We start from the raw sequence: 144,179 nt of genomic DNA, 5'->3' as shown, positions 1-144,179 counted from the left end.
CAAACGTTTATCGGGGCAGAGACACACACACATAGACGCATACACACACTATGATCCTGCAGATTTAATCACACAATGTGTATAAAGAGCTCCTAAACTGGCATGACTTTGGAATGTGTGCGAGTGTGTGACAGGGAAGTCGGCGAGTGCATTTTCCCCATTTAGAGAAAAAGCACTTAAAAAGAAACAGATCCAGACCGAGGTCCTTTCCAAAACATATGAAACCTGATCAGCTGTTATGTGTGTGCGTACGCGCTTGTGCTAAGAACTCGGTTATTAGGTGTGTGTGTACTGTATTATAGCCTTTGGCGCAAAATAAGCTTCGCATAAAAGCATGTAAAAGCAAAAAATTTAAAGGACTGAAGGAAGAAAATACTGATCAAGATAAAAAAGGCACCAAGTATAAATCAGTATACAGTATAGCAGTCAGGTGGTCTGATTTGAGCTTTACAGATCTTTACAAAAATCATTAATGATCAAAGTATAAGCACATAAATGACAAATATAATTCATTTTCACAAAGATATACTGATGATTGATATGGCAAAAAAAAAAGATGATGCTAAAAGCGATGATGGTGATGATGATGGCTACGATGATGAAGACTATTTACTCTCAAAAATTGGAGGCTGGAGGGCAGGGAAATTACGAGCTGGGCGTTTCGAAATTGTGATTGGCTGCCGTTTTCGTGGCGTCACCCTTGGAGGCGGGACAGGAGGCGGTGTGGTTTCTTCTGGAGGACCTTTGAAGATCTAAAAACATCACATAGAGCACACATCAGTCACATTTTATTTCTATTTTAAAATAATAATTTGGTGCCCTAAATTGGATTTATAAATGAAGAGTTTGGTTCCAAAACACAATAAACACCATTTAAAAAAAAAAAATGAGTTAGTGCCAAAATCAGTATTATAAAACGGGCAGTTCTGGTTCTTCATTCTTATTGGTTGAAACGCGTTCTAAACCGTGATAAAATACCCCGGTAAATTCACGGTTCAGACCGCATTATGTAAGTATCACTGCACCACTGTTGCTGCGTACTGATTTATGAAAATAAACACCACAGTCTTTAATCATATTTTTTATTTGTCTACAACTGCACAATTATGGCGATATCCAGATAAATGGCTCTGAATCTGATCTCTTAGAAAAGTTCTTCACAAAAATGGAATTATCAAATTTGAGAGTTGATAAGAGAACAAATGAAGTTAGGATGAAACTTTTTTTTTTAATGTTGTTTGAAAACGGATGGTCTGTTCTTTCATTTGATATTTTATGTTTATTTAAAGAAGATAATTTTTCTGTAAGGCATTAAACTAAAACTGGGTGGCAACTTAAAAAAAAACGCTGACTGGGAAAGAGTTAAGCATGCTTCCAAGCACATTTGATCATCACTTCAACAGTTGCACAATATAAATAATAATGTATAAATTAGATGAATGTTGATTTATAAAATAAACACCACAGTCTTAAATCATATTTTCATTGTGTCTTTGCTGCATCTCTGTTGGTTGGGAACTGCGCTCTGTTTCAGCCACACTTGATTCTGAGGAACTACTTTGTTTGGCGGGAGAGTAATATTTGTACTAATATAATTACAACTTATTTGGGTTTTATTTTATAAAATCCCGCTAACGTTATGCATATGAAGTAACCGTTTTATAAAAGCAATAAGCCCCGCAAAGCCGTGGGGTTACAGTGCATTTTATAACAGCTAAAGGGGTTTTAGGCACTCCGCTTCGTGTCATGCCTAACAACGCCCCTTAGCTGTTATAAAATGCACTGGTAAACCACTGCTTCTGGGGGTTTATTGCTTTATTGTATCAGGTCAGTATTTAAAAGTAAATTCTTAATTTTACACAAAATACAATGTCTATCATGTTATTCTGTCATCTTTTCTCCCCTTTTTCCCAAAACGCAATAAACACCTCTCCTCCTTTTCTGCAGAATGCAATAAATCCGCTTAACAAATCACAGACACTTAACAAATGTTAAGCGTTGACGTCCCAAGTATAACCGCAGCAATGGCAATGACATTGTTCTTAATATGGCAAAGTAAGTGTTTTGATTAATGTCATTAATGTTTATTTTTTTAATCAGTGTATACCACTAGTCAACTAAATGAATATAACATGGCAAAGATAAATGCACATTTATATATTAATTCAATAGATTTATAGCATTTTGAAAAAAAAAACTTGTCATGGATTTCTTGCATTTTGTGAAAAAAATAATTTGTTTTTATAATAAATCTTTGAAAAGCAAATTATGGATTTTCATTTTTTATGTTTTTATAAGATGCTATGTGAAAGTTTGTAACAGAAAATCGTGGTTTTCATATTGTCACTTTCTTGGTATAGAAAACACGTTTTACCAAAATTAGTCAAAATGGATTTTTTGCGTTTTGGAACAAAACTCTTCAAATGCAGATAAACTGTTCCCCGATGAGAGTAACGTCTGACCTTGCTATAGTCCTCGATAAGGATCTCCATGATGATGTTGTGAAACTTTATATCCAGCATGGCAGCCACTGTCTCCTCCTCAGCTCTCATGAGCGTGGGGCCAAATATTACACCCATATTTGACACCGTCATCAGATTTTCACTGCTGTGGCTACATGCACTATAAAAACACAAATAACATACCGGCTAAATCTCATGGCGTCTCTGGTGGCGTTGCTGATTTATGCCACAAACTCACGACAAAAAGACCTCAGGTCCCGCTTAGAATTGTACTTTAAGCCACTTTTCATATAAATGTCTGCTAAACAGCCACTTGTGTATTGTCTACCACTGCAATGTGCTGAACTATTCTTACAGTCACGCAAACATTTGCAGACTTATTTCACTTAATGCTATTTAATCCTAACTTCATTTTCAATTTAGTACGTGTCTATCAAAGTAAGTGACTTTTAAGCTAGCACACGTATGCATTGCTGACTCACACACACTCACACCAAAAAAATGACACATTGGGCTATACAGTAAAGCAGGTGATTTATTGTCAGGTTTGGCAGAACACAAAACTTTCACAATCGCACTCAACCAGTTATCATTAACCAAAACACAGCTCAAATATATAATTATAGAGGTACGCTCAAGCAAGCTGTGTAACGGTTAGAAAAACAGTCTGAGCGCATTTGTGTGTGCGTGTCTGTGTACACATGCATGCCTACGTGTGTTACCTGACCAGGTGTTTGATTAGCAGTTCCAGCATCTCTCTATTCCGCTCTGGAAGTTGGTAAACAAGAGAGTGGACCGCCCCTAACCGATAGTCCAGATTCTCAGACTCTGAAAAATAAACATGCACACATACAGTTTAGATGTACGCAATTTACAAAACACATCATTAGGATATATACCATCACGCTCATGTAAAGACCAGTTCACCTGCTTGTAAAAGTCCTGATAGCATGAAGGCAGACAGTACATGTCGGTGCACCGCTCCATCTATCATAAGACTAATAGAGCTGTAATAGAGCCATTTGCTTGCGTTAGCAAACTAGCAGTTTCTAGAAGTGTGAATTTGTTTGTTTTTGCGCGGCTGACACATTACGGCAGTTTGCCGAACTTCTTTCAACTTGTCCAAAGATACCTTGTAAAATCCTAAAAGGATCAGTAGAGACACATTTATTGTGAGATCTTGGATAAACACAGCTTTATCTCAGTATACAGCCCTGGGCTAAGCATAACAGCTTACTTTATAGAAGTTCAGTGAAGTGGAAACTGAGCGTGTACTACCAGTGTGCCAGTTTAGCTTCTTTAAGTTCGAAAGGGGTCAAATGGAGCCACTCCACATCTTTTAGAAATAAAAAAGAAAGAAACCGAGACCAGCTGTGACTAAACAAGTTCAACAGTATGATAGAGCGAGGTCACTTGTGCCATACGATTAAAGCACATTAAAGCGAGCCGTTAATCCTTCGGCAGGTGTAGCTCATTCCTCCGTCGGAGCTACGCTCGTTCGGTTGCGTGTAATCTGAGCGTAGCTACGCAGACGAGCTATTATATTCAAAGCTGCTTTAATGGCTTCTAATCTTATTATAGGCAGGATTAGAACACGGCACGATTCAAGGGACATGCTCAAAGCTGGACGCGCACTCACGCACCACCACACCGCAACCACATCACACAAACACACACTCTCCTGAGCACACATAGACTGAGAACAGAAGCATGAGATCAGCCCAGAATGGTTATAACTATTATAAATCAGATATCACTCTATCTGACTGGGTTAGGCCTGTTCAAAGTAAAATGGCAATAAAACGCAGAACGCACATGAATTTACATTTTATATTAAGATGCCAAAATGCTTGGCATCCAGAAACAGGCTTTAGACACAATAATAAACTATGATATGTGACTATTTAAGCTTCTATCGACAGGAATGTACTGATATAAAATCTCCATTACTGTACATTTTTGTAGCTGCAGATTTCACTTTCTTCCTGAAACTTACTGATGTTGTGCAAAACTCATCGATTTGAAAAGAGCTTTGTCCCTGATTGGCCAGCTAATCTGTATACGTTGGCCTGAATGCCTCTGAAATGTGACGCTCCTTACCATGTTTGAAAGATTTGTGCGCAATGCTAGCAGGAGTTAACTTACAGGCTGTGAGTCAAAGCGGGAGGAATTATGATAATGTCGGTCTTCATCACCAATCCCAGGAAGTAAACTGTTGCCTACAATCCGTGTGTTTGTTGTAGTCCAAGAAAACAGATTTACGTTGGAAACGGTAACTTTAGCATCGTTTCCTTTGGGATTTGTACATATCGGTAACATGTACTAATACACACTTACACAACAAAGGAAATGTAAAATCGTGAATCGGACGATAGGTGCTCTTTAAATGTTTGAAATAAGTTTTGTAGACAAATATAAAGTTGTGCAAACGTAATAATTTCTTTCAAAAAAAGAAACAAAACTAAAAGGATTATTTTACTTTCATTGAAAATGAAATTTTCCTGATAATTAACTCACCCTGTTCTAAATGAAGCATTAGGGTCTTATCTAGCAAATGATCGTAATTTTTTTTATTGTCCGTATGTGTGGGATTCGCATATTTCATGTTGACCTTTCGATGTGATTACATAATTCGTAAGGTGTAACGGTACGTTGGAGCGTACGCGTTAACGCTTCCCATTCACTTTTAATGGGTAACATCATGCCTTGCCGAACTGAATTGTGGATCTGTCGGCGCCGCATCACTGCCGTTGCTCGCGGTAGAACTTGAACATTTCTCAGATTGCCTTATGCAAATAACCTAGGCAGAGCCAGCCAATTACACTTATGGAAGACCAGAGCATGTGTTGCGGCCACTGTGATTGGCTGTCGGCCACGCTTCAGACAAGCCTTCTGTCAAGCGTTAACGCTTACGCCCCGTGTGAATGTACCATGAGTGATAAATAAGACCCTTATGCCCCAGTTGGGATCGTTTAGAACCCATTGAATCCGCAAGTAGGTCCTTGAAACTGTTTTGTTTAATTGAAGTCCACTATATGGAGAAAAATCCTGTAATGTTTTCCTCAAAAATGTAATTTCTTTTTGAATGAAGAAAAAAATATAAACATCTTGGATGACATGTGAGTGAGTAAATTATTAGGATTTATTTTATGACAGTGGAGTAAGAATTTTCCGCACACTTAAACATTTTATCAGACCAAAAGAGGTCTATCAAAAATATTTATTTATATCATATGCAAAAAGTGAAAAAAAACATTATTTTGGTCTTTTCTTATTTGGTGCAATTCTCACAACTTATTGGACTCAACAATTCCAGTTCCACACACCTGAGCAAATTTTCTGTCTGTTTTGAACTACATGACAGTGGAGTAATCCTTTAATTTTTAATAATTTTCTTGGTTGTTTCTGAAACGGATGACTTGAATGAAATAATAAGAATAAACATGCAAAAAGTGCCAATACTTATTTTAATTCTGTTTAAAAAATTTCCCAGAGTGATGATTATACAAACCAAAAGCTGGTTCATAAAATACCAAGAGTCCAATTTTTAGTAGTTTTAAGCAAAATGTGACTAATTTTAAACCATTCAACAAAAATTCTGAGTTTTTTTAGTGTTTAATCAGTGTGCCTTATTTTGATTGGTTGATTAATATTTTTATTAGTTTGAAGCACAAAACATGTAATGTCCATTCCAGTGGACGCAGGGTCTGAAGGGGTTAAGATGCTGAAATATAACAAAGTTCGGTTGCACTTTATTTTACAGTATATGCACTTGTGTACTTCCCTGTGTTCTTGGTAACTACGTGTACTTTATATGGGTTAGGGTTGGTACCTTCTAATTACACAGTTACAGAGTAAGTACATATTACGTAGATGTAAAACAGAACTATAAAATAAAGTGTTACATGATTTATTTGTATGATATACTGCTTCGTTTTAGTCAGCAACATAATTCCAATAGTAACATTTCCTTAGTTTTGATGCATTTACTATTAATCTAAAAAGTTGGAATTAACATACAAGAATGTGAACTCCATATGTGTGCGTGTGTGATCCTGTTTCTTATCTGGTTACAACCCACTAATCATTTTATTCTTGAAAACATTTTACACATTAATTTATGAAACCCGAGGTGCTTCATAAGCCAAGTTCTGAAATATGGAAAATCAAGTGCTATTACTTTAGATGCTATTATTTAATATAACAGACAGATTTAAATCGATAAACTACTACAATTAAATCCAACAAGTCTACTTAGAATCAAATTGGCTGATACACCCCAAAAACACTTAAATAAAAAGCACCATATATTAGGTCTGCACAATATTAACCAATATTAAGATTACAGCATCGATTCAGTAGGGTTTTGCGTTTCACTTCTGCTCAACATGGTAGTGAGTGCTAAAAACACTACCCGACACCCAAAAAAGAAGCTTTAGACCCAAAGCGGAAAGCACAGACGGTAATTAGGAATAATGTTTGATTCGATACATGTTGTACAATGTAGACGTCCCAACACCCACTATACACTGCAAGACTAGAATCCTCTCATTATAATCAACGAGGCATACAGTAGATAATCTAAATAAGACTTACAGTGATTGTAAAAGAAGGCCGACAGCTCGAGCTTGAGAGATCAAAGAGTCATGTGAAACTATGTAAACCTGCAGTGAGTGACAGCTTCAGTGATTATAATGTGAGTGTTTAATGTTGTCGCATTGCTGGTTTTCCTCCGTGTGATTTTGTTGCATTTGAATAACAGTTTTGTTTCATTCTGTAAATTGCAACTCAACTATCATTTTCCTCTATTTCAGGGAGACATTTTCAAAGGAGACATTTTCAACCGTGTGGCACCCCCTTTTTGATTGACAAGGTAGACTGCAATTGGCTGTTTTTAAATAACCGCTTTCAATTTTATAGGACAGATAGCTTGCGATTGAGAGATACGTTAGTGCGTCTCTTGTTTTAATGCTTGGTTCAAAAGGACAGATCTTACAATGATCCAAAAGTCTGTGTGGGGTAGAGGATTGTGTTTTATGTACAACGCCGAAAGAGTAAACAGTGCACTTGTAGTCGTGTTTTTCCTCTTTTACAGCTGCATTTCAGTCTGCTGAACTGAGTGACCCACAACAGATGGAAAACACATATAAACACGTAAAAGGGTGTGTGTGTGTGTGTGTGTGTGTGTGTGTGTGTGTGATCGCATAAAGATGGGTATGTGGGTGTGAGTGCATCGCTGTGTATATGAGAGTGCTGTCATACTTGCTGCTAAAATCAGTTTGCCGTGCAGACTGTAGGTCATGAGAGGTTCGCTGAGACTCCTGCAAAAAGGTATATAAATATACAACAGTTATTTACAGTCCTATAATCTGATTGGACAGCAGCATTTTAAGAGTGCTGATTTATCGTATAGTAGAAGTGTATTATTTTCATTCTCTGAGTGTATTTACTGGACACGTTGCATTTAAATGAAGTCACTCATTATTATTTTTTATTGAACAGTTAAAAGCAATATCACACTTACGAGCATGCTGTTTATGTTATCAGCAAGGCTCTGGTTATTTTCTGGTTATGGCTTCATTAGAACAGAACTTTTCAACATTGCTCACATAATATTGCTTAGGTGTACAAACATGCCTAACAAGCAAAAGGATAACTAGAGACCCTTATCAAAATAAACCAAAATAAAAACTTAAAAAGACACTACACTTTTTGGAAAATATGCTCATTTTTCAGCTCCCCTAGAGTTAAACATTTGATTTTTACCGTTTTGGAATCCATTCAGCCAATCTCTGGGTCTGTGGCAGGGCCGGAGTGGGACTCATTTTCAGCCCTGGATTTTCATGCCTTAGACCGGCCCACTTTAGTTCACGACTGACTATTAAAATAATATCTTTAAACCCTCAGTAGTATAAGTCTGCAGTAGTGCACTGTTCTCTGCAGCCTTGCAATTCACTGTATTTTTCAAATATATAATTTCATATTCCGTGCAAATGCAGTAAACAATTATAATTTTTGCCATAATCATGCAGCCCTACCATAAGATATTACTAAAGTAAACTTATTCAAAAACTAAAGGAAACAAATGTGTTTGTGTTTTCCTCTATATTTCTATTTCTAAAAAATGGTGAGTCTTGAGATTAACTGTTGGGTTGATAACGTTTGGAAACCCCTGATATACAATACAAAAGCAAGATTTATCAAGTATGCATTGGAAACAAATGGAAAAAAGTCTTTTAGTACTTAGATCATGTCTATTGCTAAATAACGTAGGCTAAGGTAGGCCTACATTGTGTTAAAAAAAGAAAACATCATGGATATACTTTTGAAACTACTTTTTTAAAATAAACTAATTTTTTTGTTCCTCTTGCAATAAACGATGAATAATGACTATTCATAGAGAATTAATCTATGACTTGGATAAAAAATATGTTTTGTAAATTGTTTTCCTTTTAGAGGCCAGCCTGTTTGTATTAAGACGCGCTCAAGTTTATTTAAAATATAATAGACGCGCGGCCGGCAAACGCACTCAAAAGACGCGCTCAAGTTATTTAAAATATAATAGACGCGCGTCCGGCAAGCGCACTCAAAAGACGCGCTCAAGTTTATTTAAAATATAATAGACGCGCGGCCGGCAAGCGCACTCAAAAGACGCGCTCAAGTTTATTTAAAATATAATAGACGCGCGGGCGGCAAGCGCACTCAAAAGACGCGCTCAAGTTTTTTTTAAATATAGACGCGCGGCCGGCAAGCGCACTCAAAAGACGCGCTCAAGTTTATTTTAAATAGACGCGCGGCCGGCAAGCGCACTCAATATAGACGCGTCTGAAACAAAACTCGTCTTCAAATAAGCGCTTTGAAAACCAGAAGACAGCGGCACGTCCTGCGTTTCCCATGCGTTTTAGATGCCAGTGAACCCTAATGCAAGAATTCTTCCAATAAGTGCTCGGGACTCGGGACACAATCAACTTGTGCATAAAGCGGCGGGGACATCTCGCAACCGCAAATACGCTTCATCCCGGTGGCATGACAACACCGGCCCTCGTGGCCAAAAGAAACAGACCGGCCCACCGGGAATCCTCCCGGTTCTCCCTATGGCCAATCCGGGCCTGGTCTGTGGTACCACTTTTAGCTTAGCTTAGCATAATCCATTGAATCTGATTAGACCATTAGCATCGTGCTAAAAAATAACCAAATAGTTAATAGATATTTTTCCTATTTAAAACTTGACTCTACTGTAGTTACATCATGTACTAAGACTGACAGAAAATTAAAAGTTGCGATTGTTTAATCAGATATGACTAGGAACTATACTCTCATTCTGGCGTAATAATCAAGGACTTGGCTGCCGTAACATGGCTCAATGATATTACATAGTGCCCGAAAATAAGCCCCTGCTATTGAAAGATACTAAGGGGACTGTTTTCGGCTGCTGCGTAATATCAGTGCGCCTCCTGCAGGCATGTTACAGCAACAAAGTCCTTGATTATTACACCAGAATCAAAGTATAGTTACTAGCCATATCTGCCTAGAAAAGTACAACTTTTAATTTTCTGTTGATCTTAGTACATGATGTAACTACAGAAGAGTCAAGTTTCAAAAAGGAAAAATATCGAAACTATCTGGGTTTTTTTAGGCGCAATGCCAACTGGTCCAAACAGATTCAATGGATTGTGCTTAGCTATGCTAAAAGTGGTAGCGTCAGACCCGGAGATCAGCTAAATGGATTACAAAAATTTACTTACCACCATGTCATCCAAAATGTCGATGTCTTTCTTTGTTCAGTCGAGAAGAAATTATGTTTTTTGAGGAAAACATTCCAGGATTTTTCTCATTTTTATGGACTTTAATGGACACCAACACGTAACAGTTTTAATGCAGTTTAAAATTGCAGTTTCAACAGAGTTTCAAAGGACTCTAAACGATCCCAAATGAGGTATAAGGGTCTTATCTAGCGAAACGTTTGTCATTTTTGACAAGAAAAAAAATGCACTTTTAAAACATAACTTCTCATCTATCTCCGGTCCTGTGATGCGCTAGCGCGACCTCACACTAGGGCTGGGAAAAAAATCGATTTGATTTTAAAATCGAGTTGGTAGGTCAAATCGATTCATATTTTCAAAAATCATTTTTTTTTTATATTTCTTTCTCCCCCTCTGCAGTATAGCGCAGTACATACATTTTGCATTCGCCAAATCTTCCTTCAGGGTTTCCGTAGCATGCTCCCTACGGCGCAGCCCTCTGCCCCTCCCCTCTCCCGAGGGCAGCGCATGCATACACAAACAACATGGCAAAAACAGCCGGCGAAAGAGAGCAGCTCCTTCCAAAAAAAATGCTCTTCGAATTCAGTCGTGTGGAGTTGGTTTGGATTCACGTAAATTTCATGTTGATGCGTTTTAATTAAATATAATAAATATATATTTTTAAAATATATTTACAGTTTGCAATTATTTTGTTTTAAATGGGGGCAGGGGGAAAAAATCGAATCGAATCGTAAATCGAGTTTTTTTTTTAAAAAATCACAGATTTTTTAGGGGGACAAATCGCCCAGCCCTACCTCACACAATATGTCATCAAGTCAAGCGGTCACGGATGACATATGCGAGGACCATTCTGATGTTATTGTATGTCAAATGATAGTAATTAATGTCTTTCTGTCAGTTTATTGTTTACAATGGTCCGCAAATGTGCGTTTCATATATGTAACACATGACCTCTCTAGGTCACTACGCATTTACGTGAGGTTGCGCTGGCTGGAGATTTAAATTTCTTCTCGACTGAACAAAGGAAGACATAAACATTTTGGATAACATGGTGGTGAGTAAATTATCTCCTTATCCTTATCTAATCCTTTAACTCTAGGGGAGCTGGAAAATGAGCATATTTTCAAAAAAAAGCGTCTCTTTACATTTGATAGTTTTGCAAAAATACCTTGTGAGATGTATCATATTCCATTATGTAAGCAAAGTCAACAGTGATTACAAGGTGTTTGCATTCATTCTTTATTCATTTTATTACATTTATTTTTGGGCTATGATTAGACGTCTGTCAGCTCAAAATTCGCCTTGTTTTAACCTAGACGTCCGGGCTGTTTGGACGACTATTCAACATCTTTTAAATGTAAAATTGCTTGCTGGGTACAAAAATATTAAAAAGACAAATTTTTATATATAGTGTATAAAAATGCATGGGTGCTTAACTCACCGTAGATAGAATTTCAAGGCACTAGTGATGGTCTTAATGTCAAAGTCATTCGAATTGAAATCTACATCACCTGGACACTTTGGATCTACAGCGAGAGGAGAACAGATGAAGACAAAGAGAGAAAGAGAGTGAGAAAGCGAAATAAATGACCTTCCTCAGATGGTTGTTTTTGTTCAGTATGGGGGCTGTGTGTCAGGGAGTTTGTAACAGCTCAAGGTCTATCTCATGGACGTATATCTCTGCTTTGGTTTCCTTACGGTCCCATTGCTACACTTCATAAAAAAAAAAAAAACATCTAGCTCGCTCTGGATGTTTAAAATACCACAATAAGTTAAGACTAAAAAAGTCTGAGCGATCAAATTTAATGCCCACATAAAATATGAACTTGTAAACTTGATGGCAGATCAAAAGATGTTAATATGTTTGCTTATAATTGCGTGTATAAATCAGGTTTAATGGCTTTTGGGGTTCGACTTCCACGTCTGTTTTCTGCGTACCACAATGAATGTATAAAACGTAATGTGTGAATCTGCGCGTAAAAGAGATTGACAAGTGTGTGGGTTGCGTGTTTTCCAACACACACACAGCAGATGTTCATCGGGCCATTTTCTCACCAAAGAAGGCATTCAGAAGTTTCTGTACTTGAATGTTGCTGCCCACAGTCCTGTAGACCCCTTCCTGAGTCAGCCCTACCAGAAAGAAAGAGAAGAGAGCAAACGAAATGAGAGTGGAAAAGAAACAGAAACAATGATTTATGGACTGAGAAAATGGGAGAACCTGGCATGAGCGAGAAGAAACGGGGGAGTGTCCTGCAGTGGAAAAGTACAGCTCTACCGAAAAACGACAGAGCAGCGGTGGACCTGGCCGGCGTTCAGTTCGGGTCCGGCCGTCATTAGCCGTACAATAACCCTCCAGCCGCAGTTTGCCAGAGATTACTGATCGTTAACGTGCACCATGTTGTTCTTGACGACAGCGTTGGTCTTAAACGTCTGGGGGAAATCGTTCCGAGTAACGGCATAATCAGAGATCGCCGAACACATACATCAGCACGTCAAACAGAGCTGTTAGCGCAGTCAACACTACGGTTTACACACACTTATTAGTGAGAATAAACCAGCTCTTTATTTCACTTAACGGTTTCACGGTGTCAATGTAACGAAATCCAACATCTAACTGCGTTGGAGACCAAACACGGCTGGTGCTTTTGACCTGTGGTCTTCACGAAAGAGAGAAAAGCTGTCTGTATACATCTGCTATCAATTCGTAGCGGTGCAGAAGTTTTCTCTTTTAATTTGCATGATATATTATTGATAAAAATCTGTATGTTGGCATGTTTCAATGTATGTGTGTGCGTTACAGGTTTTTTTGGCCACATCAGCAGCGGTTCTGCAGAACCAACAAATTCTGGAAATGAATGTTTTCTATTTACAGTTGGCTCAAAATGCTCTCGGCCCGAAACGTGACACTTATGAACAGATGGCATACTGCTGACCTCTGCTGGTCGCGTTTGGAAGGCAAAACAAAAAATAATCTGTGACATTCTGCTCGTCTTTCACACTGAATTAAATTAAATCGTGCAGGTTCAGCATATGGTGGCCATGAAGTGTATAAACAGCACAGAGCTCATATTAAACAGCCCGCAATGGGCTCTGAAGCTTCACGAAAGTAAATTGTTGGGTGATTGATAACTTCAACAGAAACTACAAATAGTGAGTGATGTTCCTGAGGTGTCGAGTAAATGTAATTTCACCTTTTGTTTCAACAAAGTTGATGCATTTTCGGACAAACTTGAAGCCCAGGTCATTCAGCTCCACTGAGGAAACGAAAAAAGAAAAACAAAGAATATTACATTGTTTATCATGGCCGTGTAAATTTCTCAGTAGGTTACTGAACACTATTTATGGCGTAATTACACCTTGTATTGTACAAGCTTGCAAGTATTTCACTTAATCTATTAAGCAGGATTTTCTCGCTTCTCTACACGGTTCTTCTATTTTTAGATAGTCTCTCAACAGTTTCGCATTTCTAAATATATAGACTATCTTTCTGTTTTGTTTTGTTGTGTGTATACATACTAAAATCATCCAAAAATTTATTATATTGTAGATTTCCTATGACCATGGTATTCATGTTAAAGTCAAATAAAAGTTTGAATGGCTGTTTATGTGGTGTTTTTATGAGGTTTATTTAAAGGCGGGGTGCATGATCTCTAAAAGCCAATGTTGACATTTGAAACCACCTAAACAAACACGCCCCTACCCCAACAGAATCTGGACCTTCATTTGATAGATCCACCCCACACATGCGCAACCCAGGCAACGATGTCGGTTTGTAGACACGCCCCTTACTGCTGATTGGCTACAAGTGTGTTTTGGTAGTCGGTCTGACTCTCTTTTCCAAAGTGATTTTCAAAAATCACGCACCCTGCCTTTAACTAAATTCGGGAGGAGCATGGTCATGTAATCCAACCAATCAGCTTGAAGAGTTCTCTATAGTTTCCCTCCTCTACCCCATCGCCTCACTCTCTGCTTGTACATCTATCCCAGTTAAAGTAGTCTGGGTTTGGGCTAATTTTCTGAGCTTGGAGCCCTCCCCTTGGACAGCGCACCAAATATGCTTTATCTCATTACCCTATCGATTGCATGTTCATTCATTCACCGCCAGCCTTTTTTAACTTTTTCCCCGTCATTGCGAGTTATCCCGTCAATTAAGAGAAAACATTTGCATTAAAAAATTGTGTTCCTGATGAGGTTTTATGTTAATCTGTAATACCGCAAATATCCACTATGATTCCAATTGATTAAAAAACTAAAGCAAAAAATGATTTACTAATTTTAAACTTTGTGTATTTTTGATAATCGTTCTGAATCTGATCTCTAATAAAATTCCTTCACAAAAATGCAATTATTTCAGTTTTTTTGATAATATATATATATATATTTTTAAGAAAAATACCCATATTTAAGAGTTTATAAGCAGTGAAAAATAGGATGAAACATTTTTTTTCCTGTTTTGTTTGTTTGTTCATTGTTTGTTTGAAAGCAGATGGTCTGTTCTTTCATTTGATATATTTGTATGTTTATATATTTTTCTAGAAGGCATTTTGTGAAACTTTTGTGAAAATCACAAAAAATTCTTGAAGGCAACTTTTCAAAAAATGGCTGGCGAGGAATAAGTTAAAAAATATGTCGCCAGCATTTTTTGGGATTTTCATAAAAGTTTCACAAAATGCCCTACAGGAAATTTTTCTTTAATAAACAAAAAACTGTAAAAAATTTTTTATCCTATCTTGATTTGTTCTCTTTTTATAACCTCCTAAATATGGGTAGGTTTCTTCAAAAATACCAAATTTTAAGCAAAAAGCTGAGAAAATTGCATCTTTGTAAAGGAAATTTGTTAGAGATCAGATTCAGAATGATTATTAAAACATAAACAGAGTTTAAAATATTGTTAAATTATTTTTTGCTTCAGTTTTTATAAATTGGGTAAAAGCGCCATATAGTGGATAATAACAGAATTACAGATTACCGTAAAAACTTGTCAGGAAATCGTCATTGGCAGGGAAATGTTTTCTCTTAATGTTTTCTCATAATTTGTTAATGCAAACTCGTGAAATATGCTTCAAGACAAACCATGTACAATAGGCTTTATGCCCAGCTGCACTACTTCCTGAACTTCAGCCAGCTCCTTGTTTCCTTTCTGCCATAATTGGACAAACTGATTAATCCAGGTGTGCCTGACCTCAGTAGTCACAACAACAATAATCAGACACACCTGGATTAATCAGTTTGTCCAATAATGGCAGACAGGAAACAAGGAGCTGGCTGAAGTTCAGGAAGTAGTGCAGCAGGGCATAAAGCCTAATCAACATTCATTACCATTGCTGAGTATTTTCTTAATAAACTGCCGTCATCTCATTCCCGAGGTTTGAAATTGCCTCAATTTCCTACATCACAAACATGCGACCAATCACGTCAACACAGGTGAACGAGTGGATCATTTAGTCCGACCAATAGAAATATATGCCGCATGGGAGTGGAAACGATTGCAACACTGCAGCTTCAGCTTTACTTCTGTGACACGGGCACATGTTGCTCACACGTGCATTGTGAATGCTCAAACCTGTTAACGTCAGCGCCGATAAAATATGCGCTGTTAAAGCGCAACTCACGAATGCACTGTGAAATCAGCAGCTATGTGTCTGGAACTGCCGAATGCAGCGTCTAAATACATATATATATCTATGGTCTGAGCGGGTGCAATTCAGTGGAGGCAGGGACTAATTCGCATTTTCATAGAGCCCCGTATAATAAATGAGGCAAGGACGTAGAGTAGGCATAAAGAAATTATTATTACAGGAATAACTTTTTATCAGGTATTACCATCCAATGCCATCACTCCACATTCCTTAAATCTTGAAAATTGTGGATAAAATAAAGTTATTGTGTTTTGGACTGTCATTTTTTTTGTACACTGGCGTTTGGCACAGAAATTGGCTAAAATTGATTATTGCACCTTTAGATATCAATGAGATGAGCACAACTAAGCTGTAAATGCATAATAAATAATTACCGTAGATATAAAGTATAATTGCTGTTTATGAAATTAATACCAGTAGTTTCTGATATGAAACATATTGTCACCAATATCCAAAGGGAAGCTGTACTTACTTTCTGCCTGCTTTTGAATTGGAGAATGATAAATCTGAAACAAACAGAAAGATCTCAGTACACGATAAAGCATCAGTATTCTGGCAGAAACCAGTAAAGAGCATCTTAAATCCTGAGATGTCTGTTAAACTCACTGGTTCCTTTCCATCCATGGCCTCCATCCACTGCTTCCTACTGACCTCAGAAATCGCCTGGATCAGGACAGGGGAGCACCTATAGAAATGCAGAAATATGAAAATGAACGTCAACTTTGAATAACCAATAACTGCTGTTAGCATACTAAGCACGCATGCCTAAATATGAGCAAACATCATTTTATATCTTATGTAATATTATGGGTTTCCTTTATTCTGTAATTTTGTTTTTCAAACTACTACATACACTTTTTTGTCTGCTATTCTGTTCTATTCACTCACACCATCTATTTCCGCTGCTTTTATTTACTTTAACAATAATAATTCATGTTATAATAATATAACATGACCAAATTAAAATTAATAATGAAAAATAATTATGGACAGAAAGGACTGATGCTGATTTTCACCTTTCGTTTGTCTCAATTTCAAAACAGAAGCGTTTATCAATAGAATCGGCTTTGCGGCGTATGCATGACTTCAGTGTTAGCTGACATGTGGTCTGAAAGAGAGGAAATGTAAGTAAAAAGGGGAATACAAATGTGTTTACATATTCATTTTTTCATACACTGATCTTCAATAATGTTGCACCTGTTTCGCTCCTGGTTTTTGCTCCATCGGCACCATTACCAATGTTTTGCTGTCCTTGAAGTATTTACAATAATACTTCACCCAGGAAACACCCAAAGCCCCTATAGAGAAAAAGAGAGAGAGAAAAATGCCATTTTTGTTAATCAGTAGATATAACATGCTTTGATGGTTTTAGTCTTTTATTCACGATCATGACTCATGATTTGTCTTGTTTGTAGATAAAGTTAAAAACACTAACCATTCTTACTTTCTAAGGGGCCAGTCACACCAAAAGCGCTTTAAACGCTTGCAAACGCAAGGCGCGACGCATTGCCTTTTTTAAAAAAAGAGCAGTGCGACGCGGCTTTTCATATTGCTAAGCAACCACCGAGTCAGCTGTCTTGTCAATCAAATATTGAAGCGTGAGCACTCTTTTGCTGTTAACTGTCATATTAGCAGAGTTTTAAAAAGAGGACGCTTGCTCTGACCTTGTTTGAGGGTGAGAGGTGCACAAACACACAAGAGAGAGTGAGCGAGTGGTGTCCGGTTCTTCAAAGCAACTGTAAACTTCCCTCACCACAACGTAAGGCCCGCCTCTCCCCTCATTCGATTGGAAAATGGAAAGACGCGAATGACATCGGGCGCTTCAACGCTCTCAGCGCTCCTTCAAAAACGCGTGCGCGGCAGGCGGCAAAAAAACGCAAGGCGCTCTGCGCGCATAAACAGTGCGCAAACGCTCCCTGCCCATAGAATATCATTCAAAAAAGGCGCCTGCAACTGCCATAAACGCTTTTGGTGTGACTGGCCCCAAAGAAGTTATATTTAATATTAAAGGGCCAATATTATTTTTTACAAGATTTTTAATACAAGTCTCAGGTGTGCCTAGAATGTGTCTGTGAAGTTTGAGCTCAAAATAAATCCCCACAGATTTGTTAAAGCATGTCAAAGAGCATGTGTACCTTTAAATGCTTTTGGTTAAAAGTAGAACGGTTTCCTGCGAATACAATCTGGGACAATAGTATCTTTAGCTAAAATGTGCTAACAAACACATTAAGAAAAGCTTTCGGGTAAAGTTAACCAGTCAGTCAGTGGCCATGGGTGGAGCTTTGTTTGTGTGACGTCACATTAACAAAAGAATCAAAACAGCATGTCCAATGACATTGCTTTGATATAATGAGGATTAAAGTGCCCATATTATGAAAAACTCATTTTTTCTGGGTTTTGGGGTGTTCATTTGTGTCTCTGATGCTCCCACACGCATACAAACTTGGAAAATAATCCATCCATGCTGTTTTGAGTGAGATACAGGTTTCTGAATGTCATCCGCCTTGAGTCTCAGATTGCACGGTTTCAAAATCAGCTCCGTTGTGACGTAACTAGCCTTGTTGTCACATTCCATTTTAATTTTCCCACCCACCACCCCACTCACAGTATTCAGATTGTATATTATATGCTACTACAAGACGTTCATGCGAAATCTGATGTAAACAACAGACTATATATCTATTTCACGGATTATACGCATTTGTGGACAAAAATGTTCATTGGATGTATTTTATGGGACTTTCATGGATTATTCACACATCTGAAACCGACTGGATTCGATTTGACGATGTCCAAAGATGGATTTTGCATAATATGGGCCCTTTAACTCAAAATGATGTCTTTTGTAATCAACAAGCACTGGGTTGGAGAAGTGAGAAAGCACTCACATTTCTCTTGAACATAGAGGTATCCTTCTATAGTCGACTGCTGGCCATGTCTAATACACATCTGCGATGATTGTTTCATCTTCTTCATAAGCTCTTCCATTTCCTCTCTGGTGCTTTCAAAGTGGTTACGAGTCTACAACAACAAAACCAATCAATCAATCAATCAATAAGTACAAATACAAGGGGAACCATGCTGGGGTCATAAAATTTGTGGGCAGTGCTCCCACACAATGCATGCAAACCCAATTTTAAATCCTGGCTTAAAGCACTTTTCTAATCTAATTTCCATTTGTCCTTTCGTCACTTTTGTCTGTACTACATTGTCCTTCCTAATAATTGCTAAATGGGAAGTAACTTTAAAAAGAAAGAAATAAGTAGGAGCCATTACAATAAACCTTTGTTACATAAAATCATTATGGCAGAATTAATTGCTATCGATTTATAGTAACAGAATGTTGTCCATTTTCTGATATTGAATCGAACTGTAATGGTGTGTGACGTAATTTAATTTAACAAAGCAAAAGAGCAAAACCTTGACAGGGTCAGGTTAATGCAGAATTGATGGGTGAATATTGATTGGTTAAGTTCTCACGTTCTGTAGGCTGAGCTGGAGCTCCTGTTTATAAGGTAGAAAGTCCTGTGTCATCTCCACTGTCAGATTGTTCAGAGTAAGGATGCTCTGCAGAAACGCTAATACCTGTCAATCACAGATGGACACACCCCTCTTTAATCAAAACTTGTGCATTATTTCTGTCAACGTTTGTATATGTATGTTTGCTACTTTCGTGTTTTCATCCGTGCACCTGTACGTCCCTCCTTGTTTACACAATAAACCATCTGTTACTTCAACACACATATTATAGTATACTGAAACAAAACTGTGCAGGCTTAGGGAAAAGGAAGTTCATACGTACAGGCTCCACAACATCAAACTTCTTCCTGTCTTCAACCTGTTGGATCTGGTAGACATATTCAACAGATGACTCATAAAATGCCTGACGCTCCTTATCTAGCTGTTCATCTGCCTGTACACACACAAACGAACGAACATACATAAGGACACCATCATGATTACTATACAATTGCAAAAACAACAAATCTAATGGTAGCATGGTGGCCTAAGACTTTTGCACAGAATTGTATATTCACACAAAAACGCTTAATATTGAGACGTGTTTTGTATTTACAACACCAGTCAAAGGTTTGGACACCTACACCTACTTTTATACAATTTAAAAAAAATGTAAGGGTTATTATCTAATACTAAAATAATATGGAAGTGTAGAAATTGTAGCAAAATGTAGTGAGCAAAAAATAAAACAAAAAAACAACAACTAAAAACAACAAATAAAATTTTATTAAACGTCTACATTTTTGCATTCTTACATTCATATTCACTCTAAATACTTTTATGTATGTCAGTGGAGTGCCGTGACACTCGCGTTTGCCGCTAAAAAAACCCACATCACACCTTTAAATGAGTTCCTATGTTTGCTGGCTGGGAAATTTTTTCTTCCCAATCCTACAAATTAAAGTGCCCATATTATAAAAAACTCACTTTTTTCTGGATTTTGAGGTTTTATTTTTTGTCTCTGGTGCTTCCACACGCATACAAGCTTGGAAAAAAATCCATCCATGCTGTTTTGAGTGAGATACAGGTTTCTGAATGTCATCCGCCTTGAGTCTCAGATTGCACGGTTTCAAAATCAGCTCCGTTGTGACGTAACTAGCTTTGCCGTCACATTCCGTTTGAATTTTCCCGCCCACCACCCCACTCGCAGGTCTCCACCCACCAGGTAGCTAGAGGGCAGTCACTTCGCTAATATCCTCCATACTGTTATCATGTCTCACGGAAATAACAGCGCTATTTGGATATTATGTATTATACTTTTAAAAACAAAGTTTTAACGCATGTTTATGTGTTTACTGGAACCTAAAGTGTAATCTCATATACAGTTACGGAGTAAATAGTCCTCAGATTGTATATTGTATGCTACTACAAGACGTTCATGCGAAATCTGATGTAAACAACAGACTATATATCTATATTTCACGGATTATACGCATTTGTGGACAAAAATGGTCATTGGATGTATTTTATGGGACTTTCATGGATTATTCACACATCTGAAACAGACTGGATTCGATTTGCGATCGTTATATAAACCCAAAGGTAAGAAGTCACATTTATACTCTGCATGTTGTCATCTGGACTTCTGTCACAAAATACTACTTTTATAATGCTAGAGCATCTGTATCTCAAAACAGAGACCATACACTGATGCTAAACCCGTAAGTTATACCTTTTAAATGATGTATAGTAATGTTAATATTTCTAATGTTTGTAGACAGTAGGCTATATAGATTATAGATTGTTAGCAGAGTTAAAAAACTGACGTCATCCCGCCCACGAATTGGTGCACGTCGAGGGGGTGAACTTTTGTGTTTGTTTTAGCAGTCATTTGCCATTGAGAACGACGAGGTGGCTAACGATATGCTAGTTAGTTTGCAGCATGGTTTCTCCTGCAAAGCCACTGACCAGCTACCATACTTTTCGAAAGTTAAAAGAAAAAGTTAACTAATTATTTTACAATTCTACATGAACTTACTAAGTAATAGTGTTTTGCCAAACTAAAAGTGTTTTACCAAACTAACCGGGCCTTACCGACCCGGCTTTTCCGCTGAGCCTAACGTACCCCCAAGTCTATCACTTTCCCAAGAATACGGCGGACCTCCCGCTAGCTTCTAGCAATTAGCATGCTGTCCAGAAGCAGTATACATCCCCCGTCGGCTCTTAATTTCTGTAATTTGCGAGAATAATGTGTTTGAAAATGTTTTATAACAGGAATAGGTTATCGTTGTCCGAGCAAAACAAGTGTATTGTTGATACTGCTACATTACAATTGACTCTGGAATCATTGTGTGTCATGAGTTTCTTCTCCTGGAATGTACTTATTAGTGATACTTTTTTGCTTGATTTGTCTGTTTGCAATACATAAACCGTTAATAATAATATACTATATAAAAAAAAATAATACGGTCTGTACTGCTCGCAATACCATGCGCATGCGCACATGACGTTAGTAGTACTGTGCATTCAGACCGCCACCGGCGAGAGCGTCAAAGTGGCCGGAAGTAATTCGTTTTCAATGAGAGCCGGCAGCGAGCTCCGGCGAGCAGCGGCGCGGCGCGTCATGTACAGCGTGAGCGTCGAGGAGAGTTGTAATCAGCTCAACTTTATGGTAATGAGATATGACGCGGTTCGGCGGCAACCAATCGGAAGGCGGAAATGTTCACCGGCAACCAATCGGAAGGCGGAAACCTCCGCCTGAGAGGAGTTCAGAGAATGCATTCGAGTGTCAGAGCGTCCACTACAACTTTTCTTTAGCGTCGTTGTCAGGGCAGCCAGAGCTTTTATTGACGCTCTCGCCGGTGGCGGTCTGAATGCACAGGTAGGGCGTGACCAAAGGAGCAGCAGCTCATAAATATGTAATGACCACCTCAAAACGGCACAATCTGAAATGCACTGAAACAGAGGCTACTAGAGATGGGTAACAATCTTTTCCTCATTTCGAGCAAACAACTTTTGAAACATGTTTTATGGAACTCATACACCTATTTAACTTGTGGAAAAGCAGTCATAAAATGGGCACTTTAGTATCGAACTATAAGCTGTTAGATTAAAATTCAATCTTAATAGTTTTAAAGGAAATCATTTCAGTCAAGAGTGACCAAACAGACTGTTTCTGTAATGAATTACAGTGCTCTTGATAATCTGTTTGGCTTTATCTCTGCCTCATGTAGCTGCGTCTCTTTTTTTTTGGAGGATATATTCACATGTTTGTCCAGCTGAGAGTAATACTTCTCACTCTCCTTCTCAAACTTCTTCCTTTTGTCCTGAAACACACACACATACAACATTCACTGATTTAAAAGAGCCGTCAGCAATCAGAATAGGGTTGAGGTGAACCTAAAAACTTTCTTGTTGGCTAAAACAATTCTTAATAAAAACAGGCCATATAAATGTTTTCAGAAGTGTAACTGATTCCTTACAACCAACAATCTTTGGCCACAAAGCTGCTGAAATGGAACTGAAAGGCCAGTAATGTTAACTGAAGCATGTTGAAGTGGAGAGACTCCAACAAAATAAAAGTATTTGGAATTTTGAAACTTTCCATGTGTCATTATTTCCTTCAATAACCATGATAACCTTGTACTTCTTCCTTATTCTCTGTCAAATTATTCAAAGTTTTTCTATGGATGCTCCAATAATGTCAAATTAAAATCTTAAATAAATGCACATTCCACACCACAAATAAAACTATTATTGCTCGCTTTTATCACACTATTATTTCAGTGTGCATGTATTTGTGGTTGTGTGAAAATCCTACAGAAACCTGGCAAATGCGATACAGTGTTATAATGATATCTGGGTCATAACATGATATTATCGCAATTCTTTATGTTTAGTGAAGTGTTATTTAAAACAACATTTGGTTCTTTTTTCATTTGTATTTGTGCTGTCATATGCATAGCTCACGTATACAGTAAGTGCATACTCATAGGCTTGTTTTAGATAGAAATGAACTACAAACAAATATTAAAAAGCTAATTTCCTGGCATGTCTAGAGACAATTAACAATGCCATAAGCAAGATTTTTTTCTTTACAGCAGGTACTATGGTGTGTTGTAAACTTTGCTCTTAGTCAGACAGGAAGTAGTTAAGGAAATGAGAGTTTTCACACATGCCCCCAAAAAGCAGATCTCGTATATATCTTTACTTCTCAACTGTTTCTAGATTGCAAATAGGTTATGTAAGACAAAAAAAACTGTAGTTAAGTTACATATCTCCTCTAGAGTTTTATATGCGATCTTAACAACATCTCAGACACTGCTCACATTTACTCAGGCAACCGAGTCAGCAATCCAAATCCAGAGATAATTTATGATTTTAAAACATTTCACTTTTTTCCAATATCAAAATATCTGGGCCACATCTGTTATCCACATAAAACTTATAGCTCTATGCTATTGCTCTATGAAAAAGGAATTTTATTAAAAATTGTGATCAGGTCAATAATGTTTTGAAACATAAGGGAGACGTTTTTATCTTGTGGCTTCCAGATGTACTCATGTGATGTGTGTGTACTTTACACATACTAAAACATCAACTGGTCATAATGTTATAACTCACTTTATTGTGCGTGTGTGTGTGTGTGTGTGTGTGTGTGTGTGTGTGTGTGTGTGTGTGTGTGTGTGTGTGTGTTGGCATATGTGGTTCATGGGGACATGAATAGTGTATAATGACATGTTTACTATGCTATAAACATTGTTTACGACGAAACTGAATGGCTTAAAAAACAACCTGAATGGTAGTTTTTCATAGATTAAAGACCTGCTAACAGGTTTTTGTGACATTGGGGTTAGGGACTGGGGTAGGTTAGGGGAATAAAATATACAGTTTGTACAGCATAAAATGCATTGCATCTATGGAATTGCCCCTTGTAAATCACTTATGCTGACATGTGTGTGTGTAACCTACTTTTGTGACTCCAATCTGATCTTTCCTAAACTTTTCCAGAGGTTTGATAAGCAAGTCACATGCATTCTGGACCTGCAAGTGAAACAGAAAAGTGAGACACAAATTGAGATATGTGTATCATAGTGTATCTCTGCAATAGAAAATCTTGCCCCTGCTTTTATTCAACACATGGGGGTAAGAGGTCATGAGCTGTCACGATGAAGCATACGGCCGTTTGGCATCCTGCTGGGTGACATAACAGAAGGGGCCAGAATACAAGACCGAGTCAGACACTTTAACGGGTAAATGCATGGATTGTGAAGGTAAAGTCTGAAATAAAGATTGGTTTAAAAAGACACTCCACTTTTTTTGAAGATATGCTCATTTCCAGCTCCCCTAGAGTGAACGTTTGATTTTTGTCGTTTTGGAGTTTATTCGGCCGATCTCCGGGTCTGGCGGTGCCACTTTTGGCATGGCTTGGCACGGTCCATTGAATCTGATTGGATCATTAGCATAGCGCCTAATAAAATAACCAAAGAGTTTGGATCCTATTTAAAACTTCACATGTACCAAGACTGACAGAAAATAAAAAGTTGCAATTTTCTAGGCAGATATGGTAAGGAACTATACTCTTATTCTGGCGTAATAATCAAGGATTTTGCTGCTGTAACATGGCTGCAATAGGCGTAGTGATATTATTACACACTGCCCGAAAATAGTCCCGTCATTGAAAGTTACTTTCTTTTAAATTATTGCGCCTCCTGCAGCCATGTAACAGCAGCAAAGTCCTTGATTATTATACGCCAGAATGAGAGTATAGTTCTAGCCATATCTGCCTAGAAAATCACAACTTTTAATTTTCTGTCTGTCTTAGTACACGATGTAACTACAGAAGAGTCAAGTTTTAGATAGGAAAAATATTCAAACTCTTTGGTTATTTTTTAAGTGCGATGCTAATGGTCTAATCACATTCAATGGATTGTCCTATATGCTGAGAAAATGGGCATATTTTCAAAAAAAGTGGAGTATCCCTTTAAAGCAAATTGCATTATGAAACAGAACTTTACCCATTTTGCACTGACCTCTCAGGTGATAACATAGCAGGTATTTGTTTTATTCTGGTCATGCACTTCACTTGATTAAAATATAGATAGACAGAGATGATGATAGTCTAAAATGTGTCTTTGGCATCTTACAAAGATAAACACATACAATATAACACATACAGCATAACACACAAAACTACATGGGATTAGGTGAATAAACCATTATGGGTAGGTGGTACTTGTATGGGACATGCACTTACTGTGTGCTTACCCAATAAAAAATACTGACAACTAACTATATGCACCTCATGGGTTAGATTTAGGTTCAGGACTGGTAAGTAGTAAATACATTTACATCTATGCATTTGGCACACACATTTATCCAAAGCGACTTTCATTCAATCTATTACACAGTATGTGTGTTCCGTGGGAATCGAACTTGTGGCCTTCGCGCTGCTAAACTCAATGCTTTGCCAGTTGAGCTACAGGAGTGGTGACCAACCCTGTTCCTGGAGATCTACTGTCCTGCAGAGTTCAGCTCCAACCCCAAATCAAACACACCTGAACCTGGCAAACAAGCATTTCAGTGCTACCTACAAATTAGAGTCAGGTGTGTTGAAGCTGGGTTGAAACTAAAATATGCAGGAGGGTAGATCTCCAAGAACAGGGTTGGTCACCTCTAAGCTACAGGAACATACGTACATGAATAATGTACTGTAAAAAAAGACATTATGTACTACAGAGTCCTATATAAAACAATATACAAGAGAACCATTTGAGTGTGCATGACTATTCATTTCAAAATATCATTACTTTAACATAATTTGCAATCTAAAGGAAAAAAGAATGAATTATTTTCTGAATGTGGAGTTTCCAGTTGTACAGGAATGCTTTGTACATTAAATGATACTACCTAGAAACAATTTCAAGGGAATTTAAAGGCGGAGTCCACGATGTTTGAAAAACGGTTTGGAAAGGAGACGGGCCGACTACCAAAACACACTAAGAGCCAATCAAATCAAATCAAATGCCGGGTTGCGTATGTGTGGGGCGGGTCTATCAACAGAAGGTCCAGATTCTATTGGGGTAGGGGCGTGTTTGTTTAGGTGATTTCAAATATCAACATTGGCTTTCAAACATCATGGACTCCGCCTTTAAGGGTGTTTATCAGGTCTGTGCTTTAAAAAAAAACTATATTATAAGCTTACACTCAAATTTGTGAGCTAATAAATCCCATAACTGGGTTTTACGACATAAACGTCTTAATTAAGTGAACTAAAACATGTTTTACTTGTCCACAGCCTGGGGAGTTTAATCTTGCGGACTGTTAATGGTTGATATATTTGAGAAAATTAAGAGTTATCTGCATATTAGATTACGATTGACGGTTGTTTTTTGATAAGGAAGAACTGGATTTCACCAACCAGCATCATTCGTCCTTCTTCCACGTCCTGCAGCAAACCGGCAAACTCACGAAAAGATTCAGCTGTGAAGATAAAAAATGGTCACATGAACCACAAATACAAGCCAAGAAAATGCAAATGCATGGACAAGTATGCAAAGCTCCTGCCAAAAGACAAAGTTTCAAACACTCGAGCACATTCAAACACCAACGCATGTATGCCTGCACACACAGTGAAATAAAGACGGCAATAAAGCAGCAATCGTGTCTTAAACTGTCAAACGTGCAAAACTCCGATCAGGTTAATACCTGATGACGTTTAGATCAATGAGATTCAGACTCAGCAATGTTCATCTCATCATCTGTCAGAGTGTCACCGATGAAATCAAACTGGAATGACTGAAGGGTCAAAGAGAACTTCTGCACAGCTAGTGAGTATTCTGAAACAACACCAAAAACAAAAAAAGAACAATCAGATGTTAGTCTTCACAACAAGGAAACCAGTAACTGATCCAAGACAAAACTGAACCCCGTAAAACCCTCTATAGACTCATGGTTTGCAGAACCATATCCAGGAAATTCAAGCACAAACAAGCTTTAAATGCAACCATTAATTACTGAACCTCAGACAAATACGGAGTGATATCAAATATTTGGAGATCGGTGAGGATGGATTTATGTCTCAGAATCTATACAAATTCAGTGCCAGACCAGGCCCCTGCGTCATTAAACACACAATGTTTATCCAAAACACTGTACAACTACCGGTATAGAGACAGAGCGCAACGTGTCATAACCTGAAAACCACGACCACTGGGGGGGGAAACAATCCATCCGTCTCCATTGACTTTTTTATTGGGAGAGGCCGCCTCGTTGTCATTTTTGGCTTATAACAAAAAACATAACAATGCCTAAAAGCTGCTGTGTGACAGGGTGTACAGCTAACAAGCCAAAAAAAAAAACAGATTTTTTTTTATAAGCTGTCGAGTCCAAAAAAACGAGCGTTTAAAGACACAAAAGTGGAAAACAGGCAACTTTTCATAGTACTACTATTAGTAGAACTGCCCCCACTAGCGGGAAACACAGTCGGCGATCCACTTTTTTCTCCTTAAAGGCTGGGTTTTAAGACTTGACAGCTTATAAAAACGTATTTCTGGGTTCTTTGGCTTGTTAGCTGTACATCTTGTCATACAACGAAAATGCAGATTTTGAGGAACAACTAATTGTTTGGAGATTGTTAATAGATGTTTCTGAGTGGTAAGTTTGTGTTTTTTCAGTATGGACCTTCAAAACGTAACTGTAAAGTCAATAGTAGATCTTCAGCTTAAACGCTAGCATATAGCATTAATTAGCATGTAGCGGTAACTCAGCAGTCACAACTTTGTTTTTAGCATTTTAACGGCTTTGTAAATAATTTAATTGTAGTTCTAAACATAGGTTTGAGAGGAGCCTAAACATTCAGGCCTGTCAATCATCATTATGGGCTTATATAAGGCAGCCTTCAGGCCCCCCGGTCCAGCTGCAATTTTTCCAGCATCCCTCCTCCTCCCCATCTCCACCTTCACTGCTCTTTTTTTCCCTCTGTGCAGTTCTGTTTGCAAGGGGGGGGTTGAACTTGGGGCTCGAGCCCTGGTCTCAGGTTCGCTCTCTCTGAAGGTTCAGAGCTCAGCTGCAGAGCTCCCTTCGAGGACAGCAAGCCAAGTTTGTTTACAATTAATCATTAAGATCTGACTGCGCAGGTGAACGATTTAATGTGTAATTTAATGTTGAGGCGTACATCTCGACTGTGATGTCACAGTCATACTCTGTCATAGGGATGTAACGATAGCTCACAGTACGATATTTCACGGTACAAATGAATGTTGAGTTAAGCCTTAAAATGTTACAATTCTTTATTAAGTTGTATAAAAAGTAACTGAAATTGTTAATATTATGAATTACATTTTTTAATTTGCTCAAAATACTGTGATGTGCATCGTATCGTGAACCCAGCATCGAGATACAGACCGAACCGTTAGCTTAGTGTATTGTTACACCCCTTCTCTGTCATCATTTACTCACCCTCACATTGTTGCAAATGCAAACCTGTATAAATTTCTTTGTTATGCTGAACACAAAGAATTATATTTTGAGCAATGTTGTAACCAAACCGTTTTGCACCGTTGACTTGCATAGTATTTTGTTCTCCTACTATGGAAGTCAATGGTTCTCCTGTTTCCTGCTTGAATACAATTCCCTTTAATACCACACATTTTTGACATGGCCATAGAGAGTCAATATTAAAGAAATGAAGGTTACATTTTCACAGTATATTATTTACGTTATGTAAAATAATTTTATGTAGAAAACCATAAATCGTAAGTAAAATTACTCTAGGGTTTTTACACACTCGGTTACATATGATTTTTATCACTGCATGATTCTAAAAATAACTGCACACTGAATAAATAAATAAATAAAGATTGTGAAAAAAGCAAAAAGCATTAAAGGATTAGTCCATTTTCTTAAAAGAAAAATCAAGATAATTTACTCACCACCATGTCATCCAAAATGTTGATGTCCCTCCTTGTCCAGTCGAGAAGAAATTATGTTTTTTGAGGAAAACATTCCAGGATTTTTCTCATTTTAATGGACTTTAATAGAGCTTAACATTTAATACTTAACTCAACACTTAACAGTTTTTTTCAACGGAGTTTCAAAGGACTATAAACAATCCCAAATGAGGCACAAGGGTCCCATCTAGCAAAACGACCGTCATTCTTGACAAGAAAAACAAAAAACATCCACCTCTAAAGCACAAATTCTCGCCTAGATCCGGTCGTCATGCACCAGCGTGACCCCACGCAATACGTCATGACGTCAAGAGGTCACAGAGGACGAACGTGAAAGTTCCGCCCCAGTGTTGTTTACAAGTGTTGAGAAAAAGGACCGTTTCTACGTTGTTGTATGTCAACTGATACTAATTAATGTCTTTGTGGCAGTTTATTGTTTAAAATGGTCCGCAAATGTGCGTTTTATATATGTAACACGTGATCTCCCTACGTCACCACGCATTTACGTTAGGTCACACAGGACAGGACCTAGACGACAATTTGTGGCTCAAAAGTGCAATTTCCCATTTTTCTTGTTAAAAATGACAATCGTTTCGCTAGATAAGACCCTTATGCCTCGTTTGGGATTGTTTATAGTCCTTTGAAACTCCGTTGAAAAAAACTGTTAAGTTTTGAGTTAAGTATTAAATGTTGGGCTCTATTAAAGTCCATTAAAATGAGAAAAATCCTGCAATGTTTTCCTCAAAAAACATAATTTCTTCTCAAATAAACAAAGAAAGACACCAACATTTTGGATGACATGGTGGTGAGTAAATTATCTGGATTTTTCTTTTAAGAAAATGGACTAATCCTTTAAAAATGTACAAGATTAAGTACATACAAATATTTTCATACAAGAAAAACTTTCTTTGACACATTTTAACCCTAATGATCAATGGCCACGTGATGAAGGTCATTTGTCGCTGTACCTCTCTCTGACAGAGATCTGTGGCATAGGCCTGTCTGCTCTCTAAAGTGAGTGGTGCTAACGGAAGCAGACATGGCTTAAATAATTCTGCCCCTCTGATGCAAAGGGCACAAAGAGTTGGTTTGTCTAAAGCATGAGGAGCTGGCATGACCGACTACACTCTAAACCAGATCACAAAACTCGCCCTGTTCAACCCACACATACACAACTGCAACGAGTGGCAAATGAGCGATTTTATTCTGCCGAACATAGGAAGTAACTGACGTAGCAGGTGTACACAAATGCAAGGTGGTATCCATAATGCTATGTTTAAGTATGAGTCACAGCATGCAGGTTACAACTACTAAACCAAAACTACCACATCCGGGTAGAAAAGAAAAAGACTTGACTGACGAACCAGTTGGTGCACATTTGCAGATTTTCTTTATTAAAATGTGACAGGAGGTGCCAGAAAAACGTGTTGAGATTAGTGGATCTTACACACAGATTTGGAAACTTGATTTATTTATGTATTTGAATGTTTATGTACAGCAGCTTCATGTTACTTAAAAAATGTAATATTTCAGCAACAAAATAACGGAATAATAAAAAGGCTTTTGTGACTCTGAAAGTCTCATTAAAATCCACTGTTTAGTCACAACAGTAGCAATACATTTTTTAAAGAGGTTCCTCATCGTTACAGAAAAGGAAATTCTCAACTTCCTGAGTAAGGTTTCATATCCACACGCACCAACGATATTCCTCACAAACGTGCAAAACAACATAACCACAGGAAGCTGGCATATGAAAACTACTGAGTCAGGTCATGTGACTTTGAAACCTGTTCAAAAACAGCAGCTTACTGGAGAGAATCCATAGGATGAAATAAGACATTGCAGACTGTGACCCCTATAAGGTGACTTTGCCAGACATCGCTGCGTGCTTTACCGGACTGAAGTGTGGCACTAATGGAAGTATCTTATTGCAGACTGCAGTCATCAAATTACAGCCAGTCTCAACACATGCTCCACACCAATCCGTAAGAAAATCTGTCCTAATGGCACTGCATTCCGCTTTTGGGAATGCACTCTGAGGTATGGAGCGTGGCCTGTGGTCTGTGAAATTAGAAGCGGTTATCTTTCCAGTGTTTCTTAGAAAAATTGTCTTGGTACGACTTCCTCTGAAATTAGGGAAGGAAGCATGATGAGCCTTAAAGTGGGAGATAGAATTGAGCTGAATCATCAAATTATAGCTGACAGAGGACCAATGCTATATTCAATGTATGCAGCAAAATGTAAATGACAAAACTGACCGCCAGTCAGCGGAAACTCGTTTTAGCAGTCAGGAAATGATAGTGAGGACAAACTAAGTGCTCTGGGAGTTATCCTACTATAATTACTATCTTTTTTCTAGAATTACTATAATATTGTTCCCTTGAGCTCACCTTCTCAGCATCAAGTAGATGCTTACGTTCAAAGGTATTTAAAGTACACTGTCCGCCGCAATGACAATGCAGTGCTCTGTGGTTAAGTGGTTAAGATTTGCACGGAGGAACAATGATGCTCGAGCAGAACTGTCATCTTGGTAACCCTCAATTTCTATTGTGTTTCCTCATAACACTCAAGAGTAAAGCCAAATTGCAAAAGGACGACAAACATAGTCATTATACCTCTGTTTGCTGCTTTATATAAATGTGTGACTCATGATTTACTGTGAGCTACCCCCTCTTTCTCTGGCACCATCTTAAATGGGTTTTATGGGTGTTATAGTGTCTTCAATTCTATAAGATCAATACAACAGTGACAGCCAGACAGCAGAACTTGCATCCCAGCAGACTATAGTGTCTGAAGTACCGGCCCTCTCTTCACCTTTAACTATCTGCTTGATGCAATCAAACTATTTTAAACTGTCCTGTTCAATACCATACTGCTAATATGGAAAATAAAAGATGTGTGTACTATAAATAAATCAAGGTTTGACAAGCCCGCCCCTGACTTATATAAGAGCTTGCCAGCTTCTCAGAGAGGGGGGTCATCCAACAGATACGCACCATCTGTCAGATCTCTCCCTCCCCTTTCAAACCCGTATAATCCACTTTAAAACCATCATCTGCCCTGCAAGTGAAAGCTTATGAGCAATACAGCAAGTACCAAGTACTTCCTTGGTCAAAACACAGTCATCTCCTAAATGTCGTTTCTCTGCTCGTATTTGCAAAGGCGTAGACCTCCATCCACATCCCCCAGCGAAGATCTTCACTGGGCTATAAAAGATCAGTTTTACCTTTAAGCGTGTTGATCACATTGTTGCCGTCCTTGATGACATCTTTTAGGAACTTGCTGGTCCTTTCCATCTCGTTTTCGTAGCATTTTAATCTCTCTCTGAAATCAGGACTATCGGAGTAACAGTCGCTGAACTCCAGCGGAGGATGCCCCATTCTGACCCCTCGGATCAATGAAGATGACCGGCCTTTTGTTATCGGCGAGTTACAAAAACCACGACAGGGTTGTATTTTGATCCCTCAGTTATATGTATCAAGTCGAATGCGATCAAACAGTTTCGATAAAGTTCCCCATATTTCACACATTGGACGATGTGCCGTTGCAAAAAAGAATCCAGCGCCCTAGTGGTGAATGTCTCCGTGTGCACGCGACGTTGCTATAGCTACTATTTCAGCAGCAGATTGTGAGAAGTGACAAAGTAAAGATATGAAAAGTAGCGACTATAAGAAAGAAAGTATTTTTGTTTCTATACTTTTCCTTGTTGTGGAAGCGGAGGGATTGGCAAACGTGGGCAGGGCCACATAATTTTGAGTACTCCCACATTATTGGGCGGCAAACGTTACTAGCTGTTGTTGTTCTGTAAGGGCCAGGAGGTTCTCTTCCTCTAGGGGGCGCATTGCGGCTCGAAAAGACAAATCTTCTATTGAGCTGCATTAAAATCTAAGGTTGTCCTCTTCTTATTGCAGTCATGTCACAACCTTAAGAGGATAATCGTTTAAATGTATTAATTGTAAACAATATATTAACCTGACATGCAAATGCAGATATGCCCCACCAACATTTACAAATAATAAATAAAAAGGACTTATCAAACAATCACAAGTGACTGTGATTAGACCAATTTGAGCAGCGCGGAGAAAAGTAACAGGTACCACGTGGCAAAGACGTTTATTTGTAACCTTGGTTTTGTTAGTTTTTGTTACAACCATGTTATGATTGTAAAGCATTTTATTAGAAATCGAATTTAATATATACTATATTAATATTTATAACACGAACGATAATATTTAGACCTGTAAACTGTCTGATCTAAAAAACGTCCGGGCCACTAAACCACGCCTTTTTTGTAACTCTCTTTCACGGTTCTTGCCATTCTATCGTCCGCTTTTTCTATTTCTATGATTCACACTTTTTATGTCTTAAACTGACAGTGTTCAAAATTATCTTTACAATCACTGCTAACTTCCTCTTTTAAGATCAGTTTTATATAGGTGTGTGTCATTCAAAATTATAATAATGTCCAAGTGCAGTTAAAACATAGAACATAACAGGGTATATATTGATGAACTAATAAACCTTTAAATCTTTACACTTAGTTACTGGCTATGAATATGTAAACTTAACCAATCACAATATATACATCAAATAATGCAGCTGGATTGGTTATAAATTTAAGATCTGATGCTCTTCTTAATTTGTAATTTTGTTACAACATTTTTATAATAACAACATGTTGCTCATTATTATTATTATTATTATTATTATTATTATTATTATTATTATAACTATTATTATTATTATTTAGTAGTAGTAGTAGTAGTAGTAGTAGTAGTAGTAGTATGCACTGTTCTTTTAAAATTACGGTAATATTAGGCTAGTTCGACTTCATGCAGCGCCGCAAGGACCGACAGCCGGATGACGTTAAATACCGCGAGAACGGTTCGAGAAATCATACGAAGTGTAATTTCGTCTCGCTCTCGCGTCACTTTAACGTCATCCGCCTGTCAGTTCTACCGGCGCCGCATGAAGTCGAACAAGGCTAATATCTGCTTAGTGGCATGTTGGCGTTTTTGACGTCGAATGTCTGATGACGTATCTGTATCCGTGTAAAGATGGCGGAAGTAGACGATTCCAACAAGCCTTTGGTAAGAGCTAAAACACGCTTATAAAACATTTAAACATCTTTCAAACACGCTGTCAGCTTTCTCGTCGTGTTTGTCTTTTTGTCTATATGTGTAAAAATCTTGGGTTGTTGGTTAAAAGCTTAAGAATAAACACATCTGTCAGTAAACTCTGCTGGTGTAGCTGAAAATACATGTAAAGACAGATGGTTGTTCTCACCTCGTCCGAACATTTTCTCAAACATTTAACTTTAAACCTTAAACAAGGTTTTCACCCGAGGTGTTCACATCGCAAGTTTTGGAAACACGTATTGTGTTCCTGACAGTGCAGTGCGATTACCACACTATGTAAACACAGTGGAACAGCGGCAATGTCGCTCTTTCTCTCCCTGTCTCGCTCTCATAAGTTTATTAAATGCTGTGATTTGTAGTGTATAAAGTTACTCGATGGAAGGCTTTAAGCGCATTTTTATAGTTTTTAAAGTGTATTTTACAGAAGCTATACACGATAGCCCTTCACAATGTATTCTACTGTAACATATCAATCATGGTTAACTTACTAGAATGAGTAGGAAAACTGTTCTCATGTGACCTTTTACTGCGTGGCAATATATTTACTTGGAAATCAGAATCTTCCTGGATATCAAACATATCATTTTAGCCCTCAAAGTCTCGTGCACATAATCGAAACGAACAGCAGGTCAGTCAGGGTGAACCTCTGGTCAGAAACACCTTCCTGCCATCTGTTGTGTAGGACTCCTATTGATGTAGATGAATGTGAACTGCAGCTAAATGTTTTGGGGTGCAGATTTGCCATAACTGATTTAAACATCCATGTTATCATGTCACAGTTTGCAGGTTTGTCTGACATTTCAATCTCAGAGGACATCCCAGTAGAGGGGGACATATCTGTGCCAGTGGGCTCACGGGACACTAACAATGACCCCTCAACACTGGATGAGCCCGTCAAAGACACAATTGTAAGTATAACTGTAAACGGTCCTGCCAGACAGTTTAATTAGCTAATGTTTACACTATAAGATAACTGCCACTGGCCTATAACCATACCTTTTCTTAAACCGAGTAATCACTGTCATTGTGAACGACCTCAAAGTGTGACCAGCATGAAGAATAAAAGTTTTACTTTGTCTTTGCTTTGTGGGTCTCAGCTGAGGGATTTGAGAGCCGTTGGACAGAAGTTTGTCCATGTGATGTACCCCAAGAAAAGTTCTGCGCTGCTCAGGGACTGTAAGTTCATCAATCACAGATTACATATAAATTGTGACCTATTTATCATCGCATATCAGTTATGAATGCTAATGAATTCACATGTTATGTTTAAGCTAATCTAATGTGTTTTCTGCTTTTTAGGGGATTTGTGGGGACCTCTCTTACTTTGTGTCACTCTGGCTTTGTGAGTATCGATGTTTAATTTATTACTGACCGTCCTAATGGTAATGTTTGTTGTTAATAATGAGTTTTTTGTGTTATTTCTAGAATGCTCCAGGGTGGGTCAGTTGACAGCGAGGAAGATGGCAGGCCGCAGTTTGCAGAAGTCTTTGTCATCATTTGGTTTGGTTCTGTAATAATCACCCTCAATTCTAAACTCCTGGGAGGAACAATGTGAGTAAACAGTCAAATTCAATAAAAATGGTCCTGTGATGAATAAATTATGTTGCAGGCTTTCACATTTTGTTCAACAACCTAATTTGCACACAGTCATACCTCAAACTTGAATTGTAAAACTGTTCAGTTAAAAAATGCAATATAAGACTACACCACATTCAGTTTATTAAGCACCTAATTTAGCGACTTGTTAAATATATGTTTACAAAGTAGGCATTGGCTTTCACATTAAAGATATGCTGGTAAATAATTACAATGTTGTAAAAAAGTTGAAAATTTTTTCATGTAATCTTTAGTCACAAAACTATATTAATCACGAATCGAAAACCTCTTCTTTAAAAATCCATTAGAAAATTTCTAAGGGAGCATATGACTAAACAAACTAGTAAATTCTTTTGTTGCTTTTAGGATTACAAACTAAACAGGTCTATAACAGATCAATTAATGTTGTCCTGCATCTTATTATGTCTTATTTATATTTTTGTTGTCTAGATCATTTTTCCAGAGTCTCTGTGTGTTGGGGTACTGTATTCTGCCTCTCACCGTGGCCATGATAGTTTGCCGCATTGTTCTTCTGGGTGGCTCAGGTGTCGTCAGTTTTGCTGTCCGTCTCATAGTTGTCACTGCTTCATTCGGCTGGTCAACTTTTGGTAAGGACCAATCAAACTCATTTTTATTAGCAATTAACAATTTAACAAAGGCCATTTTTCCTTGAATATGGACTTGGGCCACCATCACCAGGTTTGTTGTTTTAGCAAAGTTTTAATGTCCATCCATATTTGGGTGATTCTCACGAAATCCAGATTTAGGTGTCCAGCATCAGATTTTTAAAAAGCCCTTAAAGCCAATTTTTTTTTTTTTGCACATATAAGATTAAGGTCTGAACCATTATTTATAGAGGATTTAAAAAAATTTCCTATAGAATTATTTACAAAATGTACAAAAATTATCATTACCGCAACATGATATTACATTAAATAAATGCATTTACAAACTTATGTTTCGGTAATGAGAAATAAAAAGTTGTCTAGGTACTATGACAAACAAAATTTCAACTTTTATCTGGAGAGAATCAACCATCAATTGTCACTTCAAACTTTTTTTATTTTTGAAAATGTTTGTTCCTTGAGGGCTTAAACAATGATTGGAATCAGAGGATGAGAAAATTGGTCTTGGACACATTTATATTTCTTATTATTGTCTCTACATTTACCAATGATCACCACATAGCACATGTTACTTTCTTTACATGTTACATGCACTGAAGCTTTTTATTTTTTAGATTTTTTAATTATAAATATTTCCACGTCAAAAAACCCAAATCCAGTCATGGACACGTTGCAGTAATGAAATTTTTCTCCCTTAAATGTGGAAAAAACAACAAAATTGGTTTGTATGATGTCATTTGAAATCATGTGCAAAATAGTACATGAAGAGATGTTTGTTTCTGTATGCTTCTTATTTTGATCCTCTTACTTTGCATTTACTTTTGTTATCAAAATGTTTCATGACACCTCATAAGTCTAATTACACGAGAATCACCTATTTATTTTTCACAATTTTTTCTTAAATACAAACAGAAAATACAGGAAATATGTACACAAAATTAACAATTATCAGATCTAAATGTCTTCTTCAGGCATCAGTCAGTATTTAGTGTGACCTCTCTTGGCACGAAACACATCTTGAGCCTATTTGAGGAGACTGAATGAAGTCTTAAAGTCATTCGATTAGAATTAGAAATTAGGATTTAATTTCATTTAGGTTTAAGAGATCCTGCTGTTTCCTGCTATTGCTTAAGTGGAAAGGGATTTTCCCTAAATACTTGACACTTCTGCTTATACTTTTATTCTGTTTTTAATACTACATACACATTTCCTGTATTTTCTATAATGGTAGCACGGTGGCCACGTTTGCACAGTAATGTATAAAACCTACATTTAGATTAAATAAATTCTAATTCTCAACCAGCAAGCTTCTTAGGCACTACATGTGGTCACCACTAGGTGGAAATAAAGTCTTGCTCTCTCTCTCTCTCCCCCTCTCTCTCTTTCTTTCTTTCTCTCTCTCTCAATCTCTCTCTCTCTCGCTCTCGCTGTCTTTTATTTTGTTATCTGTCATCACTAAATTTTAGACAATTATCAGACAGTTTTAGTAAGGTTTGACCTCTCTCTCTTTATATGTAAACAATAGTATTCTGTAGTATGTTTCCATTTCCGAAACTAAGTCAATTTTTTTGTTTGTATGTTTCATCCACAGCCTCCACAGCATTTCTTGTAGACAGTCAACCGCCCAATAGGAAAGCTCTGGTCGTGTATCCCGTTTTCCTATTTTACTTTGTGATTGGCTGGATGATCTTGACATTTTCACCTTCCAATTAGCATACGTATACCCTACACAGCACAACAGACTTAAACTCATTCCCATTCTTAAAGACAACCAGTATACTAGACCGCCTGGGAGCTGGCCAAAGATTGGCCTAAACCAAAAAGAGGCGGAGCACTTTGATGGAGACATGCAAAGGGACAAACAGAGGAGAGTTTGGGTTTTGAATGTAACTCCACCCATCTCTCATTCAGATGAGTGAGAGATAAGAAGAGAAGTGAAGGACTCTTAATTATTCAGCGCTACTAATTTAACAGCAGCCTACGTCAGTCTCATCAGACTACAGAAGCTTACCCCTTGTGTTATTGTATATGTGTGTAAATATTTGAATCTGGATGTGTGCGTCTGTCTACATTATAGGAATGTGTGAGGATGGACATCAGTGCATCAGTCTGATTGAACAGTGCAGATCTGTTGGTTGTGTTAAGAGCTGTAAAATCTTTCTGGGGAATTATTAAGCTCTTGTCTGACTGCACATTCAGTGAAGTGTTTACTAACAGATGATTCCCCACACAGCACTACACAAATCTGCAGACCTCGAGATGGTTAATTTTTATTTTTCTTAGGTCTTATGTTTGGGTTTCATTAATCTTATTTCGGTGTTCTGACCTCTGGTGGATGATCTACATGAAATAAAGCAACTTTCTAAGTGATACTGTACAGAAAGGGGCGTACTGTTGTTTTTCTTTTTTTTTACATGGAAAATACATTAAAATGTAGTCTTGGGTTGAACTTTGGGTTTGTTTCTTTTCATTTAAATAAAGGCATCTGTCATTTTAAACCATTTTAAATAGATTCCTCTAACATCTAACATGTCATACATACAGTGAAACACAGACACTCTCTCTATGTGATAGTTTCGATTATTGGTCCAAAAACCAACAAGAACCACAAGATGTAATTCAGTTGCGTATGTGTGACAATGATTAAATAATGTGAGTGCATGCAAGAGTCCTCGATGTTTTCTTTTGACCTTTGTGTGTAGTTAAGCAGTATTTTGGCTCAGTAATACCTGGAAACACATTTTTATTCATATCCTTGTGTCAGTTTCATTGACTTGCTTATTGTCACTTCTAGTCAGAAGGTTTCATATACAGAACACAAGTTCAACCCATAAAACAAAAGAAATAACAATGAGATCATAACTAATGATTGTGGAATAATTAATTAAAAGATAATTAATAATTGTGGGATAATAATACTTTCTAGGATTTACTAAGAATGGTGTGAAAATGGAAAACATCCAGTATGTGGCAGTCCTGTGGGCGAAAATTCCTTGTTGATGCTAGAGGTCAGAGGAGAATGGGCCAACTGATTCAAGCTGATAGAAGAGCAACTTGAAATAACCACTTGTTACAACCGAGGTATGCAGCAAAGCATTTGTGAAGCCACAACACGCACAACCCTGAGGGGGATGGATTACAACAGCAGAAGACCCCACCTGGTACCACTAATTTCCACTACAAAAAGGAAAAAGAGGCTACAATTTGCACGAGCTCACCAAAATTGGACAGTTGAAGACTGGAAAAATGTTGCCTGGTCTGATGAGTCTCGATTTCTGTTGAGACATTCAGATGGTAGAGTCAGAATTTGGTGTATACAGAATGAGAACATGATTCATCATGCCTTGTTACCACTGTGCAGGCTGGTGGTGGTGTAATGGTGTGGGGGATGTTTTCTCTTGGCACACTTTATGCCCCTTAGTGCCAATTGGGCATCGTTTAAATGCCACGGCCTAGCTGAGAATTGTTTCTGTCCTCTGATGGCTACTTTCAGCAGGATAATGCACCATGTCACAAAGCTCAAATTATTTCAAATTGGTTTCTTGAACATGACAATGAGTTCACTGTACTAAAATGGCCCCCACAGTCACCAGATCTCAACTCAATAGAGCATCTTTGGGATGTGGTGGAACGGGAGCTTCGTGTCCTGGATGTGCATCCCACAAATCTCCATTAACTGCAAGATGCTATCCTATCAATATGGGCCAACATTTCTAAAGAATGCTTTCAGCACCTTGTTGAATCAATGCCGCGTAGGATTAAGGCAGTTATGAAGACGAAAGGGGGTCAAACACAGTATTAGTATGGTGTTCCTAATAAACCTTTAGGTGAGTCTATACTGTATGAATTCAAGTAGTGGTGTTACCACTGTGGCCTTAGGACGAAACACTAAACCTCAAAACAAACTAATAGTAGGTCTTATAAAATTGTCTAGCTGTAAGGTTTCTAACTGGACCTGAAGTTTGTATCACCCTTACTACAGTTAAAAACAAAAAAACATGGTTACTGTAGTAAAACCATAGTTACCAAACAATAACCATGGCTTTCAAAAACCATTGGTAAACCATGGTTACTGTAGTAAAACCATGTTTTTGTTAATAGTAATCAATACCCGAAAAAACATGGTAACTACTTCAATTTTACCACAAAAACAAGGTTAATTTTTGTAAAGGCATTCCCGACCCTAAAATCTATTTAGTTTTGACTCAAATCACCAGCTACTCAACTGACTGATCATGCTGCTGACAATGCTCCTGTAAGGCAGTTGCTAAATGTGTCAAAAAACAAACAAACACCTAGTGGCTTTGAATGAAAGCATTTGCCTAAGGCAGTGGTTCTCAAACTTTTTCCGCGTGCGGCCCCCCTTGTGTACGGTGCATTCCTTCGTGGCCCCCCAAAGAAAAAAAACTGTTCTAAAATGTAACATTTTAATTCAACACAACATATTAGGTTATACAAAGTAGTGCTGTTGGTTAGTAGCCTTATTTATTTTAGGTTTAATTACACAGGATTCATGATAAATTAATGTATTTTATAAAATGTCATAAAACCGGGACCCCCCTGGCACCATCTCTGAGAACCACTGGCCTAAGGGATGAATGTAAATGTAAAAAAATGTATTTGCCACAGGATGTCATAGTTTCACAAAAACGAAAGGCACTTTGCTCAGGGCTGAAGTGAAACTTTATTTTATTTTTTAGCTTTGGTTGCTCTTTTGGAAGACATTGCTCTTTAGTTGGCATTCTGTTGTGCCCAAACCATTCACCTTTTAAATAATACACGGCACATATTCCTAGACACTGTAGATAGGCTGCAGGCATGCTGAGCTCTGCTGGGACCAGGTTGACCCTTTTTATAAGCTCGGGAGAATAATTATCAGAGCAGTTGCTGCAGTCTGTCATAATGTATGATTCTTGTCCATAAAGACTCTGTGGTCTCATTTTATGCTGCTGCAGAGACTCCCAGAGCACTTTGGCCTCTGGGCATCTAAAGCTCATGGCACATCAAAAAGCACACCTTCTTACAGGCCATATCAGTGCATGATGGGATACTGCAGTGCAGGTGCTGCCGCTTGAACAAAAATTTAATTTAGTTGCTTTGTTTTTAATTGCTTTGATATCTATGTTTGACATATTTATAATCTTTTTATGTTTATCTAATTGAGTGAGAAAGTGCTAATATGCAATGGCAAATGTTCTCCCTTAATTAAAAAGTTAATTTATATGTATCTCATTCACATTTAGTTTTCTGGCAGTGGAAAAAGTGTGTGTGTGCATGTGCGTGTGCATGCGTGTGTGTCTATTAAGTTAATAACAGTAATAAGAGGGTTCACACAAGAGCAGAAGAGAGAGGTCACCTTAATCTATAAAAGATACCTCAGAACAGCTGCTCCAGATCTCAAATGTGATCATTACATTGTAAGACAGTCCCCTCCTTTTCCTCGCCTCTCTTTATTTCTAAAATATCAATAGTTTATATCAGGAGATTAGTGCACTGTGGCCCATGAGGTGTAATGAGTGTCTGTCTTTTGAATTTTCTCATTTCTGTTCAGTCAGTACATCAGTCAATCAGCATCCTATGCTATTTTTATGTTGCTTATTTCTGTGCTTATTCCCATTATCAACAAGGAGTAAACATCTTTTATTAGCAATGATAATTTAGCATCTAATTAAAAGCCAAGGGCTTATTAAAAAAATCACATTAGTATGACATAATTTGAGGAGACAATGGCCAAATGAAATGTCCTTAATTTTCATCTTTTTCATCTTCTGGGGCATAGGCCGCCGACAAGGGTCCTCCAATCTCTGTCTCGTGCCAGTTTCTCCAACTGCCCCAGGTGTAGCCTACCCTCTTGCAGTCTGCATCCAGGTCCCGGCCCCAGGTGTTTCTTGGCCTGCCTCGCTGCCTTTTGCCTTGGGGGTCCTACGTGATGTGCTGCACTTTGTCTTTGCATGCCGGCTTTGCTGGGCAGGAAACAAAGGACGTGAAAGCCGCTTTCAGCATCACTTAAAGTCAGTCAGCTGCAGAGATATAAATGCTGTTCATCATATAGGCTAGGTGCTGCAAGAACCGACAGATAGATGACATCAAAGCACTGCAAGAGCGAATCGAGAAATCATACAGAGTTGTCTGCTTATCAATCGTTCCCGGGTTACTTTAATGTCATCCGCCTATGGTTTTTGTGGCATAGCATAAAGTCAAACTCACCTTAAAACTTTATTTATTGCTGTCAGTAGAGATTGTCGAATTAGCGCACAAGGATTTAACAGTTATGGAGGCCCCTTATCCAAGCTTGAGGCCCTAGGCATTTGCCTATTCTGCCTATAGGTAGCACCGGGCCTGCTGTGGTCCTCCAGGTTTCAGCTCCGTACAGCAGAACTGACTTCATGTTGGAGTTGAAAAGGCGGATTTTGATCTTGATATTTCCAGACTTCCAAATGTTCCTTAGCTTGTTAAAGGCTGCTCTTGCTTTGCCAATTCTGACGGTAACATCTGTGCCTTCTTGTTTGTCAATGAGACTGCCAAGGTAGATGAAGCTATCCACTTCCTCAGCACTTCTTCTTCAAGGTTAATGGGTGCTCCTTTCTTGATGTTTACTCATAAGGTCTTGGTTCCCTCTGTTGATGTTCAAGCCAATCCATGCTGAGTTATCCCCAACTGCTGTGGTCTTATTTTGCATTTGCTGATGTGTGTGGGAAAGTCTGCCAAATCCAGGTCCAGCTGTTTCCACAGTGTCCACTGTATCCTGTTCTGCCGCCCTGATGTTGAGGTCTTCATCGGCCAGTCAATTGCCAGCAGGAAAAGGATCAGGGACAGCAAGCATCCTTGTCTCTCTCTTGTTCTCACTTGGAAGACGTTCATGAGGTGTTGACTCCTTTACAAGTCATTCCTTTGTATAAGTTAATGCTAATCATGTAGCTGTTTGTCTATTGCGTATTTTATTCTGTTGAGAATAATTCTGTTAAAAACCTTGCTGGGGATGAATAGCAGTGTTATCCCTCTGTAGTTGTTGCAGTTGGTGAGGTCTCCTTTCTTTGGTAGCTTAATGAGGTAGCCTTCTTTTCATTCTGTTGGAACCTGGCATTCCTCCCATATCTTCTTGAAGAGTGGGTAAAATAAATTTACAGCATTTTCCACATCTGCTTTCAGAGCTTCTGCTGGAATGCTGTCTGACCCTGCTGCCTTACCACTCTTCGTTGCTTGATGGCCTCACTGATTTCTTCCTTGGTGGGTTCGCTGCAGTCTATAGGCAGGTCATTGTCTGCAGGAGGTATTTTTGGACGGTTCTGGGGTGGTGGTCTATTCAGCAACTCTTTAAAGTGTTCCATTCACCTTTTTTTGGTGCCTCTTCCCACATGATGTTGTTCTCTTGTTTGTCCTTCGCGGGCCTCTCAGGTCTGACAAACTTTCCGAACAACTTCTTCTTTGTGGTGTTGTGCAGATCTTTCATGTTGCCTCGTTGAGCTGCTTCCTCTGCCTTATTTGCCAGTGAGTCAATGTAGTTCTTTTTGTCTGTCTTTATACTTTGCTTGGCACACTTATTGGCCTTGCTGTGTGCCTCCAGCGCCTTGGTCTTCTCTGCTCTTTCGCGGCTGATGTTGAGGGCTGTTTTCTTCTCTTTCCTCGTCTGGATCTTCTTCAGGGATTCTGCTGATATCCATTCCTTGTGGTTGTGTTTTCTGGGGCCCAGCACCTCCTGGCAGACTGAGGTCACTATTTTCTTTACTACTTTCCAGCTCTCATTGATGGTTCCTTCTTCAAACAAATCCTGCAAAACTTGGTACTTGTTGCTGATACCGAGTTTAAACTACTTGCACTTGGTCGGTTCTTTGAAGTGTGGTGTCCTGCTTCTCCTGTCCTGGTTCTCTTGAGTTCTAGCTTCAGGCGGGCCATGACTAGGTGGTGGTCTGAAGCAACGTCTGCTCCTCTCCTGACGCACACTCTTGCAGGGACCATGTGATGCACACATGGTCTATCTGGTTTTCAGTAGACAGGTCTGGTAATACCCATGTGGCTTTGTGTATTCTACGGTGGAAGAAGGTGCTGCCACCGATGACCAGGTTGTTTGTGGCACACAGGTTAGCGAATCTCTCTCCGTTATCGTTTATCTCGCCCAACGCTTGTTGCCCCATGACCTCTTTGTAGCATGTGTTGTCGCTGGCAATCTTAGCGTTGAAGTCTCTTATGAGAATGATGATGTCTCTTTTAGGCATTTTTTGTAGAACAGCTTGAAGTTGTAGAAGTCTTCTGCACTGTCGTTGGTAGAGGTGTGGCACTGTACAACGTTCATGTTGATCCTCCTTTCCCTGGTCTTAAAGGATGCTGTGATGATGTGTGGTCTGTGGCCCTCCCATCCAATGAGTGCTCTCTGGGCTGTCTTTTAGAGCATGAAGGCCATTTCATGTGTGTGTGTGTGTGTGTGTGTGTTTGTGTGTGTTTGTGTGTGTGTGTGTGTGTGTGTGTTTGTGCTCTATTGTCCTCTTGTCCTGAATACAGTACCAGCTCTCCTTTAGAAAGTCTAATCTGTCCTGAGGCATTCCATTTGGCTTTGCTGATTTCCAATATGGACAGTCTCTGGATAAGCTCTCATTTCCCCAGCCACCTGCACTGCTTTCCCTGTGTCATACTTGTCCTCACATTCTATGATTCTGCTGGTGGTCCTGGTGGAAAGGATGGCGAAGTTGCACCCAGGCACTGCTGGCTTTTACCACTCTGTGTCATTCATCCTCCTGTTGGAGGTCCATTTTTTGCCAGGGCCGAGATGTCTTGATTTATTCTTATTGGTGTTTCTGTAGCAATCTTTTTTTATGGGGAGGGGTTGCTAGCCACTCGCCCAACCATCCTCCTTTTCTACTGGGCTTGAGACCAGCTATGGCAGACTTTCTTTATATCATTAAGTAAGGATTATGTAGAGTCAACTTGGTATTATCTCAATGGGTCTTTTTTATATTGAATGTCTGTCTGTAATCACACTAATTACATGTGTACTTTGCAAATAAATTAATGAAGAAATATGAAATTGATTTGAGTACATATAGCTTTATTAGAACAAAGAACTTGTGTGGTGATATGAGAAAGAGTAGGAGTTGCCAAGGACAACCGTCTGTAGAGTGATCATTTGACAATAAACTGGACCACAGAAAGATCCGTTGCAATCAACTACTGCAGATAGCAGCGCAAAAAAACTATTCAATGAAAATATTAAAAGAAATGTATGTATTGTTAAATGAAATGAAACAAGTATTGTTAGTTATACATTTATGGACAATTTGATCATTTTCTTTCAGTGATTTTTAAAATTGACATTCTCCACTGTACTTGTATGCAAACATAGACTAATCTGATTTGAAGCCTAATAATGATTTTTAATACTGAACTTGGAACTGTAAAAAGTAGCAATGCCAATGCATGATAAAACAATTCAGGCAGTATTAAACTTTGCCTGCATTGTTCATCAGGCCATTCAGAAATGCCGGTTTGTTGTCAGAATCCGTTACATGCCACGTTAATTTTTTTTAGCAAACTCCTCTGAGCTGAAGATGAACATTAAACCTAAAACGACCAACACATGTGGCTGCCACATGGATCACAGCGCCCCCTAATGTGTGGTTTCTTCATTTTAACATTCAGACTTTCATAATTTGCAGAGTTTTTATCAATTTATTCCCAAACCAGACGTGCATAAACATGTTTTTTTTAACGAAAGGCCTGACCCAGAGAAAATTAGACCCGAGTCCGACCTGAACCAGTGGCAATTTTTTTTAACCTGAATGTAACCAGCACCGACATGTGTGAAGTCTGCAGCCCCGCACGCAGCAATCAGACAGAAAGAAACCCTGCTGGTCTTGCAACCAATTTGGCGAGCTGCTCCATTTGTTTTACTTTGTTATCTGACGACGACACCAAGGTAACCACATGTGTTCTTGGTAAACAGAGGAGAGGTTTGAAAAGGACATTGACGCACACACGCCAGACTTTGGGTGTTTGGGTCCGTGGGCAAAAACACATTCATTTTAAATTACCTCTGGTTTTGGATCTAAGTGGACCCGGGAAGACCTCTAGCTCCAACAGCTTTTTTGGCCGCCATTTTATTTTTTCAAACTTGACCAGGTTCGACCAGGTATCTCAGGAGACAGGAAGTAAACCAAACATTGTATTCAGATGTGCCTTAATGCCTTCAATAGATTCCTTCAAGATTTCGGACGCAGCACCGGTATCAACAAAGTAGGATATTTTGGGAGCAGAGCAAGAAGGTGGAATTAATCTTGGTGCAAATTTAAGAAAGTTTTTAATATCGATATAATTTTTCAAGCACTTTCAAATAATTTTAGACATTAAAGTATCTCAAGTTTGCATGCAGCTGTCTGTCAGTACAGTACAAATTCAACTTTATGTGTGAGACTTAGGCGGAGTGCACAATGTTTGAAAAACGCTTTGGAAAAGGAGACGGGCCGACTACCAAAACACACTTGTAGCCAATCAGCAGTAAGGAGCATGTCTACTAACCGACAATCTTGCCGGGTTGCGTGTGTGTGGGGCGGGTCTTTAAAAGAGGGTCCAGATTCTGTTGGGGTGGGGGCGTGTTTGTTTGGGTGATTTCGGGTATCAGCATTGGCTTTCAAACATTGTGCACTCCGCCTTTAATTTCTTTCTTGCTTCCACCTTTTCCAACTTTTTGTATTTTAATGTCACTTTAAATCGTCAATAGCACTGATAACATGGCCTGCAAGTTCTGTTATGGGTTTTCACATACATAGACTTCTCACCCAAGATAAGTACATCCCTGCACTTCACCTTTGAAACGAAAGCATTCAAAGCAGTGAAAATGCAGGGCAAAGGAATATTGTTACAAAAATCCATCTATATGCTACTTGATAAAAGAAGACAATTCTGAACTTTCAGAAAAGTGAGCAGACATAGCATAGACATTTTTCAGCTTTAAATCTTTCATCTTGTGAGATAACATCTGAGAACTTCAGAGAGGAACGGTATAGTGTCTGTCTCGAAGAAAATGGCAATTGTGACCTGACAATAAAAGGAACATTTGATGTCTGCATTCCTGTATTTGATGTAGATATCAATGCCTGGAATCCTTTTCCATCTCTGGCCACAGTTAAGTCATGGAGATTAAACTGGTCACAGAGTTTAAATGACATTCTGGAGGGATGAGTGAACAGGAAAGCTCTTCCTGTCTGTTTTAAATCATAAATGCTCCCATTAAAGATCTAAAAGCATGACAAATATAGGTCCTGTAACAGCACCTCTCTAAAATACCTTTGCAACAGCATCTGATTGCAAACAGAAACAGGGAAAATGACCCGAAATAACAGGTTTAAATCTCAGTGCAAACTGAGACGGTTTGTGGCTTCAATGTTATATAAATTTCCCTCCAGAGAAAAGCTGGTATAGAGGTTATGGGAACTGCATCATGTGTGTAGTGGTTTGTTGTGCGCATAAATAGTTTCATACCTGTAGCAGCTTTACATTAATAGATGTAGGAAAAGCATAGAAAAGCGAGCATAGTAATAATGTAACGTATACAGTAAAGTATTAAGTCAAGCCAATGGTGACGGACTCTCGCGGGGATGAAAAAATATATATATATCGTCACTGCCTGATGAAACTCACGTATGTCCAAAACGGTAACTTTTCAGAAAGTGAAAAAAACACTGTATATCAAAAGCAGTTGAATGTAGCGTTGTCATACTTGGTACGGCATATTTACATGTAACCATATTCTTGCCAGTGTCATGATATAATCCACATTTGACCAAAATTGAGTTTAAATGGACATGCGTGCATATTTTACAGTAACTTTGATCGATACGCGTTCTTCCGATAGAATCATAATTAGAAAGTCGCGTTTCGTATTGACAGATGAATACGCTCAGTTTATTAAATAGCCTACGTCTTGGTTAAATACGCTTACTTTAGTTAATATTAATTATAAGTGTATTAAATGTCTCTTGCAAACCATTAACCCTTTAGGCGCCAGAGGTTTTTTCCTAAAACATTTAATTTTGACATGTTACTTTCAAAAGGCTATATCTTAAACGTGATAAGAGATAGAGACTTTCTGTAAATTAGAGAAATATTAAGGATGAAACACTTTATGGAGGGAAATAAAATTAAATTAAATTTAATCATTAAATTTGCATATTATGACGTCATATGTGGCAGCCATCTTGAATTTTCATGAAAAGTCACATGTTTGAATGATAAAATGCAGCACTTCTTTCCCCCCAAAATGTCCCTCACCTTCTGTATGCTATATTGCACAATACTGAATGCTCATGTAAATAGTAGGTAGTAAACAAACTGATCTGCGCGCCGATAGACTAACGTTATGCATAATGGCTCCTCTGCCCCGTGTAATGTAACTCCGCCTCTGCTCTTGCTACGAGCCGCATGGCCAGATCTGCCTCACATGCGCCCCGAGTGGAGAGAATTTGCACAGCTTGGACTATTGCCTTTACTGTCGCCATGATTGTGTGCACGGGACGGAGCACTGGAAGTCGTCCGCTCGCCCGACAGACTCCCAGGGCCCGCTCGGGAAGACGCAGCTCGCTCTACATTGCTTGCACGGTAAAAAGACTGGACGCGCATATTACCTCCAGCCTCATTCCCCACATCTGTAACACGCCCGCTAACCCGATGAATTCTCCGACCCCGTGTAACATTCCCACCACTGACATTGGGCAAAGGATTCATCATGTGCTTGGTGTATAACTTAGCTACACTTTCACTTTGTCCAGCCGCACGATTGCAAAGCAGGGGCGCGTCTGAATTGTGGTCACTAAATGAATCACCAGCATCTTCTGAAGGCAGATATTCCCCTTCATAATCATTGTCAGCGAATATAAGACCCAATACTTCATTGCAGGTAAGCTTTTTTGATGCCATTATATGATCATGTATTGAAAAAACTCGCTGAGGTTATCGCTCTGATAAAATGACTCACTTGCACACTAGCTTTGCTGTTGCGCACTTCAATGCGCTCTTGCTCTAAGAGTTTGTATAGAAGCATTATGTTTTTCTGAGTCGGGTATAAAGTATGACATGTCTGCCATCTAGTGGAGGGGGGGGATGAACGAAATTTGACACCCTATGTGACAAAATCGGCAGTTACATTCAGTGACGCATCTTGTCGACAAAAGTCGACTGTGGCGCCTAGAGGGTTAAGGGACAATGAATCAATACACTGACATGGTAATGCTACACAACAGGGGCGTCAGTTTGTGTTGAAAAGTGGTGGGGACAAAAGATCTTATAAAAACATTACTGCAGGACGGGAAAAATATTGAATAACAATAGGTTACTTTCGTAACCCCGGTTCTCTGAAACATCGAGTGGAGAGATCCACCTATGGGAAGGGCATCCGTACCTGACCTCTACAGAAGCATCCAATTGCACCAAGTCTGGCTAGACAGACAGAAGCGCGCAGCCAATGTCAGGTAAGACCACACCCTCTTACCTGCTGTCATATAAGACCACTGCGCGCTGCTCCTCCTCAGTAAGTGTATTCGCTTCTCGTGCGGCAAGCGGGGCAAAGCTGGTGGATCTCTCCACTCGATTTTTCAGAGAACCGGGGTTACGAAAGTAACCTATTGTTCTCTTTCATCATCTCGTGTTCGAGATCCACCTATGGGAGAGACATTGACAGCTCCCCGATTGCCCAACACACTCGCAGTGAGGTATGACAGCCAGTATAAAAAATGGAACGGTCACCCCCGGGGGGGGAGGGCGGTGCCCGACACGTCCCATAAAAATATGCCCCACGCGCTCACACAAGTGGCTGTGGTGCGCATGCAAGGCAGAAATTATGTAAAAAGCACACCCTGTGGAAACCCATAAATGCAAAAAACAAAGTAGGGCAGAGATGTGAATGCATGCTTGGTAACATGAACGAGCTCAAAACCCGTATGCGCTTGTTCCTACTATAAAGACAACAGTAGGAAAAAGGTGTGCAGCAGTGAAGGACTATGATGACCCTACACCCAAAACGGAATGTGCTACTGAGGTTTTAGTAACATCCAACCGATAATAACGCACGAATGTGTGGGGAGAAGCCCAGCTCGCAGCAGAGCAGATGTCCTGCAGTGACACTCCCCTAAACAAAGCCCAAGAGGTGGCCACGCCCCTCGTAGAATGAGCTCTGATATTCCCAGGTGGTTGCACTCCCTTCGATTCGTATGCCAAGGCAATCGCGTCCACAAGCCAATGTGAAAGACGTTGCTTAGATACGGGATTCCCTCTGTGAGGAGGCGTCCATGAGATAAAGAGTTGGTCACTCTTCCGGAAAACTCTAGTCCTGTCGATATACGTCTGTAATGCACGAACAGGACATAGAGCTTTAAGCCTCTGATCCTCCGCAGAGGAAAAAGGTGGAGGGTGAAAAGCGGACAGCTCCAGCACCTCCGATGTGAACGCAGGGAAGCACTTAGGCATAAATGCTGGGTTAGGTTTCAGAAAAACCTTTTCTCCATTCAGAGAGAATTTTGTGCATGAAGGGTGTACAGAAAATGCATGCAGTTCGCTAACACGTTTTGCTGATGTTAGAGCCAAGAGCAGAGCTACCTTAAAAGACAGCAGCTTCAAGAAAATAACACCCAGGGGCTCAAAGGGGTATTGAGACAGGGCGTCCAGCACCATTGAGAGGTCCCATTCAGGGACAGATTTCCTGATGACTGGCAAAAAACAATGGGCACCCTTCATAAATCTGCAGATTAAAGGATGCTGCCCGACAGTAGAGCCATCAAACCCTACGTGACAAGCAGAAATAGCCGCCAGGTAAACCTTTATTGTGGAAAAAAAACTGCCTTTATCCATAAGGTTTTGTAAGAAACGCAACATCTCAGGGACTGAGCACTGATAAGATATGAGATCGTGCTCATTACACCACCCTTCAAACACTTGCCACTTACAACCATATAAGGACCGTGTAGAAACGGCTCTGGCATTTTGAATAGTAGCAATTACGCGCGGGTGTAATCCCAGCGCGTTTAAGTTTGTCCTCTCACGGGCCAAACCCAGAGAGCCACCCTGTCCAGGTGTGGGTGATAAATTTCCCCGTTCGCTTGAGACAACAGGTCTGTGCGGAGGGGGAGGGGCCACGGCTGGGCATATAGCAGAGGAATTATTTCTGCCAACCACGGGGCTTTGGGCCATCTGGGCGCTATCAGAAGGAGAGACAAGCTCTCCTCCCTCACTCTGGCCAGCGTGGGAATTATGAGGCACAGAGGGGGGAAAGCATACAGCAACACCTTGGGCCATGGGTGGGCCAGTGCGTCCACCCCGAGGGGCACGTCCAAGTCCTTTAGCGAGAAGAACATAGGACAATGGGCATTTTCGTGCGAGGCGAACAGATCTACGGTTGCCCGTCCGAATCGCCTCCACATCGCGTCCACCACTTGTGGGTGGAGACGCCAGTCCCCGTAAAGAGGGTTTCCCCTTGACAGAAGATCCGCGCCTCTGTTCAGAATGCCCGGAACATGCGTTGCGCGTAGTGACAGAAAAAACCCCTTGCTCCACACTAACAGCTTGTGAGCTAGATTGTGAAGTTTTGAGGAGCGCATACTGCCCTGGCGATTGATGTATGCCACCGCTGTGGTATTGTCGCAGCGTACGAGAACATGATGTCCCCGCAGGCGCGGCAGAAAATGATTCAGAGCTTTCCATATGGTAAGGAGCTCTAAATAATTTATGTGTGCTGAATGGAGACTGCTCGGCCACAGCCCGTTCACCGTTCTGCCCTCCTGGGTTGCACCCCAGCCCGTTAAGGACGCATCTGTCGTCACGACTTTCCGCAACATAACTGTCCCCAAGGGGGTGCCTTGTGCGTAAAAGTCTGCGTTCCTCCAGTGGCGCAGAGCTGTCGAACAGATGCGCGTCACCGTTACCACGCGACAGAGATCGCGTAACGGGCTGAAATGTAGTGATAAAACCCATTTCATGAACGGTCTCATTCTCAGGAGACCCAGGGGCAAAACCTGAATAGCTAAAGCCATAAGACCCTGTAGTGTGAGGCATGAACGATACTGCACTCTCTCCCCCTCTCTGAATTGTGACACACAATTCATTAAAGCGCGGACGCGCTCCTGAGAAAGATGCGCTCGCATGGAGACCGAGTTCAGTTCCAACCCCAGAAAAATCACACTCTGACTGGGTGTGAAATTGCTTTTGTTCACATTCACTCTGAAACCCAGGGACGTGATATGAGAGAGCACACGGTGGGTTTCCCGCAGCACTTTCTCTTCCGACTCGGCTATGATGAGCCAATCGTCTATGTATGTCAAAATCCGTAGACCTGACATTCTTAGAGGGGCGAGAGCCGCCTCCGTGCACAGACAGAACGTCCGAGGGCTGAGAGAGAGACCGAAAGGAAGAACTGTGAATTCGTAACATATGTTCTGATATGCGAAACGCAGAAACTTCCTGTGAGGCGGATAAATGCTTATGTGAAAAAAAGCATCCTTAAGATCGACTGAGGTGAACCAGTCGTTCTGTTTTATGGCTCGGGCCAGAGAACCGTGGGTTAACATTCTGAAATTGTATTTCCTTAGATGTTTGTTCAACACTCGGAGGTCTAAGATAGGGCGGAGAGAGCCGTCCTTCTTTGGAACCAGGAAATAACGAGAATAAAAACCCTGATTTATCAGATTGGGGGGCACCACCTGAATCGCTCCCTTTATGAGAAGAGAGGAGATTTCCTCTTTCAGAATGTGAGCGGAATTCTCTTCCGTGTGAGAGAAGAGAATGCCGTTGAAAAGCGGGGGTTTCCTGACAAACTGTAGTCTGTAGCCCTGCGTAACTGTTCGCATAACCCATTCGGGCGCTGCTACCGCCCGCCAGGCTGGCTCGTAACTCACTAGAGTGCCCGCCAGTGTGGAGGGTGCGCAGCTGAACTCATGAGCGCTCGGTAGACTCATTTGTGATACAATGGCGCCCTCTAGTGGACAAACAAGGGGCGACATGCGTGGGTTCAGAGAGGGGGTTATTTTTTGTGTGTTTTGTGCTGGGAAACACTTGGGCCGAAGCCTTTATTTGTTGGGTGAGGGGAACAATGTATGTGCTTAGTGTACATTTCCTCACAACCGACCCCCTGAACGCGGGGGGAAAACACACGTCCACCGAACACACGGGCTGGGCAGCCTCTTGAGGGGGGTGGTCGGCCCCTCCGTGAAATAACCTCCGTCTCTTGGACGGGAGCTCTGGGGAGAAAAGAGAGTCCAAAGGGCTTGTGGCCCGTGAACAAGGACCCTGCGTCCCCAACAGTCGAACATCAGGCCGGCCGCTTACGTTTCGGGATATTGGGGGTCGGGTTAGGGGGTTTCCCAGCCGCAGCCGCGGTGGGGGTGGTTTCCCCCAGGGTTTAGCAGGCGGTGGGTTAACCTGCCGTGGAGAGGGTTTGTGGTGGGGTCTCTACTTGCTGTGATGCGGGTTCCGACCCGTGGCCGGGGGGTTAGGCACACGAACAGGGGGCACCTGACGTGGGTTTGCCTTCCTGGGAAGGCAGAGCTTGAAAGCCTCGTCCTCTTTCTTTTTATCGTCACACAGTTGCTGCATCAAAGCCACAGCGGGACTGAAAAGAGCCTGGCCAGGCTCAACCGGGGCACCAGCGATTCGTCTCTTCTCGCTGTCGGGGACGCCCGACAGGTTGAGCCAGAGCGCACGCTCCCCCGCCACAGAAAGCGCCATCGAACGGCCGCAAGCCTGGACTGCCTGCCGAGCGTTATGGAGAACCAGGTCGTTTACCGTCAGGATCTCTTTCCACAAAGTCGGCGATGGTGCCCCTTTGTCCAGCTGAGCTCCCAAGTCGTCCAAATTCTCCACCTGGTAGGCGGAAAGGAGCGAGGAAACATTAAGAGCCCTTACTGCCAAAGCCGAGGACTTATATGAGGCCTGTAGAACCGAGGCAGAAAAACGGTCCATCTTGTTAGGTAAGACCGGCTTCGGGGGGGCGAGCAGCCCACCCTGGACGGGGTTGAGGTGTCTAGCGATCGACGGCTCGACCTCGGGCGGGTCGCCCAAGCCGAGAGCCGCCATGTCCTTTACCTCGAGGCCGACGAGACCATGTTTAAGGTCGAGCGGGTCCTTCCAATAATGCCTCATGTGCTTAGCGCACGCAGGAAGAACTGGAAAGAGTTGTTTCCTCGGGCCGGGAGGGGGTCCCAGCACTTTCCCGTCATAAATGTCCCTCTCCTGATCGTTGGCGCTCTGTGGAGCCGGCCACTCAATTTTGAGCCGCGCGGCCGCGCGCTCGCATACGTCGAGGAGAATGGACTGAGGTAAAGCCGCGGGGGGGTTGACCTGGGAAGCACATGAGGGCGGGATGGCCTCCTCGTCCTCTGAGGTCCCAAGAAGGTCCACGTCGTCAGCGTCACCGGAATCGACCGGTTCACCGGCTAACGCCGCAATTTCCTCGAAGATGTTATCCTCTGCAAATGCGGGATTGGGCATGTCGGCCCAGCTGAGGGAAGTCGCGCCCCTGGATGTCTCCGGTTGCGCATCCCCTCCACCAATTTCATTGGCTCATCCGAATCCGAAAGCCCATCGTCGCCACACTGGGTCGCAGCAACTTTAAGGCAACGCCGCAAAAGCTTTTTCGGCAGCGCAAGGCAATGGCTGCAGTTATCCGGGTTTTGCAAAGCTTCCTCTGCGTGTTTGAGACCCAAACAAACCACACAAAACGCGTGCGAATCCTTAGCAGCGATCAAAGCTCCACACGCGGCCGGGCAGGCCCGTGATGAAGACTTCCCGGGAGTAGCGGCAGTTTTAGAAAGCGACATACCGGCGAAAAATTCGGAGAAATCCGTGGCGGGCAGCCGTGGATAAGGGAAAGGTGAAAGAAAACACGAGCGTGGGCGGCTCGATGATGCTAGAAAAAACGGAGACAGCTAACCTGGTTAGATTAACGACTGTCACGTCAGGCGGAGGCTGATCTGACGATAATTCCTCCTGGAGACACAGAGTGAACAGCGAAAAATCCAACCGAACTGAATCCGTGCAGAGATCGCGAGAAGCGAATGTCAACTGAGGAGGAGCAGCGCGCAGTGGTCTTATATGACAGCAGGTAAGAGGGTGTGGTCTTACCTGACATTTGCTGCGCGCTTCTGTCTGTCTAGCCAGACTTGGTGCAATTGGATGCTTCTGTAGAGGTCAGGTACGGATGACCTTCCCATAGGTGGATCTCGAACACGAGATGATAAAAAAGAGAACGCGCATCAAAAATGGGCATAGCGTAGGCCAGTCAACAACAAGAAAATACTCAGCATAAATTTATAAACCCTCAACAATGTCGAATGCACACATCACACATGTAACAGTCCCTGCAACACCAGCTCAACCGAACAATGCCAAAGCACCATACCGTAGAAAACAGCAGCGCGTTTAATAAATGATTACAATGAATTTCATTACATATGTACAAGAAAACACACCATAAGCATACAACACAACATATGTGACACTAGACCACAAAACCAGTCTTAAGCATCGCTGGATTTTTCAGAACATTTTAACCAAATGCTTTCAAAAAGTGGTGGGGAAATCCCCAGCGTAAATATCACCAATGCTAGACAGATACTTTGTTTACACAGTCCTACCGTAATTAAGTAACTCCTAGATGTTAGTCTGGCGTCCGGGGGAAACGTTTACCTCGAAGGAAAGTCATAGTCATGTTTATTCGGCTATATCCAGTGCTGAGGTTCGATGAAACTTTACGAGACCGGCGAGATGCTTCACAGGCGGAAGATATGCGGCGTGATTGACAGCTTAGATTGACAGCTTAAATGTGACGCATACTGTATATGGAAATGAACCTGGACATTCAATCTGTCGAAAAATCTCAAAATCAACAAAATGAACATACGTGAGTTTCATCGGACAGCGACGATATATATAATATCAGGATATGTGAGCGGGTAAGCAAATTAAACTGGTTCCGCTGGTGGTTGTTGGTCAGTTTGTTGGTCTGTTTGTCTCATTGTCCTCAAGGGTCGAGGACGAGACAGGGAGAGAGATACAGAATCCTATTAGCGTAGGGGCCGTTCACATGTAATGCAAGTGTCATACAGTATTGTAGTTGAAATCAGCTCGGTTCCAAACAGGCTAACTGTTGCGGCATAAGTATATTACCCAGATGAGTTATGTGAATGCTTTGTTCTGGCCAAACGAACTATTGCGGGATAAGTACATTTACTGGACATTTTATATGAATGCTTTGTTAAAGAATAATGTCTTAAGTCTAGTTTTAAATTGATCGACTGTGTCTGATACTCAAACATTATTTGATAAATCGTTCCAGAGCTTAGGGGCTAAGTAGGAAAAGGATCTACCACCTTTAGACACTTTTGATACTCTAGGGATAATTAAGTGGCCAGAATTTTGTGAGTTCATTGGAATGAAAATAGAGCCGCCATCTTAAACAGGGGAGCCCTGCATCAGCGTCATTGTAGGCAATGGTTTAGCGGAAATAAAATCAACATAAATCGTTATGAATGCGATTTTCTACGGTTTTTTGTTTTGTTTGTTGCAACAGTCAGACATAATGAGATCATACACCTGCAGTATAAAAACATCTCATTCTAAGGTTATAAAAACAATACAGTTCATTATATAAGGTCTTTATAGTTATTCATATTATATTGCATTTCCGTCAAATGATCCTTTTGAAAGTTACACATCACACATTTAGTTCTTAGTACAAGGTTTTATTGTCCAAATCAGTTATAGTTTGTTAGCGGGCGTGTACACCAAAGCATTTTGGGCCAAGGTTTGGAACTTAAATAGTTTTGAGTTTTGGAAATCACAAAGAACCCTATTAAAGTCTGTTGGCTGAGAATTTGACTTGTCATTTTCCTTTACTGAGCTAGCAAAATTCAAATAAAGCAAAGAAAGTTGAAGAATGCTGATTGACAGGTAATTTTCAACATCTATTCTCTGTTCAGATGTGTATGGAACAGCATAAACCCTGATGATGCTGATGATATGGTCGGGGTCACATCACAAATGCAATCAATTATAAACTGAGTATTTGGCTAAGAATGTGGCTGTTGTCACTTGGTTCTTAATCAGCATAAACAGCTTTAGTCAGAAAGTGAAGAGCTGAATAAGGACATTAATCATCCTTATTACTGTCAATAGTTCTGAAAATAATAGTCTAATCTACTGTTCACAGAAATGGACAATTTATGGGCTGGTGTGCAGTGGTTCAAGTTTGGACTGCTAATAGGACACTTTCAATCCTCACAAGCAGCAAGCCATGAGCCAACACCATTATACCTTTGAGAAAGGCACTTAACCCCATGTTGCTTCAGAAGGGATGTTTGTGTAATGCCTGATTAGAAGATTAGAAATGAATTCTTGGTTGTGTGGTGATAAATTGAGGAAAAACTAATCCAAACTTTTTTAAAAGAAATGAAACAATGAGACTCTCTGTAATGTGGGATATAAAATGAATGAATTTAGGTCACGTGACTCTAATTGAGCTGTAGGAAAGCCAGTTTGCTGACGAAATAGGTGCTTATGGGACTCAGGGACACATTCCTCAGCAGAAATATGTGTATGTGTAGGCATGTGTGAACATTTCCAAAACAATGAGTGTTTGTGCTTTTGTGATTTGTGGCTTTCAAAAGTGGGAAGGTGAAAACAGTGTTCGTTTTTGTTTTCTGTCTTTGATACATAACCAGAGTGGGTGCGAGTTCTTCAGAGAGCTTCTGATGACTGTGTTTGAGATACAAACAGATGTGCATATGTCTTTTTAGGGATGCATGGTCTTCGTGTAGGGGTCTGATTTGGTCGAGAAGCAGGTTTAGGATGTGAATTCCCGCTTTGGGATTTATTAAAACACTGTTTCAGTGTTTTGTGGGAGTTTTTGGTTTACATTTTTCACATCTCAGGCATTTTGAGTTCTTGCTCAACTTTATTTCTAAGCTATACTCTCAGCAAATGATTGAACTACATAATTTTTACTGAAATCCTATGTAAATGTAATACAATTTATTTTAAAAAATAAATAAATGTAAATGTATGTAAACATGATCGGTAGCCACACTTCTGTATAAAACAAAACAGTACACTCTCAAAAAAAGGTACAAAAGTTGTCACTAGGAAAGGAACATTTGAACATTTGTACCTAAACAATGCATATACCGAATGTATATATATATATACAATACACCGTAAAACCTAATAAGTTCAAAAAATTATTTTGAATCGATTACACAAAAATATTTTAGTGATTTTTTAAAAAGTTTTAAGTTTAGATAAAACAAAAATTACATTTTCAGTTGTCTTAAATTATTTCAATGTTATCTTATAAATATTGATATTCCTCAACTTATAATTAGGTAGTAATTCACTCAAGATTTTAAATATTCTTCAACTCATATTATGTGGAAAATACACTTAAAATTTTAAATATTCTTCAACTCATATTATGTGGAAATATTAGGGCGTTTTAAAAAGGCAGCTTTTGTACCATTTTTCCGTGTATGCTAAATGACTGTGTATATACATTATTTAATAATTTGTAAAAAAAATATATATTTTTTGGAATTAAAACCCTGCAACTTTAAACTGGCTGTGAGGTATATGTGAAGTTGTGGTGTAACAATGAACAAACATTAAATGCTCAGAAAGTAAGATTACTTTGTTTAAATATTTGAAATCACCTAAACAAACACACACCTACCCTAATAGAATCTGGACCTTATTTTGATAGACCCACCCCACACATACGCAACCCAGGCAATGATGTCAGTCAGTAGACATGCTCCTAGCTCCTTACTGCTGATTGGCTACAAGTGTGTTTTGGTACTCGGCCCAACTCCCTTTTCCAAAGCGTTTTTCAAAAACTGTGCACCACGCCTGTAAATGTGGGTGCTTTTTACAAAACATATTGTAAAATTCATGCTCTCTAAAAAATGCTGGGATATTTTCAACCCAGTGTTTGGTCAAAACGTTGAAAAACAGCATTTTTTTAGAGTGTGATATGATATTTATATATAATATTCATATTCTAATATTAATTTTAGGAAATTATTTACATTTTTTACTTTTATTACAATAATATTACTTTTATTCTAGATATTTTAAAATGAGATGTATGCTTTTTTAAATGTGAATCATTTTTTTTATATATTTTTGAGTGTTAAAAATACCTAGTTTTTGTCACGACGGGGTAACAGGAAGTAGGACGCATACGCAGGGTTCACCATGAAATAAATAACATTTAATATAAAATGAACAGAAACAAAGCACGAGGAGTAAAACCATAACACAGGAACACGCAGTACATGGAACATAGGAACAGACATGAACGTAATGACAATGACAATGATCCGGCGACAGGTGAGAAACAGACAGCAGTATAAATACACAACACTTAACAGGGAACAGGTGTGATGAATCAGTCCGTGAATGTCCAGGTGACGTAATCAGAGAGACAAACAAAACATGACACGGATCACCGTGACATGACCCCTCCCTCTAAGAGTGGCTACCAGACACTCACCTAAACAAAACAAACACAAAAGTCTGGTAGCGAGAGTCCAAGGGAGGGGTGGAGGGCTTGGGGACCCTGGCGAAGCCGGCAGCCGCCGGGATGAGACCAACAGGAACGGTAGGCCGGACTGCGCCAGGAGAACCGGAGCGATCGCTCCGAGAACCGAGGCAGACGAATTACCCCCCTCCTGGGAATCGCCGACGATCAGCTGCCCCCGGAAGTCATCTCCCATCCCCTCGCGGAAACGGAGACCCTCTCACGGTAGCCACCCCGGGGAAATGATCGGGCGTGGTCCGTTCCGGATCCCCCTGCGAGCAGGATGGTGGTTCTCCGAGGGACCGTCGACGACGACTCAACCGTTGGGGGACCGCCTGGGCCGATCCTCCTCCCGCATGCTCGCAGGAGCGAGCGATTGCTCACGGTGGTCCCCAAGAGACATCGAGGCTGATGGGGAATGAACCCCGATGTCACTACTCCCCCTCGACAAAACTCCTGGGGGAGCCGCCCTCCGTGAATCCGCTGCGTCCAGTCTGGCCGGATCATTCTGTCACGACGGGGTAACAGGAAGTAGGACGCATACGCAGGGTTCACCATGAAATAAATAACATTTAATATAAAATGAACAGAAACAAAGCTCGAGGAGTAAAACCATAACACAGGAACACGCAGTACATGGAACATAGGAACAGACATGAACGTAATGACAATGACAATGATCCGGCGACAGGTGAGAAACAGACAGCAGTATAAATACACAACACTTAACAGGGAACAGGTGTGATGAATCAGTCCGTGAATGTCCAGGTGACGTAATCAGAGAGACAAACAAAACATGACACGGATCACCGTGACAGTTTTAAGTTAACTTTATGACAGTGTTTGTTTTGTTTTCCTTAACAGGAAGACTTCATCTTAAATTTCATTACACATCTTGATCAGTCCAGCAACATGAGAACCAATGGCATTTGAAGTCTATTAAAAAAAAAACTTTTTTATATAACTACCACATTTTGGCTTTGCTTAAAACAAATGTCACACTTCATATAGACTACTTTTGTTCCATTAAAAACAGCTCTGGTATTTTCCATCATCCTGTGTGTTATGTAAGATATAAGAAATAATGTTGGAATAACGTGGATGAAATATTAAAAAAAAAGTTGGACTATTTTAGATTTGCTGCTATAGTGCTCTGTGTCACCTCTTTGGTCTGTTTGCAGATACTGCTGGGCTTCTACGCCTGCTGTGTGTTAGGATTTGGCGCTAGCTAGAGTGGTATGCAGAGAATCTCTGTCCTCTTGGCCAGCTGAAATATGTCCTTGTGGCCCCTCCCTTTCTGCTTCTCAAAGCCACTGACACTCTGGACCGTTACACCGAGAGACGTTGATCTAAAAGGCTCACACAGCAACCTTCATGACTTTCAAAACTCGACCTTTTGAACCTGACCCTCAGCTTGGGTACCTGCGAGCATGGCTTTTTTCAACTGTCTAACAGCACTCATCAGCCAAGCTAAGGTAAGAGAGAGAGAGAGAAAGAATGAGAGCGAGAGAGCTGTCAACTACCCAACACAAAAAGCATTGATTTTAAAGCATTATGCGATACAACAAAACTGTGAGGTGTGTTTTGACTGACAGCTGGGTTATGTTTATTAAAGAGATAAAAGTTATAAACTTTATGGTTAGAGGATCTGACATGCTGACATGTTATTCTTCATACAATTTGGGAATATGACGTAAACACTAGTAATTCTTAAGTATCCCAAACTTCAAGAAACTATTTAATTCATGTGTACTTTTTTTTAGGAGAAATACTTGCATATTTTTAACATATCTGACTGTCAGTTGATAAAAATAGTGAGTAAACGTTTTCTTTATAGAAATAAATTATTTGTACCATTTACTGAATAGTTGTAAAAGGCACACTGTGCACATTGAATGTTTGAACGTTTGGGTGGTGAAGTGGGAAGAAGTAAGCATTTGAGTACCATGACTGGCTACTCATAGTGAGACGAGCATCAGCCAAAAGTTTGTTACCAGGGCAACGTATTTTTAAAAGCTCCCTTTCACCAAAGTACCGCGTGGCTCAGCCAATAGGCTACAGCGCAGCTCCCATGACATCACAACGTTCCTGAGTGAGAGAGATCCTGATATATTTAGGTTTTTCCGTTGCAGACTTAGAATACAGAGGAATGTCTGTTCAGCTGAAATGGGTGGAATCACATTTTCAGTCAAAAAACACACCACGTGTTCTGCCTTTCCAAAAAAACACAGAAAACGAAAATTGGCATCTTACTTAATTTCTTAGGAAATAAAGAGGTCACCATTTACTCACTATTCTTATCTTATTCCAGCCCGGCAAATTTTTCCTTCCTCTGTGAAACGTGATTTTAAGCAGAATTTCTGAAGTTATGCCATAACCTTGTATGAAGAACCGACTGAATTATATGCCATTATGAATTTTAAAGCAACACCTCTACTAGACATTTACTTTTTTATTGATAATGGCACCTTAGATGTCAAACAGCATTGAATCTGACGTGACTAGGGTACCATTAATCACTAATATGATTTTTGGTCTGTTCCTCACACAAAGCTGCTTTATCACTAAAATATATGAAAGATTTTGCATTTGAATGGTTTTGTTATTGCGCTTTTTGTCCTTTTTGAAGCTTAGAGCCCTATAATTTTCATTCCACTTCTTCTAAATCGTACAAAGAAAGAAATAATGCAGGATTGGAATGACTGGGTGTTTAAATGATGGGAAAATATTCACTATGGCTGACCAATTCCTTCAAACATACAGTTAAACCATTTGCATATGCTTTGTAGCTGCTACTTATTTAAATAAAAAACCTTCTGTAAATACTTTAATGCAAATAAAGAGACATAAAGAGGTTTTACAGTCCTTCTTAGAAATAAAATTCTTGTTATTACGATTTTAATTATGAGTTAATACACAGTGATTGAGACTGTCCAATGAAACCCTTATTACACATATACTGTATGTGACCCTGGACCACAAAACTAGTCATAATGGTCGTCTGGAAGCTGAATAAATATGCTTTCTATTGATGGTTTGTTACAATATATGGCTGAAATGCAACTATTTGAAAATCTGGAATCTAAGGGTGCAAAAAAATCAAATAAAGTCCTTGGCACTGCATCCACTCACAAACATATATATTTGTTTTATATATTTCTGGTAGGAAACTTACAAAATATCTTCAAGGAACATGATATTTACATAATATCCTTATGATTTTTGGCATGAAAGAAAAATTGATAATTTTGACGCAAACAATATTTTTGGCTATTTTTACAAATATACCCGTGCTACTTATGACTGGTTTTGTGGTCCAGGGTCACATATTGTTCTTATATTACATCAAATATTAAAGCATTTTCCTGATGTTTCAGAAACTGACCAACTGCTGCCGCGTGCGGAGCACAGGTAAGAATGTTAAATTCTATTAGAAACGAATGGCTTTACCACTAACCATATTTCTAGGACAGCATCTGGAGCACCTTGAAATTGACTGTGATGAAGTGGACACAAATAAAAAATCACCTTCAAAAGCCACTAGGGACAGTAAGGACCTTTATGAACTTTTCATCGTAAAGGTTTCCTGTAAAGCTGCTTTGCACTGAATGTTGTGAAACTTGTATGCTAATGAGCTAAATCTAAAGATTTCCATTAAAAATAAAAATGTAATTATCTTTTCATCTATCCGTATCTCTAGCTTGATCAGTGCTCAGATTCCTTGACCTACTCTCTCTATGTTGTGGTCTAGATGTCACCCTGTTTTAGGAAAGTGATGGTGGGTTTAGTTTTGGATCACGTGACACTGAAAGTAGATCATACTATTTATAACACATCTCAGATGGCTTGGTAAATCTTATGGGTTATAATGGTTTTAAGGTTCCTGAGGTGTGCCCTGTTTAGAGGTATACGCGTGTATATGTATATAAACACAATTATACATTAAAGTTATTACTATGTTTTACAGTATGTGAATACTTTAATTCACCCCACAGAACCGATATGACTTTTCCTGGATGTTCTAGTTAAAAAAATTCTGATTCATAAACATAACTCAGTTCCTTGGGGTTGATTATTTTTAGGCACAGTCAGTGTTACTGTACTGCTGAAACCTCATAAAGAGCTTATTCTGTATTTTTACGTAGGTTATTATAGTTTGCAAAAACAAAAATTCTCTACAAAACTACAAAGTCAGCAAAAATCTTAATTTAGGTTTGGTTCTTGTAAAGCACACGTGCACAAAGACAAAAAAATTTATACCACATGAGTGATACGCTCAGTTGTTTATGTCAGTTACTGTATGTCATTGTCTTTCCCTCCTAAACGTCATTTGATTACTTCATTCCCCTTCTCTTTGTCATGTGAATAACCTTTAGAAATGTGCTTCCCACCAGGCATCACAAGTCTTTATTTGCACATAGTCTGGCAAAGCATTGTCCCATGAATGTGAGATATTTACTTTGTATATTTACACCTTGATTCAGATCAAAGTCAGAGAGATAGGCTATCAGTCCAGAGCAGCATCATGTCATCTTGCTTGGATGAGTGATTGGATTCGCGCTTTATGATTGATAAGGGTCGCAAAGTAGGGTCAGACTGAATAAAAGAGACAACAATGCAATTTACATTCTGTTCCTTACTGTAAGCTAATTTTTAAGGAATCATTTATTAAAAAAACACTCTCCAAACTTTTTCCTTTTATGAAAACATAACTATTTATATATATTTATATTGCGTTTTTTGCTATAGGCTACCTTAAATATTTAGGTTTGGCTGTGTAAGTCATTTCAACTATTTCAAGCTATCCTATTTTAAGTCTATGCATTTGGTGTAGCAAAAAATAGAATTTGCAGACAATTTATTTTTTCACATTTAATTTTGTGTAGCATCTAAAATTGTTTCACTTTGCCGTGTAGGTCAATATATATCAGCTATATAAACTTGGCTGGTAATTCGTTAAAACCTGCATGAGACTGGAAAAAATCCTCTAGTTAGCCGACATAAGGGAAACTACAGTCAACAGACGCACAACCGCATGGACTTCATATCCCGTGATGCTTAGCGGTTAGAATGGTTGCAGGGCAGCGTCTACGGAAAGTCTTTTAATTAGAACTTAAAAAGAAATGAAACACTAACGCTACCGGCTAGTAAAGAAGAATGAATAACGACTGGTATATCTCGGAGCTAGACTTTCTAACAGTTAAAGAGTATCAAGGAGTAAAAATCCGGGGTTAAAAGTCGAGTGCAGAAGTCAGAGAGCGCTGGCCAAGACGAGTTTGGGAATGGATAAAAGCGGCAATGGCCAACAGGCGAGATGTTTAACCACACAATTCAGAGAATCTACATACAAAGCTTTAACTTTACTTCGGCGGAAGACGAAACAGCGTCAGATAGCGGGTAAGTTAAGTCGTATTATTAAACGTCGGTTTATGTGGAGATTGTATTTTCTTAGGGCATCTGGTCGGGCAGCAAAGAACAACTGTTAAAACTTTCCAACCAGGGCTGAAAAGTCGCCCAGTTATTCTTTCTTAAATGTATGCTAAATACTAAAATAGACATTGTTACAATCAATGCTAAATAAATGTAACAAAATATGTGAGGGTCGGTTGAATTAAAAAAGTAATAGAAGAAATAAAAAAGTGATAATTATTATTGGTTAACGCTCAAAATTTACCATGGTTTCGAGAGTAACGTTAATAGCGTATACTGTAGTTTAGTTATTGTTACGTAAAAACTCAAAACGTATGTGAAATCTCATTCAAACAGTGAATGGAAGCTTTTAGGACAGTTCTGTCACTTTTTTCTTTTATTCTTTTTGTTGGCGTTTGGCACTAACGTTAGCGGTGACAAGGTGCAGTTTTAATAAAGGAAAAATAATAAACTATATCCAGACTGACAAAATAAAAGTAGAGTATTTTGGCGGAAACATTGGTTACCATGGTAAAATGTTCCGGGGTCAGTTACACACACTCGCTGCCACGTTTTTACATGCAGTTGAAATAAGAGATCTATTCATCCGCGAGAGACCCTAACCTGTCACCCACACAGACTTACGTGAAAGCCGCGTGTGTGTTCTACAGAGCTTTACAATGTTTTCTATTAGTCTACTGCTCTACTATTCCCTCACAGTGGGTTAAAATATTGTTAGCTACTAGGCAGCAGCATTGAACATACTGTACGTACCAATGACATAGTAGCCACTGTCTTTCTATAATGTGCAATGGAGGACTGCTAGTAATCATTTATGCTGTCCTGAAAGCTTTTATATGTAGAGAGAATCCCAAATTGCTCTCAATTATCGTAACTGGCACATGTCCACATCTCTGGTCTTATAACAATCCCTAAAATGTTTGATTTATGAGTCAACTTTCTGCTGATCTCATTATAAACATGATGACAGTGCCAGTATTCCATTTCCACAGACTATGATTATCTTAATTAGTTTGCCAGTTACTATAATGAAGCCTTTCTGGAAGTGCAATGCATGTCTTTAATTTTTCTTTTGAGTCAGTGGACTTTTTATTATCTTTAGTTGTTTTCCTCAGGGGAGAGACTTGTGTTTGCAAATTTGGATATTTTTACATTACACTGAGGAACAGAGCACAGTTTCAGATTTGGTCTGACACCGTAAATGTTTCCTCTTTCATGTGATTTACTACACATGTGATGAGCATATTACCATCATGTGTTTGATCATTCACCAGAGAGTACTTTAAATTACAAAATGACTTATTTCTTAGAAAATTGAAGTGCTGTGTCTTTGTGGGACGAGGCTGTGTCTCCTCTATCTGTCTCTAGGTTTCTGTCACCATCATTGATTATATGTCACAAGTAAATATGAATATGAAGCTCTTTGAAGATAATACATTTTTGATGGAATATTGTTGTCAGGTCTGGACAGTAACAACCTCTACAGAATACTGTTTCCAAAAAATCAAGCTATTAACTCTTTTTCCCCCAGCATTTTTTTATGAAGTTTAATCCCTTCCAGAAAATGTTCTTTAAAATTATAAACATATAATATATCAAATAAAAAGAACAAACCATCTGCTTTAAAGGGGACATATTATGAGATTTTTTTTAAGATGTAAACTAAATCTTTGGTGTCCCCAGAGTGTGTAATTGAAGTTTTAGCTCAAAACACCCCACAGATAATTAATTACAGCATGGTAAAATTGCCACTTTGTAGGCCTGAGCAAAAGTGTGCCGTTTTGGGGTGTGACATTTAAAATGCAAATGAGCCGATGAAGTTCAAACACTGATCACAATGGTGGTGGTTTGTTGTAATTGAAACTCAGTTTATTATTTTCTTTCTCTTTATCTCTGTACTAAACGGCTGTGCTGTGGTTGGATAGTGCAGATAAAGGGGGCGGTATTATCCTATTCTGACATCACAATAGGAGCCAAATTTCAATGACCTATTTTTTCACATGCTTGCATAGAATGGTTTACCAAAACTAAGTTACTGGGTTGATATTTTTCGCATTTTCTAAGTTGATAGAAGCACTGGGGACCCAATTATAGCACTTAAACATGTAAAAAGTCAGATTTTCATAATATGTCCCCTTTAAAAAAGTTTCATCCTTATGTTTTCTTTTTATCACAATATGGGTAGTTTTTTTTAAAAAAATACAAAATTTTGAGCAAAAAGTTGACATAATTGCTTTTTTGTAAAGTACTGTTAGATATCAGAACCATAATCAACTTGTGTGTGTGACCTGATGCCTTTTAGTCTGAGGCCGTTTCACCTGACGTCTTTTAAGGGCGATTTATAGTCGTGCGTAGGTTCTACGGCGTAGGCTATCCGTAGCCTGTGCGTAGCTCTGCATAGCCTGACGCGCACCTCGCAAAAATGTTAACAGCGCACCAGATCTACGCTGACCGCAAGCGCTGTGATTGGTCCACCAGAACCCCTTCCGTCAGCTAAAAAAAACTGCGTCATATGTATTTCCGTTTGTGACGGTGAAAACAAAGATGAGCCAAGTTGAGGAGTGATTTAACTCAAACTGCATCAGAAGTCGTTGTTTATTTACTTCCATCATTGCTGGTCTTCTAAAATTATACACAACAAGTTGCTGTTTCTTCTTCGTTTGTGGGTTAACTTGCTAAGCTGCTTCTTCTCTGACGGTCGCGCTGCTACTGTGGTTACATGCGTGGTTACTGCCTACCAGCGGTCTGCGTGTGTGTTTGCACGTCGACACGGACGATGACGCAAAAGTATAAATGAAAACCGACGCAGAACCTACGTCGTTGCGGCTATGCCGTAGTACCTACACACAACTATAACGAACCCTTTAGTCTGCAGTCGTTTTAACTGACGACTTTTAGTCTTAGTCTGATGCTTTTAAGTATGAGGCCCCATGCCATCTTATCTGATGCCTGAGTACTGATACTGAGGTCTGAGGATGTCCTAAAATGTACTACAGTCATTTCAGCCGCGTTTAAATGCTTTAGTGTGCATGCCCCCTTAGTGTTTTATAAGTTGTGTAAGAGCGCCACCCAGTGGATAATAGCGGAAATGGATTGCCCTAAAAAACTTGTCATTGGCAGTATAGCGATTTCTCCTAATTGACGAAAGAACTCGTCAATGGCGGGGAAAGAGGTAACATTTAAAGGAATAGTTCACCAAAACATGAACATTCTCTCATGTAGTGCTTTCCCTCCTTCGGGCCGAACCGGTAAGAATGGAAAGGATATGTTACCATTATGTTTTCACTTGAGCCTGGTTCGGCATGGTACGATTACAAACTGCTTTCGGTCCAGAATTCTCAGCACGGTTGTCTAACTGTGCCGACAGATTGCATGTAGTGACGCCGCCGCTCGGGAACGGACACTTATCTTTTTCCTGGCTATTAGTTTCTCTGTAGCTGGTAAAGCATGCTATATGCAGTGGCGGATTTAGCAAATTGGGGGCCCATCCGATCTGTAAAAGTATTTTTTACACCACTCATCCTTTTCTGCAGAATGCAATAAATCCGCTCAACATCACAGCGCTCCATTCCACGCATTGTAAACAATGATGGTGGCGCGTTGAATACACAGAATCCTAGTTTTCCTCATCTTGTACTTCGTGATCAACAAACAAACAAAAACAAAATAATACTTTGATGGCATTGCTAAACCTGTGGTGGTTTTCTGTGATGGGCAAGAAACGTAAGTCATCAACATCTGATAATTTACGCGAGAGGCACTCGGTAGAAGGAAAATGCCGGTTGCTTGTTCTCCCGACAACATCAAGCTTCTCTCATGCTAAAACATTGACCCCAGGGGATCTTAGGTAAAACAATTTCCATTACGCAAAGCCAACGAAAATCGAGCAGGACCAAAACATTTTACAGCGTATCGCTGTGAAAAATTTTAAGCGATGACGCCCTAAGTATAACCGCAGCAATAACAGTGTTATTAATATGACAAAGTGAGTGTTTTGATTGATGTTTAATCGGTGTATACCACTAGTCAACTAAATGAATATAACATGGTAAAGATGAATGCTCATTTATATATTGATTCAATAGATTTATAGCATTTTGAAAAAAAAGTATAATATCTAATGCGTATCAACTATTACACGAGCAAACAATACTGTGTAAAATTAATGTTAGCTGCAGGTCCTTGATTTTTTTGTCTTGCTGCCAAACCTCTCCACACAGTTGTATAACATGCTCGTCATCTCCCTCGTCTTTAGCAAACCAAAATATTTTATTTTGTAAGCAAATCCTGATTTACGAAAATTTTAATATTTGGGTGCACCATTAGTTTGTATACTACAATACTTTAACATAGCATGTATGATTATGCTCATAATCAACATGGAAGCAAGTATGGTGTCCAGCATTTTTTAACAACACTACAAATCATAAAAAGTGGTAACATCTAACCACCCGCAAGCATTTCACTTCAAAAGAAATTGCCTAATTTTGTCCAACTTCAGAAATAAAGAGAGAAGAAGCGAGCAATAAACAGGCTGAGTTTATTGTCTATCTTCAGAGACATTTTTTGGTTGTTTTTAAGTTGCAAGAGTAAGGTAATATCACTCAATAAATCTTGATTAGGATTCCTTTAAGTTTCTTAAAGTTGTTAGATGAGATTGATGAAACTTTAAGATTGTTACGGGAACAGTAGAAAATAAATCTGTCAGTTTTATTAGACTGAATTTGAGTAAACTTTTTAATAATATTAATCCTTTGATATCAAAGTTTTTTATTTTAGTCTTTGCATTCGTTTGATGCTTGTTCTTTACTGTACATGCTATACTAGATTGTTTGGATTTTATGTCCAGAAGGCCAAAATGCTGCATCATGATGTTGTCAGTGGATTAGTTCAGATCTGGGGTAAAACGGGTCAAGCGCTGACGTGTGAGATTGTGTGGATGAGATCTTGAACTGTCGGATAGGTGGGTGTTCAATCACAAGTCTGATCTCAGTGGTCTGTGTAACCTTAATTTAAAATGTCACTTTCATCTTCTGCGTACCTCGGAGAATAGCAACGTTTAGGATGAAGTCGATTTTTGATTCAACAGCTAGTCACTTTTGTCATCATCTGTACAGAAAGCTGTAAAATGCTACAGATGAAACCTCTTTGTTCACAAAAACATTTGTGAAAGCAGCACAACACAACAGACACTGAGGTACTGACAAAAGGGCCTAAAGGTACAAACCAAACAAACAAGCTGAAGGGTAACACATGCTCTCATTTTCTGTTTTATTATCTTTCTCTTTTCTGTTTCTGGTTGTCATTACAGTGCGCTTGTTTGTGTGGTTGATTTCTGGAAGGGTCACATCAGAAAGTAAAGCAAGCTATTATTAATAGCATTGCAGAAACATTTGTGGTTTTATGTGTGCTTGTATGTTTTTGGATAGAGTAAGAGAGATATTTAAGTAACAGCTGTTTTTAAAACACTAGACCAAATAGACTGCTGTTCGTACAGGCCACATGCTGTGTGATGTTACTTTGTGTTACAGTTTACCAGTTCACAGTATTTGAGGATTTCATTGACAATGTCAGACATTACACACAGCAAAACTCATTTTAGGGAGGTAGCTCACAGACCCCTCAACAACTATAATTTTTTTTAAAGGCGCGTTATTAAAGGGATACTTCACCGATTTAGCATTCAGCTTTGTATCTGTAGAAACCCGGCAGTATTACTGAATGACCATGTTTCCCTCCCTCATTTCCCCCTGAGAGGAGAGATATCTGCATTTTGGTTCTGCAAAAAAGTCCTCCGATGATGTAATATGACGATTTTTGCATCATCGGAGGACTTTTTTGCAGAACCAAAATGCAGATATCTCTCCTCTCAGGGGGAAATGATGGAGGGAAACATGGTCATTCAGTAATACTGCCGGGTTTCTACAGATACAAAGCTGAATGCTAAATCGGTGAAGTATCCCTTTAAATGTTTCCACCGATAGCTGATTATTCAGAGTGATATCTAGATGTCGATAACGATAGTTTTGTGTCATGTCCGATATATCCTCTCAATGTACTTTTTTTTTTTTTGCTGACTCAACTCTTATATTGAAGGGATTTTATATTCAGCAGTCAACAGACGACCTTGTAAAAAATAATAAATCCTTAAGTTTGTGGATTTGCTTGAGCTAGAAATAGCTACTGAACATAAATAAAATGTGCTACTGTAGAGCTTTTGAACATAGATAAAATGTGCAAAAGGTAGATATGTGAGTAAAATTTTCAGCATGGTTAAATGCTAAAACTAGTTGTTCAGATAGAAAGAGCTTGAAAAAAAAAAACGTTAAAATGACACCAAGACCATGTCTATGGGTTCAAGAATAACAAAATACTGGCCATTTGAAACTCGAAAGTCATTTATTTTGTCCCATTGTTTTCCATTTTGCGGGTGGTAAAACTACTGTGCACGTCGTTCAAATTCATTGAGATTTCGTTCACTTGTAGTTTAGCAATGAAACTAAATGTATATTACAATTTCAAGAATGTTTTCTGCACATCGCCTGAGGAAATCCGAAGTTGCGTCGAGGGGAACCAAACTGACAGCCGCGACAGCGGAGATTATCACGTACCTACAAAAGGCTTGCGTCTGACCTGCAGCTATCATTCTGGCTTGGTGGGATGACTGACCTTGTTCTTTTACTACTCAGAGTCTAAAACAAGGAGGGCATATTAAGTGTTCATTGTATTTTCATTTTAACCGAGCAGCTATGGTTGCGCGTTTCACACACAAACACACACCTCTCCAGAGCACGTTGACACTGACTGACCGACGCATGCGCTTTTAACTTGTAAACGCAAGGGTGTATGGGTAATGTAGTCTCTGCTCTCGGTGGGACGAATTAGGAAGCGTACATTAAGGGCACTCTGACAAGCCGCAGCGCAGCCAAATTATTAAATTAAACCTCTGATTTTTAAACAGATGTGCAAATGAGCGTTCCGGTACGCTACAAGCACGTTCTGGGCGCATGGAGAGGTGGTGGTACGCTCAAGAGCTATTTTTGGAAGTGGCGGTACTGTACCGGGGCGTTCCAGCCCACTTAAAGCACTGGTTTTATGTAATTACAAAGCAATTAATGTATGTCCTGTAGATCTTTTTCCCTAAAATTATACATGCATGTGTGTGTGTTTATATATACATAATTATTACACAGTACACCCACATTAATTATGTAATCAAAAACTTTTATTCTGCAAACGATTAGTCGCGACGGGGCACAGACAAACGCAGGGCTAATTGAAATTTTAACACGGCTACAGAGCAGAGCAATCTGTGCTTTGGGTCTTTTTCTCTTACTGTTAGAAGATCTACATTTTTGGAATGTTTTGATGTGTTTTCATCAAGATATCGAAGAGAAGTGTTTTAAATTCTTCATCTTATGTTTTTTTTCTGCGCTTGTAGAGTCATAAACATCTACAATGTAATTGCTTACTAACAAGGTACCTTACATACATGGACATATATACATATATCCTAGAAATGTAAAACTCTAGGTGAAGCTTATTTAAATGTAATGTCAACCTAACGCTGATATTTCGAATGGTTTAGGAACTAACCGTTAGATGTAAATAAATTATGCAATAAGTTTCCTTCCAACCTGCTTTTCCTTTCAACATTTTGAACATCTTTACTTAAATATGGTGACGTGTTTGCATGTGGAAATGAATATTTTATTGGAAAAATAGATGGTGTGTCTTTTGCAAATTGATTGGATCTAGAAAAATGTGCATTTTCTGCTGAATAAATTGGGTCAATTTTAATTTCAGGTGGACTTCAAAACCAACTTTTGATATGCATTACAGATTAAAGGGAATGTCTGTGTGTATGTGGAAGATTTGATAGAATGCGGTGTTTGCTTGGCCGTATTTTTCAAAGTATAATAAATAATCATGACAGCCAGATTTACACATTTTGCCACAGTCCATATTTTGGGTTTGTAACAGTTTAAACCTACTGCCTTAAAATGCACGCTACAGATGGTTTTCTGAAGTGTTTGAAGCTTTTGATTTCGATGTAAATTTCCATCCGTTTGCTAGTTTGTGTGTGTGTCTGTTAGGTAGTCATGCTGTGTTTGTGTGTTTGAAGTGGAAATGCTGTGTGTGGAGGTATGTTTGTGCATGAGGTGGTAATGTTTGTGTATTTATAGATGTGCATATGTTTTAAATGTGATAGTGTATGTGTGTGAAAGAGAGAGAGAGAGAGAGATGTGAAGGCTGTGTTCTGCTCAGTTTGTCACAGTTTGTGAGCTGATGTTGCCTTTAGCGTTTTGTGATTGGCTTCTGAGTATTTTTAGTGTCCATCGGTCTTTGAAAACATGAGGTCACTGTCGTTCATTTCCTTTTTTTCTTGATTAGATTATCTGTCTGTCTTGCTCTCTTTATCTGTTTCGCTCTCTTTATCTGTTTCACTCTCTGCCTGTGTCTTATTGTGTTTGTGTACATTTGCTTGCATTTTGTTTGTCTGGTGTCTGATAGACATCAAAGAGACCCTTCGAAAAAGGAAGTGATGCGTATATGACAAAGCCACACCCTTTTGGTGCAGTGACATTTTCCTTTGTGATTTCCTGTCCGATCCCATGTTTCCTGAACTGTCTGTTCTTCACCACTCCTTTCCTCTCACCTCACTCTCATAGGACCCAAGGAATTACAGTGAATCCAGAGGAACGGGAAATGACTAGTATATAGATCGTCTGAGTTTTGATCCAGTCAGACATGAGCGAGTGTTATCCAGCAGGACACACTGCATTTGGCCAATAAAGACTGTCCATTTATCTCTCTGTCTATCTGTCTGTCTACATGGATGGATATAGGGATAGAGATAGATATAGTGATAGATATAGATATATAGATAGCTGGATGTAGAGATAGATAGAGAGATAAAGATAGAGATATAGAGATGGATAGATATAGAGATGGATAGATATAGAGATGGATAGATATAGAGATGGATAGATATAGAGATGGATAGATATAGAGATGGATAGATACATGGATCAATGGATAGATATAGAGAGAGCTAAATGGAGATATAGAGATGGATAGATACAGGGAGATGGATAGAGATGGATAGATATAGAGATGGATAGATATAGAGATGGATAGATATAGAGATGGATAGATATAGAGAGAAGACAGAGAAGACCTAGACATATAAAGATATAGAGATGGATGGATATAGAGATGGATGGATATAGAGATGGATGGATATAGAGATGGATGGATATAGAGAGAAGACAGAGAGAAGACCTAGACATATAAAGATATAGAGATGGATAGATATAGAGATGGATAGATATAGAGATGGATAGATATAGAGATGGATAGATATAGAGATGGATAGATATAGAGATGGACAGATATAGAGATGGACAGATATAGAGATGGATAGATATAGAGAGAAGACAGAGAGAAGACCTAGAGATATAGAAATATAGAGATTGATATATATAGATAGAAGGCCGGGAGAAGACCGCGAGAGAAGACCGCGAGAGAAGACCGCGAGAGAAGACCGCGAGAGAAGACCGCGAGAGAAGACCGCGAGAGAAGACCGCGAGAGAAGACCGCGAGAGAAGACCGCGAGAGAAGACCGCGAGAGAAGACCTAGAGAAGACCTAGAGATATAGAGATAGATAAATATACAGAGAAAACCGAGAGGAGATATAGAGATATAGATAGAGATAAAGAGAAGACCGAGAGAAGACCGAGAGAAGACCGAGAGAAGACCGAGAGAAGACCGAGAGAAGACCGAGAGATGACCGAGAGAAGACCGAGAGATGACCGAGAGATGACCGAGAGATGACCGAGAGATGACCGAGAGATGACCGAGAGATGACCGAGAGATGACCGAGAGAAGACCTAGAGAAGACATATAGATAGATAAATATAGGGAGAAGACCGAGAGAAGACATAGATATTTACACTAGATGTCGCCTTGGCTACGGCAGTTCATTGGACCGAATGCGTCAAACAGAGGCGCCATCTTGAAACAGGGGAACACCGCATCAGCGTCATTGTAGGCAATGGTGTAACAGAAATAAAATCACCATAAATCGCCATGAATGCGATTTTCTTGGTTTTCTTTTAGTTCGTTTTAACAGTCAGACATGTATTTAGCATTGAGTCCAGAAAAAAATTAAAGTTTTGATATTATGAAAATCTACTTTTTCTAACTATAATGCATAGTGCTAGCAGCCCAAACATCCATACGCAGCACAAAAGTTCGGCATCGCCCATGAATTTGAAGTACAGGCGGAGAAAGTAGCATTACCCAGCCACGTACTATGACAAGACCCCTGTTTCAAGATGGCGGCGGTTTTGACCCATGCTTAGAACCCCAAGGCGACATCTAGTGTATATATCTATGAGACATAGGTAAGACATAGGTAAGACATAGGTAAGACATAGGTAAGACATAGGTAAGACATAGGTAAGACATAGGTAAGACATAGATAAGACATAGATAAGACATAGATAAGACATAGATAAGACATAGATAAGACATAGATAAGACATAGATAAGACATAGATAAGACATAGATAAGACATAGATAAGACATAGATAAGACATAGATAAGACATAGATAAGACATAGATAAGACATAGATAGGACATAGATAAGACATAGAACTTAAAAATAAATAATAATTTAATAGTAAATAATTTAATGAAAAAATGTAAACGCAATATTTAAATCACACATCTTAACACATTTAGATGTCAGATATGTTAAAGTAGTTCATGCAAGTCTGAATCCATGTAATAGCTTTGTGTGAACAGACCAAAATCTGATTCCTGGCTTCACATCAGTACATAATAATAGAGCTTTCAATTCCTTTAATGTAACCCTTTCTTTTTTTGCGAAGAAATGTGCAGAATTTGTGTTATTTACAGCATCATGTCAAACCAATCCATAGTTGAATTGTTCAGCACAGTAACACACATACACACATTATTTTAGTGGTGCAGGTGGGGTTTTGGCTGGTTGGTATGTTCTTCCTCACCAACTTTAATAACTTTATGATGCACCCAACACTTCCCCAGGGTGTAATCGCGCACAACTCTAATAAGGCTAATGACAGGCCTTTGTTGATTACTGCGCTGGAGCATGTTTAACATGTTGGGGCACACAAACACGCACAGACTGCAGTGTGGTACGTGAAGGAGGAGTTTAGAAGGGTAGAACATTTGGTCTCAGAAAACCAGATGGTGTAGCGGGTGTGGGGGGGGGGGTGGCAGGAAGGGCCAAACCCCCCACGCCCTCCCCCTCAGGATAACGCCAACGGAGTACATTAGATCCTACTTCACTATTCAGGAGTGATTTGGCTAAACGTGATTGTTTAGAAAGGCCCTGTTTGGATAAAAAAATGCTTTTCTGGTTGAACCTTTCGGGAACGTATCAACTTGTTTTGGTCTCTTAACAGACTTTAGGTGTGTTAATGGCTTTTGGAGTGATTTTGAGCGTTTCCTGAACGTTGAAACGTCGTAATGTTGGACCTCTGGAGTTTAAGTGATTAGAATGGAGAGGTTGTCTCCGAAGCATCGAAAGGGTCGTGGTAAGTTTTAACTTGATCCATCATGCGCATGACTGTGATCTACATACTAAATGTCTTGTAGTTGGCAACAGGCTAGAGTTATGTCACTGGCTGGGTGATAGTAGATGTTGACCATAGAGGGTTGACTAGAGAGATGAAGTATGTCAGGTCTGTGTGTGTGTGTGTGTGTGTATGGATTAGAGCTGATGTACCGAACTGGTACGGAAAAAACCCCACTGTATAAAATGCACAAGTTTAGTGAGAATTTGACCTTTGAACCCTGAAACTGATGGCAGTCAGTGAGGAATGTTAATCATCATACATTTGTTTGTTTGTTTGGGTGATGCGTAAGACATTGGAAGCAAAAAGAAAGATTGGTAAACGAAGTAAAGGAGAAATGTAATTGAGGTAAAAGGAGGTGGATTGTGGGATTGTGGGTTGAAGCCAAAGAATCGCTAAGAACAATGAGTTGTATTCAGCCAAACACACGCACACACACCGAGCACAGAAAACATTTCCTTCCACATACACTACAGTACACTTCTCAGATGCTATTTATTCATACAGATGCTTCTATCTAAAGTGTTTTCCTTAGTACGACTTCCACCACCCTAATTTCTACATCCAAACACACCCTAAACTTCATGTGAGATGGATGGGGAAAGTGATAACCTTATATCTGTAAATAATTCATGTTTTTGGCTTGCGCACAATGTGATGTTTGATCAGAAACATAAGACTCTTGGTATGTTCCTGTTGAGAATAACCAGACATGTTCTGTGGGTATCTTTAGAGATTCATCCAGTCAACAGCCTGTTCACAAATACACTTTTATTCTTATGAAACAGTGAAATACACTGTAAAGGCTTGAGTAACAGAGAGACCCTTCAGGAAAAAAAATTCTGAAAAATATTGAGGCTCTTCTGAAGAACACAGAGACCTTAGAAATGCACAGAGAGAGAGACTCTTCGAAAATGCTAAATCGTTAGAAACATAGAGACTTTTGAAATCGCACACACAGAGTTCTTACAAATGTGCAGAAACATGCCGTGACTTTGGAGAAATGTACCATGACCTTTCGTTCTCATCAGAAATACAAAGGCGTTATAGAATGATCAGAAATATGCTCAAACGCAGAGGCGGAGCAACCATTCGAACCGAGGAGCACATAATCCACCTACGTATAGAAATTTTTAAATTTGTAAAATTTAGGCTGTGTCGGAAATAGCCCCTCATTAGTTTGTTAAAATAGTCCTCTTGAATAAGTGAATTTGAACACTAAGTGGAGAAAGTGCTACAGGTGCCATCTTGTGTCGAGACGCAGGAGTTCATTTGGCACGTGCCACCATGAAGAGGGAGCAGCTAGCCGTGGAGTGTACATCGGTTGTACGCTCATTATTTCGGTGCATTATGGGATTAAATTAATTCACTCAATAATGTCCACTACAAATGGGTGTCCCCTCAAATAGGGCACTATTTAAGGGTATAGGGAGCTATTTCTTTTGACTTTAAAGGACAAGTTCGGTATTTTACACTTAAAGCCCTGTTTTCAGATTGTTTATGATGAAATAGAACGGTTTTGACTGAAATTTGGACATATGATGCTGGCTCGAGAATTTTTGGGTGTTTGTTGTATCACCTCCCACCTCTACAATGAGTGTATAGGTGCACTGGAACGGTCCTTCCTGAAATGCATTGAACTTTCGTTTACAAAGACGTGAAACTCACCAAGTGGTCAGGGGTGTTCACTGATATTCTCACACAAAAATCGCTGCAAAAGATGCTTTCCAACAGGTGTTACCATTCGTTGTAAACTTGTGGACCTATTTTTCCAAACGCCTCACACCCGTATATTGTTCCATTGAGAGCTTGAATAATAGACACTCCAGCCCAGTTGTTGGCGATAATCCACCTTTGACAATTGCAAGGATACAAACAACATTCCCGGCGCGGAGTAATACCGTACCTTGCAGCACATCTAATACAAGTCAATGGAGTTGGTCAAAAACTATGATAAAACCTGTTGGAAAGCATCTTTTGCAGCGATTTTTGTGTGAGCATATCAGTGAACACCCCTGACCAATCGGTGAGTTTCACGTCTTTGTAAACGAAAGTTTAATGCATTTTAGGAAGGATTGTTCCAGTGCACCTATACACCCATTGTAGAGGTGGGAGGTGGTACAACAAGCCAGCTCGAGCCAACATCATATGTCAAAATTTCAGTCAAAACCATTCTATTTCATCATAAACAATCTGAAAACAGGGCTTTAAGTGTTAAATAACAAACTTGTCCTTTAAGATCAAGCTTCTGCTTAGCTTGGCCATGGACTGACTGTACACACATTTTTGATGGCTAGAAAGATTCTCCGGTGGCCTCGCAACCAATTTGGCGAGCTGCTCCATATTTTTTACTTTGTTATCTGACGACGACACCAAGGTAACTGCTAAAATGTACATTTAAATTGACTGACATGTCTGTCTCTACGAAAATTAACCTACCGCCAGCCACACAATGTCGCAAGCGCTCTTGGCAAACAGATGAGAGGTTTGAAAAGGGCATTGGCGCATACAGGCGAGAGAGTTTGGGTCTTCTTGGGTCCATTCAGCAAAAACGCATTCATTTTAAATTACCCGAGACCCCATGCTGCTATTATTATTCCCGCCCCGTGTCCGAGGCACACGTGAAACTTTTGGACCCGAACCCAAGCGGTTTACCCCACGGTTTGGTTTAGTTTGGGTGGGGTCAGCTCATCTCACTTTGGCCTGGTTAGCTTTTCCATCGAGTTTAGTATCACTTCGCAGTGAGAGGGATTATAGGCGTGTCGTTATATTTGCGCTGCCTGCTGTGACATCATACAAGTGAGAGCGTTGTTGTTCATTCCCATACATTTATTTATTTCTCAGTCCGCCACAAAATTAGAATTGGCCACCACAAATAGACGTTTGCATCGCATTTATCACTACCTCTGTCTCACATGACAGTTTCTGTATAAACACCGACCCGTGGCGTCAGCGACGGCGGTCTGCTGAGTCTCACTGAAGTTGCATTTAAGCATATATGTCGCGAATGTGCCGCCACAAACTGCAAGTCTGGAAAAAACTGTTATGGTGTCCCGGATTCTCAACCTGTGGATGTTTTTCATCGCGAAAAGGATGTTTGGAAACTTATAGCAGAGCACAGATAACAACATGTTTGCTCAAGACAGCGCAAGCTAGCACTAAGCTACAGCTAATATTTTACATTATAGCGATGATGCTGATGACGATTCTCTCAGACCAATCAGTGATCTACAGTGTTTTCACCTCATGTTTCGTATCAGCTCGGGTCGCTTGGAACCCCAACCGAGGTGATACTAAAAAAAGAGGATTGGGTACTACGTACTGCACCCAGTGGAAAAGCTCCCAAAAGTAAGCTGACCCGACCCAAACTAAACCAAACCGTGGGGTACTATGCAATGGAAAAGCACCATAAGTGGACCCGTGAAGACCTCTAGCCCACTTACCTGCCTTTCAGCAAGGACTACTAGGCCTCACCTTATTAAGATATTCATGAACTGAGCTGAAGTTTTGAATCAGGGTAGATGATGTCGTTAATGTCATTTGCATGAATATTGTCTTGGTTTCAACGTGTTTTCTCGCTTTGAAGTTATTGATTTTTGTGCAGTCGACAGAAAACACTTTCCCAAAGTATGTGTATGGTTTCAATATTTCTTATTCTCACTTTGATCGCTATTCATTGCTCAGTGGTCTTTCTTCTCGTATTTTTTCTCTTGCTCATTCTGTTCGGCTCTCATTGATTCTATGAGACACACAAACACAAATTCGATCATTTAAAACCATCTGCTGCTCATGGGGTAAGAAGTTCAAGCAGCAAGTGGTCACCTTCGAGCAAGACACACACACACGCGCGCACACACACACACACACACACACACACACACACACATATGCAGAGTATGAAGTAAGACTCCTACCAGCAAACAGCAGGTTCACACTAAATTTAATTTACCAAAGGTCACCCCTGAACACAGCTACACACGCGTACTGTACAGATAGCACATATTTGTGATGCCCATTTAAGTGAAACTGCACTTGTTAACATTACAGGTTTTTAAAGAGCAATCAAATTGAGCTTTAATACGTTTCCACTGCTCATCAGACATTCTGGTAGACTGCTTTAGGTTTTGAATGCCTCGCCGTCTAATTCTGGTTTGTTTTGTTCGTGCGGCAGGGATTATCCAAGCTTACTACAAATCATTCGCACCCGCTCAGCGACGCTCTGTGTTCGGTTTGGGGCTGAGATTGTGCGAGTGGGTGGGTTTCTTATTAATCATGTAGCCTTCATTTCAACTTTTAGTTATTAAAGTTATTTATTTGCACTAATCCAGGTTGTGTACCCATCAGAAGGTTTTTAAACGACTGTAAAATTCTGTTATAATTCTGCGACTGTATAAACATTTAGTTGTTATCTACTAGCCCGTGGCAATAGCACTACAACAAATGCCTGCAGAATGCATGGCGTGCTGGTACTATGCTATATATAGGCAGAGGGGGATTTAGGGAAAGTGAAAGACATTTGAATGACAACTTTCATGAGGTTATTGTGGGTGTTTAAATACTTAATATTTTGTGTAAGTGCTCTAAATGTGATACATTTGCATTCATGCATTTTGAAAATACTTTAAGTGACTTACAATGAGTGCAGTATACGATATATTTCATCAATATGTGCTTAGTATGGGATTGATCCCCTGACATGAAATTTTAAATCCCGGCGTATAGTCTATTTTTGCGTGTACACTAACGTATGCGCACAATTGAATGCACAGCCCTGCAAAATATAGTACGTGTGCACTGATGTTTAACGCATGTGCATTGCGACAAAATGTAATGCATCTCTTGGGCTACATACTTTATGGTCCTGTAGGCGCATACGCAACCTAAGCAAACAATGTATGCAGGGTTTGAAAAATCTGGTGGTAAGCATATAGTATGGGCACGTTTTTGATGATGAGATTTGCGTGAAAGTGAAAAGTCACGTGCACATTAAGAATAACATTTTTGGGAAACACTAAAATAGGGCTGTTGTCCACGGTGACTGTTTTTTTAGCCCAAAGCTGAAAGCATAATAAAGCAGAAGCACATCTCGGGAAGGTTTACTGTGGGTTTGTTGAATGTAAATCTTTTTGATGATTTTGCTGACAAACATCTGACAACATGCATGATTATATGCTTTCTACAGCAATCCTTAAAAAAAATACACATCACACACTTTTACAAGATGAAGCATCCTAATTCAGTTTATTACATTTGCATACCTTTCCTCCTTATTCATGCTTTTATTTTGGCAAGAATTATGTTGATATGCTTTCAGAGTTAATTAATTTTAAATGCCGAGCATGACAGGAAAGTGTTTAGAAATGACAGATGGACTTGTTTAATTGATTCCTGAAAGCAAAGTGTCGTAGAGTCACAAGTAGGAGCTGTGAGAGTTTAGCTGCAGCAATTGACAGGTGTGACATCACCTACTGTTGTCATGCGTTTGAATACTGAAATGTCGTGTTGACACAATCCATAGAATTTGCATTTGCATTAGGGTTTATAAACCCATACATATGCAGTGCTTTCTAAGAATTTGCTTAGGACAAAAAAAGGGAGCAAACAGACAGACCCTCGAGAGACAGTGAAATTGAAGGGAAATAAAAATAAATAAAGAGGCTCTAAATATTTTTTTGCTGGTTTCTTTGAAGGTTTTTTATGCACAACCTAATGAAACCTAGCAAAACTTACAGTGGTTGTCCAAATTGTCACAAAAGGACTTTCAGGACATTTCATAAAAATAACAGTAAAACAATAAAAATGGAGACCAAACTGTATAATTTCAAAAAGTTATTATCAGGTGAAAGTGAAACCTTAAAGCGTAACTAAACCCTAAACCAACTTTTTTTAGTTAATTATCTGTACGAATGGGGCTTTATTAGTGCTGTTCATTGATTTTAGTAAGTTTTTTGACATTTGGATATAAAGTGTTTTAATACTACAATATATGGTGTAAAAACATCTGAGTGCTGCCCTCTTCAGGTTGAACGGTGGCTACTGCAGTTGAATTTTCCTATTGGATGGTGGGTCCAAAAAATGACTTGTGACGTAACAAGGTTCAAGATCACCACGCCCTTGTTACGATCTCACCACACACTTAGTTTGTCCCCTCTATCTCCTTGGGATCTGCCCACTTTTCTTGCATTTTTCAAATATTGCCAGTGGGTGGAGTCAGGCTCTGACCAAGGGTTTAGTTACGCTTTAAAAATTGCACAATTTTCTTTGTAAGTACTTTGTATGTTCTTCCATTGCTGCTGCATTGACAGATATAGATTTGAAGGTCATCGATGTCTTTGTAGTCCATATTGTGAGATGCGTGAAGTCGATTGTGACTACTTTTATAAAACCACATGAGTCTGTGAAACGTCAATACTAGTAAAAGACTACACGCACAGGGTTGAATGTTTGTGTGTTTATTTTTATCGATCTCAGTGTGTGCATAGTACATGAAATGTCTGAATCCAATTTAAGTATGTATACTCAATGTTTAAACATGAAGGTCACTGACTGCTTTCGGTTTAGGAAAACAGAAGATTCTTTCAAGCTCAAGTATGTTGTTTTTTTGGGGCTTATACTATTTTTTGAATATAGCCTATTTGTGTAAAGGGACAGAGCTAAATTATAAACTGGTCGTATATCAACACTCAGAGACACTTTAAAGTATTTCATCACCCTTATGAGTGCTGTGAAACCTCAAAGGGGGCTGTTGAAACAGCTGTGAGAGGAATGTTGATGCAAATTAAATGATACGGTCCCTCTATCAATGTTCCTGGAAGAGCTTTATTTAGCTCATCTGTGGCAAACGTGTCTTTTGGTTGTCAAGATGTTGTCAAGCGTAGGCTGTGTCTTTATTTTAGCCAGTGAACGAGGTGCTCATAAGGCGGAGTCTGTGAGCGGTTATGGTTGGGGCGTAATCAATGTGACATCACATTGATAGGGGATCCCCAACAGCCTGTTTTGTGTGACTGTTGCGGTTTAAAGGAGATTACACAAAGAAAAATAGATGGATTTGTATGTTAACAGGAAGTTTCTGCATACACACTGACGATTCATTTTGTAATAGAAGCACATTTAAAAGTGCATTTTTTAGGTTAGGAGGGCTTTAAGTTAGGTTGTTTAATAAAACCTTAGGTAGGCATAATGAATTAGTTATTAGTGCACCTTTGTTAAGGGTGCTCCGATCAGTATTTTTGGGGCCGATCACAGATCACTATAAGCAGATCAATACTGATCACGGAGTCTATTAAAGCGATGTATATTTATTTTGTGGCATAATGCTTGGTTATTGGGAACAGCTTAGAGCTTAACAAATACATACAGCTTCTGTCACTTCCCAGTGCTGGACCAACCAAACCAACTGCAAATTCAATCCTGTGTGTCAAGAAATGCAGCTGGCACTACCATGTATATATCTGTGCAACAATTGCATAATGTTATAAGGTCATTTTAATTTATAAAAAATGTGTTATAAAAAACGAAGAATAAAAAAATGTCATTTTAAAGGTAGGGTAACACATTTTGAAAAATGCTAACGGTAGCCGCCTAGCAATGAAATCCCGATCCCACCCTCGAATCAATTCGCCATCCAAAGTCACGCCTCTTTCAAAACACATGAACACGCACAGATCAGACGGTCTCATCTCATGTCTCATTCACCAGTGAGAAAACTTTGTAGTACAAAGTGAATAACACTTCCAAAATAACCAACATAAACAACTGGTTTACATCAGAATTAGTTTAAGCACACGTTCGGTTGTGACTCCTGTACAGGTTGTCAATTCAGCAGAAAAGTTTGCTGTTCTCGCTTTTTACAGACAGGCGGTGAGCGCACGTGAACGTGCCGATGACGTATGGTGTCTGCGTGGACTAGCTTGCGCGGTGGGCATTCAAATTACGCTTACGTATGAGGGAAAAAAAAGGAAACGTCCGTTCGGACCGAAATCTATGATTGGTTGAACATTTTTTGGTCCTATGCCTTTCACAGATGACATAAATTTCTACAAATACATTTAAACAACTTGATATAGTGATTGCTATCAGGATGTGAGGAGACTTTTAACTAGCATAACTAAAAATGTGTCAGGGTCAAATTTGTTACCCTACCTTTAATGCATAAAGAAGTGTCTTTAGACTGAGATGGCTCAGAAGAGCATAAGATGTTATAAATATAATATAAGCACTTGATACAGTATAATAAAAAAAATCATTGTTGATTATTGCCCTTTATATTTTAATTATGATTATTAATGTCAAATAACAGAATAATAGAATACATTTGCAGGCCATATGTGTTTATAGATGCGGTTTTAAGCATTAGTAAGTTAAGTGTAGTATCATGATATACAAAAGGGGTATTTAAAATGGGAATAAATTGTATACAGAAAGTGATCAAAGAATGATCACCGAAACTGTCAACTTCAAGGTCGCAAAGTGTTTAGCCAACTGCCTCTGCGATTCATTAAAACGCATCTGAGTGGCTACTACATTCCTAAGCAGACAACAGACACGTCTGTGATTGGTTGAAATGCTCAACGCTACAAAAATGCGTATTAGGAAATATTTGATGCAATGTGAGCAAATCAAAATGTGTAATGCTGTAATCGACATGTTTCATACATTTTCACAATTCGTTAAAATCACGACAGTCATGAAAGGTCTGGTTTGGAACTTGGGTGGCAATTGATCTTTCGGACCCTGCTTGCCACTAACTTTGAAAACTGCACATATTTTTGTACTATTCCTTGACTAACCTTTAAATACTGTATCTGATGAGGTTGTGAAATGTTTAGGGTCCTTTTCAAGTCGTGGCACATTGCAGAACTGTCCTGCAGACCAGTGAATGTTGTCAACTAAGTCAGTAGGCATGTTCGACTTCATGCAGAGCTGTGCAGAGGCAGTTTAAGAAGTGTTGGACATGGATCATGAATGTAGAGTTACATGAATGTACTCTTTTTAGTATGGTATTGTCTACATGCAATAAGTTTGCTATATGTACTAGAAGTATTAAGTACTAGAAGTCAAGTGTACATTTAAAGTAGGGGTAGGTGGTAATGTGGCAATGTACTGGAAATGATTTATTGCATTTAGAAATTGTTGAAATAAAACCCATAAGGGTTTTTAAGCAGAAAATGATGATGACAGCATACTGTATAAATTTTTTTGCTGTTCTGGTAAGGAAACAGTCTGACAATCTCTGTGCCCATGCGTGAATGAACATCATAAACACTGATCTCTTATCATCCTTTTGGCAAATTTCTTATAGCGGAAATAATTATAGAAGGTTTAAACTAAAGCTGGGTGGCATGATGGTAAATACTACCATTGGATAGCACACTCACACTATCCAAACCAAAAAGAGAGCATTTGACCCCCAAAGCCTGGTTCTTTTGACTAGTGTGATTGCTCCTTACCATGCATGGCCGCAGTTTGGTTAATGGCCCGCTTGCAGAGATGGGCTTGGGTGCGGATCAGTTACGTGACAATCATTTATCTTCATCTGCTTTCGTAAAAACTTTCTGATGCGCACAGCATTTTTATGTTAACCTCTGAGCAGCATAAGCAATGGATAGACTAAGCAATATGAGACTCATAGTAAGAGGGCTGTGTGTCATTGTGTGCCAAACGACTCAAAATAGAAGCCCCAAACCTAACATTATGGTGCGCTCCAGTGTTGAAGAGCGCTTTGCTCCCTGTTGTCTTTCAAACAGTTGCATCCTAATGTTGAATCGTGCTTGGGTTCGGATCAAGAAAGTACAGTGTGAGTGCAAGCTTGTGGGGTGGTGGGGCAATCGCGCTTTGGCATGATTTGGTTGGGTATAATGTGCATGCCCTATGATGTAATACGGCAAACAGTATAGTTTAACTATACTTTCTAAGTTGTATATCTGTGTTAGCAGCAATCTATATCAGTGTTGCACAACCTTTCTTCTGCCACAGCACAGTTTGTGTGTCTCAGTCAGAACAGTCGGATCAGAATTAATATGGTTTTTAATGTCATTTGCTGGGCAATGGGATGTTGAATATTGTGACAAGAAAATCTATTATATTGAAAAAGTTACTGTGTTTGAAAAGGACTTTGATATTGTTCATACATCCCACCGCTAGATCCAATATAACTGGCAATTGTTATGGTGTCTGAATGCATGCCCCACATCAGGACCTTCTCCCGCAGCATCACCTCATATTTCCATTTTAATACCAGAACCCTTTAAACTTCCTGTTTATTGACCAGAGAAGAAGTAGAGGTTGGGAAAAGGAAAAGAGGGGGAGGTGTATTGAAGAAAGAGAGGAAAAAAGCAACATTTTAAGTTTGGGGATTTCCACCTTTTCTGAGATGAGAAACAGCTACAGGAAACTCTTCATGTTCTATCCCAGTTTGAACCCTCTTTTTTCAAACAATAATGTAAAGTTTCCTCTGTTTCCTAGTTCTTCTAATAATAGTAGCAGAAGCATTGATGACAAATGTGAGACAGTAATGGTGTAGAATTCATACTCTCACTTTGTAATCTAGTTGTTGACAGTAAGCAGTATTTAAATGTTTTTGATGGTTTGAAGTGTGTGATATAGGCTGTAGAAATGTGGGCGTCTGGGCGGGAAATCCCACAGCACTGCTGGGAGTTCTGGAATGTTGAAGGGGCCAAGCATGGAGACAGGAAGCCGAGGAAGCTGATCTGATCATAGGAATGAAAAGTGTGTGTACGTGACCATTTATGTTCATATCTGCATGAATATGTGCCTGATGTACAGATCTATGGATTTTAAATCTCAGATTTGAGATTTTTGAGTTCTGCTGGACAAAAGTATGGTTTTGCCTTGTCCTGATGCTTTCAGAATGAAAACTTTTATCGGATATTCAGCACTATACATTTACAAATTCATTTTTAATAGATTTTTTCATAATTTGATTGGCAAATATTTAAAAGCATTTTTTACCTTTATCATTATGCCGTGATGGTAAAAGCAGTAAAGCACACCCACATCTTTAAAGTGCTTATGAAATCGTGATGTATTTTTATTTTCTTTAAGGAAATACAGTTTTTTTTATCATATTTAGACAGAAATGTGAGAGGGGTTTGAATACTTGCTGTATATGCATTTTACAATGCTTGAATCAGTCACAGGGACTGTTTTGATTTCTTCAGTCACATTTGTCAGTTTTGATTTTGTCCTTAAAGGAATAGTCTACCCTTTTGCCATATTAAACTATGTTATTACCTCAACTTAGATGAATTAATACATATCTATCTTTTTTCAATGCGTGCACTGTACAGTGCGTCGTGAATGTGTTAGCATTAGCCTAGACCCATTCATTCCTATGGTACCAAACAGGGAAGCAAACTTCCGTGTTTTCCCTATTTAAAGAATGTTACATGAGGAGTTATACCAGTAAGTATGGTGCCACAAAATAAAACTTTTTTTTGGTAACACTAACACATGCTAACACATTCACAACGCGCTGTACAGTGCACGCATTGAAAAAAGATAGGTATGTATTAATTCGTCTAGGTTGAGGTAATAACATAGTTTAATATGGCAAAAGGGTAGACTATTCCTTTAAGAGGAGTGGTACTATGTAAATGTATATCGTCACTGTCCTTCCAAAATCTTGTATCTCCATATTTTCCATAGTCTTTATTCTGTTTCTTGAAAAAGAGTGAATTTGGACATACAAGCTTTCGGTAGGACAGCGACGATATGTTAACCTTTATTAGGGAATTTTTTTCAGATCACTTAGCAGCTTAGCCATAAAATAAGGCTGTTTACAATACTGCTCATTGGTTTTAACACTGTTTTAAAATTAAGGTTATCCTGGTCTGTACTGGCATTTCAGAAAAGATGAGTATTGAAAGATGAATAACTCATGTTATTGTTTACATTGTCATTAAGGCTGGTCATTGTCATCTTCCGGTAGCATAATGGTCATATGAAAGAGGCTTGACGAATGGGAAGATACACAGTTGTCTGCAGCATTTCCGAAAGTCTCCATTTTCAAGGGTTGAAAAGTCTTATAGTGTGGAAACCAGGCGTAACCGTAGCAGAAGTTATATATTTTACAATGAAGAAGCATTGTGCTGTGTCTTTAAAATTCGAACACATCTGTAAATAGTTATTCTAAACCCCAGGTTAACGGAGCCTTGGGTTATTTGTTTCACATTTCATACTGTTAATACTTAACCAGGGGTTAAGGCATAACCCTGGGTATTTATAATCTGACATTTCACACTGCATTCCCAAACCCTAGGTTAACATTTTTATTTGCATATTTGCAGTCAACAGTCTTGCTTGGATAAAAAGCGATGTGGAACTGCATGAATTGCACATCCATGTTAGTGACAGAACAGGTCACAACGTAAATCTCTCTTGGCTGATTTAAGTCTCCTGAGAGGTCTTTTTTACTGAAATTCAGGTTTTTTTAGTACACAGATTGTGGTACATGCTCTCCAGTTTGTGATTGGCTGGCTGTCGCTAATCATTGAGTCATAACCCCGCTTTGTTAATTTCAGTTCAGTTTTGTTGTATGATGCGCCGGTTGGTTGTACTTTATTTGAAAATATGCTAATTTTCCAGATCCCCTAGAGTTAAACATTTGATTTTTACCATTTTGGAATCCATTCTGCTGATCTCTGGGTCTGGTGGTACAATTTTTAGCATAGCTTAGCATAATCCATTGAATTTGATTAGACCATTAGCATCACGCCAAAAAACAACCAAAGAATTGCGATATTTTTTCTATTTAAAACCTGACTCTTCTGCAGTTACATCGTGCACTAAGACCGACAGAAAATTAAAAGTTTGATCTTCCAGGCAGATATGGCTAGGAACCACACTCTTATTCTGGCGTAATAATCAACTTTGCTGCTGTAACATGGCTGCAGGAGGCGCAATGATATTATGCAGCGGCCAAAAATAGTCCTCTGCTATTAAAACTAACCAAGGGGACTATTTTCGGTCAGTGTGCGTAATACCATTGCACCTTCTGCAGCCATGTATATACCGTATGTATGTAATGTATAAACCGATATTGTCTCAAACTAAAAACATGGTACAGGCTCCTGACACTTTATTGAGATTTTAATGAAGTTAAACGATCAGTTTATGCAAGAAACTAAACTTTTTTTAACACTTATAACCTACAATCTATAGCCTCAGGCAAATTATCCGTTTCACCTTCATAGGTGAACCATCCCTTTAAATAAATCAGCCCTGAAGTCTGTTGTTCTAACATGAGATTTGTGAGAGTGACATTTGTGCATTTAAGATGCATCCTGTGGATTTGAAAACACTCATTTGATTCAGCGTGTCAAGAGTTTGTCTTGAAGTGCTTTCACCATACAGTGCATGGCTGTCAAATAGGGCAGAGTATCACAGTCCAGCTTACTTTGACAGCCGTACAAATTCAGTCTACTTACAAATACAAAGACTCTGTTCTGACAAAGCTTGCAAGCTGTCTCAAAGTGTTTTTGATTTGGCTCACAGACATTAAAATTCAAGTCATTGTTTTTTTTTTCTTATTTGTGATCCTGCCTTTAAAACCCTGTTTAAAGTTATGTAATCTAATTTTAAGATTTAGAGCGTCAAAGTATTCAAAATAATAAAAATGTATAATTTTTGATTATTGCTGCAATGACTGATTTAAATCTAAACCTTCAATATATAATTCAGAAACTTTTATTTATAACATAAAAAATTAATAATTTTTTTGACACTGCACTTTTTTCTGCGCAAAAATAGACTTTGATCGTCTCTGTGTTCACTTTAGACACAGAAAGACCTGACGATTCTTATTACATTTGTTTCAGGAACCTCTTTTCTATGAAAACAGATCATAATAATAAGTGCCAGGAAAGCATAAATATTGCAACTTTAGCCCAATTGTTATTTTGGTGCAGATATTTTTTGTGTCATCTTCAAAATTTCTGAATCTGTTTTGTAGCTCAGCTTTTGACAAGATAACAAAAATAATTTCCTATAAATGTTTCATATATCAGTGAAATGGGAGAATTGTTGGTATATGACACATAGACAGGCAAATTACAGTTCAATTGTGCTGCAGTGTGAAATATAAGCTTGCTTTTAAATTAGAGTTTCTCAAAAACATGAGCTTGATTTTTATTGTCGTTGGCCAATCAGCCTGCTTACAGATCTGAATGTCTAGTTCAGGGGTCCTCAACTACTCTTACAATACAATCATGTATTTTAAAAGAAGATGCACACTTTTTGTTTCCAGTATTTTGCCTTTTAATTACTGAAAACTCCATTTTCTTTTTTTAATATTTTATATTTGCAGTTTAACATTGCAAGAACCAAAATTTAAATGGTCAACTATGAACATTGCACAAAAAAATGCACAGTGTAAATAATCAACACATGTATTTTTGTATAGCACTAACTGTAATGTAGAGCTCTTAAACTGTTTCTCTTTTATAAATTGTTACATTTTAACATATAGTCAGTCTTCTCCTAATGGCTAAAATTGCACATCATGTTTTCTTTATTAATATTTTAAAGATATATAGGCTAAACCACCTTTCCATTGTACACTACATCCGGACACGACTGTCGGAGTTCGCCCCCTAGTGGCAGTCGTAATGAAATTTCAGTTTAATTGTAAATCCATGTCAAGGCAAAAGCCTTTAATCTCCTTATTTATACATATTAATTTACTTATCAATAATCAATTATTTTTAAAGGATTCAAGTGTTACTGATAAAGTTAAACAAAAAATTATTAATAATTTTCACCTTGCACACAGTGTTTTGATTGGAACACACTGAAATACATCACGTCTGGTTATAGCGTGTCATGCAGTTTAGTCGCACAAGTTCATTTTTTTATGCTTCCAAAGCTCAAATTGGATCCGATAATTAAGTGCCCGGAGTTGGCATCCCACGCATTACGCCCATTTCTAACTCTCTTTTCAGTTTTTCGGCCGTCATTTGTCATGTACAGGTAAAAGTAACCACACTAATTTTAAATCAGACAAAGACCAGCTGGCTGGATAAAGATGATTGGTGGGCCGCATTCAACTTTGTTGTTTAAATGGTCGAGGATCATGTTCAGAATGTTTATGCTAATGTGACTTGCTTATGTTCTTTTCATATTGTCATTCATACTGCACAAAGGTGGTTTTCCCATTCAAAGCACCCCTTCACAGTTTAATCATTGTAGTGTCATCAAATAAATATTTAAATCTTCTATTTGCATATTTAAAATTTCAGTAAGATTTTTTTTCCAAAATGGCTCCAGCTTAAAGTTTTACCACCCAATTTTAAGTCATATTTAATTATACAAGCGTTGCACTCTTTCACCAAATGAGAATTATTGATCATTACAATTCCTAAAACTTGCTAGTAAAAACCTGTAGCTGAATACTTGCTTACTAATTGTTGACATAAAAAGAATATTTAATTTGTTTACTGTTGCGGTGTAGATATTAATCAACAATTTGTTCTGATAATCTGATATCAACAAAATAAAAGAGGTGGCAGTCAGTGCCTTCTATTAAATTTGACGTGTGGTGTTTCTCTTGTGTCCCCAGAGATCTAATGTTATAGATCTTTACTGGAATAATAATGAAGTGCATGAATGAAATACAAAGTGATGGGAATCTCCAGTCTGTTCTCGGTATATATCTCATCTATTTCAATTCCAACACACAAGGAATCATCTGACAGCTTTAAATAGTATTTATAATAAGATGGCCGGTAAGATAATGGAATGGTTTTATTACTCCTCAGATTTGTTGAAATGAAGGATGCCAGAATGAGATGCTATGACAAGATGCATTTTCTCATGTTAACAGTCAACACTAAAAGCGTCCCACACCGCACACAGATTATTTTCGCATCCTAGACAAAACGTGATGTGACACAATGCTACGCTTCTCATCCGGTGTGTGACAGCCTTAACACTCATATTCGGAATCGGATCATGTCCCGCACTACCGTATTCTGATGAAAATGTTTTGACGCAATTTGTAATTGTTAGTCATCACAAGACATCTGTTTGAATCACAGTATCTCATTTAAAGATTACACCAAGGGGTCTAAAACTCAAATTACCTGCGAACCCCAGTGTTCCCTATTAGGGACCAATTGTTTTTACAGCCATGGTTTTTACTTACAAGTTGTTGATGCAGTTACATGGTAATTACTAGCATAATGAGACCTGAGATTGTACTGTTGTCAACTACACTTTTCCCATAATTGAATTTAAGCAACTACTAACACTTAAAGGATTAGTCCATTTTCTTAAAAGAAAAATCCAGATAATTTACTCACCACCATGTCATCCAAAATGTTGATGTCGATTGTCATTTTTCCCTAGAAAAATAAAAAATATGCACTTTTAAACCACAACTTTTCATCTAGATCCGGTCCAGCGCGACCTAACGTAAATGTGTAGTGACGTAGGGAGGTCACATGTTACATATATGAAACGCACATTTGCGGACCATTTTAAACAATAAACTGACACAAAGACATTAATTAGTATCATTCAACATACAACAACGTTGGAACGGTCCTCTTTCAACACACTTGTAAACACTGGGGCGGAGTTTCGCGTTCGTCCTCTGTGACCTCTTGACATCATGACGTATTGCGTGAGGTCACGCTGACGCTTTCAGGACCGGAGGAATATGAGAAGTTGTAGTTTAAAAGTGCATATTTTTATTTTTCTTGTCAAAAATGACAATCGTTCACTAGATAAGACCCTTATGCCTCGTTTGGGATCGTTTATAGTTCTTTGAAAAAAAACTGTTACGTGTTTAGTTAAGTGTTGAGTGTTGGTGTCCATTAAAGTCCATTAAAATGAGAAAAATCCTGCAATGTTTTCCTCAAAAAACATAATTTCTTCTGGACTGAACAAAGAAAGACATCAACATTTTGGATGACATGGTGGTGAGTGGATTGTCTGGATTTTTCTTTTAGGAAAATGGACTATTCCTTTAATATGCAAAATATAACCTTGTAGGCCGAATATGGCTCAATCCTTAAGACTCTTGTCGTACTATGCAACCCCGTATCCTGAATCACATGATCAAAGTGCTGGAAATGTTGTGTTTATTGTGCTCCTCGCAGCTGTAAATCTTTAATATCAGGCTCAGGTAGAATTTAGCTTATGTTGTGCTGTTCCTGCCTGGGGTGACAAAGCAACAGCTGTACACTTTACAAAATGGTGCTAAACGGCACTAAAAGTGGTTTACTGGCTTGTAATCATAGGGGAACCATTTTAGTTCTAAACATCACCTGTGTAGTACCTGTGAAGAACCATATTGTGCCATATGTTGAACCATAAGCGGTGCTATAGTCATGCTTTAGCACCACTTATGGTTCTATAGAGGTGCTATAGGTGCTCTGTAGCACTAAAAATGGTTTCCCTATAATTACAATTGTTTAGTAATATTTAGCACCATTTGTTCTTGTTTTTTTTTTAGTGTAAAGCCTTTCAATCACTTTAGCTGCCGGTTTCCATAGTGACATAGAAATGTCAATCAGAAGGCAGTGTCCTGCACTAACAAGTGACAGGTGAGGCGAATGGTACAGTTGTCTCTGTGTGTGTGTTTTAGCAAGCTTCTTAAATTTTTTTAGACTGTTGCGATGTGAAAATTCGCTCTAGTGAAATGCCTATTAGAGGCAGCGTTTTAAGGTATGACATGCTTGCTCCTGATCTAAAAGGCTATTCTAAAAGCTATGCATCTTAATTATGCCGCCTATTTGCAGGCCGTGTATTGGCCCGAGGCAGTGATCCAATCCCAGATTACACTGTCATGTTCGAAGCATCTATTCAATTTGATTGTGAAATGTGAGTCTCCCGTGTACTTCACATGAGAAGTGCTATTTGTATGTCGATGTGGAACATTGCAAATGGGTCATTGGACTCCATGATGCCACATTTAAAGGCAGCTGCCTACACTTTCTTCTTTGACTGAAAGGTTAATCACCAAAGTGGTTTGCTGTGCAAGAACCTTTTTCGGTTTAAGGACGGGGTGAAACTTTTTGTAAGCAACCAGTATATAACTGTACAACCTCTGCACTATTGTAACACATTTCTGTTTTAGCAATTAAGTCATATAAATAGGAGTATCTTTTACAAAGTGTTAGCCGTAATCTAGTATTTCTGTCTTGCGTAGTGCAAAAGCCAAGCTAAATATTCCACTTCCGACATTTTTCAACAAGCTGATTATGCGACCACAGATTGCAGCCTATCGAAATAACTGTGAGCAGGGTTTATTCATGGCGATAGGAATAATCGAGTTTAATTGATTTATTTTGAATGTTTCTTTTTTAATCAAGCGATACAAATCTTAGTAATCATTAACAGTGCAATTAATTTCTTTGAGGAATAAAGAGCCTAACACTGTGCCCTTAATTTTCTTAAATCTACAGAAATGAAAGCGTTAAATGTATTTTCATATGAATTTCATTTAATCCCCCTCTCTCTTTTCACAGAGCTGGAGGCCAAAGAGGCTTGTGATTGGCTCAGAGCAGCAGGGTTTCCTCAGTATGCTCAGTTCTATGAAGGTAATCATATTCTTCCACAAAAGTCAGATCCCTCCATTTCCTCACTTTTTTTCTCTCTTTCTTTCACTGCACATTTTGTGCCTGTTTTTTCTGGGGTCCCTATCACGTCATTTTTTATTTTTAAAGTACAGGGATGTTACATCTCCCTTTCTCTCTCTGTTGCTGTTCAGGACTGAACGGATGGAAGCACTCCACTGCAGACAGCTTAAATGTTATTGTTATGTTTCAGGCTTAGTGATGGGAGAAATAGACTTGAGACCAGATGGATTTTGGTTCAAATCCCTTTTGGTTTGTGAGTGTAAAGCCATGCTGCAGCCTGCACCAGTGAGTTTTCCACAGCACAGGTGTTGAAGATAATATTCGAAGCTTGTTTTAGTCCTGCTGGTTTTCATTTTCGCACAATTTTACACACACTAAAAATAAACAAATCTGGAGAGCTTATGCAGACTCCAGGGGGTCGCACACTGAACAAGAAGCGCCGCGTTGCGTCTCGTCTCATTTCATTTAGGACAACTCTGAGAAATTGTACGCCGGAAGTGCACATTAAATAGCCCGAGCTTAGTCAGATAGCATCTACTTCAAAATGCAAAATATACGTTAGCAGCCAATGTTAATCGCTAGGGGTGGGCGATAAACCGGTAGACACGATTAACTGGTAGAAATTTGTCAACCGGTAGAGATTTTGGACTATCGTCTCTATCGAGGTTACAATCCTCGTCACGCTCCTGTGCAAGTTGTCCGGAAAATGTAACGTTGCACACATATTTAAGCACCGCAGTTTTAAAACAAGTTATTTTAAGCCATTGAAACACAAACAACAGATATGCGTGCGCTGTTTCTGTGTGTAAGTAGTACGCAAGTCGCGCAACTGTTGCTTTTTCTGTCTGTGAGGAGTGCGCAAGTCGCGAACTGCTGCGCATTAAGCTCGTGAGCATTTTTCACGCTTTATTGGCCTTAAATACATGTATGCGTCAAAATTCCCGTCTTTGCAAGTATCCTCATAAACACGACCATTTAGGGCTTAAGAGAAAGTGAACAGATAAAAGAGAAAACGCATGTGTAACATGCAGTAGGGTCCGGACTTTGGTCTTAAAGGGGAAGTTACCTAATTTTGCTCCTGTCTGTTACTCATGTTTATCAAACAGCATTAAGAGAAAATCTCTCACTGCTCTGGCTGTCTGACTAAATCACTTTTCTACCTTAAATTATATATATATATATATACAAGCTTCGAATATTATATCGTTATCATGATATAACATTAATCCTATCGTGATAGAAGATTTTGGTCATAGCGCCCACCCCTATTAATCTCTAACGATTTGGGACAAATATGATATCATTTAATGTTAAACTATGTGAGTGGCGCTCTGTGGCCTGACAGGGATTTGATCAGCGTCCTGAATCACAGTGGACAGGCGCCGCCGGTGTGTACATTCATATAAAATAGTATTGTTGTTTTTTTTTTCGCGGCGCGCCGCTGCGCTTCTCATCTCGTGTGCGACCCCCTTCAGTTTACAGGTTGCAGAAACTGGAACCATTTTTTAAATATAGACAGACAAGATCTTGCATGAAATATTGACAAAAGTGTTTGTCAAATCATGACTTTCTTTCGTGAGACAAAAAGAGGTGAATCATTTTTCTATGTAATTGATGTGAACGGGGGTGGCTGATGCCACACTTGAAAGTGGCATAACATATAATTAAAAGGACCACTTTTAGTGCTTTATTTTATATAGTCTGAAGCTATACAGTAGCTGCTTGTTTTCTGGTAATAACTGCAGTAGCCAACTGGAGATTTGATATCAGTGACATCAATTATCTATTAGGCTTGCATGTCCCACAGCTAACTGCTGTTAACATTACACCTAAAAAATGTGTAGCCATCTTTGTCCCTTTAGAGCTTGACAGCACCTGTCTTCATTCATTTTCATTGTAGAGAGCCAACGAGAGGTAAATTTTTTTTAAAGAAAGCGTCGAAGGGGACATATAATAAAATTCAGTTTTTTTCATGTTTAAGTGCTATAATTGGGTCCCCGGTGCTCCTATCAACCTAGAAAATGTGAAAACATCAACCCAGTAAGTTCGTTTTGGTAAACCATTCTCTGCAAGCATGTAGAAAAAATAGGTCATTGAAATTTGCCTCCCCTTGTGATGTCAGAAAGGGATGTACCGGCCCTTAATCTGCACTATCCAACATGCTCACACCTAGCTACTAAGTTGCAATTTTAACATCTTATAATAGGGTATTTTGAGCTAAAGCTTCACATACATACTCTTGAGGACACCAAAGATTTTTTTTACATTTTAAAATGTCCTCTTTAAAAGTTTTAAATGACACACAGGTGGAAATTTCATTATGAATCTGGAAAAAAATCTTCAGAAACTACATCCGGGTACTTTTAAAGCTGGCTTTAGGAAACAAGCCTTTCTTTGCTGATGCATGGTCCTGAAAAGTTTTATTTTTATGAAATGCACAGGGTGCTTGTATAGGTTCAGGAGTTGCAGGATTCTGTCACTGAAGCCATTTTTTATTAAGCAGATGTACCTACGACCCAGACGATGACATAATATTTTTAACATTAGCCTGCTCAAATTTCACAGGCGAAACTAAACTTGCACCTGAATGCAGATGGAGCTGTTTATCTTTTTAAATGAGGCTTCACAGTAGGGCTGTGTATTGTCAAGAGTCTTGTGATACGATACATGGGTTGCGATGCAATGTTGCGATACATCTCAATTCTGTAAAACGAGGTGATACATTGGGATATTTCCTATATAGGAATATAATAGGATATAATTTTAGATAAGCTGTCTTTGAGAACAAACCTCACCATATGCAGACCCTAGCAAAAAAAATTGTGGCGTCCCCTATGTTAGTAATTCCTGTCACCTTTTAAGTGAATGGTTTCTCGGAAAATAAACTCCAATCAGAACAGCTACCATGAATCTTGTATGATTTTTATTTTTAAAATATCAATATTGCATTTTTTGAGAAGCGATGCAGTATTGGCAAACAAAATATCACAATACTCGCATGAAAGAAATAAACAACGGTCTATGTTTTGTTGCTTTTAAAACCCTGCCCACTGATGAAAATTGCAACAGCACTTCTATTTACTCATTCACGCAACCTGACAAACACCTGCCATCTGCTCGGCTTCCACTGACAGAGCTGTGTGTTTTTCTGCTGCATGTCAGAGACTAAACAGACAGTGGACTCTTTTCATTGGTTTTTGACCTGCGTCAGCTGTGACAAAAACATGGATGTGATGAATTAATAATTCTGAAACATCGTCATGCTAGTGAGGGTGTAGGGCCCTGTGTTGGAAATATACTGGTATATATTAAAGCAAATTTGTACTCATTCATCCCTGTTGCGTTTGCATAAAAATAACTATAAAGGAACAGTAGGATCCAATGTTAAAAAAGACTTTGATCTAATGACTGATCAAATCTGAATCAGCATAGGTCATTACTGAGAAATTCTGTGATCTCTCTTTTATCTATTGATGTCCAGCTTCAGCACAAATGCCACAGGTTTCCCACTTTATTCTCAGCATCATCCCCTGATGCTCTATTATAAACCTGGTACTTGGTGTTGGGTTGATGAACAGCAGGGTTCCTGGGGTGTATGGCTTAAACTTTTGCAGCTGCTCTGTGTCAAGTATCTTTTATGAAACATGAAACCGTGTCCAAATTCGAAGGATGTGACCTCAGTAGGCGAACACTCGGTCTTTGAAGGTTGCAGCCCTTGAATTCACAAAGAGAACTGAAATGAGATCGTCTAGCTTTCGAACGACGCATAAGTTGCGTCACCTGTCGCACGCGCCCACCGCGACGGTCAGCGGGACATAGCGGAGATGTTTCTGACTTATTAGAATAAATATGAAATAAAAAAATATAAATTTTATTTGAGAAATTATGACACATTGATGTAGATTAAACTAACCAAGAGTACATTAAATTAATCAACCTTAGAAATATACGCAACATACACAGGAATATTATTAATACAAAACCTAACTTATAATACTAAAACAAGAAACTTTACACAAAAATACACACAAGTCATACATTTTTAAATATTCAGCCATAATAATAATACTGAGAATTGATTCAAAAGTACTTGACAAATATGTAAACACCTGCTTTGTACTGCAGATGTTTGTTTTTTTGTTTAGAAAAGAGACGTCATTTTTATTTGCAGTGAAGTGGTCTGTAAGTGGAGTATTTGAGGTAAATATTTGTTCTTGCATGCCTAGAATACTCAAACTAAATAGCAGTAAGGACACTGAATGTTTCCTTCATGCATAGAATAAAATAAAGTATTTGGCTACGTATAAAAAACAAACACGGGTGTCTCTTGAACCATACGGATAAAGGCACTTCATGTATAATACTTCATAACTTCAACGTTTTGAAAGAAAGGAAATTGGAGCAGGAAGTGCGAGGTTCAATTTGAACTTATCATTCTCTACTAAAGAAATGTGCCGTTCTTTATTAGATTCTATGAAAATGGCTAGCTGAACTTAAAGTTGACTTTGTTTGGCATCAGGTTGACTTAGTTTTACTTTGTTCTTGCTGTGGTGTGATAGCTGTTGAACCCGAATGCACTTGGGGAGTGTTCTTGCACTGCTGTCATTTGTTGGACCTGTGCTTTTTCCGAAGGGAAGGAGGTTAAAACAAAACCTGGAAATGGGACACCTCAGCAGCTCTGAAGTGCACACATACACATGCACGCACACAAACAATACACAGGTATACACACTCTGCACTCTTCTCAGTCTTTGTTCTGTTTAAAATACTGCCGTCCAGGGTTTACTGTTATTTGACGCCACTTTTTTAATAGAACGTCATCTACTACAGTATTTTAAAATAGAAGACATGACTTCCATTACAGTTTAGTTTATGCGTAGCATCTATTTTTACTTACAACTGTCCATTTCATTTGTGTCATCATCATCACGTAAAAAATTTTCAGACATCCCACTTGGGATGTTTTATATTTAGATTTTTGGTAAATACACTAGTCAACGTTTGAGGTGGATCAAAAAAGTTAATCAAAGTTCTCCTAAGACAAGAACGGTTATGCGGCTTTCACATAGGATGCGGTGTGCGCTGCGCTCGCCGCTGGGTTCCGCGCAGCCAAGCGATTTGTGCTCTGGTGGCCAGACCAAAGTAGGCGGGGTTTTCAATAAATTACTACAGTGTTTATATTTGCGTTAAATATTCGATGAGGAATACAGAGACTGATGTTGCTCGTCTCCATTTCACGTAACTTTAAGCCTACCTACAACAATGCTGCTTGACTTAAAACACACCTGACATGCCAACTTGAATTGCTACGTGTTTCCATGACACAGCTTTTCTTCCGATGTGTCTGTAGGAGCATACACTTGTATTATAAAGCTCTGAGAATCCCGAGTGTAAGCTTTCGTCCATTTTGCTTGTTTGGATGCCCCGTTTCTATTGGCCGCGCGGGTAATCGTCACAGAGCGCAGCGCAAAAGTTAAACTATTTTAAACTTTGACCGCGGCGTGAGCCCTCGCACGGCGCAAGCCATTGAAATGAATGGGTTTCATAGCGCAGTGCAGCGCACACCGCATCCTATGTGAAAGACGCATTATTGTTCAAACTTTTAAGACTTTTATAACTTCAAAATTCTGAAAGGTTTTGATCCACCTCAAATGTTGAATAGTCTATATAATCTATATTGTGCTGTTAATAACTAAAAAAGATAGTGTATTGGTGCATGTAAATGAAGAAGATAATTCTATAATTGAGGTTCTGATTATCCTTAACTACAATTTATTATATTTTACATCTTTTATTGTACAAGTCCATTTTGCCTTTCCAGAGCAAATACATAAATGTCAGTAGTTTAATACTGTCAAAGACTGGAAATAGAGGTCTTCACAAGTCCATTTAGATCCAAAAATCCAAGGTCCGTCCCTTCACGTGTGCTTCGGACATGGGTCAGGTATAATATTAGCGGCCTCGGGTCATTTAAAATAATGTGTTTTTGCTGAACGGACCCGAGAAGACCCGAACTATCTCACATGTGAACATCGAGTTCTTTTCCAACCCCTCATCCGTTTGCCAAGAGCGCTTGCAACATGCACACAATTTTGTCAATCCGACTGAATTTAATCCGATCGAAGGTTATGACAATACTGTTTTCATGCACCTGAACATTGCAATCTGATTAAAATGTTTGTTTACATTTACATCGAACGTCTGCGCAAACCATAGACTGTAAAAAAGATGGACCACGCCTGTTCGCTCTTTTCCATTGGTGAAAAGTGAAGCCGCCAGTGTCCCGATATGGCGCTGACATCTTGGGTCTTGAGTCTGCGCAATAGCGATTTCGGGACCAGTCATGCGCAGTAGTGAGCAGGAAGGGAAGGCGCGAAGTCAAAACCTCGCTCTCGTAGAATGCGCATATCACACAATATCACAGCTGTCAATCATGACGTGACACCACCGTTTTTATATCATTAAATAACTAACTAAACACAAACCTATTTTAAAAACAAATATTTGAATTTACGTCAGTGTGATAAAAACTCCAGTAAATGACAGAAACCAGCTTCGGAAAAAAGATAATTGAAGTGTAATTAATTTTTTTAGTTGGTCTCAAGTCCCATTGAATAACATGGGGAGGCGGGCTTTATGACCTATACTGGGACCAGTCACTGGGGGGCGATCGAGACGTTTTGGCTTCACTTTTCAGGGCTTGTGCGGCACGCTTGGCGCAAACGCACAGACAAAGTTACCAGCTTCGTGTATCAAAACCATCTCAATGGACATTCAAAACGAGCCCAAAAGCATCCCAATGACTATTCACAGTCCAAATACCAAAAACTAATGAACGAAATCTCTGGATAAATGTACAAAGCTGAGTTGTAGAAAGTTGTTAAAAGTTTTTATTGCTTTATGTAGCCTAATGTTATAAAAGTACTACGGGTGTCACGATTCTCCAAATCCTTGACTCGATTACATTTTCGTTTCTAAGGTCTCGATTCGATTCTCTTTTTTTTTGAAAGAACAGGCTACTATACTATTTTTAGACTAGACTTTTATGAAATATAATGTCTGACCTTAAACGCGGAGATGCCCTGTCGTGTTAGTCGTGCTTGCCAGTAATAAAATATGGTACACGCAAATACCTGATAAAACTAAACTTCCTGTCAGATGAACATTCCTGTCAGTACTTTGCACCTTAAAAATGCGCTTTTATTACCGTCAGACGAGATTGTGAGACTATACTCCAATAAGTCACGTTTAAATGCTGTTTTCATAACTCTTAAGCATCTGAAATAAGTTGTTGTGAAACTTAAACAGATCTCAGTTCAGAAAAACGACGCCAAGACCGGTCTGATTGAGTTCAGCTGAAGGCGAGAGGTGCGTGCTGTTTTTTATTTCCCATGTAAAGAGCAGCTCTCGTGGTGTCTTCTGCATCTGCCATGCTATCTTTTAACTGGCTGTAGCTAGCTAGTTAGAGGATGTTGACTCGCAGCACTCAATATGTGTTTTTTTCTGCTTGGCAAGACGACCGGACGTGACATGGGGGCGTGGCAGCATCAACAATTTCATTTTTTAATTCAAAGTTCGAGGTTGTGACTTAATTTCGATCAATTTTGATTTAAAGTCGAAATCGTGACACCCTTAGAAAGTACACATGACCGCTGTAGAATGTACAGCACGTGATCCCATTACCTTAATAATGCGTGTTGCCATTGCTTTGCTATTGCATGTTTCTGTGACGAGAATTATGTCGAACGTAAATATGAGGTAAATATAAGACATGAACTTGATCATAAATGTTCTGAGCATGTGCACAATGTATTTTTGTATCCGATTGAGAAAATCCTACGATTTAAGCTTCTCTCTTTTCATACTTTTTATACTTCTGCTGATCGGATTGCAGATTGGAGTAGATCACCCCCCACAATACGATCCAAATTTGCATCCGACAACCTCAGTCGTATTGATTAATATGGAATGATATTCCAGACATTATTAAAAAGGAATTGCAAATGGTATTTGCAATTTCTTTTCCTACTTGTGGGTGTAAAAAATGTGACTTAATTCAAACGCAAATGCAAACTGTTTGCATTTCCGTTTACGCGAATGTACAATATATGCCAAATTTTAAATGTAAAATCAAAGTCCATTTGCAATTTAATTTCCTATGTCTTTCGAGTTATCACCCTGCCATATTTCAATCTCAATTGCAATTCATCATTTGCTATTTCACTTCCTCTAGCGTCGCGTACGGATCTTGCCAAAACTCAAATATAATCGCAATCCTCTTTGCATTTGCGTTTCCAATGCCTGTACTTAAACTTGTCAATCATAGTGTTGGGGGTGGGGTTATATTATAGGGCGTGTTTGTATTTGAAAGCCACGTCACTCACAGTCGACCACGCTTCACTTCGCTTAAACGGCCACAAGGGGGAGCACAAGAAAAGCTAAAATATAACGCAGCCATTACCTTGGTGTCATCGTCAGATAACAAATGAAAATTAAAACTGCAAGCAGTGATGGAAGGGCCCTCGCACACCTGACACCGCCACGCCGTGGCATGAGAAGAATTAAAGGGAACAGTAGTAAATAGGCATTTAAGCATGTAAACATAGGTGAACCATTTAAAAGTGTAGTATAATGTGCCACATTTCCTGTTGCTAATTACAAATGACAGCGAGGTAGCATCGTGTAAGATAGCATGAGAGAGAGAGAGTGAGTGAGCGAGTGTGTGTGTGTATGAGTGACTACATGTAAATATTGGCACGTAGATGTGTTCTGTCCAGGACTCTTATCAATCATGTGAAGTTTGGGACAAATCCGACATTGCATTATCATTGTAAACATGTTACTTCCTGTTACCAGCTGGTGGCGCTATGACCGTAACTGACTATTGGCATCATAAGTGACTATCAGTGATGGGAGTAACGCGTTACTGTAACTCCACTATTTTTTTAAATCAAGTAACGCAATTACAATTACTGAAATTTAAATGAGTTCGTTACGCGCGTTACTCTATTTTGTAAAAAATAGACAAGACATATCTGACGTCGCAGGACTGTAGTTGGCGGCGCAATGATTCATGACACTTCATCATAGCTGACAGTGCATATAGAATGAACATGAAAAATCTAAACGGAACAACATACCTTTGTTTAAAAATTGTGCGCAAGTCATAATCCATCCGGTCTCATGTTTGTAAATTATCTTCACCAAGCAATCGCAGTATGACATCAACTTGCATTTGTAGTCCACAAAGGTAATAAATCTAAGAAATGATCATATATTCTTAGATGTTTACATCGGCTTCATGGAAGAGAACGATCCGCGATTGTTGTTTCCACTAAAATATTCACACTGCGGTGTACACCCGTGTTAAAACTCCATAGTATGTGTGAGCTCGCTTTTAGTTTTAGTTTCAGTCTCTCCGTATCCGAACAAAAAATCCACTCGCTCTGTGTCCTCTGACAAAACAATCCACTCGCTCTGTGTCCGTCCGACAAAACAATCCACGTAGCCTACTCCGTTTTCTGAATAAATATCTTCCTTTAATCCTGTGTATCATTTAAATCCAACAAAAAACAAACAATATATGACCAAAGAGCGCAGTCCCTGTGGCAAGCTTCACAAGCTGTGTTCCAATTCAAGTGCTTCACCCTACTAAGCATGCAATAAAAGGTGAGCACTTGCCCATTCAAGGCGCTCAGAAGTTCGCGAAGAGAACTGAAATGAGACGGTCTAACCTTCGGAGGACCCATAATTTGCCTCATCTGCTGCACACGCATCGTGCCTGTCAGCAGGACACAGCGGAGACGTTTCTAACTTATTAAAATAAATATGAAATCAGAAAAATTATAATTTATTTTAGAAAATTTGACATGTTGACACAATTGTCTCCAAATTTTTAAAGAGACACTACACAATTTTAACACATTTTATATTTTTGTAAACATGCAGAATATTTGTCTAAATGGTCTAAATGATATACATAAATAAACTAAGTTTAAATATTAAGATAATTTCTAACAAAAATATTCAAAGGTTGAATCTAAAGCAAAATAGGCTCCTACAGTATGTGATATATTAGAGTCTTACGTGTAAAATAGCACATCCATATCATTTTACTGTTTGACTGTTCAGTACTGTTCATATTTACATTTAAAAAGCAGACATAAAAGTAACTTAAACGTTACTTTTCTAAGTAACTAATTACTTTTGATATACAGTAACCGGTAGAGTAATTCAGTTACTTTTAAAAGAAGTAATTAGTAACTGTAACTAATTACTAATTTTTTAGTAACTTGCCCAACACTGGTGACTATTGACATGTAGATGTGTTCAGTCCAGGACTCTTATTAATCATGTGAAGTTAGGGAAATATCGGACATTGCATAATCAGTGTAAACATGTCACTTCCTGTTGTCAGCTGGTGGCGCTATAACCATAAGTGACTATTGTCATGTAGATGTGTTCAGTCCAGGACTCTTATTAATCATGTGAAGTTTGGGACAGATCAGACATTGCATAATCAGTGTAAACATGTCACTTCCTGTTGTCAGCTGGTGGCGCTATAACCATAAGTGACTATTGACATGTAGATGTGTTCAGTCCAGGACTCTTATTAATCATGTGAAGTTAGGGAAAGATCGGACATTGCATAATCAGTGTAAACATGTCACTTCCTGTTGCCAGCTGGTGGTGCTATATCCATAAGTGACTATTGACATGTAGATGTGTTCACTCCAGGACTCTTATTAATCATGTGAAGTTTGGGACAGATCAGACATTGGATAATCATTGTAAACATGTCACTTCCTGTTGCCAGCTGGTGGCGCTATAACCATAAGTGACTAATGACATGTAGATGTGTTCACTCCAGGACTCTTATTAATCATGTGAAGTTTGGGACAGATCAGACATTGGATAATCATTGTAAACATGTCACTTCCTGTTGCCAGCTGGTGGCGCTATAACCATAAGTGACTATTGACATGTAGATGTGTTCAGTCCAGGACTCTTATTAATCATGTGAAGTTTGGGACAGATCAGACATTGGATAATCATTGTAAACATGTCACTTCCTGTTGCCAGCTGGTGGCGCTATAACCATAAGTGACTATTGACATGTAGATGTGTTCAGTCCAGGACTCTTATTAATCATGTGAAGTTTGGGACAGATCAGACATTGGATAATCATTGTAAACATGTCACTTCCTGTTGCCAGCTGGTGGCGCTATAACCATAAGTGACTATTGACATGTAGATGTGTTCAGGTCATGACTCTTAGCAATCGTGTGAAGAGTGGGACAGATAAGACACTGTATGCCTGAGTTCCAGCAACCTGTTTCATAGCAAAACATCAAACTTTGGCTGGCCGAAATAGACACAAATTTTAATATAGAATCAAATCCTTCGCAATTTAGCATCACAAAGGCCTTAAGATGACACTCGCCAAATATGATGATGATCCGACGAAAACTGTAGGAGGAGTTAGTTAAAGTATGACTGCTGGAAATGAGAAAAACTGAGCCAAAATCTGAGAAATAATTCAAAATAGCTGACTTCCTGTTTGGGTTAGGGTGTTGCTCCAAGAGACTTTTTTGTAGGGCTTGTAATAATACATGAGCATACCGAAATTTGTACATGTAAGTTAAACACAGTCCAAGGGCTGCTTCATTCAATATTTGAAAGTTGCGCTAAAACATGTTCCTTCAGGTTGCCAGCTGGTGGCGCTATGGCTATAAATGAAAATTGTTATGTAGATGTGTTCAGGTCAGGACTCTTAGCAATCATGTGAAATTTGGGACAGATCGGACATTGTATGCATGAGTTCCAGCAACTTCCTCTTTCATTGGAAAACATCAAAATTTGTCGGGCCAGAACCGACACAAATTTTTACGTAGAGTCAAATCCTTCGCAATTTAGCATCACAAAGGCCTTAAGATGACACTCACCAAATATGAAGATGATCCGACGAAAACTGTAGGAGGAGTTAGTTAAAATATGACGCCTGGAAATGACAAAAACTGCGCCCAAATCACAAAAATAACTCAGAATAGCTGACTTCCTGTTTGGTTTACGGCTTCGCTCCAAGAGACTTTTTTGTAGGTCTTGTCATGCTACAGACGCGTACCGAATTTCGTAATTGTACGTCAAACACAGTCCGAGGGCTGCTTCGTTGAAAATTTGTAGGTGGCGCTATAGAGCCATTTTCTCACGCCTAATTCTAAAGCATACACCACATGTAAATTTTCATCACTCTTGACATCTGTGCAAAATTGCATGAGTTTTCGAGTATGATTAGGCCCTCTAAAGTCCCGCTGAAGTCGGAGAAAAAGAAAAAAAATAATAATAATTAAAGCTGCAAGCAGCGATGGAAGGGCCCTCGCACGCATGTGCACCGCCACCCTATGGCCTTAGTAAAGCAGTGAACCAGGGGGTTTTAAATTTAAGTGGGTAAATATAGGTGGATATTCAAAGGACAAAAAATGTGCCACACCGCCTGTGTGCAGCAGGTGGCGCTATAACTGTACCTGATTATTGTTATATTGACGTGTTCAGGCCGGGACCCTTATCAAACGTGTGAAGTCTGGAGCAGATCGGATAATGTATGCCTGAATTACAATAGCTTCCTGTTTCATGTCAAAACATCACACTTTGCCAGGCCGCCACGGACACGCCCTTCAACGAAAAGTCAAGATCTTCGCAATTTATCACGGCAAAGGGCTTAACATCAGTCTGACCAAATATGATGATGATTTGATTAAATCTCTAAGAGCAGTAAATCACAGCGTAAAACATGGCATTTCCTGCTACCTCTAGGTGGCGCTATGACTGAAGCTGAATATTGGCATTAAAATGTGTTCAGGTCAAGACCCTTATCAAACATGTGAAGCGTGGGGCAGATTGGACATTGTATGCCTGAGTTATAACAACTTCCTGTTTCATCGCGAAAATGCAGAACTTTGTCAGGCCGCCACGGACACACCCTCCAACGAAAAGTCAAGATCTCCGCAATTTAGCATCGCAAAGGCCTTTAGATGAGATTGACCAAATATGATGATGATCGGATTAAATCTCTAGGAGGAGTTCGTTAAAGTACGACGCTTGGAAATGTAAAAAAATGACAGAGAAAATTCAAAATGGCTGACTTCCTGTGGGGTTTAGAGCTTAGTTCCAAGAGACTTTTTTGTAGGTCTTGGGGTGATAGATGATCCTACCAAAATTCGTATCTGTACGTTTTTCGTAGCGGGGGGGCTGTTCTCTTGAAATTTTGCAGGTGGCGCTATCGAGCCATTTCTACACGCCCACTTCTGACGCCTATACCACATGTAAATTTTCACCACTTCTGACGCGTGTGCAAAATTTCATGAGTTTTTGAGCATGTTTAGGCCTTCAAAAATGCGATTCATTTCGGAAAATAATAATAATAATAATAATAATAATAATAATAATAATAATAAACGAAGCAAAAACAATAGGGTCCTCACACTGGTGTGCTCGGGCCCTAATAACTCCTTGAAGAACAATAGGGTCCTCACACCCCGGTGTGCTCGGGCCCTAACAAATAGTGCAGTGGACTAAATTGGTTGTGAGGCCACTGGGTTTCTTTCTATCTGACTGTGTTTGGGCACAGGCGGGTTAAAAAAATGCCGGGTCGGGTTGGACTTGGGTCTAATTTTCTCAGGTTTTTCTCGGGTCAGGTCTTTCTTTGAAAAAAAGTATTAATGCACGTCGGATTCGGGTCACTTTGGGTCGGGTACATTTATTTGGATGCGAGGAGACCTCTAGCTGGAACGCTTTGAGTTTTTTCATGCAGTCCTACATGCGTCATTTACTTTTTGTTGGATAAGGTTGATCTCCCTTGTGATGACATGTTTGTATGACTAATCTTACTTCCTCTGTTTCTTTCTTTCTTTACTGACCATTGTTTTAAATATTAATTTTAGTGTCAGTAGGATTTAATGAGCCTCATTATGTACTAGATGAATTAATTCTGTTACTTCTCTGTGCTCAGCGTCTCTGTTCCCCATCGAGATCTCCGCTGTGAGGAGAGACCATGAGTTTCTGGATCATGATTCTCTCAAGGCATTATGCAGGTAAGAAACCGTTACGTATTTACTTCAATATAAATAGCCTTTAACATTTTCCACTTCAGCAGTCTCTTCCTGCGTGAGTTTATAAGATTCACTCACCTTGTTACTTTGTACCCACGGCATTCATCATTGGAAATACCAAGTGAAAAAAATCTGAATTACAGTATTCAGATCAGATGATGGTTATGTTTATTGACGTACATTAACCATTGTGAGTCATGTGTCATGGGATGGCATCTCATTTGTTACAGACTTTCAGTGTTCATCTCCTCAATCACCATGGAGACGGAATGGACCGTTGTGTCAGAAGGCCTTGCTGTGCTTTATTCTATAAATTTCCTTTTTTATTCTGAACTTTTCTTTTTTTTCTTTCATCTATCCATGTGGAATAAGTAATTAAGTGACCAGTCACACCTGCAGAAATTGTGGAGTGAATGGCCTTTTCTACAAGATAGTGAATAAACAGAAAGGAGGAAATTACATTTCCCAGGGTGCAACTGGTACCACTGATCCTTGAGAAATTGAGAAAATAAGCAATCTATCCAAAAGCAGCTAGTGACGCACAGTATAAAGAAAACAAATGGAGAAAACAAAACAGGACAGCTCCATTTAAGAAAAATAAACCACATTTACAAAGCTGAAACTAAAATACTGGAACTTGGCATCATATGCATGGAAGCCCATATTTGCCTACATTTAAAGTAACAAAACTTTAACTTAACTTAAAATAATAAAAATATCAGCTGTTATCATTTATAATTTCAATGACATCACAAGTTCTACTGATGTAAAGATAAGTTCGTAACCTGCAGTATTATGTTTCAAACAGAGATGGCGATAGAGAGGCACCTTACAAAGCTGGGTAGTGTGGGTGCTAGCTGTTGATAACAAATTTTGCTTCGGTATGATCCTAGGTCTAACAGTATAAAAAAAAACAAAAATCGCTGCAAAAGATGCTTTCCAACAGGTGTTTTAGCATTCGTTGTAAACTTGTGGAGCTATTTTTCCAAACGCTTCACACCCGTACATTCTTCCGTTGAGAGCTTGAATAATAAACACTCCAGCCCAGTTGGTGGCAATAATCCGCCTTTGTCAATTGCAAGAATACAAACAACGTTCCCGGCGCGGAGTAATACCGTACCTCACAGCACATCTAATACAAGTCAATGGAGTTGGCAAAAACTACGATTAAACCTGCTGGAATGCATCTTTTGCAGCGATTTTTGTGTGAGCATATCAGTGAACACCCCTGACCACTCGGTGAGTTTAACGTCTTTGTAAATGAAAGTTTAATGCATTTTAGGAAGGATTGTTCCAGTGCACCTATAAACCCATTATAGAGGTGGGAGGTGATACAAGAAACACCCGAAAATTCTCGGGCCAGCATCATATGTCCAAATTTCAGTCAAAACTGTTCTATTTCATCATAAACTATCTGAAAACAGATAGTTAAACAGCTTTAAGTGTTAAATACCGAACTTGTCCCTTAAAGGGACACTCCACTTTTTTTGAAAATAGGCTCATTTTCCAGCTCCCCTAGAGTTAAACATTTAATTTTTACAGTTTTGAATGAAAGTCAGTCATACTCAGAATGGCTGTAGATACTTTGGGCCCCAGTGTCCCTCTTGCGTTACTGAGCTGATGAGCTCATCTATTCATCTCTCTGCCTCAGCAGGTTACTATTGCTGTTAAAGATCCTTGACTGTCTCTCGGTGAAGTGGCCTCATGCAGTGCCTGTCTTGCCTCCTGAGCGGATATGTCATTCTGTGGCCGTGTTGCCAAATAGCTTTAGATGTAATGTACTACCAAGTTTACCTCAGCAAAAACGCTGAGATGAAATTTCATGCTGTCAGTCAGCTGTTTATTGGAATCTGGTATGAGTTTCTATCATCCTGTACTGCATATGTGTTTTCAAGGCTATTTGCTTTCAAATAATAACTAGATATCTATATTATTGTGGCTGTTTGCTGTATTGTAAGTAAATGTTTTGCATTCAGCTCCCTTTATACGAACTGTGACCTAGCATTTGCATATAGTTCAGCTCAATTAGCAGATAAAGGTTTGAATCCTGATCACAACTGTCATACTAAAGCCTTTCTGCATGATAATTGAGGGCCCTATTTTAACGATCTAAGCACATTGTCTAAAGTGCATGGTCTAAACGGGCGTGTCCGATGCCACTTTTGCTAATTTAACAACGGGGAAAATGGTTTGTGTGCCGAGCGCACGGTCTGAAAGGGTTGTTCTTATTTTCATAATGAGTAATGGATGTCAGCGCGTTGTGAATGTGTTAGCATTTAGCCTAGCCCCATTCATTCCTATGGTACAAAAAAAAGTTTTATTTTGTGGCACCATACTCACTGGTTTAACTCCTCATGTAACAGTCTTTAAATAGGGAAAACACGGAAGTGTTTGGTGGCTTCCCTGTTTGGTACCATGGGAATGAATGGGTCTGGGCTGGATGCTGACACATTCACGACGCGCTGTGCAGTGCACGCATTGAAAAAAGATAGATATGTATTAATCGGTCTAAGTTGAGGTAATAACATAGTTTAATATGGCAAAAGGGTAGACTATTCCTTTAAAAACGGTTCTCATCTCACCATATCCACAGGTACAAAGTCATCATATACAATAAAACTGTGGGATAGCATTTAAAAAAACATTTCAAAATAGATGCAATATTTGCATTTGTTTTAAGCAAAAAATATTTAATTACCAGGCTACAGGTGAAGCAGCTCTTTACGCCTTCTAATGTCCTCATTTATGTCCAAGACACTCAATAATAATCTTTTACATTTTAATCCTTTAAAGTTGCAGTGTGTAAATTTTAGCAGCATCTATTGGTGAGTTTGCGAATTGCAACCAACGACTCAATCCACTGCTCACCCCTCGCTTTTAAAACGGATAGAGATGCTACAGTAGCCGTAAAACACGTTAGAGACAACTTAGTGAAAGAAGTTTGTCCATTAAGGGCTTCTGTAAAAACATGGCGGCACAAAATGGCGACCTCCACGTAAGGGGACCCTCTGTGTATGTAGATAAAAACGTCTCATTCTAAGATAATAAAAGCATAACGGTTCATTATAAAAAGGTCTTTATACACCCCTGATAATATAGTTTTGTATATTATTTTGCATTTCTGTCAAGAGATCCTTCTAAAAATTACACACTGCACCTTTAATTTTTCATATTTAAAAGCTTTTTTGTGCTGCTGCGCATCCATGTGTGCGATAAGCAGACCCGCGTTGTCTTCCCGTTTATAGGCGCATATTACTAACGCACTCATTAAATAACAAAAACAATATTGCGCCATTGACTTTAGACTTTAGAGCAGGTTTTTGTTGGTCAATGGCGTAGTCTATTTTAGTTGCCTCAAAATAGCAACGCGCCAAGAATGCACCTTGTTTTCAGACCAGAAAGCCCATGGGCGCAAAATTGGACGCAAATGCATTTGCTATTTAAACAACGTGACGCTAAACGTGAGAATGCTAATTGCGTCGGGTTGAAACTAGCAAAAGACACTTGCGTCGCGCATTGCGCCGGGTGTATGATAAGGCCCATAGTGTTTCCTGTCTACTATGCAGGATTGTGCTCAGTAAGGGCTCAGTCACACCAAAACGTTTATGGCAGTTGCAGGCGCCTTTTTTGAATGATATTCTATGGGCAGGGCGCGTTTTTGAAGGAGCGCTGAGAGCGGAGAGGCGCCTGACGTCATTCGCGTCTTCCATTGTCCAATCGAATGAGGGGAGAGGCGGGCCTTACGTTGTGGTGTGGGAAGTTTACAGTTGCTTTGAAGAACCGGACTCCACTCGCTCACTCTCTCCTGCGTGTTTGTGCACCTCTCACCCTCAAACAAGGTCAGAGCAAGCGTCCTCTTTTTAAAGTTTCTGCTAATATGACAGTTAACAGCAAAAGAGCGCTCGCGCTTCAATATTTGATTGACAAGACAGCTGACTCGGTGGTTGCGTAGCAATATGAAAAGCCGCGCTGCACTGCTCTTTTTTAAAAAAGGCAGTGCGTCGCGCCTTGCGGTTGCAAGCGTGTCAAGCGCGTTTGGGGTGACTGCGCCCTAAGATGCCAACTGTTATTTTACAAAAGAAAAGCTGAAGGAGGCAACTTCAATAATTCTGTTAATTTTGTAATTTGCAGGTGTTGTCCGGTCACTTATTGGAATAATTCTCTCATTCTTGTATTAAAAAGCTATAATGGATGCTGGAAAAAGTCTGCTCAGGATAAACACTGTGTGGGTGTTTGTGTGCTTAAACTGTACTTGTTTGCGAGTGTCTTGCTAGCCTATTGTTTACGCCTTTTGTTCTTATTGTCCCCTACTAATTATTATTCACCAAGGTTAATTAGTATAATATATTCATATGCCAAAACTCACACGCACACACACACATTTTTTTATCAGTGTCCCACATACCATACCAAACACCTCTGCTACTGTGCTTTTTTAGTTTTCTAGGATTAGTTTTGGTCTGTCACGCATTATAAAATCCAAAAACCCTGCCAAACAATGTGTTTGCCTATATATGTGTTCAACAGCAATGCTATGCCCATTGGCGCGCAACTAATAAACACAGACTAATAGACTTGATCAAACAGAGTAGATAGATAGAGGGCGTGAATTTTGCATGTGTCCACTTATGTACAAGGATGTACAAATGGCAGGGGTTTGGAAACTTTCACAGAAAAAGAAATTGTACTTTTTGCATGTGTATGTGCCAAAAGTGAAATAATACATTTCTATCTCTCTTTCTCATTTTCTCTGTCTATCTTTCTCTCTCTCGGTCTTATGAGGCTACTCGCCTCAACCGTAAAAAGGCCCATAATCAAACAGTGACATGGTGATGAATGCTTTCCTACCTTTAACAAAAGTGCTGTCAAGTCAGAGCGGATAGGGCACAGATGGTAAGAGCGGTAGACTCAAAATTAAGCCAAACATGCTCTTGATAGATCCATCACTCTGTCTAGTTTGGCATTAATGCAATTCATTTGGGGGTGTCACCAGGACTCGATCAACATCACTTGTTGCACCTTTTTAACAAAACTCAAAAGGAGTGCTGCTTTTAGCTTTGACAACTGCTATTAACAATCACTATGCCCGTATTTGTATTGCATTTTTGCTGGCACTTTATAGTTTTTATCCTAATCACAAAAACAGAGTATATTTTCTTTAAACTCCTACAGCAGTGACACACAATGCAGTAATTACAGAGACCGTCTGCTTTGGAGTAACCTGGGGTTAAGTGTGTTGCTGATGGACACATTGGCCCCGGTAACACCAGGCATGAACATCTGCTTTGGGTGGTCCAGAATAGTTATCAAAGAGACATTTACATCATTTACACCAGGTATTAACATAGGTCTTTGGAGGCCACCTGCAAATGGGTTTCATCTAGAAAAGGGTCTCTGACAAAATCACAAAATGTCAGCATGCTGTTGCAAATGTACTTGAATTTTAATTTTAACTAAACTCTATGGGGCGGTTTCCCGTATAGGGATTAGACTAGTCGTAGACTTAACCACTTTTAAGAGCTCTCCAAACTGAAAACAACTTGCACTGACATATCTTAAAATACAACAGTGCCCTTTGTTTTACCGCAAAATGCACACAGGTAATGTTTTTAGTAAGGCATGTTTGTTAAAACTAGTTATAGTTCCTAATTAAACTAAGGCCTAGTCCTGGATTAAGCTAATCCTGGTCCGGGAAACCGCTCCTATGGGGCTTATTTTAGTCCCAGACTAAAATGCATATTTCAGCTGCCTTAATTTAAAAACACATGTACTGACATATCTTAACATATATCAGTGCCATTGTTTTGTATCAAGATGCACACCAGTATTGTTTTTTGTAAGGTTTGTTTGTAAAAACTACTCAAATGTCTCAATATAACTAGGGTCTAGTCCTTGTGTCACATGTACATGTATGCATTTTAACGTAAATGTTGATATTGTAGGGTTTTGCCCATGTAAGTGTTCCTGTAGCTTAAATTTTAGAGCATTGTGTTAGCAGGGCAAGAGTTTGTGAATTTGATCCTAGGGAACACATAATCACTGCAAAAAAACGACTTTCTTACTTCACTGCAAAAAATGATTTTCAAGAAAAATTTTTTTAGTATTTTTGTTTTGTTTTCAATAAAAATATTTTAAAAAATTAAATTAAGATTCTTTTTCTTGATGAGCAAAACGACCAAAGAAAGTAGTTTTTAGACCAAAATATCAAATTTAAGTGATTTTGTGAATAAAACAAGCAAATGGGGTAACCCAATGGGGTAAGCAAATTTTTCTTGAATTTAGTGTTTAAGAAAAATGTTCAAGATTTTTTTGCTTACCCCATTGACAGATTTTTTTTTTGCTTGTTTGATGCACAAAATCACATAAATTTTATATTTTTGGTCTAAAAACTAGACTTATTTTCTTGGGTCGTTTTGCTTATCAAGAAAAAGCATCTTAATTTAAGAATGTTTAGATATTTTTCCTGAAAACAAGACAAAAATACAAAGAATATATTTTTTTTTCCAGAAAATAATTTTTGCAGTGTTAGTATTATTGTATAAATATTCTTGTTTTCAGTAAAAAAAAAACTTAAATTCAGATGTATTTTCTTAATGAGCAAAATGAGCTAGGAAAATAAGTCTAGGTTTTGGACGAGAAATATAAAATTTAAGCAAATGTATTAAAAACGAGCAAAAGAGTCTGCCAATGGAACAAGAAACATTTTCTTGAATTAAGTGTTTATGAAAAAAATTAACTTGTATCAAGAAAATGTTTTAAAATGTCTTATTCCATTGGCAGATTTTTTTTTGCTTGTTTTAAGCACAACCTTTTTTCGCTTAAATTTTATATTTTTTGTCTAAAAACTAGACTTATTTTCCTAGGTCATTTTGCTCATCAAGAAAATACATCTTAATTTAAGAATTTTTAGATATTTTTACTGAAAACAACACAAAAATACTAAGGGGTTGTGCACATCAAAACTTTTAAACACGGCTGAAAACGCCTGGAGGACACCGATTGCCAGCTGTTTTTTTTAGCCGAGTGCTTTTTAGCTGTGATACTTGAGCTGTGAGCCGGTTGGTTGTTGTGATACTTGTCTCGCCCCCTCCACTGTGATTGGACAGGCATGTGAGAACTGACATTGACGAGCGGAGCTTTTCACCTAAAGTTGAATTTTTTTCAACTTTCAACGCTCAGCGCAGAGCGCGGAAAAAACGCTGAGCGTCTGCTCATTTGAAAAATGCTGAGTTTCCATTGGAATCAGTTGAAAACATGCGCCGGCCGGGGGCGTGAAGGCTTTGGTGTGCACGCCCCCTAAGTAAGAAAGTCATTTTTTGCAATGATGTATACTGATTAAATGTATGCATTGTTTGCTTTAAATGAAAGCATCTGCCAAATGTCTAAATGTACATGTTTGGTCCATTTATGCATTTTGTGCAGTCCATTTGCAAGTTAATGTTAGGTGAGAATGATGCCGCTGATGATTCTTTCAGTTACCAGCCCATATTTTATCTGCTATGCCACATACGCCATTAAAATGAATTAAATCCTAAAAAACATTTAATATATTATTCCCTGTGTGTGTTTAGGAGGCTAATGACCCTGAACAAATGTGCAGCGATGAGCTTGGCGGTTCATTTCCAGTGTAAACAGGTAAACAAACATGCTGTCTGCCTCTAATATCAAATGTGATGATCTGGTGTACTGCCAGCTGCTGTTCTCATGCCTGTCATCTTTAGTACTCGCTTACATTGGTTAGCAGCTTGCATGAACTAAAGCCAACTACAGGTCCTCTTTATTCTTCTTTTTCTCTAATAATTCATGTTTGATGTTATCTGTGTTTGTGTATTTCTCTCAGCAAAGTGAGGATTCTGAAGAGGATGATGCGTGTGCTCTGAGTTCCCGTTGGGCATTTCAGCGTGAGAGTAAAACATGGTCTCGTCTCCGCACCCTTTCACCCAACCCTGTCATTCCTGGCAGCAGGACCGCAACCTTACGACCTTCAGGAAGTAGTGATAGTGTGCTGAGTGACAATAGTCTCCTAGACGTCACCTCGCTGACCTCTGACCTTAGCGCTAGCAGCTTGAGTTTGGACAGTACCCGGGAAACAACTTCTCCAGATGTCGCAACCTTCAGTGAGGTCGGAGTAAGAGAAGACTCATCGCCGGTTTGTGTCTCAACCAGCCAAGATGAAAATGATGAAGCTGGATCCTCATCTTCGTTGCTGTCCATAACAAAGAAGCCTAAGCGCCCATCTAGAACGTTCTTAAGGAGGAGAGAGTCCGTAAAGAAAAGGGATCGTGAGAAAACGACGGCACCTAAAAGCGGTTCAACGGTAGCTCGGCATCAGCCCCCCGCGGATCTGCGCTGCACATCAGATACAAGTTTGCCTGGAAAAACCACAAGCATGTGCAGAACCAGCAAAGACGTTGCATGGAAGTCACATACGATATGCCGCAGTAATATTAGTCAGCAAGTTTCTCTGCCTCTTCACAAGCCTCGCAGAGGATGCCTTTACCTAGAGGACTACCAGTTAACTTGGGAGATGCCCAAGTTAACCAATCAAAAGTGTCAGCAGAGGAAAGAGGATCGTGTGGTCCACCTCCCCTTTGACCACAAGCCTGGAACGTTTCCAAAGTCTCTGTCAATAGAGAGTATCTATCCAGTCTCCAACTCCCAAAGTCCTGATCATATTGACTGGGCAGAAGATGGAGATCTTTCATTGGACGGGAGCGTTAGTCGCAGTGGGTCACAGGACTTTCTATCCTCTGGTTTTGCGAAAAGAAGGAATTCCGTGAGCTCCATCGGAAGCATATACGACAACGTTCCGGAGGCAACGGGCAGACAGTGTAACACGTTTGACCCTGGAAAAGACAAAACCTTCGAGCATCTAGACGACATTTTAAAGCATGTGCATGGGCTGCAGCACAACATTGATGAATGGTCTCGCTCGCTCGGTATTCAGCCACCAGACCAATCCAACGAGTCAGAGTCCACAGCAGACACAACACTACCCAACAGTTTGATCAACTCGCTTAACTTTGATGAGCGTTCAATGTCAGATGTTGGGACGACAGCAAGTGATTACGATAGTGCGGGAAACTCTATGAATGAGGGAGAAGGAGAAATGAGAGAGAGGCGGGACTCTGGAGTGGGAGCATCGCTTACTAGGCCCAGCAGGTGAGTAAAAGTGGGAGCAAGAGACTAGGTGTGTGAGGTCTTGCAAGAATGAGAAAATTCTCACCTGTTGACTCTTGTGAGGACAGTCAGCACTTATCCAGACAAAATGTTTCTGCCGCTGTAAAAGTACATGATGGAGGGAGAGGTACAGGACAGTCAGTTTGTCTCTTGGTTAACTTAACAGAGTCTGGTGACACTAAAGCCTCCATGTAGTCAAGAATTTCATCAGTTAAACCATATTTTGTTGCAGTACAGTCACAGGTAATTTCTTCATTCTTTAAAGGTCACGTTCTTTCTGTGTTTTTGAAGCTTTGATTGTGTTTACAGTGCACAATATAACATGTGTTCATGTTTAAAAAAACGCGGTATTTTTCACACAATTTACTTATCTGTATACCGCAGTTTTCACTGCCCTAAACACGGGCTGATGTCTTCCTGGTTCTATAAAGTGCCTCCTTCAGAAATACGTAAAGAGTGTTTTTTAGTGTGTTGTGATTCAACAGCAGCTTAGTTTAGGATAGCCGTTTGAGCCGTAGCTGGCGACTGACGTATTCCTGTGGGCGGAGTTTAGTCAAATACTCTTATATTGACATCATTCAATCGGAAATAGAGGGCTGTAGTCCAAACCAGCGTTCGCTGTAGGCTTTGAAAGGGGAATTCTGTTAAAGAAAATATATCGCCTGGCAGTGAACTTTGAGCTTTATTATTTTACAGGTATTATTTATGCTCTAACAGCAACATTACACACTAATTAAAGTTTAAAAAATGGGATCAGGAAGAACGTGACCTAAAAAACAGATTAAATGCAACCCTACACCCTTGCCCCATTTAGTATACGCAAATCTATCAATATGCGAATTAGTCTTTACTCAATAGCACAGCTTTGACCATAGATATGAATATACAAATTAGTTCTTGTCTCCACTCTTTGGCACCACCTCGGACCATAGATATATATGTAAATAGATCCTACATTCAGCAGTTTCAGACACATACCTGCTAAGTTCGGTTTCACAAAATGCATACTTGAACTGCGTGTTTGCAGCACTAATTTTTAAGCGCTGATGTTAACAAGTTGCAACACTCACCCTTCGTGTTTGAGACCGAGTCTGTGCAGCATCCATACATTATGTGACAGTTTCACTGCCATATATTAAAATACTTTGTTTTTGCCACAAAATGCGTACAAGTTATGTTTTATTAAGCCATGTTGGTTAAAACTAGTTATATTTCCTAATTAAACTAAGGCTTAGTCCTGGCTTAATTATTAAAGATAATTCCTGTCCGGAAAACCACCCCTATATCTCGAACTCTAACTATTGATCCACGTGTTTAACTGTGTTGATGTGTTGAATGTTTGTGACGTTGGAAAGCAAGGCGATTTTAAACCGCAGGAATGAGAATTTTATGGAGAAAATACTCAGCAATGGTGTTGAATGATGAATTTGCACATGACTGGTCCAAAAACATTTAAAAAAACCCACATAGACATATAAGCAACAACAAATGTACTTTTAAAGCCTCCAAGGTGTTGACCACAAAACTTTTCTATGTGTTTGATATGTATTAGTTTCTATTATATTGTAATATTTAAAATCTCATGTCATGCAAATACATAATCCAGCTCATTGCAAATTAACTCTTTCCCCACCAGCGTTTACTAAAAAAGTTGCCAGCCAACGCCAGCCTTTGTCATGATTTTAACAAAAGTTTAATGCCTTTCAGAAAATGTTCTTCTTAAAGGACAAGTTCGGTATTTTACGCTTAAAGCCCTGTTTTCAGATTGTTTGTGATGAGGTAGAACGGTTTTGACTGAAATTCTCTACAATAGCTGAATGGGTGCGCTGAAACAGTCCTTCCTAAAATGCATTAAACTTTCGTTTACAAAGACGTGAAACTCACTGAGTGGTCAGGGATGTTCACTGATGTGCTCACACAGAAATCGCTGCAAAAGATGCTTTCCAACAGGTGTTTTAGCATTCGTTGTAAACTTGTGGACCTATTTTTCCAAACGCCTCACACCCGTACATTCTTCCGTTGAGAGCTTGAATAATAGACACTCCAGCCCAGTTGGTGCCGATAATCCGCCTTTGCCAATTGCAAGAATACAAACAACGTTCCCGGCGCGGAGTAATACCGGACCTCACAGCACAACTTATACAAGTCAATGGAGTTGGCAAAAACTACGATAAAACCTGTTGGAATGCATCTTTTGCAGCGATTTTTGTGTGGGCATGTCAGTGAACACCCCTGGCCGCTCGGTGAGTTTCACATCTTTGTAATTGAAAGTTTCATGCATTTTAGGAAGGATTGTTCCTGTGCACCTATAAACCCATTATAGAGGTGGGAGTTGATACAAGAAACACCCGAAAATTCTCGGGCCAGCATCAAATGTCCAAATTTCATTCAGAACTGTTCTGTTTCATCGTGGACGGTCTGAAAACAGGGCTTTAAGTGTAAAATACCAAACTTATCCTTTAAAATATATAAACATACAATATATCCAATGAAAGAACAGACCCTCTGCTTTTAAACAAAAAAGTTTCATCCTACCTTCATTAGTTCTCTTTTTATCATATATGGGTAGGTTTCTTCAAAAACATCTAATTTTGAGCAAAAAGCTGAGATAATTCCATTTTTGTGAAGGACTTTTAAAAGAAATCAGATGCAGAGCGATCCTCAAAACTTACACGGAAATACTTGTCATTGTCAAGGAAGCATTTTCTCTTAATTGACAACTTAACTCGTCAATGGCGGGGAAAGAGTTAAGTACTTTAGACCCATCGTCCCTTAGATGATTTTGGAAACGCATACTTTACATGTGTGGGTTGTATCGTACTGCCCCAAAAAACATTACAGATACCTGCAAGTTGGCTGTCAGATTATGAATGTTATAATGTTTTTATGATGCTGTTATTACACAAATGCCATTCTTCTCTAACAAGCACCAACAGGATTAATGCACTGTTTGTTAGGAGAGTGTGAACTAGATTTTAATGGTTTTACCCATCTGCTCACCCTTTGATTTTTCTTCCGCTTCATCTACGGTCAGAAAGTTGCGTTGGCACAGTTTCCAGAACTCTCATCGTCCCAGCGTGACCTCCGCATCTTTAGAAATCAACCGGCAGTCGGCTGCTCAACTCAACCTGCTGCAGAAGTTCAGTCTTTTACGGCTGACCGCCATTCTGGAGAAACACACCGACACAGGCAAACACGGCTGGAACTGGTAAGACGTTGGTGTCATTTCCCTATTTTGTCTATACGTGCACACCCTCACGTCCTCAAAATGTATGCAGACAGTAATCATTAATAATCAGGAGTTATTTCCTAATTTCTTCGTAAGACTTTCCACTACATTAGCTTCCATTCATTCACATGAGCATCTGTGATGTGCTGATGTTGGGTGATGGGGCCTGACTCACAGTTTCATTTCATCTTGAAGGTGTTAATGGGGTTCAAGTCTGGGCTTTTTTATGCAGGCCAGTATTTCACGCCGGAATTAAACTCACTAAGCCATATCTTGTTGGATCTTGCTCTATGCACCAGGACATCCATTTCTACAAGTTTCCTAAGAACTGGTGATTGATCACCTGTTAGTGATGATTGTAACTGAAATATCCCAGTGCATTAATTATAAGGGTATGTCTGCATACTTTGGCAGTGTAATGCACTAAAATTTGTGCGGCTGTGTATGCTAGACTAATACAGTCTTATTGCGTAGTCATGGTGTAATGCTCTGTAAGGTCAAATGTGGGAAATCTCATTTTGGCCAAAATTGTTTTTTAATGGCCCAGTCAGTTTGGAAAAATCATAATAACAGATGCAGCTAATGGCAACATCTTTCTGACTCTTTGTATCTGTGCCCCACTGACTATTTATTGCTTGTGAAAATTACATTTCATATCTCTGACAACAGGGCTAAAATTACAGTTATATTTATGTACACGCATGCAGACACGTACACACACTTCTCTTGTATTCTATAGGCAATATATTTGGCATCACAGTACAGACTGTAAATTGGTTTATAATTTTTGCATTTGTCCATTTCAATCTCCAGCTGCTGAAAAGGGCTTTAGATGAAGAGCTTATAAGTCTGTCAGAGACGTGGCCCTCCAATTTAATAGATGATTCATTTGATTCTGAACCAGTCAGTGAGGATGCATTATAAGTTCTCAGGCTGCCACACACACACACAAACACACACACACACACACACACACACACACACACACACACACAGAAGACAATAGCCTGCATCAGTGTCATTGTCAGTTTTCACACAGATTATTCGTCTCTCTCTCTCTCTCTCTCTCTCTCTCTCTCTCTCTCTCTCTCTCTCTCTCTCTCTCTCTCTCTCTCTCTCTCTCTCTCACACGCTTTTTCCCTTTGACTGACAAGCGGCGTAATGTAAAAAGTAACAGTGCTGTTAAATGCAACATTGAATCATTTTTTTGTGTTCCTGTTGCTCATTTGGCAGAAGAGTAGCAAGAATTCGTTCGAATCCAAGAGGAGCACATGTAAAAAAAAATTTACTCCAAGAGAAGCACTTAAATAAAAAATAAATCACGATAATTTACTCACCCCCTAGGCATCCAAGTTGTTTATGTCTTTGTTTGTTCAGTCAAGAAGAAATTAGTTTTTAGGTTTTTCTCATTTTAATGGACTTTAAAGGGACAGTAAGTAAGGTTTTAAGTGTTTTATTAATCAATATCTTTATTCATAAATATGTCCTCGTTGGTGTCAAGTGAGCTCTGGCAGTGATCTGACTTTTCAGTTAAATTCAATTTAATTTATATAGCACTTTCCACAATTGTTAATTGTTTCAAAACAGCTTTACATAAATAAATTTAGGAAAAGCATAGAAAAGCGAGCAGTGTTGGGGAAAGTTACTTTTAAAAGTAATGCATTACAATATTAAGTTACTCCCAAAAAAAGTAACTAATTACATTACTTAGTTACTTTTCATGGGAAGTAATGCTTACGTTACTTTTAGTTACTTTTGCGTTACTTTTTCTTGGCTAAAGCTTGATCTCTTTCAGGCCTTGCAGGTGTTTTTATGACTGAAAAGTTCTGCATTCAGAAATTGCATATTTCATCACAAAAATGTTTAGCTCTGGCCTGCCATCTCAGTTTCTGACTCAAAAAGATTCCACACAGGCACAGAGAGTGCATACGTTTAGTTTAATTCAGTACATATTTTTTAATCAAATTAATTAAACTAAAAAAGTAACTGAGTTACTTTTTTGAAAAAGTAACTCAAATATTAATGTGTACATTTATAAAGTCATGCGTTACTTTACTCGTTACTTCAGAAAAGTAATATTATTACGTAACTCAAGTTACTTGTAATGCGTTACCCCCAACACTGAAAGCGAGCATAGTAATAATGTAACGTATGAAGTAAAGTATTAAGTTAAGCCAAAGGTGGCGGACTCTCCAGGGGATGTAAAACCCCTTAGGAGAAAAACCTCCTAGGAGGACTTTTCTATATATATATATTATATATATATATATATATATAAATATAAATTAGCTTTTCTATATTAATAGGAATCTGTATCTCTCTCCCTGTCTCGTCCTCCACCCTGAGGACAATGAGACAAACAGACCCAGTTCCAGCAGGAACTGGGTCTGTTTGTCTCATTGTCCTCAGGGTGGAGGACGAGACAGGGAGAGAGATACAGATTCCTATTAACGTAGGGGTTGTTCACATGTAATGCAAGCGTCATACAGTATTGTGGTTTAAGTCAGCTCGGTTCCAGACAGGCTATCTATTGCGGCATAAGTATATTACCCAGATGAGTTATGTGAGTGTAACTATTGAGGGATAAGTACATTTACTGGACATTTTATGTGAATACTTTGTTAAAGAAGAATGTCTTAAGTTTAGATTTAAATTGATCGACTGTGTCTGATACTTGAACATTATTTGGTAACTCATTCCAGAGCTTAGGGGCTAAGTAGGAGAAAGATCTACCACTTTTAGACACTTTTGATATTCTAGGGATAATTAAAAGACCAAGCTTCGAATTTCTTCTCTTTACTTACATTAAACGGTTAAGTCCAAGGAGGCTTCCATGTCGTTCCGCCATACTGATAAACTATAATAGCAGAGAGGGACAAAAAGCACTTGCCTACCAACACGTTTTCATTTAGAACACGTAAACTAGCTGAAGCGGACAAGGGGATCAGTGAGTACATAACAGCTACCGTAGTTGCAACACACATTTGGAAAAGCAAGGCGCTAGAGTATCATACAAGTAAGATCGTTGTTGGAATGCTAAACATCCCCATACATTCATTTATTTCTCAGTCCGCCACAAAATCAAAATTGACCACCACAAAGATGATTGCACATCGTGTTTATCACTACGTCTGTATCACATGACAGTTTCTGTACAAACACTGGTGGTATCGTCAGTCTACGCGCTCTGCTGAGCCTCATTTAAGTTGCAAATACACACATAATGTGCACATGCGTTGCGAATGTGCCGCTACAAAGCTAATCTTTACATTATAGCGATGACGCTGGTAGTGACAATTCTCTCAGACCAATCAGTGATCTACAGTGATTTTGCGTCACGTTTGGTATCAGCTCAAATCGCTTGGAACCCCAACCGAGGTGGTACGGAAAAAGTAAATTACACAGTTACGTAAAGGTCGAGCTGGCACGTCACACGGCTAGTGCAAGACGAGAAGTTGTGGTTTAAAAGTGCTTTTTTATTTTTCTTGTCAAAAATGAGGATCGTTTCGCTAGATAAGACCCTTATGACTCGGTTGTGATTGTGTAGAATTCTTTAAAGCTGCATTGAAACTGCAATTTTAAACTGCACTGAAACTGTAAACTGTTGAGGTCCAATAAGGTCTTTTAAAATGAGAAAAATCCTGGAATGTTTTCCTCAAAAAAAAAAAAAAAAAAACTTAATTTCTTCTCGAATAGACAAAGAGACATGCGCAACTTGGATGACATGGGGGTGAGTACATTATCGGGATTTTATTTTGATGAAAGTGGAGTAATCCTTTAAAGTACCCACCAGAGCAATGTCTTGGCAATGTCTGTGGTTACAGTGATATAAGCTGAATAATTTACTTGAATTATTCGCATCAGGCCGCATTACCTCCTTGAGAGTGCATTATGTTTGAATAATTAAACGGCCCGTCATCAGTTATTCCTTACGTAAATGTCAGGTGTACCTTTCTTGGTCAGTTGTTTAACTGGACATCTGCATTCTGTATTTTTCTCTCCGATTATTTAGGGTGGTCCCGAAGTTTATGAAGCGTTCCAAAGTTCCAGCTTACAAAGACAAACATGTATTTGGAGTTCCACCCATTGTAAATGTCCAGCGAACCGGTCAGCCCCTCCCACAGAGCATACAGCAGGCTATGAGATACCTGCGCAGCCAGTGTCTAGAGAAGGTCCGTACGTAAACACACACAGACACACAAACACACACTTCTTTTCTTCTGTCTTACCTCTGCTTCTCTTCTTCAGGTGGGGATATTCCGGAAATCCGGCGTTAAATCCCGCATCCAGGCCCTCAGGCAGCTCAACGAGAATTCCCCCGATCATGTGACCTACCAGGGCCAATCAGCTTATGATGTGGCTGACCTGATTAAACAGTACTTTAGGGATCTGCCCGAACCTGTGCTCACCTCCAAACTTACAGACACCTTTTTGCATATATACCAATGTAAGTTACAAACACACACACATACACGTGCAGTCTTGGAAAACTTTGAAATGTGCCAGAGCTTCAGTCTCCTCTACAGCTCTGTCCCCTGTGTTTGTGTTTGTGTAGTCGTTCCAGCTGAACAGCGTTTACAGGCCGTCCAGGCAGCTGTAATCTTGTTGCCTGATGAGAACAGAGAGGTCCTACAGACGTTGCTCTATTTCCTCAGTGACATTGCATCCGCACAGGAAAACCAGATGACTGCAGACAGTCTGGCCGTCTGTCTCGCTCCTTCCATACTGCACCTGAACTCCTCCAAGAAAGATGGAGCTTCACCAAGGTGTGTGTTTGTGTACATATTGCGTTAAGGTGTGGTTTTCAGGTGCCACATTAAAAAGTGTGAACTCTTTAGTAAGTCGTCTTTCGAGTTTTAACAAGCAGTTCTTATTCCACCAGCAGCTTTGGATAGTTTACCCAAAAGTCAAAATTCATTTTTTATGCTTATGTTGCTCTAAACCTGTATGAGTTTCTTTATTTTGTTGAACACAATAGAAGAAATTTTGATACAGTTAGCAGTACCCATTAACTTCCATAGTACGAGTAAAAATGCTGGAAGTTAATGGTACTTGAATGGTTTGCTTACCATCATTTATCAAAATATCTTCTATTGTGTTCAACAAAATAAAGAACTTAAACATAAACAAATGTTTTTATTAGAAAAAGAATACCGTGGAGATCATTTTGTTGTATGCGCCCTGTCAAGAACAGAAAGATTTTATGTTCGCTTGCTTTTTGAAATGCGTCTCTCCGTGTGTCCACTTTTGAGTGCACTTAAACACACGCATGCAAACTTTATGTTGTTTTTTCATTGCTCTGTTCACCAAATGTATTTTAATGGACTATAGTATGATACACAGTAACGCAACTCTCTCTAAAGTTTACACTTCAAGAGTTCTAATCTTTGAAGGGCATAGGGAGGATCAAGTCTGACTGGCGCTGGACCGGACACATTCAACTGCATGTGTGTCTGTGCATTCACTTTAGCTCCTTTTTGTGGTTAAATAGTTTAAAATCACTTTGAAACAAGCCATTGAAACACATGCAAATGATAAACTTTCCCTATTTTAATTTGCGTATTAATCCGCGAATTGCATGCGAGCCGAACCGTGGGTCGGATCAACTGTGATCTGTCACACCACTAGCCACCACTGTAAATTATTTTTCATTTTTGGGTGAACTGTCCCTTTAAAATGTGAGTTATAATAATCTTAGAGTAGCCATTATATTTTGGGGGTTAGAGTAGACCAGTTTTAATTATGTTTTTGTTACGGTTCTTTTTTGAGCATCCCAAATATCCAAATCATCTTATATTTCAAAGAACGGGACCTCACACAGTAGGTTCAGGCAATAAGAATTTCTGTGTTTGCCTGCTTAATTTGCTTGGAAATTTTAATGATTTTTTTGGTCTATTATCTTTTAAATACATTTCAGCTTTATTATTATACACTGCCTGGCTCAAGAAAGCGCCATTTGGATTTAAATATAAAAAAAACTTGCCAGAAAGCAGTGCATTTTTATCTCATTTTATTTACAGTATGGCTTTTACTGCTTTGGTCATTTTAAGCAATTTGTTGTTTATTTTTGTTCATTTCGGATACAGGCTTATGAGCAGAAAGGGGGTAGCCAAGCCAGACCACAAGGACCTGAGTGAAAACATGGCAGCCACACAGTGCCTTAGTCACATGATCACAGAATGCAAAAAGCTATTTCAGGTAAAAAGAAAACTTCTTTTCTTTTCTATCTTCTTAAATGTAATATATTTCAGTGGCCAAAGTCATTCAGCGTGTCGTTTTTTCTCTTAAAGATCCCTCATGAAATGATGCTGCAGTCCAGGAATTCTTATGTGGCTGCTGACGCCCAGCCGCTGCCTCTGCATGGCCTTGGAGTCAATGCCCTGGGTGAGCCGGTGGATTACAGGGGGTATCTGGAAGACAACATTCAGTGTCTTCTCAGAGAGACATCCGAGCGGAGTAAGGGCTGGCATCACGCTCACGGACCCGATAACACTGAACTGGCTTATAAAAAGGTAGAGATACTGTACACACATATTATCACAAGCAGTAATGTAGGTTACAGAAGCCAAGAGATTTCTTTAGAAGTCTTCTTGTTTCATGTTTTATGACAGATTAGGAGAAAAGTCTGTTTCCTCTGATAGCTTTGATTTTCGTCATTGTTCTAAGAATCATTAATTAATTGAAACTGAAACACTGGCACCAAGCCAAACACAATGAACCGCACACTAAAATAATCTCTCTCTAGGCCGGGCATCTACAGGCCCTTGATGAATAGCAAAATGCCTTTAATTAACTCCTAAAAGGTCTTAAATTATATTTAAAACATAAAGCACAATTTGTAAAGGTTTTACATTTACGGTTTGGAATAGGCATTATTGAGGCAGTTAACATTGTCATGACAGTCACAAGATTTAATATTCAAGGGTAAAATACATTGTGCGTTTTTCTCTTTAAATATATTAAAGGCACCTCTGCGGGTTTTTTAGAAACCTTTTATTTAGGAGAAATATGACTAACTCTCATTCTTCTGTGTCTCATATTTTTCCAGATTCATTTACATTTTTATCTTCTTTGCTGTAATGCTGTTCTGTCCAAAATGTGATTACTTTAGCCAAAAAACCTTGGTGTGTTGTTTGTGAGCCTTATATTATTTACTTTAACCAAAATCTGCCTGAAAGAAAGTAGTGGTTTAAATCTCAGTTTTCTTCCTATGGGAATTAAGAATCTGCCTAAATAATCAGGATCATTCATCAAAGATATCAAACGAATGCATATGGGAGGTATTTTAATATGCTTTTATAAGTGTGAGCCCTGAGAATTGAATTATTTTTATTTTAGAGCAGATTACAGTTACAGTTGGGGTTTTGAAAAGAAAAGTTTGCAAAAGAGAAAAGTTTGCAAAAGAGAAAACCTTGCGGCTTTGTTGCTGCTGTTACAGACCCCATTTAATAGTTTTTAAACAGTGTTTCTTTAAAATGTTTCCTAGTCCTGCCTTGTAAATCCAGACTGTAAAAATGATATGATTAGCTAGAACATAAGTAAAACAGGTGTACATCTGTACATTTAAAGGGGACAGTATGAGTTTTTAGCGACATCTAACGATAGGGCTGCACAATAAATCACATGCGATTTTCATGCACAACTTATCAGTAAAGCGGGTTCCTTGATTAGTAGCGAATCGCCATTACCTGCATTCAGATGGAGTGGCATTTACTACACAAAGCCATAGTTCACTGACAACCAGAGCAATTTCTCAATGAATGTAATACAGGCCGGCGATCACATGCGATTTGTCGTGCAGCCCTATATAGCAGCAAGACTGCGAATTGCAATTGCAATTTCGAAACGCCATGAAAAGCTACAATAAGGGTTGATGCCTGAGAATTCAGAATGAGGGTGTCTCCATGTTTCACTGGAGGGGCATCTAAAGAAATAAACCCTGTGAAGCTGGGATTTACACTGAACAATCGCTATTAGCTGTTTAAAATTGAAATGCATATTTTATTATATTTATTTATGTTTATAAATATTTAGAATATAATTTTTTTCTTAAATTCCATTTTCATATTAATGTTTCGTATTTTTCATGTTAATAGGCTAAAGTTGTGTTTTTTGAAAGGATGTACTTGCATTAATATTATGCTATTTTATTGTCATATAATCAGTGAAATTAAATGGTTGTACGCCATTCGGCAATCGTGACAGGCCTAATTACCGAGCCCCTAAGGTGACATTGGTGCAAAAAAAATCTAAAGTTTAGTTTCATGTGCTCACGTGAAACTTTCATGTGCAGAATTTTTTTAAAGTTTAGTTTCGCATGCTCACGTGAAACTTTCGTGTGCGCACGTGAAACTATCGCGTGCGCACGTGAATTTAAACTTTATTTAATTTTTGCTCCATGTCCCATTAGGGGCTCCGTACCTAATACCTATGGATTGATATTGTATAAAAATGCATAATTGCGTAAGACATAGATGAGATTTTATTACCAAATGATTAAACCGAATTTGCTTCTTTCGACTTTGAACTTGTTTTAATGCTAAGAAGTTTTGCAATTCTTAAAAATGAGCTAATAAAAGGACCCGTGGTGTATGTAGATAACAACGACTCATTCTAAGGTAATAAAAACAATACAGTTAATTATGTAAGGTCTTTATACACCACTGATAATATAGGTATGTACATTATATTGCATTTCTCTCAAGAGATCCTTTAAAGAGCTACATATTGCACTTTTAACTTTGTTAGTCACTTTAGACCAGTGATTCCCAAACTTTATTTTGCCACCCACTAAAAAGGTATAATCTATCCCAGGACCCACCAACATATTTTTAAATGCAAATATGAGAAAAATACACATTTTACATTTCACTTTAATAATTAAGTGGCTTTCATTTTATTAATGGAATGTACTTAATTGAAATATCAAAATAATTTATGGTATATATATACGTATATTATATATCAAAATCATTGTCATTGCTAGTCATTAATCTAAACAGTTTTCTGTGTCATTCACCACAACAGAAAATTGACTTTACATGACCCACCTTATCTAACTATGCGACCCACAGTTTTAAAACCCCTGCGTAAGACATAAACAACATCTTTATTTCAGTTTGATTTGTGAATGACAGAATGTGGCTTTCGAAAAGCACTTAGACTTAAAATAGATGGATAAAAACCACCGAGTACATTTCCTTTATACTATATTCCATTCTTCACTTTCTCAAACTGTTCCCAAGTGCTAGTAAATCCCACATCAATCTTGAAGTTAAAGCTACATTTCCACAGTCCCTTTTTCCTCTTGTCACTTATACTCCGAGTTTGAATGCATGTGGTAGTCCACTATATTTCCCTTTAGGTTAACCCGCAAACAGCAGGTGCCTCATGGGAACTAACTTTGCACAATCGACCCTCTGCCATTAGCACACCCACACAGAGCTGGCCTTCGGCTTTGTATCACTTGGGTTCAATCTCGGAATGGCATTAATGGGTTCGACTCTGCTCCTCTTGAGATCTGCACACAAATATGAGCACTCTGGCTATTAACTCTTTAGCTTCTGACGCACCCTGAGATCTTTCAAAACTGTCCAAGCTGTGAAGACTATTGTGTGTTATTACTGTATTTTCATCATCATGGTTTCTGGCCTAACCTTCACCACGCAATAATAATTCGCAGGTTGGAGATGGGCATCCGATGCGTCTCTGGCGAGTTTCGGTGGAGATGGAGGCTCCACCTGCCGTGGTGCTGCAGCGCGTTCTGCGAGAGCGCCACTTATGGGATGAAGATCTTCTGCATAGTCGAGTCATAGAGACTTTGGAAAACAACACAGAGGTCTTCCATTACATCACAGACAGCATGGCCCCTCATCCTCGCAGGAACTTTATAGTGCTCAGGTACGCAGATGCTAAAACCTCACACCCTACGCACCAGGATGAATGCTAATTTTTGTGACATCCTCAACGGTATAGTTCACCCAAAAATGAAAATTCTGTCACCGTTTAATCTGCCTCAAGTTGTTACCACCCTGTATAAATGTCTTTGTTCTGCTGAAAACTAAGGAAGATATTTTGAGCAATAAGAAAGTGTTTTTCTTCCCTACTATGGAAGTCAATGGTGCTCCTGCTTCAATGGTGATTATACAAATCTTCCTTTTTCAGCAGAACAAGGACATTTATTCAGGCAAATAAATGATAGAATTTTCATTTTTTGGGTGGACTTTAGCTTTTTGAAACACGGATGTATGGATGTAGAGTGTGTATCCTTTGATTTCCACATAAAGTGTACAGGGTTCCCACGGGCCTTGAAATCCTTGAAAGTTTGTGAATCTGTAGGAAAAAATCAAGGCCCTGGGAAGTTTTTGAAAATAAACATACATAGATACAGGTCATTGAAAGTGCTTGAATCTATTTTATGCAAGAAATTTTCTGGAAAAAATCCACATTATTTCCTGTGTAGTGTAGGATAATATCATACAAATTCTAGACTTTTTAAGCACACTTGCTAAACTGTTCGCTTTAATTGCGTAAATCTTCTGTATGCGAATGTTGATTCATACCAAATGGTTTTTTTGCATAGTTGTGTTTGACACATGAAAACGTCTCGGGTTACGTATGTAACTGTTGTTTCCTGAGAAGGGAACGAGACGCTGCGTATCCCTTGTCATACTTCCTGCGTCCCTGTAACGTCGTCTTTGGCAATATTTCAGATAGCGATATACTTCCTGGCTCCCGCATCACCGTCTTTGACGTTAAGTATCACCATTGGTTGAATTTGATACTTACCCCTGGAGGCGTCCCCAAAGTGTCACCACATTGACACAGCACAAGTTCCCTCAAAAGGGAACTGTAACAATGTATCTTAAAAGGTAACTCGATGTAACCTTGCTCTCACTTGAAATGTGTCCCCATATTTAGTCCTTGAATTTGAGGGTTTTGGACCTGGAAAGTCTTTGAAAGGTCCTTGAATTTGAAGTTAGCCAAGGTGTGGGAACCCTGAGTGTATATGTTGTGTTATCTAAGCTCAGGATGTGTTGCATTTCAGACGTTGGTGTAGTGATCTTCCGAAGGGGGTGTGCATTCTCGTGTCCTCCTCTGTTGACCATGATAATGTGCAGGTGGAGGCAGGGTTACGGGCCGTTCTTCTGACATCACGCATCCTTATCGAGCCATGCGGAATGGGGCGGTCCCGACTTACACACTACTGCAGGGCCGATATACGGTAAGATTTATTTTTTGCATTTCTTGCCAAAATCCAATTGAATTCTCTAAAATACACTGTATTGCATATGTTTGTATTTTATGTAAACTAACCATCTGTCATTACTCTGAACTTTAAAGGAATATTCCATTTTCTTAAAAGAAAAATCCAGATAATTTACTCACCACCATGTCATCCAAAATGTTGATGTCTTTCTTTTTTCAGTCGAGAAGAAATTATGTTTTTTGAGGAAAACATTGCAGGATTTTTCTCATTTTAATGGACTTTAATAGACACCAACAACCAATACTTAACTCAACACGCAACAGTTCTTTCCAACAGAGTTCCAAAGGACTATAAACGATCCCAAACAAGGCATAAGGGTCTTATCTAGCAAAACGATTGTCATTTTTGACGGGAAAAATGACAAATGTGCACTTTTAAGGCACAACTTCTCGTCTAGATCTGGTCGTGATGCGCCAGCGTGACCCCACGCAATACGTCATGACGTCAAGAGGTCACAGAAGACGAATGCGAAACTCCACCCCAGTGTTTACAAGTGTGTTGAAAGAGGACCGTTCCTACGTTGTTGTATGTCAACTGATACTAATTAATATCTTTGTGGCAGTTTTTTGTTTAAAATGGTCCGCAAATGTGCGTTTTATATATGTAACACGTGACCTCCCTACGTCACTACGCATTTACGTTAGGTCCCGCTGGACCGGACCTAGACAAAAAGTTGTGGTTTAAAACTTGATAACCTGCGCGAGGACGTGGATGTACTGAAGAGCTATTTATTTATATAATTTAAATTACTGTTAGTTTAAATGTACTTACATTAAACAACTATACATCATTAAAAAGTGTTTTGACTTAAGATTTAGTTTTTGACCTTTATTTTAATCTGAAAATCCTAGTGACAGTAATTTCTTCATTTTTGTCAGGAGTTATGAAAATGAAAAACGGTACATACCTTTAATTTGAAATATAACCCTCAGCCGCACTCATTGATAAAAACACTCCTCCGTGATCGTCATGAAAGCACTCGATAAAACAACATCCATCTGGGCTTTTAATTCAAAGTATGCATATTTGGAGAAATATTACTTCAATTTTATATGTTTACTTCAAATTTCTGCAGGGGGGGGTAATATTTCACCCATGTTTATTTTAAACATGGCGATATGAGGAAGTTTGAGTGTGCAGTCATTCACACTCAGTTTGTTTCATTCATACGTGAAGCCGGAGGGCGCTAAAGTCAGAAAGTATCAATATGAAACTTTCTGAGAAAGAATTGACGTCAAAGCTCAGCAGCAGCAGCTGTCAGTCAGACGTGAACTTGAACAGTGACCTACAACGAGCGATCGCTGTTTTTATAATAACATGCAAATAAAGATGTTTTGATGTTTTAAAACCATGGAGACAATAAACACGATTAAGATTATATATGGTTTGTCTGTATTTTTAACGCTATGTCTGGTATTTTCATAACAGTACTATATATTATAATGCTATGCTAAGCTAACAGCATAAATAGCATAAAATTGTTTATTTTCGGTCTTATTTTATGATCCAAAGCCACATCAGATCACGCATGATTGTTTAAGCACTCGACTTTTGATGTTATAATGTGAGTTTTATTATAAATGCTTTTATTTGTAGTGTTTTGATGGTATGCTAAGCTAACGTACTAGCTGTTCTGTAAACATCTGCTGTCTGGAGATATGAGATATATGTTTCTAGGAATAATTTCGACTTGTAAAGCTTCTTTAAGGTAAGTTTCTTTTTGTAAGAAAGGACTTTAATAAAAAGAAAGTGAATTGAGACAAAAGGAGGAAATAAAACACTAAATAAAATGTATGAGTAATTATTAATAATAATAATAATAAAATAAACATTTAGACAGCCATATCCAGGATTAAAAGTTGTTAATGACTCATCCGGATGCTTATTTAATGAGTCTGTTTAAAACACGGAGCAATAGGACAATAAACTGAAAGGATGTTGTGAGATATAAATAAACAAACATTAGCTTAGCATTTTTGCTGTTTTCTCTAAATAAATTTACATGACATGTGTCTAAAAAACATTTCATAAAATACAGAGTTTTAGAGGTATCATCTTCAGATTTAAAACAGAACATGGTCAGACCTGTGGCTTTATCTGCAGAGCATTTCTAGATTGCTCCAAGGCCATTTTCATTTAGATTTTCATAACAATATTTCATACATGTTTGGTGGAGTTTATAAAAAATTATAATTTAAGCTCTCTATAACAACTTTTTTCATTATGACAGTAACTAATGTTCACCTCTTAATAAACTTCCAAGTGTCTGCTTTCAAATGAGACCAAACTTATGCTTTTAGTGCAAAGACTTCATAAACTGTATCTATTTTAGTTTGGCTATGACAGTTTTTGTGGGGGGGTTCAGAAAATGGAAAGAGGGTTAACAGGTTAAAAGAGCATATTTTTATTTTTCTTGTCAAAAATGACAATCGTTTCACTAGATAAGACCCTTATGCCTCGTTTGGGATTGTTTATAGTCCTTTGAAACTCCGTTGACAAAAACTGTTACATGTTGAGTTACGTGTTAATTGTTGGTGTCTATTAAAGTCCATTAAAATGAGAAAAATCCTGCAATGTTTTCCTCAAAAAACATAATTTCTTCTGGACTGAACAAAGAAAGACATCAACAGTTTGGATGACATGGTGGTGAGTAAATTATCGGGATTTTTCTTTTAAGAAAATTTTATATTCCTTTAACATGAATTTTTTATTTATTTCTCTTTTGCAGGGGACGCTCACCTGATTGGTATAACAAAGTATTCGGTCACCTTTGTGCAATGGAGGTTGCCAGAATACGAAGCTCGTTCCCTGTTTTGTTGGCACATGGACCAGAGACAAAACTTTGAATGGGGACTCACCAGGAATCTGAGACCAATCGGTCTTATTCTTGAATTGCGGATGAATGTGAGAGAAATAAAAGCGAGAGAATTATGGAGGTATTCAGTTATGATGAAAGTGTAAGTGTGAGAAACTCAAAGGGTGGACAAGAATGTTAATAGCTAGTATTTAAACTGCTTATTAAATGAAATGAAAAGAATGTTATATTGAATAGTACAGTTGGACGATGTAGTTAACAACCCCATTGTGATTTAAAAGCCATGGACGATCAATGTGAAAAAGCTCAAACTCGTGATTTGTGTGTCGAATCTTATATATGTGAGTTTTGTGTTTGTGTCTGTTTATTGTCTTTATGTGGAAAAACTGTTACACCTTCATTTTTTTTTGTCTAAAATACTCTGGTGTGATCTGTCGGACACCCCATTTGTTCTCAGGGTCAACGTAAACCGAGTTGTTTGTTTTTGACTGGTACAGGATTTGTCACGTGGCGCTAACAGAGGCCAACCATTTTCCCACCATATTCTGTTGATGCGGTTGTGCTGCTGGCCAAATCTGACATGTTCTCAGCTGATCTGAGAGATATGTGATAATGTGATAATCATTAGATTTTTGTATGCAAGCCAAATTGAATCATTGATGATATTTTGTATTTGTGACCTCAGACTATCTTTTCTACTACCACCTTTTAATTTATTTGTGTCACGGTGAACTTCATTTGTGAAGTTTTTGTATCTTAACATCTGCATGGAATCCATGGGAATGAGCTTTCATTCGCTTTGTAAATATGATTTACCCTAAAGAAAAACTTTTTAGATATAATTAGATTCATCGCTTTCTAATTGTTCTTCTGTTGTTATTGGAAATGGTTTGCGTCCTAACTGCCTAAAGTGCCTTAAAGCAACTAAAAAGAAATTTTATGTGTGTGTGTGTTTGTCTGTCTTAAAATACAACTCTCATTGAATTAGTGCGGTCTCATAAGGGCATTATGTAATATCAGTGTTTTATTTATTTAAAAGTATAACTGCATGTACAGTATCCTAAATGTTTTTAGCATCCTGCCTCGTTTTGTAAAGCGGGAAAGATCCGTCCTTGATTCAGTACTGCACAGGACTCTTTCTAATGTACAGGACCCTTGTACATGTATCCCTTATCTTTATTTTGTTAAATATTAAATCTTATCTTTTGTTAAAGAAACCTCTGTGTAAAACACAAGTATTTGAGACAGATTCATCTGAAACTACCAAATAAATGGTCTTTTACATTGTTTATCTTATATTGGTTTTCAGTCATACTCTCATGTGTATTGTGCCAACTTTAGCCTTCCGTGCAATGACAATAAAATTGCTTTTCAGAAACAAGTTTTTCTGTCTTGATTATAACACAGTGTAAGGTTTTCCTAAAAAGAAAATATAAATGAACTAACAGGGTCTCTTGCAGTATGTGAAGAATAATTGATGACGGGCCATAGAATTATTCAAAAGTAATGCACACCTGAGGTGGCAATCCGGCCAGGTCTTGAAGCGGGTTGTGGTTTTGGACTTCAACTGACTGGAGTCAATTATTCTGCTTAAATCACGGTTACAACACCATACAACGTTGTTCTGGTGTTTTAATTTAAGGCATTTGACAGTTTTTTTTGCCCTTCAAATGCTATGTAAGTAATTTCTTACCGTGTGTTCACACCAGCCACGTTTGAGGAGTCAAATTTGCGTCTACCACGTCTAGTTTGACGCTTTAACTTTTTGAGTTTACGGAAATTTGCGTCATGGGAGGGGCTTCTGCGCCACGCTTAACGGCTCATTCGCACCGCAAGACCTCCAGACACGTGTCAACGCGTCTTTACATTGACTTAAAGGATTAGTCCATTTTCTTGAAGGAGAGATCCAGATAATTTACTCACCACCATGTCATCCAAAATGTTGATGTCTTTCTTTGTTCGGTCCAGAAGAGATTGTGTTTTTTGGGGAAAGCCTTGCAGGATTTTTCTCATTTTGATGGACTTTGGTGGAGCCCAACATTTAATACTTAACTCAACACTTAACAGTTTTAACAGTTTCAAAGGACTATAAACAATCCCAAATGAGGCATAAGGGTCTTATCTAGCAAACGATTGTCATTTTTGACAAGAAAAATTAAAAATATGCTCTTTTAAACCACAACTTTTCGTCAAGGTCCGGTCCAGCGTGACCTAACGTAAATGCGTAGTGACGTAGGGAGGTCAAGTGTTACATATATAAAACACAAATTTGCGGACCATTGTAAACAATAAACTGACACAAAGACATTAATTAGTATCAGTTGACATCAGTGTTGGGTAAGTTACTCAAAAAAAGTAATGAATTACTAGTTACTAATTACATCTTCAATCATGTAATTAGATTACTTTACAAATTACTCTCTCCAAAAAGTATTTAATTACTTACTAATTACTTTCTAAATCCTATTAGTACATGATACAAGAATAGGCTTGAAATGGCTCGAAAAAATAATATATAAAAGTACATCAATTATTCTGGTCCCACTTTAGGGTCCAATTCTCTCTATTAACTAACTTTTAACTACTTTTGCCTCAATATACTCTAACTACTGCTTATTAATAACAAAGTTGTTAATTTTAAGTATTGGTAGAAATAGGGAGGGTTAAGGATGTAGAATAAGGTTTTGCAGAATCAGACATTAATATGTGCTATTAAGTATTAATAAACAGCCAACATCTCATTAATATTAATGCTAATAATCAACCAGTTTATAGTGAGAATTGTAAACTATAAACCATGTTAAATCCACTATAGTATTTAGTTACATCAGAAGTAACTGTAATTAGATTACAAGGAAAATAAGAGTAATCCCTTACTTTACTTTTTCAAGGGAAAAGTAATTAAATTACAGTAACTAATTACTTAGTAACTAGTTACACCCAACACTGGTTGACATACAACAATGTAGGAACGGTCCTCTTTCAACACACTTGTAAACACTGGGGCAGAGTTTGGCGTTCGTCCTCTGTGACCTCTTGACGTCATGACGTATTGCGTGGGGTCAGCTGGCGCATCACGACCGGATCTACATGACGAGAAGTTGTGCTTTAAATGTGTATATTTGTTACTTTTATTGTCAAAAATGACAATCGTTTTGCTAGATAAGACCCTTTTGGCTCGTTTGGGATTGTTTATAGTCCTTTGAAACTCCGTTGTAAAAAACTGATAAGTGTTGAGTTAAGTATTAAATGTTGGGCTCTATTAAAGTCCATTAAAACTAGAAAAAATCCTGCAATGTTCTCCCAAAAAACACAATTTCCTCTCGACCGAACAAAGAAAGACACCAACATTTTGGATGACATGGTGGTGAGTAAATTCTTTAACATTGAAATCACTCGCGCTTGATGCCTCTACTGCGGCTGGTCTGAATGCAGCATAAGGCATCTCATCTAAAGCCTTCGATGCCAATTCCAATTTCATCTTATTTTTTGTCTCCAATATTAACTCTTTCCCTGCCATTGCAAGTTATCAATTAAGAGAAAAATATTTGCATAAAAACGTGTTCCTGATGAGGTTTTATGTTAATCTGTAATACTGTACTTATCCACTAGATGGCACTTTAATAACAATTTAATATTAATTTAATTTCAATTTATAACAAACTAAGGCAATTTTTTTTACTAATTTTAAACTCTGTATACGTCTTGATAATCGTTCTGAATCTGATCTCGTTCTGAAAATTCCTTCACAAAAATGCAATTATTATTTTAGCTTTTTGCTAAAAAAAAGTATTTTTAAAGAAAAATACCCATATATTTTTTGCGAGTTTATAAGCAGAGAAAAAATATAGATAGGATAAAATGTTTTATTCTGATTTCTTTTGTTACTTTGAAAGCAAGAGGGTCTGTTCTTTCATTTGATATATTTGTATGTTTATATATTTTTAGAAGAAAAATTTTTTGGAATGCATTTTGTGAAACTTTTTTTGTGAAAAATGCTAGCGGGCAACTTTTCAAAAAAAGGTTGAAAAAATGAGTTAATGTATTCATTTGTTTTAGTTGTATTTTATCAGCACTGAATCAAAAGCAAAACTGAACATGCATGCAATCAGTGTTTATTTATTCTCTTTTTGGTTTTATTTTTTCATTTTTTTCATTCATATCTTTCTCTACCACACATATATAAATGCTTTATTTGTAAAAACTAAATACATTTGGCGTAGTGATATGGAACTTTAATGCGGACGACAGACCTGGAACTTCTTCATAGGTGTGCGTTTCCTGAAAAATAATGCATACCCTTAAAACGTTCGTCAACCAATCAGAATAAAGCAGTCAACAGCCCCACGGTGCTGTATAAAATCTGCTTAAACAACATTGCTGTCCTGATAGCACAAGCAGTTGGGTGACACCTAAGGTTACGTTCAATTGTCAAATATAAATTTTGCATTTTAAAGAGAAAAACTTCTATTTACTAAGTTGCTTCTCTATTCAGTTCAAATTTGTGTGACTGATACAGAATAATTACTGCTTGTGAGTCTCAGTGAACTGACAGACTGAGCTGTCATCTCATGGGGAGAAATAAAGTGATCCTGCTTTTTGGCTAAATAATTATTAAAGTGTCTAAAATCTGCCAAATTTACAATGACTTTAAGGCACACATTTTTCAGTATTTTTTTCATGTTACTTGGGTGTGAAATGTTTTTTAATAAGTCAAACGAACGGCTAACATATCTCTGGTTCTTTCAGCTGAGCAGCAGGAGACCGAGCCTTGGTTACTGGGTTATAGACTAGCCCAGTTTTTTCATTTCCTTGTCTGTCTTTCTCATATATACTGTACTTAATATGCAGATAATTCGGCGGGGTATGGTATTATGTTTAAGTTCATTGCCCAGGAGGTGTCCTTGAACAAGGCACTTAACCTGATTGACCCAAATGAGGAGTTCCCTGTAGCTCACATTACACTGGATAAGGAAACACCTGCTAAATGAAGAACAATTTAATGCAATGTCCTGTCGATCACTTTTATGGAAACAAAAGAAAATTTCCTGTTCTTTGAAACTGCTTGGTTTACATGTTTCTTTTGTAGTCTAAGTAGGGCAAATCATTTCCTAGTTCTTTGTGCTTTCAGATTTCTCAGTTATCTCCAGGCATAGATTACATTGTAACACAAAGAGACAAAGAAAATAGATTCATTTATCTCACTTTAAAAAAGTGCCTGTAGCACTTGATTTGGCAGATTGCATAAACCAACATGATCTGACGGAAAGTTGTGTTATAGTTAAGCAAAATTTCAATAATTTATTTGTGTCCATTCAGCTTTTTTCTTGCTTTGAGTACAAATGTCTTTTTCGTATAACTTGCACACATTTCTATAAATAGTTTTTCGTGTCCATGTCACAGCTTTCTTTTTTGTGTCATTTTATGTATTGTTTTCTGATTTCCCCCCCTATTTTTAAATTGTCGCTTGGGGTTGTGGTTAAATTTGGTGTTTTAGTTGGGATGTACTTTTATGTATTGGTTTCTACATGTTTTTCTTCCGCTTTTAAAACTATTCTCGCCTGGAGTTTGGGTTATGTGGCATTCACACCAGGGGCCTCATTTATAAAATGCTGCGTAAAAACTATCCTACATTTGATCTTACGATCATTTAACAAAAATGCGTACGTGTGATTCATAAACCAAACGTACGCGAAGAAAACGCGCGTACCCCTTTCAAATCTATAAATCGCAAATGAACTTGCATAATTAATGTCAGACATAAAAAAAAGCGCTTGTCAAGGTTATAACCCAATTTCAAACAGCAAGAATGGCTTATATTGCCAAAAACCTGCAGCAATCGGACTAGCAAAAGTGCGTACGTCTGCTCAGACCCTGACGTGGCGCTAATCACTTTTCCGCGTCAAAGACAGTTTATATTAATATGCCGTGGATTTTTGCATACGCACACTTTACGATCAAATCTGTGCGTACGCACGCTTTATAAATGAGGCCCCAGGTGCGGAAGAGGCGGCAAGTGCGAGTGATTAACATGTTAAGTCAATGCAAAGACGGGAATACGCATCCTGTGGTTCCGCGTGAATTGAGCGTTGCCGCGTGAAACGCGCAAGTTGAAAAATCTGAACTTTGGCAAATATTGGCGCCATGTTAACCAATCAGGAGCTTGTTTTAGTAGTGACATGATTACAGGGAGCAAAAGCCCCTCCCATGCTGCAAATTTCCGTGTGAATGTCTTGAATGACTAGAATTTCATGTGCGTCTTTCACGCGCGAATAAGCAGGTAAACTCATAATGTTCAAGCATCCAACTACGCGGGAATAGTGCATTTTTCCTGCCTTTACCGTGTATGGTGTGAATGCCACACTAGAGTTGGGGTTTGGGTTACTGTGCGTTCACACCAGACGCAGTAGAGGCGGCAAAAATGAGCTGTTCGCGTGTGGTTGGGCACTTGAACATTTTGAGTTTACTCCCTTCATTTGCGTGTGAAGTTCTGGTCATTCGAGACGTTCGCGCGGGGGTTCGCATCATGGGAGGGGCTTCTGCAACTCCGCTCGCTTCCTGTGGTCGCGTCACTGGTAGAGCAGGCTCCTGATTAACGCGGCACAATTTTTCCGCCAGGGTTCCGATTTTCAACTCGCGCGTTTCACGCGGCCATGCTTAATTCACGTCATTTGCGTGAACTACACGCGCGAATGAAGCGGATTCACGTCTACCGTGCCACACTTAACACCTCATATGCACCACCAGACATGTGTAAACGCATCTTTACATTGACTTAACATTGAAATAATTTGCGCCAGATGCTCTATTCGCGTTTGGTGTGAACGCAGCATTAGGATGTCTAAAAATGTAACAGAAAGTTATTCTAACCCCAAGTGACAATGGTAAGAAAAAATAAAAAACAATGAGAAAACGATACATAAAATCAAACGAAAAAGAAAGTTGTGCAACGGACACAAAAACTATGTTAAGAAATTTGTGCGAGTGACACGAAAATGACATTCGTGCTCAGGGCACGAGTAAAAGCTGAATTTCATGCCATGGACACAAATAAAACAATCAAATTTTGTGTGACATTGGGGCGGTTTCCCGGACAGGGATTAGACTAGTCCTAGACTAAAACATTTTTAAGAGCTGTCCAGACTAAAAACTACTTGCACTGAAATATCTTAAAATATATCAGTGCCCTTTGTTTTGCCTTAAAATGCACACAGGTAATGTTTTTAGTAAGGCATATTTGTTCAAACTAGTTATATTTCCTAATAAACCTTAGGCCTAGTCCTGGATTAAGATAATCCCTGTCCGGGAAACCACCCCTATAACACAACTTTTCATGAGATCAGTCTGGCATAAACACATTCAGCACATTGTTATTCCGAGGTCACTGAATAGGTTAAGACTTTCTCTTTCTATCTGTTTAATCTTGATTGTATCGATTACATAAATAAATTGCCTGAATCATGATTGGCTCCAGTGTTAGAAAGACATCATTAAGGTCACATCTCAGGGCTGATGAAGAAAGATTAGATTCTAACATCCTGTTTTATTAAACCAATACATTCCTGAATCACTGACAGATATAGAAATATTACCAACAATATGAATTAATCTGAGACTATTATTAAGGTTTATTTTGCTGCTGACTCAAGGACCTTATGAATTAAAAATCAAAACAAAGTCTAGTCTCAGAAGACAGGCCCACTGTCCTTAATAATAAATGAACATTGCACTCAGAATGGAC

The 144,179-nt window shown here is 38.8% G+C and overlaps 3 protein-coding genes and 1 pseudogene across 6 annotated transcripts in view; 2 read left to right on the top strand and 2 right to left on the bottom strand.

Annotated features, from left to right (window-relative positions):
- ophn1 (oligophrenin 1) overlaps positions 1–33,058 on the bottom strand; it is a 47,169-nt gene extending 14,111 nt beyond the window's left edge. The window contains exons 1-19 of one of the 2 annotated variants that reach the window (XM_073861139.1): positions 32,500–33,058; positions 27,067–27,161; positions 26,744–26,806; positions 24,295–24,366; positions 22,548–22,649; positions 19,667–19,777; positions 19,345–19,449; positions 18,753–18,885; positions 17,062–17,162; positions 16,881–16,972; positions 16,471–16,549; positions 16,337–16,370; positions 13,417–13,479; positions 12,281–12,355; positions 11,667–11,751; positions 7,725–7,783; positions 3,185–3,290; positions 2,463–2,622; positions 614–752 (exon numbers count right to left, since the gene is read on the bottom strand). In XM_073861139.1, the coding sequence (XP_073717240.1) occupies positions 614–752; positions 2,463–2,622; positions 3,185–3,290; positions 7,725–7,783; positions 11,667–11,751; positions 12,281–12,355; positions 13,417–13,479; positions 16,337–16,370; positions 16,471–16,549; positions 16,881–16,972; positions 17,062–17,162; positions 18,753–18,885; positions 19,345–19,449; positions 19,667–19,777; positions 22,548–22,649; positions 24,295–24,366; positions 26,744–26,806; positions 27,067–27,161; positions 32,500–32,653 (1,828 nt within the window). In that variant the 5' untranslated portion in view covers positions 32,654–33,058. The remainder of the gene's footprint in view (positions 1–613; positions 753–2,462; positions 2,623–3,184; positions 3,291–7,724; positions 7,784–11,666; positions 11,752–12,280; positions 12,356–13,416; positions 13,480–16,336; positions 16,371–16,470; positions 16,550–16,880; positions 16,973–17,061; positions 17,163–18,752; positions 18,886–19,344; positions 19,450–19,666; positions 19,778–22,547; positions 22,650–24,294; positions 24,367–26,743; positions 26,807–27,066; positions 27,162–32,499) is intronic. The other variant, XM_073861140.1, reaches the window with a different exon arrangement.
- Positions 33,059–34,208: 1,150 nt separating this feature from the next.
- Positions 34,209–39,294, top strand: yipf6 (Yip1 domain family, member 6). Its single transcript, XM_055199672.2, has 7 exons — positions 34,209–34,363; positions 35,191–35,319; positions 35,509–35,587; positions 35,711–35,753; positions 35,837–35,962; positions 36,458–36,615; positions 38,225–39,294. Exons 1-7 carry the CDS (start codon positions 34,331–34,333, stop codon positions 38,344–38,346), a joined length of 690 nt encoding a protein of 229 aa, XP_055055647.1. The 5' UTR covers positions 34,209–34,330; the 3' UTR covers positions 38,347–39,294.
- A 3,539-nt stretch (positions 39,295–42,833) lies between these two features.
- On the bottom strand, positions 42,834–49,536 carry LOC129440450 (uncharacterized; annotated as a pseudogene).
- An 11,869-nt stretch (positions 49,537–61,405) lies between these two features.
- On the top strand, positions 61,406–137,724 carry stard8 (StAR related lipid transfer domain containing 8). 3 transcript variants are annotated; one of them, XM_055199674.2, is made up of 15 exons: positions 61,406–61,650; positions 63,553–63,586; positions 95,727–95,798; positions 109,846–109,927; positions 117,517–117,580; positions 117,786–119,107; positions 122,160–122,333; positions 126,367–126,526; positions 126,603–126,801; positions 126,910–127,120; positions 128,441–128,552; positions 128,645–128,866; positions 132,037–132,254; positions 133,402–133,578; positions 136,352–137,724. In XM_055199674.2, exons 1-15 carry the CDS (start codon positions 61,606–61,608, stop codon positions 136,467–136,469), a joined length of 3,210 nt encoding a protein of 1,069 aa, XP_055055649.2. In that variant the 5' UTR covers positions 61,406–61,605; the 3' UTR covers positions 136,470–137,724. The 3 variants fall into 3 exon arrangements, with proteins under 3 accessions (XP_055055649.2, XP_055055648.2, XP_055055650.2); XM_055199673.2 differs by lacking the exons at positions 61,406–61,650; positions 63,553–63,586 and adding an exon at positions 65,214–65,572; XM_055199675.2 differs by lacking the exons at positions 61,406–61,650; positions 63,553–63,586 and adding an exon at positions 76,921–77,196.
- The last annotated feature ends 6,455 nt before the right edge of the window (positions 137,725–144,179 follow it).

Source organism: Misgurnus anguillicaudatus, chromosome 22 (genome assembly GCF_027580225.2).
Source record: "Misgurnus anguillicaudatus chromosome 22, ASM2758022v2, whole genome shotgun sequence".
In the NCBI taxonomy this organism is placed as follows: domain Eukaryota; kingdom Metazoa; phylum Chordata; class Actinopteri; order Cypriniformes; family Cobitidae; genus Misgurnus; species Misgurnus anguillicaudatus.
Note: the sequence above shows the minus strand (reverse complement) of the source record. Positions and strands in the feature narration are given on the sequence as shown.

Coding starts and splice junctions, on each gene's coding strand:
- yipf6 (XM_055199672.2), top strand. CDS start 34,331: ATGGCGGAAGTAGACGATTCCAACAAGCCTTTG. Junction 35,320..35,508: donor AGCCCGTCAAAGACACAATT/GTAAGTATAACT, acceptor TGTGGGTCTCAG/CTGAGGGATTTGAGAGCCGT. Junction 35,588..35,710: donor TTCTGCGCTGCTCAGGGACT/GTAAGTTCATCA, acceptor TCTGCTTTTTAG/GGGATTTGTGGGGACCTCTC.
- stard8 (XM_055199673.2), top strand. CDS start 65,458: ATGGATAAAAGCGGCAATGGCCAACAGGCGAGATGTTTAACCACACAA. Junction 119,108..122,159: donor TCGCTTACTAGGCCCAGCAG/GTGAGTAAAAGT, acceptor ATCTACGGTCAG/AAAGTTGCGTTGGCACAGTT. Junction 133,579..136,351: donor TACTGCAGGGCCGATATACG/GTAAGATTTATT, acceptor TCTCTTTTGCAG/GGGACGCTCACCTGATTGGT.